This window comes from Mauremys reevesii, linkage group 9, assembly GCF_016161935.1.
Source record: "Mauremys reevesii isolate NIE-2019 linkage group 9, ASM1616193v1, whole genome shotgun sequence".
Taxonomy (NCBI): Eukaryota; Metazoa; Chordata; order Testudines; family Geoemydidae; genus Mauremys; species Mauremys reevesii.
In genome coordinates this window covers 18325306-18464386 of record NC_052631.1, presented here as the reverse complement: position 1 = coordinate 18464386, position 139081 = coordinate 18325306, and the positions used below count along the sequence as shown (strand labels likewise).

The window sequence follows — 139081 nt, the reverse complement described above, 5'->3', positions numbered from 1 at the left end:
CACAGCCTGCAAATAACTGAACAATAGAGCACATGCTTTTCTCACCCAGTCCATGCTTGTTAAAATACATCAAACCAGACCGAGGCTATGTCTACACTACTGCAGCTACAGCGGCACGGTTGCAGTGGTGCTGCTGTAGTGCTTCTAGTGAAGAGTTCTCCCATTGGCTTAATAACTCCTGGCTATATGAGAGACGGTAGCTATGTTCTCCCACCAATATAGGGCTGTCCACACCGGTGCTTAGGTAAGTATAACATATATCTAGGGCCCCACAAAATTCACGGTCCATTCTGATCAATTTCACAGTCATAGGATTTTTAAAATAGTAAATTTGATTATTTCAGCTATTTAAATGTGGAATTTTATGGTGTTGTAATTGTAGGGTCCTGACCCAAAAAGGAGTTGTGAGGGTGTTACATGATTATTGTAAGGGGGGTTGTGGTACTGCTATCCTTACTTCTGCATGGCTGCAGGCGGCAGCGCTGCCTTTGGAGCTGGGTAGCTGGAGAGTGGCAGCTGCTGGCCAGGATCCCAGTTCTGAAGGTGGAGCCACCGCCAGCAGCAGAACAGAAGTAAGGGTGGCAATACCATGACCCCTTTGCAACTCTCTTTGGGGTCAGGACCCCCACTTTGAAAAACTCTGGTTTCCCCTGTAAAATTGCAATAATATAGGGTAAAAGCATACAAAAGACCAGATTTCACAACGGGAAGCCAGATTTCATGGTCCGTGATGTGTTTTTCATGGCCGTGAATTTGGTAGGCACAACTTATGTCACTCAGGGGTATGGATTATTCACACTCCTGAGCAACGTAAGTTATACTGAAGTAATTTGTAGTGTAGACATAGCCTGAAAAAAAAATCATCTGTTTCCCAGCTCACTCTTCCACCTTAGTCAAAAATATTGCTGTGGCCACTGCAGTGGTCAGAACCAAGGAAGCGGTCAACCATGAGGAGATTTCATTTCCTCCATGAAGTGTCTGATCATTAGCCATACGTCTCTGACTTCCCTGAATTTGTTTAACTCTGATACTATCTGACCCTCAGGGTGTGAATCAACAGTGTGGTAACATCCTGTGTCGACACTGCTACAGTGTATTAAAAGTTACTTAATGCACTCTGACATACTGCTGTTTAAAATGGAAGTACATCAAAGCGCACTATGGAACTTTCTGTTCACTGTAGCAATGTCCACACAGGCTGTTACTGTGCAGCAAGCTACTATGCTGCAGATTCACACCCTGGCTTGCTGTGCACTAATATCCAAGACTAATAGACAAGCTCTCAAGCATCTTTAAACTAGATCTCTGGTCCCGAATGGATGGATGGTTGGCAGATAAAAGGATAGAGAATGCCAGACAATCTGACGACTGGCAGCATCTTGTGGAGGTAGGCGCTGGCAAAAGGGGATCAACATCTTATAGGTCTACCAGGTCTCCTGGCACTGCAGCAGGGACACATTTCCTCACACAGAATAACAATTCCTGATATTGGCGGATGAGGGTTTGTTTTCAGGATGATCCCATCTCTTCTACTGAGGGACAAGGGCTGTTGGCACCAATTGCTGGGGGCAGTAGCAAAGGACTGCTTATAGACATTGGGGCATGAATAGTCAGTGGATCAGTTGGGAAACCATGCAGGATGTCTTGTATGGGTGTACCTGTGTGAAAGAAAGGGAGAAGCAGCAAACAACTGAGGGCTCCTGACTCTTTCAGCTGCCAGGACTTCCTGCCCAAGGGTTTAGAGTCAATTGTGCAGGGGTAACAAAGGTGCAGCTTGGTCAGCCATTTCTGTAACGGATGAGTCAGTTTCATTGTTCAGGTGTGCCCTTAATGTACGTAAAAATCATATAGAGTGCAGTTAACAATGCTGTTGGTGATGTATTTTTTAATTGTAACAGTGAAATGACATTTAACAGGAAGAGGGTCCTGCCACAATAAATACATGGGTCAATACAGATCTCATACAGTTGTGCATATTAATATGTGCCTAGTGAGAAAGTAGTGGCTAGTGACTATAGCAAGAGAATGGGTTCTTTGTTCTCTTTATCAACCTTTGTTTCTTATACACCTGTTTTGCAAGACACTCACTTACAAACTGCAGTACAAAACAATGAAATATTTCTGATACAGCATTTAACTGATCTCCTAAGAGCTGTCTCCAGCCAAAATATTGTGGTGTTCCAGGCAACAAGACCCCAAGGTGGCCACTTGTTCTGCCTCAGCAGCTGTAATCCACCCTGGTCCCTTGGCCCGTCAGGGATATCAGTCAGCCGCTCCTACATAGGACTGCGAGCATGGATGTGTACTTGGCGCAGTTCACCCCCATCCCTCACTCTTGCCCCTTTTTGTGGTGTAAAGGAGACCCTGGCACACATTGACATCAAGTATGCCAGGTTGCAGCCCCTTTTCTAGCTCTTCTAGAACCTTCTCCTCAGGGTCTGACAGCACTTCTCCGTCCTTCTTATGCACTGCAGTTTCCTATCCAGAATCAGGTCCTCTTCCTGCTGCCAAGGCTGTGTAAAACCATTAGGAGTGCTCAGGAATGGCATGCTCTTCTGTCTTTTTATGACCTCCAAGAAATCATTAATCCAATTAACAACAAAATTACCTGCCTGATCACTCGGAGGCCTGCCTCAGTCCACGTGCACCTTCAGACATCCAGTGGAATCTCACCAAGGTTATAGTAAATGAAGCAATTCATATTAACTCCCGAAAATTGAAACTTCCACTCAATTTCAATTTTTTGAGAGTGCATATGACCAAAATTTAGATATTGTCACTGCTTCCATGCTCAAAACTGGCTGATCATCCTTGAGCAGACAACAGACTTAAATAATTTCAGCTCAGAGGATGAAAGTTTGAGAATGACCCTTTAGCATGAGATTGCCACATGCTCTAGCTATAATAATAATAATAATCATTTATTTGTGTCTGCTGCCAGAACTGAGGGTAGAAAATTGCACAGCCGCTACTTTATTCTTTGACTTATGGCATAGTTACTAGACATCTACCCGAATCCCCTCCTCCAAAATTTATTTACTGCTATATTGATTCGCCACTGTAAAAAGAAAAAAAAAACAGAGCTACCATAAAATGTCTGACCATACTTAGCCACTAATGGTGCCTCCACTGGGGAGACTGGGACTCGTAATTCACTAGTACAGTGGTGGTAGCAATGGTGAAAGCTGTAGTGTACACAAGGCAAAGATATTTTTACCCTGATGTCTCTAATCCTGACCACATGGAGCTACACTGCTGGGAAATTAAAGTTCAATTTTTTTTCCAGAGATTTAAGGGCCACACTTTCAGGAGTTGTTCTAGACAGCTTTTATTTGTGGCAAAGAGCTTTGAACACATGGTCAACATGCAAGACCAAGTTTTGTATGTTTGGTCATTTGTGTACTGAACATTCCACATGCAAAGGGCAAGTTAATAAGTAGACACTATGTTTTGGAAAATTTGGCCCTGAAGAGCCAATGCTCTTGCAAAGGATTTTTTGTTTTTTTTTTAAGTTAAAATCACTTTAATTCTATATAAGACTGTTTGCTTTATCGCAGAAAGTTCTAATGTCCAGGATTATAAATTGAGACAACTGAGCAATAAGAATGACTGAGAGACTGGAGCTATATTGACTATATTACTGTATTGGTGAAAAATGTGTAATCTAATGTAAAGATTATGATTTGAGAGAAAAAATGCTCCACCAATATTCTTGGCTTGGCGCATTGTATGTGTGGGACTCAAGGCTAAAGCAGGACCTTTGTGCTGGCTGCCCATGCAACGGCTGTGTATTTCACTCAAGGTGAGACAGAAGTTTCCATACTAATTCAGTTTTAACCACTGCTGAAGTTGCCCCAAAGGGCACCAAGCAGTGCAAAATTATGATGGTATTTTTTGTGATGTGGACAGCTGTTCACAAACACTTGACTGACCAGCAGCTATTCACAGACATCATGAAATGACCATCAAAAACAGTAATGATATTGGCCCATATTTGAAGCCGGCAGACATAGCGGGTGGGGAGGCTAAGGGCTTGTCTACCCTAACCCCTCAGTTAATATGCACAATGGTGTTAAAAAGGTAATGCTTTTCATGTATGTGCTGTTTCCTAGGAAAGGTGAGTTTTTTTTTTTTTTCAATCCTGAGCTATTCCTAATACTTGAGTCAGTCAGTCAGCAAGAGAGACATTGTTACATTCTTACAAACAAATGTTAAGTTATGTGACCCTGAGCTAGCTTCTCCTGGCTGACTCTTTACATTACTGCCACCCATATGAACAAAACTTGGAACAAAACCTTCATAACAAAGTGAACTTTCCCCCCAAGGGTGCAGTTTTCCAGTGCTCATCCACAGCTTGGAAGTAGAGTGGGGGAGAAAAAAGAAATACAAAACAAAACCCCATAGCCCCTCATTCCCCTTGACCAGGAAGAGGTTACCAGGTAGCCCTCTTCTGAGGTGGGGGAGGGAAAGCAGGAAGCAGCTCACATGTTGCCCTTGTTCCAGAACCTGCCCTGGTTCACTGAGAGGGGAGCCTGCCCCCCCACTACAAGGCTCCTGATCCAAGGCCCTAAAAGGAACAGTGGTCTGGTTTGTTTCCCCCACTCCCCGCCCCAACTGCTACCACATCACCACTCTATCACTCAGTCTCTGTCCATTCTCTGGGTCTCTGACTGCCCCCAAACTCCTTGACTAAGGTAGGTTAGCCCCTTAGATTTCCCCCTTTGGCCATAAAATACCAGCATACCCTATAACAAGGCTAAACTTATTCATACTTACCCCTTATAGAGAGTTTCACATCTGCTGCTCTCCAAGTGCTTTACAAAGGATATATGTTACAGATGGTGAAACTGAGGCACAGAGAGGTGAAGCCCAAGGTCACCGAGAAAGCCAGAGGCAGAGCCAGGAACAGAACCCAGGTCTCCTGAATTTCAGTCCTATGCCCTCTTGGGCCATGCTATTTTCTTAATATGTTCCTTCTTATGAAGAAATGTTTCTATTCCTATTTGCAGAGTAAAGCAAAGTGACATGCTGTTATCTAGAAGTACAGCTGCTGAGATAGTAAATAAAAGCTCTATTATTCCGCTCCGGCTACCACCTCAGAAACTCACGATGACATGTCTCTCACTACTCTGCAGCATTTCCTTTATAATTCATGAATCTATATTGCAAGTATTTTGAATTGTAAATGGTATCTACATCTGTATTTAATAAAAGGCAGAGAAAGGACAGTTCACAATAGTGTTGCTAGAGCTCTAGTCTTTTATGATCAGTTACAGTAAGTGACTCTTAATATGAAGTGTCTTTTGCTACAATAAATAGAAAAGTGAATTCAGGTTACATACATTTGTGTATATTGAGACTATTCCCAGTGAGGGTGTATTGAATAGTGGTTAGATCAGGGGACTGGGAGTCAGGACTCCTGAGCTCTTTTCAGTTACTCAATCTTCACCTATTATGCATCTGTTCTACAAAGACACACTGCCAGTAATACACTGTAATAGAAAATACAATAGAAAATAATTCTTATACTCCTGTTAAACTAGATCTTAAGGAATCTATCCACACAAAATAACATGTAGCCTACTGTGACGCATGGCTAGAAAGGGTTAAACATCCTGCACAATAAATAACCCACAGAAGACATGTGGGGAGATAATGTTTGTGTTTTTGTGTATTTACATATGCATGGACAATGTGATCAACAGTCCCTGTCTATGCTGCATTCTGATAATTTAGAGGTCAAAAGAACATCCTATCATGTAAATGAATTGTAAACATGGGGTATCTTAGTATTCATCTCTCTTTGAAATGTACTGTGAATGGTGGAGGAACAAGCAAATGGCCTTATGTTAATTTGTATAACTAAGTACTGGTGATGGACCTCCTTCAAAGTCATCCTAATTACCTTTTGTTCTCTGAGGAATTCCAACATGTCAAAAGACATGAAATTGTATAAACGATCCTTGGGTCCTGATTCTGTCATCTCAGAACTGCTTAGACTTCATCAGGGGAAGTTTGAGTCGCAAGCCTGAGGTCCCAGTTATGCTGGTATGCCCTGAATATGAGATATGGACATTGGACTATGACCTATGAACTGAATTCTAAAGGAATTCTTTGCAACTACAAACCTCACCATCTCTGCTGTTAATCTTAATCTCAATGAACTGAACTCATGTCTGTATGTATATTGATCTTTTAACCATAATCTCTCTCATTTGTTTTTTAATACATTTTAGTTTAGTTAATAAGAATTGGCTGTAGTGTGTATTTGGGTAAGATCTGAAACATTCATTAACCTGTGAGGTAATGTGTCCGATCCTTTGGGACTGGTAGAACCTTTTCTTTTATATGATGAAGTAAGATTTACAGAAATGTTCATATTTGATGTGGGTACCTGGATGGAGGCCTGAGGCTGGATCACTTTAAGGGAACTGTGGTGTTTGGACTTCTGAGTAACCAGTAAGGTAATAAAGAAGATGTTAGATTCACCAAGCCAGCATATACATATTGAAATATCCACCAGCTTTGTGGGGATTGTCTGCCCCATTCTTTGCAGTTCACTCTAATTGAGTGACCACAGCTGGCTCCCCACTAGGACTCCGGTCACACCTACCATACCATGTAGGTCCCAGGCCACAAGTGCAAGCCAACCAATCTAGGAGAAAGGTAGACGTGCTATATAAGGCTGATAAATATGAACAGGACACTTCCACGCTGGTCAGTTATAGAGTTGCTTGGAATGTAGAATGGGGCTACTGGGAAGATGGGGAGTGTGGTTGAGAGGTCTCTTGCTCTCAAGCAATGCAACTCTGTATCCCGGGCTACATCCTCTCCCTGCTGCTGACAATGTATAAGCCAGTTACTATCCTAAAACAAAACATGCCCTTGTCTGTCCTCACCCCCTATGCAGCTCCAAGAACAGAAGAAAAACAGGTTCAGACAACAAAAAAATGGTTGTTCTGAGGGGTGGCTTCTGCTTCCAACCCTAGGAAAATTGGTGGAGGTGGGACTCCAAGACCCAGTCTCTGGAGAGGGGTGAGAGCCCTCACCCAGCACTGTATGGCCCACATCTAATTGTCAGAGTGAGAAGGATCTTTCCACCTCAATTGTTGATGGGGTGGAACCTGTCATCCATTCGCACCTCCCCTCTAATGGTGTGTTTTCTGAAGATTCACAATGGGGACCTTCACCTCAATGAGGTTTTACCATTCTCTTCTCTCTGACAGAGCTCATATAGGGGGTTACTAGGTCTCATAGTCTTTTCTTTCTGGGTGGCATTTGGGATGGGTGAGTCACAGGATCCCCCTAGGGAAGACAAGTTTGAACAGTCACATAAAGGAAGTGCCCTCTCTCAGTAGAATGTATTCCACATGGCTATATAGTAGGGAGTCCCACAGGGCTTCTGAGGAGCAGCAGCCACAGGTGCCGTTTTTGACTAGCTCAAATCCTAAATGGTTACAAATTTTGCCTTTTTAATATATGAAAAGCATTGGAACTAAATTCTGCTCTAGGTTACAGCCAGGTACATTGGAAGTATCTCAGGGCCAGATCCTGCGAGGTGCTGAACTCTCTCTATTCCCATTGGAATCCTTACTTGGAAGGATCAGGCCTTGTGAGCTGAATTTAGCCCTCCCTCAACGTCTAACAATGGGAATTTATTTCCTTTGCTAAACAGTATGCTTTTAAAAGGTCAGTCCAGAGCAAAACTTCCTGTGTGTGATTCCTCTTTCAGTGTTGCTCACGATATTCATCAGGTCAGGTTCAGATCTTCCCTGATGCTAACCTTCTGGTGAACATAATAAAAGTTTAGAACTTTCGTGCAGTTTGGAGTTTTTGTGTGAATATTTTGCACAGCAAAAATTGCCTTGATATTTCAAGGCAAGATCACTGTACATTTCTACCACCCCTTTGAGGTAGTGAGATAAGCATTTTATAGATTGGTAAACTGTGGAGATGAGATTAAGGGATTTGCCAAAAGCCACAAAGCAAATCAGTATCAGAACCTAGATGAGAATTTGAGAGTCCCAGCCCCTAACCCTAACAGCTCTGTAATGATTCCTGATTTATGCTTTCGTACACAATTACTACCTAATCCTTTCCCATTTTTTAAAGTTTCTTCAGCCTTTGTATTCTGCAGACCACACTATAAAACCATGGACAACATCCCTTCCTAACACCTCAGCCTTGCCCCCCAGTATCTCATTTGCTGAAAAAAACAGGAAGAGTTCCACAGGTTCCTTCTACATCTAATTTAGAGGGAGAAGCTACCTTCAAACTATAACCAAGATTTTCAAAAGTGACTACTGATTTGGGGCCTGATTTTGGGATGCTGGGTACTCAGCACTTTGTCTCAAGTTAGACATGCAAAATGGAGTCACTCTAAAGCACCAGTCACTTTAGAAAATCCAGGTCTCTGTTCTAATTTTTCTACCTTAGATTCATTACCTTATGCTTCTTTAGGAAGAACTGCATGAGTCACCTAGCTACCCATAAACCCAATCTATGCATATAATTTTGAACGTTTTCAGTGTTCTGCTACAGAGTTTAATGCCAAAACTTCGTCATCAGCCATGCTAGCTATCTTGGAAATGATACAACCCCCTTTAAGTTCAGTACTATACAAGATGAATAAAAGTGAAATAATGCAGCTCTTTTCAGCACTTGTCTCGCTATCACCACAATGTTTTCCTTTTGCTGACCCTTCCTCTTTCATCTTCCTAAGACTATATTCAGTCTATGTCACTGTTTCTCTCAAACACTGTGCATTCTTCTCCTGTAAATCAATCTGTTTATCAAATATTTTTGAGTCCACGTTAAAAGCTGTTGTTGCCAGTTTCGGATGACCCTTGATCCTCAGACATAATAGATTGTTTCCCTCTATTACGGCACCTTTATGTACAATGTTGGCCTACTGATTTTGTAGAGGGTTATCATAAATATATTGAGACACGCAACAAATATAACTTGTCATTTTACATTGTTTGTATATGGAGGGAGGGGGGCAATCTTTAAGTCTCTCCACAGCCTTCTAATGTAGAAGTCTAGCACAAATACTTGTTCTTTTCAACCACGTGGATTTATGTTTTCAAGTGTATTAACACAAATTAAAAGGGATAGAACATTTGGACCATTTTTTCCAAAGTAGTCACTGATTTGGGGTGCCCAACTTGAGACCCTTAGGACCTTGTCTTCAGAGGCACTAAGAACCTGCATTTTCTTCAGAGCCAGGCTATTAACTAGTTGGAAATGAAACAAAACTGACAACCAATTTCACATAGGCCACCAAATAGCTTTCAGATGGTATTGACTTTCAGTCACTAACCAACCTAGACTCAATTCAAGTCATCTACAAATGAAAGACTCAGAATCTGATTACCTTCTCCTTGAGCCATCCAGGCTCTTGGCAAATATACATATACCATTTTTTTTACCCTCTAATGACTCCAATCCATTTCTGATTAGCAAAATTCTCCCATTATAACCATGCTAACCCTTTTAGAGTTCTATTACACTATTTTAATGTTTTCCACTCAAGTCACTGTGTTCATTTAAGTGACCTTGATTGAGTCATATAGCTGCTTTATTCTCTGGAACATCTCCAACCTCCAGTTGTAATGACTCCACATTTTGCCCGTGTTACCCACACACCTTCTGAGTGTGGTGTTCTGTCCCCTCTAGTGGCACCGAGACCACTTAGAAATTAATGAGTCTGGTCTACAGCCTCAGCTAAAGACCAGTTGGCTTTTAGCTCATACAGGAGAAGCTCATGCACTAAGCTCCAGAAGTCTGAGGTTCAATCCCGCCCACCGACAAGTGGGAGTCTGTTGGTGTTGCACCAATATCTCCCTAACCCTCTCTTCCAGGATCTAACAAATCATCAGCCACCAAAAATAGGGTTGTATCTTAACTTCTTTCTGTTTTTCCAAATCATTTGCAGTCTCTCTATCAGTGATTGTCATCTTCCAGCCAAGTTTCTGCTCATAATGCCAAACCTTTCTTTATGCCCCAGTCACTTTTATTTTAGTCACTAGATTTAGCAATTTTTTTTGCACTGGTATTTATATTGTAATAAATTACTGTACTAGAACCTGTAAACACCTAAATGAGTCTTGTATTTAGCTTTCTGTGAGGAATCTATCCACTGACCTTAAAAGACTCTGGATCAGGCCCTGGACATGCATACTTCCCTATCTGATTTATCGATGAAATTGTCAGTTCACTACTATAGGTTGCAGCCAAATGTCAGAATTTTCATTTCAGGATAACTCAGTCAAATGCATTCTCCAGCAAAGATAGCTTGTCTATATAGCACAGCTGTCACACACTAATATAATATCTCTGATGGGCCATTTTAGCAAATTTAACAAAAAGCTACCACTGTTGCTAAGATTTCTTAAATATCTTGCATGTTAATTTACCCCCTCATACCCGGAAATGCAACTTTAATTTAGAAGTAACATTACATCCATTTTTTATTTGTTCCAGTCCTTTCAAAGGGAGAGGCAGACTGACAGTAATCGACAAGAACCTGATTCAAAGCTCAGTGAAGTCCAAGGAAGGGATCCCACTGACTTCAGTGGGCTTTGGATCTTACCCCATAAGAGCAGAATAATTTGTTTCATATCAAACACATACCAGTTTTATTCAGAAAAACTGAACAGACACATCAACAAATATACTCTAAGCCCCAATGTCCAAAGCTAACAATGTCAAAGAGAGGGTTGGAAGACTCAAAACATCATAGAAAGCAAAAATATCTTTATCCTTTATTAAAAAATAAACACAAAGACGTAATTTTACTCTCTTTAAGCTAGACAGATTAGCGACTTGTCTCCAAAATCTTAGTGCATGACTTCAGCAAACATATTTGCACTGAAGTTAATGGGAGACTTTCAATAGACTTAAATAAGTTAGTTCCACACTGAACATTGCTTTTAGCACCCACCCATCAATCACTATGTTTTTGCATGTCCACAGCTCACATGTATCTGCTTTTTTATTTTCTCATACCTAAGGCTGCAACTAGTTTTAATGGGTTTATAGGGTTACAATTAAAAATTAAAACAACTATTTTTATATGAGATGAGAATAATGTGGATTTAATAACTATCAGGCAAGATGATTCTTTTGGATAACAGTTAAGTTTGTTTAGAAAAATAATGTAGAAAAAATTTACTTTTTTTAAGGCTATTACAGTAGCTCTGACTCTTTCCAGATACTGTATCCTTTGCAGGAGCATGATTTGTCTTGCGTACCCCCATGTTTCACGTTGCTTAAAATCTACTTGCTTACAAATCAGACATAAAAATATGAAAGTGTCACAGCACACTATTACTGAAAAATTATTTCCTTTCCTATTTTTACCATATAATTATAAAATAAATCAACTGGAATATAAATATTGTACTTACAATTCAGTGTATAGTATATACAGCAGTATAAAAAAGCTATTGTCTGTATGAAATTTTAGTTTGTACTGACTTTGCTAGTGCTTTTCATGTAGCCTGTTGTAAAACTAGGCAAATATGTAGATGAGTTGATGTACCCCCTGGAAGACCTCTGCGTACCCCCAGGGGTAAGTGTACCTCCAATTCAGAACCACGGGTCTATTCCATTGCTTGCCTTTGAATGAAAACATTCTGCTTTTTAAGACTAAACTTCCCATAGCCAAATTCATGCATTATTAATAAAATAAATAAATAATAAATCATAGAAAACAGAACTAATTATGTCTCAGAAGCATAATATTATTTAAATAGTAATATTTGCTGTGCTAACACACTAACTGAGATATTCAAAACTTAATCATAAGCATTCATTTGGCTGGCAAGCATCTTTCTAAATTAAGAGGGACCAAAGCTGCAAAATACTAGATCTAGATTTTAAAGACACCAGGATTTGAGGGTGTCTGACCGTTTGGTTCAGCTTATTATAAAGATTTGAAAAATCAGGGACTGGGAGTGGAAACAAGTCTGAATTTAAAACCAGACCTGGGGAGTGCTAGGATCTGAGGCTGTCATTCAGACAACTCTCTATTCCAAGGGGTGCACTCCCCCTATCTTTGTTAGCTTCATTTGTTCTTATATTGAGCTACAAGTTGGGAAGCCACTTTGAAAGGTTAAAAAAAACAAACACATTAAACCTTTATTTCCCCCCCAATTTGTCATCACTGGCTCCCTCTTCTACAGTGGCCCATGATTCCAGTACTTCCCTGCAACTTGATTCAGCTATTAAAAAAGTGATAGGTAACTGTAAAGAACACTACAGTCGAAGTGTAGTAATGTGTGGAATGCCAGCCAATAAACTAAGGTATGAGGGTAATTCAATACCATTAAAATTATCTTTCTTTTAAATTTCAGCTCTACAAAGTCCAAGCATGATGCAGATTGCTGATTCATGCTTAATGTGCAAATAAAAAAGCACACACTGCTAAGAACATGACTCTCGCAAAAGAACCCCATTGCATGCTGGAGTTGGCCTACATGGATAATGTCAGGTTGAATTTTCTCCAGCGTCATGGCCCCAATTTTCAGAGTTAATTGGGCAACTCTGTACATTTGCTGTGACTAATTTGTGCATGGAAATACCATGTTTTTACACGCAAATGGTTATTTGCATGTGCACATGACCATGACAAACCTAATGTATCTATATGCAAATACCCGATTTGTATTCTGAATCATTTGTACGCACAAATGAAGGGCCAAATCCATCTCTGAAAATCTTGACCTGTGTGGCTTTGCAAAGATTTTAATATTATTACAGAAGCCTACAAGTTAGAGATGGAAAACGACTTACTAGGTGATCTAGTCCATCTCCTTGCCATTGCAGGATAGATTCTTACTGTGTAAAATAATAATATTTTAAAAGGACTTACAAAACCATGATACACTGAAGAAAATTCAGACTTACCTTGCTCCTCCAGGCCAGCTCAAGTCTGCAGTGGGATGCCATTATATAGAGTGAATGCTGGTACGTCAATAACAATAAAAGCCTGCAATGTCTGGTAGATCTGGACTTTGCAGATGTAAGAAAAAGAGTCTGTGTTTTATTTGCTCAATCCCTCCCCCCCGCCACAGTTATATGGATCACTCAGCACAGAGTAGTAATGTTATTAGGTTTCTGGTTTCATAGTTTCTAATCACCTGAAAAAGCTGTTCATAAACCAGAATTGCTGCCATTTTCCTACAGCTCTACTTGTCACATACTTAAATTTTCTTATGTGCATTATTATTTTTAATGGGGACAAGATGGAATATAAGAAAGATGAGTTCATATTATAGTTTACCTTGGGACTAATCCAGTGTAGTAAGGGACAAAGTCAATGAAGATGCTGACATCCATCCAGTTGGAGTGTGCACTCATAAGCCACCCATTGACTATATCAACATTCATTGTCTCTGTGCATTAGATTTTTGCATCTGCAAGCCGTTTGCCAACTATTGATTTGACAAGTGCCATAAAGCACAAAAGGACTAATGTTCCCCATCCCTCACCCGGGTAATAGCCAACTTGTAATGTTGATCGTAGTTCTGCACAAAAATTCTATGTGGGCTAGTAGAAAAGTTTCTGAAACTTTTTTCTGAAAGAAAATGGGTTTTCAACAAAATGAAAAAATGACCAAGATTTTGCTTTCCTCAAAAATACTCAATTTCTGTTGGAAAACCAAGTCTCAAAAATTTCAGTTTTGGGGTTTTCAGTTTTTTGATAAAAAGTGTAAATTTTCCACTGAAAATATTAATGAAAACATATTTTTCATCTTCATGAATATTTTCCATAAGAAAAAAATACATTTTCTAACATGATCTATATTCTATTCAGGTTTATATTGTGGCCATCACCATGGTATTGAAATGTCTAAGCTTTTTCCCCACTCAATCTCAATATTATATTTCTTCAGCATATTTTTAGAGCAATATGAATCCTTTCACATATTTTACATAGCCCAAAATGCATCTTTATACACACACAATTTTGCACCGTTAGGACTCGTACAACATACACTTTATGTAGAAGCGACACACCACTTAAAATCTCCTGCTAAAGCAGGAAACAAATGGCAGATTTCCCCCCGACATACACTTTTTCCATCTATAGTACTTAAATGGTCCCATCACCACAGTATCTGAGCTCCTCACAATTTTTAATGTATTTATCCTCACAACACCCCTGTGAGGTAGGGAAATGTTATTATTCCCATTTTACAGATTGGAAACTGAGGTATACAGGGTAAGTGACTTTCTCAAGGTCACACAGGAAGTCAGGCTAGCACCCAAACCACTGTACCATCTTCATTTTCTGAGAAATGGTACATACCACTTTTTTATTTTTATTATACTGACAATCTGATATCTTGTTTTATACCTCAACATATGTCACTTTGCTTTAATTGGTATTATATTTTTTGTTTTACTTAGTGCTATATTGGTGAATCAGTGCCTGAGAACCGGCATTATTAAATATTTTGTACCATAATGGCTTCTGACCATAACATTAGCCTCAAGATCAGAGACTGAAAAAACTGGGGAAAGTGGTTAATGGTGGTTCTTCTGGGCCCCAAGAGGGACATAGGGAAAAAATAAGCACTGTTTTCAGATACAGACGATGGCAACGTTCATATACAGAATATCATTCAGTTCTGTGCTAGCCCCACCATATTCTCGTTACTTCCTAGTCTTCGGTCTTTGCTCATTAGCTACCTTTATAACCATTAAAACTGTTTTACGAGTTCAGCTCCTGTGCCAGAAGACCCATATCTAATGCTACTCTGTTTTACAGATAGGAGTTATAACCATTTACATAATTTTTTTTAACAGAGGCCAATACTCAACCTGATTAGTCATTAAATGTTTTTAAACAAAAAAATATTATTTTAAACCAGCCTTGGAGACATCTTGCTTTACACAAATCATACGATTTCTAATCCCTGTAATTTTTCAATGGCACATTCTACTAGAATGTCACTGGACTTTTTAACAACTAATTTAAATTTGGCATACATAACATTTGTAAAAGGAAAGAATCCGAGAATTTGCATTTCTTTTATTTTATTTTTACCCAGAAAGACATGAGCAGGGTTAAGTCAGAGAGAATACTCTTGCAAAAAATCAAACATAAACCTGGTACACTCTTTGTGGAGGATTAATGAGCTATTCACATGCTAGTCAATAGCTGAAATTTCTACAATTCTGTAGGCAACAAAGCAACTAAAGCTTTATTTTACTGCATTCCCACGAGTACAACAACCTCCAATGTGGTACGGAGAGAAATGCCACCTACAGGGTTAAAATCTCAGCTAGTGTAAATCAGTTCCATTAACTTGCCAATTTACACCAGTGAGAATCTGGCTCACAATCTTTCATCTCTTTCTTCCTTTATAATTAATTGTTAAAAAATAAAAACACCTTAACAAAGAACACCAATGGCTGCATATCAAATCTCCCCAAATGTAATGCAAATTCAAAAGGCTATCATTCCGTGAGAATGACAAACAGGCTCTTATTAACAGTGACAGAGGGCATGGTTACACTGCAATGAAAGCCCCCAGTTCAAACTCAGGGTCAAGCCTATCCTTACTTCCATCTACAGACAAATAGTGCTAACCCAAGGCTCGGATCCAGGGTCCCAGGATCCCACCGAAATGGAGGGTCCAAGCCTGAGTCAAGCCGGGACTTAAGGTTCAAGTCCTATTATCGCTTTGTAGTGTAGCTGCAATCCCATTGGACTCATGCTCTAGGAGTCTGCCAAAAGTTTCCCACAATTCCATGGGCTGACATTCTTTGTCCTCTGGACAGTCAAGTTTGATGGACATTTAAGTTCTCCCACAGTGCAACATGAACAAAGGGCTAGACTGGGCACATTGGGAGGGCACCAGGATATAAGTGGCTGGACTTGTTCCCGCATACTGCAGTACAGATTCTGGAGCCCCAGGTTGGAACTCAGGGTTCAACAATTCCTAATTTGGGGTTACAAATGAGTGTAAACACTGAAGCCCTATTTAAAAAACACAGGGTTGTCTAACTTGAGTTCTACTAACCTTGGGCTTACTCTAGACACACCTGACTGATGTTAAATGTCTTTTTGTCAGCGCCTCCCTAGTGTAAAGCAGGGTAGCTCCACTCCTGTCAATGGAGCTGCTCTGATCTATACCAGCAATGGATCTGGTCCTATATGTCAAACAGATAAGGGTCTTGTATGTTTGATCTTGAAAGCAAACTGTATATTTTCTAAATATTAAAGAGAACAGCAAGACTCTTGTATTCAAGGCATTTTTAATTGAACAATTAATCTATAAGCCAAATTTATATTGAATTTAATTTGCCCCTGTATGGTGCACCTGCAAGACCTAAGCACTATTTAAGCTTTCAAAACAGGGTTTAAGCAGGATTTAAGTGATCTATAGGCTTTGTTTGTGAGCTCCTGCAAAAAGGTGAATTTCATCTCATAATCAGGTTCCTTTGTACAGGCTTTGAGAGATGCAGAATTAACCACATGGAACTATCAGATTTGCAAATTTTAGAATGCAGTCAACAGGCTCATAAAACTTGAGCTTCTTGTGAAAGTGACTGTTCTCCTAAGGACATGGAAGTTTATGCACCTTCTTTAATGAAAAGAAAATAGACAAGCCCACCATTTTACTAAACCCTCTGAATACCCTAGATGCTCAGCGGAGCAGCACTCATCTAACCCTATGCTATACATCTGATGCTTCCCTCTAAAAAAAGTGGCCTATTTGAAAATGATGTAACTTTGCATAGCCACGAGATACTGCACTCAGGAGTTAATGTGCTATTTTACATATGAGTTGATTAAATAATAATAGATTTTTCTGCCCCCTTTCTGCAGCAGTCCCCACTCAGGTAAATATACACAAACATAGCAAATGACTCTCCTTGCCCAAAATATACACTGTGCATTCAGCACATTTTCTGCATAAAAACATGACATGTATATGGAAATGACCTATTTTTACCTGAACAAGGCTGCTAAATATCACACAAAGTTTCACTGTAACATTTATGTAAAAACAGATTGTAAAGTGCTTTCCCATTAGATGCTTACTTCCCTCAGATAGATTAATAAGGTAAAGCATCACCAAGAAACTTGAAAGAAAGATTTCACCCAATACCACATATTTTAAAACCCCATGTAATTGTTTTCATCTCTGTGATTAATTTGTTTGTGTTTTTTTTCTGCACTGAATGGAGCATAAGACTGAAAATGAAATAACTCACTTCTCCTCCTCCCCCCACCCCCACTAATAACATTACACTTTGCAAATGATGATAGATTGGCAGCAGGACAGTTTCATGCTGCTCTAGTAGCCATGAAATAGAAGGTCTGTTCTATTTAAAGGCTGAGAAGCATATTTTGTGTCTGTGACACTTACCCAAAGACTGCTATGCATGCCACAGTATGTGGTTAGATTGTGCCATGGACTTTAGTACATAGGAGCTGAACTTGCAATGACAAATCCATATTACTGTGACCTACTTTTAATCCAACATAAAGCACATGGCAATTTAGTGATCAGAAATCATTTAAAGTAGATGGCTTAGGGAGCTGCTTGAAGAGAACATTACTTCACAGCCTTGCCTTTGAACTGCGGCATATTATGAATGCATTAACCGAGTGTGCTGTTATAGCACCTAATCCTGCTCCTACTGAAATCAATGGCAAAACTCCTATTGACTTAATTCAATGGCATAGGATCAGGCCTTTAGTCAGTTCCTTGCATCTACAGAATCTGTTTAAAAAATCTCATTGCTATAAATATATTGTAATCATTATTTAGGCTCTCAATTTACTACACAAGCATTATTATTGGTGAGCTCTATTTAAATACTGCTCCACAGTTAGGGAACCATTTCACATTAGTATATCCTGCAAAACTCTGGGCCTGATGCAGCTTCCACTGAAGTCAAATGCAAAATTCCCATTGACCTGAATGAGACCAGGACAGTTCCTTGACGAATTAGGAATTCTCTTGAGTACATCGTGTGCATTTTCCAATGATTTTAAAAGGAACACAACTTAAGGGCCAGATACTCAGCTAGTATAAATGGGCAGAGTCAATGGAGTGCCACTGATATACATCATCTGAGAATCGGACCTACCTGTTTCACTGTACCTTAATAACAACACTTCAGGTCATTTACTTTGAGGCAAGGACTTTGTTTTCCTCTGTTTTTGAGAGCATTTAACATATTCTTGGCACTCCAACAATCTAAATAATCAAGATATTTAGCACTTATAATCAAAACTCTTTACAAAAGTTAAGGGGGAAATTGTCAAATGTACAAAGAATGTTTAGGTTCCCAACTCTATTGACAGTCAATAAGGTCAGTGCCTTTGAAAATCCTCTCTCTAATTAACTAGGACACCCCTCTTATTAGTTTTTTATTTTCTCCATTTAACCTGGAATACAGTCTAACAAATGTCATACCTAAAATTAAAAGAAAAGAAATAAACACACAATATAAAAATACATATTTTTAAGTGCTGCAAAGCCAGTTGAAAGGCTACCACATTTTGGGCTGGAGAACACCCTGAACCCATGGAGATGAAATCCAAAGCAGTGGAAGATGTAATGTATTGCTATTATCACTCTTATGTTTGCTATGTGAGAATCCCAAATGCTAGTATGTCTCAGAGATTTCCTATACTACATGTACTAGGAATGTAAGGCTTCTAATAGAGATGGGTGCAAAACAGAACATTGCATTCAAACCCGGGAGATGTTCAGCTTTAGATCCAAACTTTGCAGCTCTATTTATACCGCACCAAAGCAAAACCACAGATTTGAACATACTAGAACTTTTCAAAGTTCATCTCTACACTCAGGGCTTGTCTATATGGTGGGGTAATGTGCACTGTGGGGGTGTCATTCCTAAAACACACAAACATCTTGTGCATTAACTGGTCTAGTGCATCCTGCTGGCACACACTAAATGTTTGTCAGCTGACTGGAAAAAGGGCAGTTTAGCCTAGTGGTCAGAGAGGGCAGCTGGCCTAGTGATCAGGGTCAAAGCCATAGACAGTAGCAAGGAGACAAAGCAAAGGTCAAACCAGAAGGCAGAAACCAGATACCAGGGCTGAGGGATGAGTCAGAATCCACAGCCAGAGCCCAGGGTCAAATTGGAGAGCAAGAATTGAAGTAAGCAGGGTATCAGGCAAGGAGGGGTTCAAGGCAGGTGCAGGACAGAGGAAAGGCAGGAGCAGCAGGAACCAGATATCACAGGAGAAGGCACAGCGGTGGGTATAAACATTGAGAAGCCAGCAAGCTGTAGCTGCTGCTGGCTTAAGAGTCAGCCTGCTGGCCTCTGCAACCAATCAGGTGGCATAGCTAAACAGGCAGCCTGCTGCAGGCAAGCTGTATTGATGAGGCTGTCTGGAGACGAGCTCTGCTGCAGGCCCTGATTCCTAACAATGTTTCATTAGCGTGCTTAATGCTGCACTATGTTAAACCACACAATAGGTAGGGGCCTACCAAATTCTATGCTGTTGCTGACAACGGTGCTGCCTTCAGAGCTGGGCAGGTGGAGAGTGGTGGCTGCTGGCGGGGAGCCCAGCTCTGAAGGCAGAGCCGTCACCAGCAGCAGCACAGAAGTACGGATGACATTGTATGGTATTGCCACCCTTACTTCTGCTTTTAGTCACCAGTCACTGCTCTCTAGTCCCCCCGCTCTGAATGTAGCAATGCAGAAGTAAGGGTGGCATGGTATGGTATTAAGTAAGGGTGGCATTGTATGGTATTGTCACCCTTACTTCTGCGCTGCTGCTGCCAGGGCACTGTCAACAGTCGCCGCTTTCCGGACACCCAGCTCTGAAGTCAGCACAGAAGTAAGGGTGGCAATACCGTGACCCCCTAAAATAACCTTGTGACCCCCTCCCCCGAAATTCCCTTTTGAGGCAGGACTCCCAATTTGAGAAACGCTGGTCTCCCCCGTGAAATCTGTATAGTATAGGGTAAAAGCACACAAAAGACCAGATTTCATAGTCCGTGATGCATTGTGCACCAGCATGGCCTTCGCCGATCAATTAATGTGCAACATGTTAGTGCCCTTTAGAAATCACACCCCCATAATGCATATTACCCCAATTGTGCAGACAAGCCCTCAGACTTTACAGGTTGGGCCCATTTCTAGTTTTACAAAGATACGATATGTAGGTACAGATTTTATATGTTACCACTTAGAATGTTCACTTGCATTAGCCCCACCAGTGGTAACAACAAAGGAGGCACTTATTCCTGATCTGGGTCTACAACAACAACTGAAGCATCTCTGCTTTGCTCCTGATACATCCCTTTTACACATCCAGCATATCCCATATAGTTCCTTGAATACTCTAATACACTGTGGATAGATTGCAGATGTGTTCGCAGCATATAAGGCATTGTAAAATGTGGAATTACCACTGCTGCCCTATGATGCCTGCTTCCACACCAGAACTAGTGCATAGGCTGGCTAGTCCAGTTAATACATCTTGCAGGATGGAGTCTGTTCATGTAAAGCACCATTCTGCCAAAAAAATCTGACATGCATTGTCATATTTTCAACTGGCTTGTTTTCAGCACATGCCAAATTTAAAAATGCATCCTGTTACATGAGCAAATCAAGGTACTGGATGCACCGTTGCCTGACCTACATTTATAAATGTTCATCTGTGCATGCAAATAGGTAAATGGAAATGCTTTGAATACAAACAAACTGGACCGTGTCTGGAAATTTGGCTTGAAAAATTGTACCTGTTGCTTTTTACAGACTACGGAAGAAGATCTGCTTAACTGCTTTAAGAAACAGAGGTCCTTTTCCAGGACACAACTGATTTCCTCCAGGAACTCTGCAACATTAACAAACTCCCTCAAACTCCTCCGTCTTGCCACCATGGCTGTCATCTCCCTCACAATGACATTGCTGCCTGCCTCAAATATCTACAAGATATGATGGGAATAGCCACGGGTACTAGGATGGCTCTCAAATAGGCTAATCTCTTCATGGGCCATCTTGAAGAAGAATTTCTGGACAAATGCATCACAAAAGCAATGATATATCTGAGATACATCAGTGATATTTTCATTCTCTGGACAGATGAGCTAAACTCCCTCGCAGATTTCTACCACAACTTCACCAACCGCCACCAATCCATCAAACTCTCTCTAGAACACTCCCACTCCAGCATCAAACACCACAATCAGATTTAATGGAACCCTACAGACAACTATATACAAGAAACCCATGGATCACCACACTCCCCTTCACAGATCCAGCAACCACCCCAAACACATCAAGAAATCTGTTATCTACAACCAGCCACTCAGATATCACAGAATATGTTCTGAAATGAAATGGGATACACACCTTAACACATTTAAAACTGTCTTAATCAAACAAGGACACTTCACTAGCGAAGAGAATGGAATGGGTCATGATATTTTGGAAATACCATATACCCTGAGATAATATGCTTCTATACAGAAAAAACAAACCCTCAGCTGCACAACCCTGATTGTCACTTACCGCATATGAGTTCCAGTGTGGGTATCATTAAACAATTAAAACCCATACTCAGTGGGGACCACATCCCGAAAGAAATCTTTCCTGAACCCCCTCTTCTCGTCTTCAAAGAGCCCCCAGCCTTGCCAAGCTCATCATCAGAAGCAAACTCCCCACAGACCAGGACACACCAACTCAAAGCAGCAGCACCACACCCTGCCAGAACAACAGATGCAAAACCTGCAGATGTATCTCCACTGCTATGATGATCAATACCCCCCACAACACACCTTTCAAGATCCAGGGGTTCTACACATGCCTATCACAACATGTGAGGTACCTCATCCAGTGTACTAAATGCCCCAATAACAACTATGTGGGTGTAACCAGACAATCACTATGCTCTTGAATGAGGTCACAGAGAAAAATGATAAAAGACAAAAACATCCTTTCACCCATGGGCAATCATTTTTCAAAAAATGATCACTCTCTATCTGACTTCTCAGTCCTAGTCCTCAAAGGAAACCTGAAAAACACCTTCAAAAGACAAACCTGAGAGCTTAAATTCATAACTTTGCTAAACACTAAAAATCAAGATTTTAATAAAGACACTGGATTTATGGCTTATTATAACAACCTGTAACACCAAGCCCATTTTTGTCCTATGACTGCAGATGTATGAATGGGCCACTTCACCTTGAATAGTCCCTTAGAATGTGTGTAAACTTACTTATGCTAAATGATCTGTTCTACCTTCGATTTAGCGTGACACTGAGAGTATCTTTCCCAGACCTGAAGAGCTGTGTAGCTGGAAAGCTTGAAGTTAATCCAATAAAAGTTATTACCTCACCCACATTGTCTCATTAGAGACTTTCATAGTCTTATAACTCAACAACAATTTTGTTTTTAGGCTGACATTTTGCATTTTGGTACTGTCTGTTAGTCAGAGCTTGGTCCAGCTACCAATAGAATTAATGCCATAACTCTCATTGACCTCAACAGCAGCAAGATCACAGTCCATTAGTGTTCAAATTGAGAAGGTTTTCTAAAGTGATTATACACATATTCCTCACCATTGCTCGTTGAAAAATGGGAGGGAAACTGAAAAAAGACTGAAAGTCTAGTGGGTGCTTTTGAGTGATTATAATTAGAGCCTTAGATGTTTTCAGTGAAGGCTGCCTAGCTAGCAAAGAATAGGCATCACTTGCCCTGTTTACAGTCAGATACCGTAGCATCTTTACATGCCAGATTTCTATGACTGACTATTATACCCATTAGACAGACACAATTAGTGATTTAATATTTTATTGGATCAACTTCCACTGGTGAGATAGACCTGAAGAATGGCTCTGTGTAAGCTTTGAAAGCTCACCAACAGCAGTTGGGTCTAATAAAAAATATCTCTGTAGTATCCTGGGGCTGACACAGCTACTATACTATTATGCCCATTTTCAGACATAACCAAGCTTTATGGGATACTGCAGACAAACATAGTAAAATTACATCAGAGAAAAATCCATGCTGTCTAAAATCTAGAAAAATGCAGGGATTGTGCATATTTTTAGTGATGTTGTCAGGAAGATTTTTAGGATGCCCATGCACAGCAGTCCTAATAATATGAGAGAAACATAGTGACAGGCTTTCCAAAGAGCTCAGGGACAACATTTTAAGTGCTCTTCAACCATAACTAGAGCCAGATTTTCAAAAGACTTCAGCTCACATCTAGGCACAAAAATAAGGGTCAGATTTTTAGAAGTGTTCCCATTGTGACATGAGGCTGGGATTTCTAAGAGCTCAGCATGGTGTGTACCTATCCAGGATGAGACCTATTATGGGAACTGATTACACCACATCTTCTACTGCAGGGTTTTTACACCTTCCTTTGAAGCATCTGATGGTATTCACTATCAGAGGCGGGATACTGGTCTAGATGGGTCTCAAATCTGGTCCAGTGTGGCAATTCCTATGTTCCTATGCAAATCGGGTCCTTAGGTCTCCAAAGAAAAGAGTAAGAACCACTAGGTTAAAAAAATGGTTTCTTGATGAGGATTTAGGAACATAGGGCTAGAAGACACACACGGCCATCAAGTCCGGTCCCCCACTTTCGCAGGCAACCCAGTCATATCATCCCTTTCATAAACTTGTCGAGGTCCATCTTAAAACTAGTTAGGCTGTTTGATTTACATGTTATACTACAAATATGCTGGTGTGGCTGTTTCTGTTTGTTTGTTTGTGTGTGTGTTTTAAACAGACCAAATAAATGAATACAAGTAAGTCCTGAATAGCTGAACCCCAATTATCCAAAATTCCTTATAGCAAATAATAATGAAGAAAATAGCTGGCAAAATTTAATTAAAAAAAAAACACTTGCACAGCCTACCAGGTAAACAATCTCACCTCTAGTACAATTACTTCTATAGTAGATTTGTTTCACTTTAAATTATTTATGTTCAAATACCATTAACTGATCCTGCAGTTCCTCTGCACATAAAATACCCACTAACTTCAGTGTAGCTACAAAACTTCTATTAAGGTGAAACTGGGAAAAACAAGAGAACAACCCTGTTCATAAATAAACTCTTATTGCCTACTCCACATCTGGGCACAGATCAGGAACCTCAGGAAGAGTGATCCATATTCATGCCAAACTCCAATCCTTACAAACCAAATTCACTAGAGTGGATCTCTCTTTGGAAAGGGTGCTACATTATATGCTATACATATATAGTTAGGTGAGCGGGATTTTCCTGTGAAATTGGTGGAAGGACATGGGAGGATTTGACCCTTAGTTACACTAAAATGTTTCTTTAGAACTAACAGAATATGTGAAATGCTCTAAGAATATTTAAAGAACTTTACTACTAGGAAAAGAAGGTAAATTTAAAAAGTGAGGTGACAACTATTATCTTCAAAATGCAATGCATGATTCTGAACTGTTGACATGTTTTATGTATCATTGTGCTCTGCTATTTTACAATAATGTATTTATTATTAATTAATTATTATTATTTGGAGAACCCAACATCCTGATTCTGCATACGGCTTCTTTGTAGTATCTAGGCATAATTTCAGTTTACACTGGGACTATTAACATTCCCAGATATAGGCCTGACCCACTGAAGTCCTTGGGAGTTTACCCAATAGAATGATCTGCGGGGAACTCTGTGAGAAGACCCTTACAGGGCTTTCCTCCCCTTTGACCTTCCTCCCACCAATTTTCCCTGGGAAGGAATTATTTCAGTCTTTGTTTTGAAAACCACCACAATAACCGTCAATTTGATCAAAAAATGGGGAACATGACCTACTACTCTCACCACAGCAAAAGGCAAGTAACCAACAAAATTTCATTCCTACAGTTGTCCTCCTGATGCAATCCATGCACAGACAGAAGATTAAATGGAGCTACTGACTCTTGCAGGGTGATAAATATGCCCCCCGCCACACACACACACACACACACACACACAAATAAACACAGTGTTTAATTAAATGAAAGTAAAAAAACATGTAAGAGAGAAAGAAAATGTTGAGCTCCTTAAAGGGTTCTACAAACGAAGATAAGCCAATAAAAAAAACTATATCAAAAATCAATTGACAGTGTCCCTTTAATTTCACAACTTCTGGAAAAAATAAGGTAATAAAAATACTAATACGGTATTTTCAAATATTTAAATAGCAGCCATTATGTGATGAACTTGGCTAGCTAATAAACATCCTGATATTAGGCCTCAACCCCCAAAGGCTGGCTGAATGCACCAATTTTAACTTTCCTAAAATCAATTCAGTTATTTCAGTACAAGTGTGTGTAAATACTCATATTTCAGAATAAAAATGGCTAAAGTCAATTTGACTAATGCTGGTCTGTTGGTAAGCAATTTAATTCAAATGGTACAAGTTTGTATGCAGACCTGCCCTTTCTCCTTATACAGGCAAAACTCCATTTGACTTCAGCTGGGCACACTGAACCCAAAACTGCATCACCGAAGTCAATGACTTCAGTGGGAGCAGGATGATGCCCACTGTGGATATCCAGTATAAGGGTCTGTTCCAAACCACACTGAGGTGAATAGGGTTATTTCCACTGATTTAAACTGGCTCTCAGTCAGGCCCTAGTTGCATAAGCCAGGGTGGAATAGCAGGAATAGCTATGTGAAGAAATTCTCACTACCTAAAAAATCCTATTTTCAGGGAAAATAAAATCATTTCCAGTCTTGCCTCAAACATACCTGAAACCAGAAGACAGAAAAGTATCATTTTACTTCAAGGAGCTGATTTTGTGTGTGGAAAAGTAGTGAATCTGTGTATTCAGCAAATTCACAGTAACTCATATTTTTCCATGGGAAAAATGTGGTCATTTTCACTACAAAAATCTCATAGCTATAGGGAAGTGTCACTTAGGAACAAATTTGGGAATACTCCCAAGAGGGTTATTTTTATCGTTTTAACACTCTCAGAATGAAAATACGAAAATTCACAGAGCTCTGATTGTTCCAACAATATAAGCAACTCCATGTTAGAAAAGCAGATGACGACTCTGGACAAACTGCAATTCTGCAACATTTTCACACTTGTCAGGTGCTTGAAGGAAGCTGGACTTTGGCCATAAACCTCACGATAGCTAAGGAATGGAGAAAACCAGTACACCTACACACAGAAGGCCACATTTTGTACACCCTATTCATGCAAACAGTCCCACCTACTGTCAATGTGGCTACTTTCTTGAGCAAGCTCTAATTTTACATATCACTCATGAGTTACTGCTTACGTGCAGGTTTCAGAGTAGCAGCCGTGTTAGTCTGTATCTGCAAAAAGAACAGGAGTACTTGTGGCACCTTAGAGACTAACACATTTATTTCAGCATGAGCTTTCGTGAGCTACAGCTCACTTCTTCAGATGCATAGAATGGAACACACAGACAGGAGATATTTATACATACAGAGAACATGAAAAGGTGGAAGTATGCATACCAGCAGGAAGAGTCTAATCAATTGAGATGAGCTATCATCAGCAGGAGACACAATTAATTCAGGCCTAAACAGAGACTGGGAATGGTTGGGTCATTACACTAATTGAATCTATTTTCCTATGTTAAGTTCTCCTCACACCTTCTATGGGTCATCTTAATTATCACTTCAAAAGTTTTTTTTCTCCTGCTGATGATAGCTCATCTCAATTGATTAGACTCTTCCTGTTGGTATGCATACTTCCACCTTTTCATGTTCTCTGTATGTATAAATATCTCCTGTCTGTGTGTTCCATTCTATGCATCCGAAGAAGTGAGCTGTAGCTCACGAAAGCTCATGCTGAAATAAATGTGTTAGTCTCTAAGGTGCCACAAGTACTCCTGTTCTTTTTGCTTACATGCAGTAGTGCTTGAAAAATCTATGGCAGTTCAGGAGGACATTTTGTAGTGAATTTTGTGTGCCACTGACTTAAATGTTTATAGCTAACAATACTGACCATTATTGTACATTTCTAGCTCAAAATTAAATGAACTGCAATCACAAAATAAAATAAAGAAAGAAATAATAAAATCATACAACATTTGTTCAAAGTGTTTTGACATAATCTTGAATTGAAAAGGCTGTGTTCTAGAAACCAACTCCATTGAAATCCTTTGCAAACGACCCCTTTGAAATACCGAATATACTCGTTCATTAGCCCGTTCGTTTATAAGCTGAGCCCGCAAGATGGACAGGTAAAAATAGCAAAAACTGTATGACCCTTTCATAAGCCGACCCTATATTTCAGGGGTTGGAAAACTTTGGCTCCCGGCCCATCAGAGTAAGCCACTGGCGGGTCGGGACGTTTTGTTTACCTGGAGCACATCACTCCAGGTAAACAAAACAACAGTGTATTAGATATTCAGTTCAATTATTCCATAGAGCAGGGGTTGGCAACCTTTCAGAAGTGGTGTGCCAAGTCTTAATTTATTCGCAGTCATTTAAGGTTTCGCGTGCCAGTAATACATTTTACATTTACAGGGGCCGGCGGATGGAACCCCAGACTGGCAGCAGGCTGAGCGGATCCCAGGCCAGCAGTGGGCTGAGCGGGGCTCAGCCCACTGCCAGTCTGGTGTTCCGTCCATCCAGGCTGGCAGCGGGCTGAGCGGGGCCGGCGGCGGGGACACCAGGCTGGCGGCAGCATGCCACAGTAAATCAGTTTACGTGCCACCTTTGGCACACGTGCCATAGATTGCCAACCCCTGCCATAGTTTAAAATCATCAAATTTTGGTGTAGACCCATTTCTAAGCCAAACCCCGCTCTTTGATGCATCACCTTTTTACCAAAAATATTTGGCTTATGAACGAGTATCTACGGAATTCACCTAACTACAACACACATTTATTGGCTTACAAGGACAGCCTTTTAGAGAAGGAATTCTCTACTGAACTCAGATTTTGCATTAGGAGAAGAGTATTCATACCATTAGAAATAAACACTTTCTATTCTGTTGATGCAGTAGGAGACACCTTTTATTTCCCAGGCTCAAACACTTCTTTTTAAGCGGGATTTTCTTTATAAGAATTGTATGAAAAGTCCTAGGAAATGGGGAGGAACTCTGACATTTAGTTATCTTCCCTTTCTAGCTATACATTTATTATAAGCTATGACTGTGACTTACCTGGACTTTTTTCGCTTTCACCTGTAGGAAGAATTTCAATATAGTAAATTAGTGAATAAAAATAACCGTATGATGAATGTTCTACCACAAGATTCTGAGCATCAGCACATACATTAACCTGATGTCAACTACTTGTCAATACAATAATGAATTAAGCTAAAAAAATTATTTTTATTTAAAATATTGTTCCATTAAAAATCACTTATCTGAATGTGGATAATTTTATTTTATTTCATTCCTTCCAAATAGTATCAATTTTATGAATAATACTGCTAATAATGATAAATAATCCCTATTAATTAGGTTCACTCAGGCTGACGGATATGAATAGTCTCCCTTCACAGATCAGATATGACAGATCCACATTTGTTTTCTGAAGTGGACAGTAATTTTACCATCCACCCATCCACAGCTTATCACAATAAAATAAAATAAGAATAATCATATTACACATTAGATATCACAGTTAAATATTCTGAACACTTCCACAGATATTCTCCCCCAACTGATTTCAAAGAGTTTATAATGCACAGAAAATAAGTTTCCTACACAATAAAAAATATAACTCAATATAAGCCAAAAAATTCTCTTTTAATACAAAATTCCATTCTCATAGAATAAATTTATTTCCACTGAATAAATAGATTCCCTCACCATTTGCAGGTGAAATTGATACCTCTATTTAAGTCAAGATGCTCTTGCCTTTTGTAGTTTAAATAAAATATAAATATTATTTATAACGATTGGCTTACACTTTGATATGATTTATGAACACTCAGGTTTTGCCCCCCCCCCCCAAATGTATACAGCACCAGTCACACCAGGGATTGTACTTTAACCTGACATATCATACTCCATGTTCTGCATGCTGCAGCATTATCAATGGAATTATAATGATTATCATCAGAAGGATCTGGCCTTGCACTTTGATGTTTATTTTTTTGTAAATACTGGCATGCTTTTCTAATATCCATTAAAAACAGATTAGTGCTGAATGCAGTAATAATGAAACCCAACATCAATACTATAGAAGGATCTGGTAAGTTGGAAGTTCATAACATTAACCAATAATATGGAGGTGATGCAAAGATTTACAGACTTTTGAAGCAGTCCCCTCACCCACCCCCGCCCCGTATTATCTCTAAGGTCCAGAGGGCTACTATTGATTCACAGAAAATGTTTTCTACTTCCTCCACATTGCTCTCAGAGACAGACAGAAAGCCTGTACTGTGCATACCTGCCAAACCTATAATTAGGGCCATCTGGGGAGAACATCCACCTTTTAACTCCACTGGACTACAATGTGCTGGGTGGAATAATTTTGTTACACAAGAGAAAGGGAAGCAGCCTTTCCTGACCAAGACATCTGGCATGGGTGTGGCACATCAGTCCATGCAAACATAGGCTCTCTTTCCTCATCCAATCCAAAAAGTTGCAATTTACGAATGGACATGTAGTCCCATAACAAATGCCCAAAGGGACAAGAACATTAGATACAGGGTTTGGGTTTTTTTTATACAGTGGAAACATTTTTCAATTTACCTTGATAAACTGCCACGATTGTTGTTTTTATTAACACAAAATATATTTTGATTTGATATTTATATATAAAATTCATTATTTGAGATTTTTAGGAGAGGGCCTCAGCGACGTAACTGCACGGCTAAGGAGCTGACATTCACATTCCCATTTAATTTGTTCCCTAGCTTGATGTAAGGCATTAGTGATGTCTGGTGAATTACATTCAACGTAACGATTTCATGCTATTAAGGACACACTCAGGAGTCCAAGCGGAAAGTACCGGACGGGTGGCACAACTCAGCTGCAGCTTTTGCTGCGATCGCTGGAGTTCCGGCGCCATCTACTGGCCACATTGGGTAACGCCCACAACAAAGCCTTCCCTCGGCCTTTTCTGTGTGTGTCAATCCAGATCTACCAGGAACAAGATACCAGCTAGTACCTTAAAAGAAAAATCCGTTTTTCTTTGGTTTCGCTCAGATCTAAGTGGGTTGTAAACTGGGTGACGCGGCAAGTCTATTTTGCAGCATCATTTTAATGACACACATTTTGTAAAATCAGTCTAACCCCCCTAGTTGTTCTGATTGCAGTCAGCTATTGAGCCTGAATTTCCCATATTGTTTCAGTCTTTTCCAAACGAGAGGAGAGAACATTCCAAGTGCAATTTTATCAAATACTCAAATTTACATCCAAGCCTTTCTCCAATCTCTACTCATTTCCTCATATAATTGATGTGAATTTAAACACTGAAAAGTTGTAATACTAATGCCTTATTTTCTCCTAGGTTGTAGCAGAACATAGATTCTACTAGCAATATTAGTAGAAGAAATTGGGTTAATTCTGCTGCTTATTTTTAAATAGAAGAAACTCTGACATAGTTACAGTGCAATGTGGAAGAAAAACAGGTTTCAAATCGGATTTTTTAAAGTCCTAAGTGGTACTGTGGCAGAAGTTGTACAGATTTTTTCCCCCTGTTTACATCACAGTGCACTGAACAGTGATTAATAAAATAGCTTTCAGGATTAAGGTGGGAGAAGTAATCATCGGTAGGGGGAGGGTAAGCTGAAATTTTAGGTTCAAGCTTTGTATCCTCTATATATCTATATGTATTTTTTTCAAAACTTTTTATTAGGAAAGCTATACCAGACGCATCACTGTACAATGAATGATTAAACATTACCTTTACAATTTATATTCACTTGAAATTACAGAATAAATATATGCACATTATTGTTTGTATTTGTGTGTGCGTGTGAGAGAGAGAAAACATTAAAAGTGCTTCCTACAAAGCCGTTAGTGATAGGTACCCAGTAATTTTTTTTATTTTTATTGTATATTTGCATGGGTTTGTTTTAATAAGAAAGTGCGGATGTCCTCCAAAAACTCATGGCGTCATGAAGTGTCATTGATCATCCCTAGGTGTGTGTGCGTGCGCCACGTGGTTACATCCAATGGGCTTCTTCCTTTCGGATGACTTCACACTGGATATGGAATCCCCCCCTCCAGGAGGAGAGGAGGGGAAGGGCGAGCGGAACGGAAGGGGAGCCGATCGGAGTGGCTGGGGACCCGACTGGCGGCTGGGGTGGGGAGCTGTGTGGACGCGTCTACATGTGTGTGCATGTGAAAGAGAGAGACAAGAGTGAGAGAACATTCGAACAAGACCCCCCCGCCCCTCCCCCTTGCAGTTTCCAGGCATGCAGCAAACTGCATTTGATTGTTTTAAATAAATGTACAGGATCTGTGCCATGATGGGCAAGAAGAAAGCAAGCCACAAAATGCCATCTCCCCCTAACCCCAGGAGAAAAAAAAAAGAAAGTAAAAAGTTTACTGCAACGGAAAAAAAAGAGACATAGAATTTACTTAGGATCAATACAAAGATCCCCGTAGTAATAATAATAATAATTAATAATAATAATAATATACCTTAGACATGGCACAGTCAAAGTCTCAGTTTCAGTATAAAAAATAATGATTAACATCTGCTGGCAAGTCTGCGAAGGCACTTCATTGATTAATGATCTGAGAACGGCCCTTCCTCCAAACACACACCACTGGTGGGGGAGAGCACACAGCTGTATTCTCTATTCTCATCATGCGCTTGCACGGGGGCTGGAGAAGGGGGGCCGGGGGCGCTACTGGCGGGCCGGGGCAAAGCTATCGGGTCAGAACCTATAGGTTGTCTTCTCCAGAACTTCGAGGTAATCCGGCTTGGTTTGGAGTTTGGCCCTTAACTCGAGGTATTCGCTGGGGGGGGGTTGGTCTGTGAAGCCCTTGCCGGCCGAGAAGAGAAGCGTTTCCTTCAGCCTGGCGTCCTGCTGCAGGTCCGGGTACTGCATGCCCGGCGGGTGCACGTGCAGTTCCTTTAACTTGGGCACCGTGCCGTACAGGCAGTCCACGAAGCCCACCGTGCAGGGCAGCGGCGGCCGCTCTCTGTCCAGCCCGGCGCCGGCCGGCGGGAAGAGCAACACCCCGCCGTTCTTCTCGTGGGGGAAGCCGGGCGGCGCCGGCGCCAGCGCCAGCTCCCCGGCCAGCGCCAGCCCGCCGCCGCCGGCCGGGTGGTGGTGGTGCGGGTGGGCGGCGGCCACGATGGTGTTGAGCTGGGAGCTGGACACGGCCAGGCTCCACTCCTGCTCCTTCTCCAGCAAGGTCCGGTAGTGGGTGCTGCTCTCCTGGCGGCCGGGCTCGGCGAACGGCTCCCCCGCCCCGCCTCCCCCCGGGCGCTCGCCGGCCTCGCCGCCGCCCTCCTCCCGCTCCGCCTCCTCCTCCCGCGGCTTGTAGATGGGGTTGTTGCACATGTGGGTCACCGGGTGGGGGATGTAGTCGTAGACGTGCCCCACGGGGTGCGCCTTCTCCGGCGAGCCGCCCCCGCCGCCGCCGCCCGCCACGCGGCCGCCCTCCTCGAAGAAGCGGTGGCACTGCATGTGGATGCCGCCCAGGTCCCCCGCCTCCGGCCGCTTGCTGCGGAAGGGCAGTTTCTTGCGCCGCCGGCGCAGCACGAAGGCGAAGAGCCCCGCGGCGATGAAGACGGCCGAGAAGAAGAGGACCAGCAGGCTGAGGATGAGCACGGAGAGCGGCACGGCGGCGGCGCCGGCCGGGGAGAGCTCGTAGGCCGAGGGGCTGCTGGGGCTGGGCTTGCCTCCTGGCGGGGCGGGCGAGGCGGCCGCCGCCTGCAGCAGCTCCGGGCACAGCGCCTCCAGCTCCACCGAGCGCACGTCCCGGCGGGTGAGGTTCTCCGGGCTGGCGCACAGCACGTCCCCCACCACGATGACCGAGCTGATGGTCTCGATCCACTGCTTGAGCGGCACCAGGTCGCAGGTGCAGTCCCAGGGGTTGAGCTTGAGGTCGATCTGCACGATGGCGTGGAGGTGCTCCAGCACCCCGGCCACGGGCAGGTAGAGGAAGTGGTTGTTCCTCAGGTTGAGCCTGGCCAGGGAGGTGCCTGCAAAGGCATCGGTGGGCAGGGTCCGCAGCAGGTTGTCGTTGAGGAAGAGCAGCTTCAGATTGGGCATGAGGCTGAAGGCTGCGGGCTGGATCTCCCTGATCAGGTTGTACTCGAAGTACAGGTAATGCAAGCTCTGCAAGCCCCTGAACATGCCCGGAGTCAGCCTCTCGATGTCATTGCCGTTCAGGTACAGGCTCTTCAGGTTAGGCAGGTTAATAAAAGCCCCGTCCTGCACGTAGGAGATACGGTTGTTCCCAAGGTGTAAGAGATCCAAGGAAGAAAAATTCCAGAAATCCGAGCGGTAGATTTTCTGTATCAAATTGCCGCTCAGGTACAACTTCTTGGCGTTCAGGGGCCTGGGCAGGAGCTCGGAGATGTTGTGAAATCCTCTCTCCTTGCAATTGACTGTCAGGCCCAAGTCGTTGATGTGCAAACTACAAGAGCACCCAGTAGGGCATATGATGGGGATCGGGGGCCTTGTCTGATATGCAGCTATAGGAGGCTGGTTTGGCCCAGGATACAGGCCTCGGGATGTAGGGGGAGGTTTGGGCACTCTGGGCTGCTTGGTGGGTTTGGGCTGCTTATTGGATGTTTTGTACTCAACAGAGGAAGCAGTGAAATGGAAGGAGGATAGCATGGAGGAAGGCTTAGTAGGCCATGCGTTCTCCTTGCTAGATGACAACTGAGGAATCCCCAGACTGGCCTCGACTTCAGAGTCAGACAGCATGGGGCAGAGTTTACTCCTTTTGATTTCCCTCAGGTCCTTACCATGGAAGTGGAAGGGGGTCTCACAGGTTATGTCTCCCACAAGGGCAGTGTAAGGTATGCGCTCCAGCCAACTTTTCAGTTGCACAATCTCACAGGTACAGTTCCAAGGGTTCTCCTCCAGCTGGATTTCCATCAGACTCCTGCCAATATGGTCCAGCATCCCTCGATAGGAAAGGACTTTTAACCTGTTTCCCCGCAAGTCCAAATGAGTTAAGGACACAGATTTAAATAGGTTGGTGGGAAGCATGGGGATAAGGTTGTCATTTAAGATCAAGACTCTTAGTTTGCTCAGATTTCGAAATGCCCCACTTTCAATCCGTTTAATGACATTATAATCTGCCTGCAGATATTCCAGACTTTCCAAACCCAGGAAAGTGTCGTTTCTGAAAATGTCTAATTTATTCTCGTGCAGGTACAATCGCTTCAGAACTTTGAGCCCATTAAAGGCTCCTGTCTGAATGTCCTGCAGTGCATTGTTCCCAAGGTTAATAGACACAGCATTGTTCAAATGAAGAAAACTGTTAGTGTATAATTTCCTCATGGAATTCCTCTGCAGATAAAGTTTAAAAGGTCTTGACCACGACTCCGTTATCTGACTAATATTTATAAATCCTTTATTGTCGCAATGTATATGGAAAAGGCTCTCTTTTACTTCACAGTAACATGGATCAAAGCAGGGCTCGTCAATTTCCTCTGAGTCCTCTATCAAGGGAATTGGTGTAGTCCATGCTAGAGCAATTGTGCTTAGAAGAATTACCCACAACATCCTTCCTTTATGGAGAGTCTCTGCCGTGGGAGGTTTCATCATTTGTGGCTGATTACAAAACTGTAACAAATAAAAATGCAGAATTTTAGTATTTAGTCATGTCACTTCTTAATAAACTCCATTCTTGCTAGACTTTTATTAGGCTCCTGGAAAGTTCAGCAATTGTTGGGTAGACTTCAAAACAAACTCTAGCAGTGCTTGATGTTCAAGGCTGGTTTCAGACTTAAGAGCTATGGAAATCTCTAATCATAAGATGCCATATTTTCCCTTCCCATATGATATTTAGTAAATGGCATCTATAATGAAAATAGCATGCACATACCATATAGCAAATGAACATATAGTCTGAGCGTATTGCATATATACATATTTTTCACCACATGACCAGTGTTTAGAAAAACAATTATTTGCAGCTTACCTCTGTGCACATCATAACCTGCATTGATTACAGGAGAAAATACCAGTGGATATCTTTCACCAGCATCATACTACATCCTTTATATATGCATACACACACAAAAAAACCCTCCCAAAGTTGCTAGATTGCAATGGTCGGATATTCAATGCACCAGCTCAGTATATTCTATATGTAAGTTTGCAGGAATGTGCAGGGTTTGTAAATGTCCCTGATCTAACAGTTTCCTTTAGAAATTCTCACGGTGTCTTTAATAATGCTTAACAACCGTGATTTAAAATAAAACCTCCCCCTTCCAGACACACTGATGGATTAATGCTACTGGTATATTATCAGATAAATACATACTACATATTAGTCATTTTAGCTGATTAAAGCATTTAGAGATGATTAATCTTTCTAAAGCACATGCCCATGCGATCACCAGATCTAAGGCGAAGTGACAGCTAAAGAAGCATTTCGCACTGAAATGCTTAGGCTGGTTTGGATTATGATATTTTGCGCCCCCAGGACCAACCAAGAGACCCGGTTAAAAAGCTGAAAGTGGAAGAAAAATATCTTGATAAATTATCTATCCTACTGTCTACCTTTCAAAAAAAAAAAGACACCATTCTTCTCCAATCAGAGGAAACAAATACTGTTCTAATGAGATGCAGCTCCCCAAGATACAGTTTTCCCCTTCCTTTTGCTAGATATTTCAAATGTTTGGGGATAAATAAACGTTAATGGTTATGCTAATAATAATGATGGTGATGCAGCCCTTCTTGAGTCAGTGAAATATCAAATTGAAATTGTTCCGAAGGATCGTTGATTTTAGTCCTAATTTATCAATAAAAATGACCTTTTTCTTTGCCTTTCCAATGTACAGCTAGAGAATTCTCCCCCACCTCCCTTCCCCGCACAAACTTAAAATCGGAAAGACGCATTTAGGGAGAGAAATGGGAAAGGGATACAAAGCCTTAGGATCAACTTGCCAATGAAACCCCCAGCTGTAGGAAAGGGGAGATGGGAGAAAAGAGAAATACCCTGTGCAATTAAAGCCATGATCTAATAGGGAAGAAGGGGGGGAGAGAGAGAGAGAGAGAGAGAAAGGAGAGCTATATTGCAGTACCCGTCAGTCCTATCTGTCTCTTTTGCAAAATAGCGACTTAAGTTCTTCCTGTTCTGCAAGGGCTATAATAAAAATGATGTGGGGGCGGGGGGAGACAATGGGGGGCGTCTTTGAAGCCAGGCAGAAAGAAGAGGATCCAGAACGCTTGTACTTACCGGTTTGCAGGAGAGATTTTAGCACATCTGAAAATAAATAAATAAATACAATTTTAAAAAGCTCGAGTTTAAGGATTGCTGGTTTCACTCTGTCTCTTTCTGTCTCTCTCTCTCTCTCTATACTCCTGCTGAGGCTGAGGCAAAAGGAAAAAAAAAAAGGCAAGCAAGCCTGAAACGTGCTGGGAATGCAATGAGCTCCTCAATGAGCTTCTTTAGGATGCAGAGCCGCTGTTTGGCACACTCAATGGAGGAGGGAGGAGAAGGGGGCTGCTGCAGGCTCCCAGCTCTGGGGCTGCTGCTTTCTCTGGGCACCAGCAGCACATCGTTGGGAGGGAGAGGGAGGGAGGCTCAATCACAGCGGAGACTCTCGGGCTTCTCTCTCTTTCTCTCCGTGTGTGTGTGTGTGTGTGTGTGTGGTGGTGTTGCCCTGGATCAGGCTTTTCCACGTCATGAAAATGAGCTTCAAGAAGGGGAACAAATGAAGGGGGCGCGCTTGGCACCAGGTCGGGGGCGCGCATTTGGGAAGCCCTGACTGTACAGTTTTGTTTTTTTTTCGGGGGGGGGATGGTAAGGTGGGGTGGGGGAGGAGTGGGAAATAGACTGGGGAAAGCCTAGAAGAATGAGGAAGGAAGGAAGGAAGGAGCAGCCTCCAGAAACGAGCCACAGTCCCCTCACCCCAACTCTCAAGGAAAAAGATCCCCCGACTGCCAACTGCAAATTCCAGCAAGACGCTCGTGCCGCGGCTAGATCATTGGGGGAAATGTATCTCTGGCCAGCTGCCCCCCAGATAGGTTCCTCTCCGCGCACAGACACTGCTGCAAAACCAATAGATTAGTTGATGCGGAGCCGTAGGTAGCCGCTCTCCATCATCACACCTGGGTGTCCCAACGTGAGAGCTCGGGAAGCCTCAGCCTGGGTGACTTGAACAAGGTGGTTCCTCTCTCCTCGCATTCCCTCGCTCTCTTTGATCCCTTTGCACCACGAGCGCCCCTTTTTTTGATTGTTGTGCTGCAGCTCGAGCCTTCAATCTTCCCCAGGATCCAACAGCCTCCTGTTCGCTTCCAGCTTTAAAAGGAGGCAAAGCAAATCGCTGGGAAGAGACCCGGAATCACTTGGGTAACAACGGCACATTTTGCATTCTGTCACCGAGCAAGGCATCAAAAGCGAAGAGGAGGATTTAACTCCTTAACCGCCGCACGATTTTTCGGTCTGGCTTTGTGTGTGTGGCGTGTGCCCGAGAAGAAAACCATGCCCGATGCTGACTGGATCCGGGAAGAGAATACAACTCAGCTGACATCTTTTCACGACAGAGGCAGCAAGAAGGTAATACAGTTTTGTTGAGAAACCGGGGCGAAGGAAAGTGACACTGTGTGGGCGGGAGTAGATTATTTGTTAGTGAAGAGCTGCCAGCCGGTAGCAGATCACTGGAGGGAGCGCCTTGCAGCTGAGACTCGAGAGTCTGTCCAAATTTACCCTTGGCTTAAATTTAGCTGGCAAGATCCGTTGTCAGGGCGAAGTTTTTTTAAGCAACAGAGGGGCTATTGGGTCAGTAATACACGTCTCAATCCCTGTCTGTGCATTTCAAAACTCAAATTCAGATTTTTGTTCAGCGCTGGGCAACGTTGTTCGTGTAGGGAGATTCAATACGCTCCGTACGCTTTATTGAACAGGCTGATTTTTTTTTCACTACGACATGCATGGCAGACACACTCTACATTCACCAGGAAAGGGGTTCGCTCCCTAACTTTAAATGGACGTGGCATTCTGGCCTCCACCACCCCACCTCTGCTGGGAGCTGCAAGCGAGCCTCCAAGCAGGGGGCGGATCTACCATCCCTTCTGGAAGCCATAAGCCCCTAGGTCCAGAGAGTCACAGCAGCCTTAAACCAAACCTTTAACACTGCTATTCTAACAGTCTCCCTCTCCGCTCCAAATGTTTGGGTGGAGAGAGGCTTGACTGGAATCCTTGAAGAGGCAGCAGGTTGGTATCAAAAAGTTAGTAGGGAAAAAGCCCAGCTGTCAGGAGCACAGATCACTCTCTGTTGACTCCCAAATAGGGTGCTAGTGCCCACTCTGTTAATAGGAACATCCATATTCCTTTACCACCTCCTCCTCCCTCTCCCTGCCCGCTTCCCATACCTGTCGGATCAGTAACATTCCCCATATGATTTTAAACATCCCAAGGGCTCGTTAAACATTTCAGTGTGGAAGCAGCACTACTTGCTAATTAAAATGCTGCATCATTCATTTGCAGGAGTAAAATTTGGTGCCGTCAGGCGAAATGCACTTGAGACTTCTAAAAAAGGTTGGGGGAGGGGGGAGAGTAGGGAAGTGAAAACAGTTTTATTGGATCTCTAAAGAAACGAGAGGGAAGAAATACCAAAGCAGATTGTATGAGAATTTCTGTTATTCTTGCCTGGGTCTCTCTCTTTCGCAGCTGCCTTAGCAACGCACTGGGGTTTGAAATACATTCACAAAAGGTCTGTATTTTTGCCCACACCACGTTGCTATGTCAGATCTTTTCGCAGGCAGCTTGCAAGTCCCGAACATGCAACTAGGCGAAGTTATTCTGCGCTAATGATTCTCATTAGGAAAGTAGCAAACGATCGCGGTTAATACCGATCCATGCGGAGTGCTAAAAGCTCACCGAGATTTGCTCTGAATGGCTAGGCGACGTCAGGCGAACTCTTTAAGATGTATTACATCCCTAATGCCATAACCTTGTACTTTCACTCCCCCCCGGCCAGCAACTTTCAGCAATGGCACCGAATAAGGCTTGTAATCCGTTTAAGTGCTTCTACCTTCAAGTTTTGCAGATGAATTGGGAGAGTGGGGGCGGGGAGGGGGAGGATGTTGGTTGAATACAAATAGAAAAGCATTGCATGGCGCCTACAGTATCACAATACAGAGCCCTGTGAGCCTAATCTTCCCAGACTCAGTCGCTGTCGGATCGAAGCTTCCAAGAACACCCCTTTTTATTTTAAATCGGAGTCCTCTGGGATGCAGCAGTGAAGGATTTGGTCCCCAGGAGTTTAGCGGTGGGCTGCTCCTGCTGCGTGTCTTTTTTTCCTTCCTGATAGGATGTCACACAGTGCAATCCCTGCCTGGATCCTCCCTGAGTCCACTGGAGGTGGGATATCTCCCTTCAGCCCCACTGTATCCTTTACCCGTGTCCCGCGGGTTGGGGGGGAAATCCAGCTGCTTTATCCCAGCATCAGCCAGGCGGCGAAATAGCACGCGGGGGAGGGGGACAGGATAGGAGGAGAGGACAATCCCTAGGGTTCTAGATGCTAAAAGTCTGCAATTTCGATGTAGGGTACTGCAGTCAAATCACAAGGCTAAGGATGGCAATCGAGCAGCGTGTCAGGTAACAACTCCGCGCTGCTTGGCTAGGGGGAATCTTCAAGGAGGGAGGGGAGATTCCTTAGAAGGGAGACAGAGACGTCTCCCAAGGCAGAGCTGCTTCAAAAGTGCTATTTAACGGCCACGAATTAACCGGGAGGGGATTCGATGTTATTTACCAGCGGCTGTGACTAGCCTGTGCGAGAGAGATTTTTGTTATGAAAAAGGAGAACTACTTGTCTGAGATCGGAATCGTACTCACCAGATCCGTGTTTAGCTCCTGTTCCAACACAGTGAGAGCGACCTCTCGGATGAACTAGAAACAAGGATACCCCCAACCCCCCCCCAAAGAATTTCAGCCTTCCCCCCTCCAAATCAGGAAAATGGAAATCGCCGAGAGGTCATTTCATAAACATCTCAGCCCAAGCAAAGAAAGGCAGAAATGCTTTTGCGTTTCTGCTTGTTTGGTCGACATACAACCCGCTCAGCACAAGATCCATGTTAAATGATTGGCAGGACTCAGGAGCATATGGCAGAGCGATGATGCCTGGTCCGGGACCTTATGCCTTTTTAGTATTTTGACTGGTAAACGAGCTGCTTCCTTGCAAAACCGAACCCAGTCTTAGGACTATAGACTCAGCTAAGGAGCATCTGATATGTGTGGAGGTTGACGAATGTCCTTCCATCTATTTGCAGCGCATTCTTCCGCCTTAGCTGTAGCAGGTAAAATGTAAAAAAAAAAAAAAAAAGCCGTGGACAACTTTTGTGACAAATGAGACAAGGGCACTTGAACAATGATTGCACCTTTTTGAAAAGTACCATTGCAACATTACATTTCCACTGGAGGCGACCATTTCCCCCACTGCAGTCATTCTAATGCAGTCATTGAGTGCTTCGTTCAATCTGCAGTGTAAACCAGCTCCTTTCCTTTTTAATAGATCCCCTACAACTACATAAATGACAATGGTTAGGAGAAAGAGGGAGCTTTCTACCAAGCCTTCTCCGCCTGACTAGAAAGAAATATTCCGAGGTTTAATAGTCTCCTCTGCCTCCAGCAAGCTATGGTCGGGGTGAACGCAATAAATAGTGCAAGGACAAGGGAAACTCATGGCTGCTGTAACTATTATATACAAGAGCTGCTTTCTAGTTTTCTCTATAGTTTGGAAACCCAGCACGCAGCTTAGGCTTTGCAAGAATGTTGTTGATCTTTATTTAGCAGTAGTTTAAGAACAGCCATAAGCACATGCAGTGTTTCAGGGGCTTTATGAATTTCTTTTTAATAATCGCTATATAACCACACATGTGGCATGCATCCTACACAAGCACAGTCTGCATAGAGAGGACATAGAGTGGGAGCAGTACTGAGAAGAGATTCATCAGTCCAAGTGAACATGTGGTATCCAAGTGGGAGGAGGTGAAAAAAAGACACAAGTGGGCTGTGAAGCTGATTAATTTGTGAAGCAAATACCATATGTAAAAGTGCTTGGGAAAGATATCAGCTGGACAGCCTTGGAGATTGGAGATCCACAGACCAGGTACCACAGGGACAGTGCAATCTTCCCTAAGCCATCCAGGGTGCTTCTACATTCACCTGGAGGAACCTAACTCTGGGAGTAAGAGCATACTTTACTCTGATGTCCACTCAGTTTTGGGCTTCTCTCTTGAGAATGCTAACAAAGGTGTCAGTCAGTGCCATGGTGCTTTTGTGCGGAGGATATCTTTCCATTAGGAGCTCAGGGCCAGATCCCTCTTCCACTGAAATATAATGGCAGGACTTTTAATAAGTTCAGATACAGGAGGAATTCCTAGATGGAGGCCACCCCTGCTTTTCCCAGGCCGCAAGATGGCAACCATGTGATAATGTCATTAGTGAGTATAGGCTTGGGCTAAATTCAAACCAGCGAGGAAGAGGTAGAAGGCTTCAAATCCTATTACCAGTCCATTACTGAGCCATCCATTTGCCCTGTAAGATACCACTTTGTCTGTTCTGTTAAGACAAATGTAGTTAAAATAGATTTTGTTTCCTAAGGGGGAAAAAAACTGGTTTTAGGTATGTATAGACAGTTTAGACTGAGAAATTCTAGTGAAGATGTTGAAAAAGAACCACAATATAGTATTTTTTTGGTGTAACATGTTAATTCAGCACTTTGCATGGTATAAACTTGCTTTTTCAACATGATTTAGTTCATCTATCAGATGGAAAAAAATTTAGCCAATGGGATTTATCCACCTTGCTGTAGGAAAGAACATTTAACCTAGAAGCTGAGTCAAACTGGTCTAATACTAATTTAGAAACCAAGATCTCCTTGGTACTATACCAACATGTCAAATCAGTTTAAAGTGGAAATGAACTGTGCTACTGGTGGTGGGACATATATGGTCCAACACAAAGGACTGAATCCTCCAGTTCGGAACTCACTGAAGTCAGTGTAAATATTCCCACTGACTTCAAGGTGAGAAAAACTGGACCTTATGAACCCAATTCAACTTCCACTGAAATTAAAGGGAATCTTTCTACTGATTTCAATAGGAGTTGGGTAAGGCCCTAAATTAAGATTATTTCAGCCTTGTTCAACTGAAGGCTTCCTTTGCACTTTGCACTCTACAGTACAGATATCTAGGTTGATATTTCATTTATAAATCCAAACAGATTAGTTTAATTATATAAATATTTGTGAACACATATGATATTTATGATACATAATATGTATCAATTTGGGATTTTCTAAGGGAGTTAGGTATCCAGCTGCACTGAAATTCTTTAGGGTTTGGGCACTTAGTTCCCTACGGGCCATTTGAAAATCCAAGCCATAATTTTTATAATTATATGATTATTCAGTTATTAACAAATAATTACACATTACCCTACAGAGTAACAGTCTACTATGTTTTCCATGGTAGATCCATCGTAACTAATATAGCAGAATGACATGCAGTGTACTTCTGTTATATGAGATTAAAGATACAGAAATATAAATTACCACACATTACCTACTAATGACTTGGTCCTAAACTAATTCATGTTGAATTTAAGGACAATTTTCATGTATTTTACATAGAAAAACCCTCACACAAAGGGACCCTTAGACAAATTACATGAAATCAGTAACAGCCATAGGGATTGTTTACTGCAAAGTATTTGAAAGTATGTGTGAATATTAAAAGGAGCTGAGTAAGAGGGGAAAATGGTGAGGATTCAAACTGAACAGCAAACATCATTAAATTATGAAGGCAAAATGTTATTTAATACAATATTTTTAAGAAAGAAAGAGGCCACATGCCAATCTTTTGCACATCCTCTATACCCGTCAAAAGATGCATGTGTTCTGAAACACCATATTCTCTCAAAAAGTTTGTGTCAATATCTTTCCTTCTCCAAGCTTGTATATTTTCTGAGTGCTGGAGGAGTTGGTATTACCAGATAACATTAAGAAATGGATTGCAGTAACTAGTTAATAGCCAAAGGAGTTATTCTGAGAAAATGGAAATCTGCAATTCCTTCCTCATACACAGACTGGCTTAGTGAGCTCTCTACTACTGCATTAATAGTGGGGAAAAAATACACTGTCTAATAGAAATACTTGGAAAAAATATGAGCATGTCTGGTTACACACTTTTGTAGTAGAGTGTATATCAGTCCCCAGCACTTATAGGTTATGTTCGCATTTATTTATCTATTTAGTCACTTTAATAATTAAATACCCTGCATGACCTCTATGAGTTCAAGGGTTTGTTTGCTTGTTTTTGTCATGTTTCTTCCAGGTTTTGCAAATAGTGAGTGTTGAATTTTGTTATTCATATGCTACTTCCATCTTGTGTATGTATTTATACGTTTTGTTATGTATTTATATTTTATATAAAAATAAAGTAAACAAAAGAAAGAGATGGGTATACAAAATTAGCTAACACAGTCAACAGATGCATGGCACATAATATATAAAATCCAGAACTAGTGAACATTTCAGGGGCAATTTTTAACTAATGGTACAATATTCTTGACCATTTTCTCTGTTATATTAGACACAGATAAATTACTTGTTTCCACTTCAGCATACAACCCACATTTTTTAACGTGTCCAAATATTTATTTGGCCAATGTCACCCTTCAGTTTGTGAGACTCTCTCATTTACCTTTATTAGGGTAATATGCAGCCATGGTTATGATGCACAATTCCCTGTGACAGCAACGAGAATTTCATGCATGTATCAAAAGCTGAATAATTCACTTAGGGTGTTCCCAGAAATAATGAACTAGCTCTGTTATAATATAGAAATGTGGCTTCTTCAGATGCTTTTATGCTCCAGATAGAGATTTCTGCAGCATGTCAGCCGCAACCACATTGGTGCCAAGGTACTGCATCTTCTTTGGTGAAGCCAAAGCAGGGCAGTCTTAATTCCCTGCAACACAAATACAGATTCTGATATATTGAATTATGGTGAATACTGATGATGTGAATATGGTGACCAGCTGTCCCAATTTTTTAGGGACAGTCCCAATATTTGGGACTTTGTCTTATATAGGTACTTATTACCTCCCTCCCCTCTCCTTGCTATCTGGCCACCCTAGATGTGAAGGAAGAATGTAGATTTGGAAATTCCTTCTACAGCAAGAACCACTGACCTTATATCTAAGTGGCAAGAAGATTTAAAATGAGATCTACTGCCCTGCTCATGTGCTAAGATCCTTAGGCAATATGGAATGTTATCTTCAGATCCCTCCAAGTAGAAGATTTCATCCAACATCCCAGGGTACTCATGTAATATCAGATTATTTCTACAAGTATCTATTTTATGTGTGGTAATTTCCATTTGCAACTACTAGTGCTGAGTGTGCTTTTCACCAGTAGATCTGTCTTTTGTGCATGCCACTTTCTTTACTTCATTTGAGTATGTGAAGATAGTGATTGCCCAAGAGTACAGATCTGCAAGGCATCAGTTAATGGCATTAGAATTGCCAGAATTAGAAACATCAGCATGAACAGATCATGTCATGGCAATTCACCAGCATTATGACATAACACGAATCATTTTACAAAGTATATTGATAGAAGCTGCTTCCATCTTGCTGACTACTGTGTGAAGAAAGATGCTGCTCATATGTAAAGAAAAGCTCATATTTGGAAAAGGAAAGGAGGAAAGAATGGGGTGCAGCCCAATTTAACAATCCAGATTTACCCCTTCCATTGGGAAATGTCACAGTAGGGGCAGACAAGGTCTGTTGATCCCAGATAGGTCTCATTTGTCACCTGCCGATCCACCAGCAATAACCAGCAATCATTTTATTGGAAGACGATTATCCTCAAACTCCAAGGGATTGCCAACATATGGGGAATTGCTACTTTGATCAGTCCTGATCCTACTCCCAATGAAGTTAATGGCAAAATTCCTATTTTTTCCAGGGGTACAATATCAGACCCAAAAGAAGTTGATCAAACGACCAGTTGGACAGTGGCCAAACTGACATTTTTTCCAAATGTTCATTGGAGTACATGGCATAAAACAGACCAACATATGCTGTATATTGCATGGGATGATTGTGAGAAAAAACACTTATTTGGCCAGCTATCCATATAATCTATGTGTTTATGTCATGTTAATCACCATGGTGTCTGAACTACTTAGTCTAGTTGCTGACTTTAGATAGTTTTACTAAGGAACTAGATTAAACACACATTCTCTCTGTGACGGGTTGGATCACAGAAACCTTCTTGGGAGCTGCCACCCAATGTGCCAAGACTACTTCTACCCCTGTTTTCCCTGCCAGCTCAGGACTCCAGCACCCTGTCTTGCTGAGCCAGACACTCCCATCTGCTCCAACACAGACCCAGGGTCTGAATTACTTGCCCCAAAGCTGCAGGTTTACCTGAAAGCAGCTAATAGAAGTGTTCTTGTCTTTAACACTCAGATGCCCAACTCCCAATGGGGTCTAAACCCAAATAAATCCATTTTACTCTGTATAAAGCTTGTGCAGGGTAAACTCAAATTGTTCACCCTCTGTAACACTGATAGAGAGATATGCACAGCTGTTTGCCCCCAAGTATTAATACATACTCTGGGTTAATTAATAAGTAAAAAGTGATTTTATTAAATACAGAAAGTAGGATTTAAGTGGTTCCAAGTAGCAACAGACAGAACAAAGCAAGTCACCAAGCAAAATAAATAAAAATGTGCAAATCTATGTCTAATAAAACTGAATACAGATAAGATCCTCACCAGTTCCAGAATGCTCCCTTTTACAGACTAATCTCCTTTTAGCCTGGGTCCAGCAATCACTCACACCCCCTGTAGTAACTGCCCTTTGTTCCAGTTTCTTCCAAGTATCCTTGGGGGTGGAGATGCTCTCTCTTTAGCCAGCTGAAGACAAAATGGAGAGGTCTCCCAGGGGTTTAAATAGACTCTCTCTTGTGGGTGGAGACCCCCTCCTCACTCGTATGCAAAGTCTAGCTCCAAGATGGAGTTTAGGAGTCACTCGGGCAAGTCACATGCAGGGGTGGCTTTATGACCTACAGGGCCCAATCAGAATACTCAGCAGTGGTCCGGGGCTTCAGTGGCATTTCGGCGGCGGGGGGTCCACTCCGGGTCTTCTGCGGCACCAAAGGATCCCCCTCCGCTGAAATGCTGCCTAAGACTCCCAGAGCAGGGCCTCCTCAGGCACGGGGTCCTCTTCAGTGTGGGGCCTGATTCCGGGGAATTGGCATAAAGCTGGCCCTGGTCACATGTCCATGCATGACTCACAGTTTTTACAGGTAGCATCCATTGTTTACATGCTGTTGTAACGGTGTTGTGACTCACCACCTGGCACCTTCTGCTGGTTGTCTCTGGGAATTAGCTCTGTCCAGTGGAGCGCCCCCTCCTGGTGGTGTCCCGTTCATCGTTCCACCCTCGGTTGGCGTATGGACCCGCGTTGCTCTCAGCGTCCTTTTCCGGGACCACTGCCCTCCGGCAGTGCCCCTTAGTCCATCCACACCCCCTTCCGGGGGAGGGGGGGGGAGATCAGCAGTCCTACACCCCCACCACCATGTCCAACCGCCCTCTGAGTCCAATCCCTCTTGTCAGGGATCTGGCGTAGTCTATAATGGCCGCTCCCTACAGCCAATGGCTGGGTGTACTGCAAGGGGGGACCCAGGCCCACCCTCTACTCTGGGTTCCGGCCCAGGGACCCTCTGGCGGCAGCCTTGCTGTCCTCCTTCTCTCCCCTCATCTGTCTGCTTCCCTGGGTCTCTTCCCCTACAGCCCCTTGCACCCACTAGGCCCGGCCCGGCCCTTCCCTTCCCTTCCCTTCCCTTCCCTTCAGGGCCTGCAGCCTGGCAGCCTCCAGGCTAGAGCTTCCTAGCCTCCCCAGAGCCTGGCCAGCACTGCGCTGTCCACGGTGCTAGTCTCCCACCCTTGGAGACTGACCTTCCCCTCTCAAAGGCCTGGGACAGACAGACTGCTCCCTTCCTGGGCAGCCTTCTTATAGGGCTGAGCCTGGCCCTGATTGGCTGTCTCCAAACTGGGCCCTGATTGGCTCACAATAAGCCCTTCTCTAATTGGCTCCCTGTCTGCGCAGGCGCCCTGGCCTGCCGCAGCCCACACTTTCTGGGAGTGGGGCAGCTGCCCCACTACAGCTACCTTGAATGTCCTCAAGTAGACTTCTTATGTGGATTGGAGCATTCCAAGATCCATTGTCCTTTAAGTGTTTCTTGATTAGGTACTTAATTTCAACATTCCTTTCTCCAGGAACTGACCAAATGCTCTACTAAGGTTATTTAGAAATCAAGCCAGTACACAGCCAACATTCATAACTTTGAATACAAAAATGATACACGCAAATAGGATTAATACATTCAGTAGATCATAACCTTTGAGATATGTTACATGGCATATGTAGTTTAAAACACATTCTAAGCATATTTCCATAAAGCCTTATGGGAGGTACCGTCACACTCTCCTCCTTTCTCCCTGCATATAGCTGAAATCGTAGCCTCACTGAAGTCAGTTGGAGCTTCAACCTTGACTTCAATAAGGCCAAGTTATAAGAGTTACCCTCTTTTCCTCTTCTTCCATTTCTCCTTCTTCTTTCTCTTAGAATCTTCTGTTAGACTTAGGTATCAGAGGTGTAGCCGTGTTAGTCTGGATCTGTAAAAAGCAACAAAGAGTCCTGTTGCACCTTAAAGACTAACAGATGTATTGGAGCATAAGCTTTCGTGGGTGAATGCCCACTTCATCAGACGCATGCTAGACTTAGTTACTCTTTGCAGTTATTAAAAGCTAGGATGTAGATGTGGGCTTTATATGTCATGCCAAAAGCAGCCAGATGAATAGTCACTGTAATCCCTCACAGAAGGTCATGGGCCAGATGCTCATATCACCTTCTCCTGCAAGCCTCACCCTCCTCTCTTGTTCTTGATGACACAGCTGCTATAATAGAGTCTGATCTTGAATACAGAGGCAGAAGTATCTGATCCGACATCAAATCAATTCATTTCATTAAGGTTTTGGAAATCAACTGAGGTTTGCTGATTCTGACCTAACTTGTACTGGAGTAATTTAAGTCAAAGGAGTTCTGTTGGTGTAAAAATGGGTAAAAGAGTGAAGAATCAGTGCTTAGGATCTTGAATATCATCTAATATTTGACAATAGTCACCACAGAATTCAGATTTCTAGCAGTCAATGGCTAAATACATGATCATGCTTTAGAGACAATATTTTTAAACCTAAAGGCAATAATTTCCTGCTTTCTTGTCTCAAAGAAGGTCCTTTAAGTTAATACAAGTTGGAGGATTCTGGAGAAAAACTGTTTTTGATTTATTCAAATAGTCAATGTATTTGCTTACTAATTTACTTGGTCTTTTGACATTTTAAATAATATATACCTTGAAATTCTGTTAAGAGCAGCCATTCTTTTGATTCATGAACTTCCCTAAATGGACATGTTCATTGAAAGAAACTCTATCATGGAAGAAAAGAATGACTTCTTTCATAATGCCAAAGGAAGTAAAAAAAAACAAAAAGAAACAACAACAAAAATTGATTTTAAATGACATACCTATAATCTGCACTAATTTTCACCAGGTACCAAAAAAGTTTGTTCTAAGATTTTGGGGGGAAAATATCAAATATTTTCAACTCTGATCTTTCCAGCCTCACTGAATCTTGCATTTAATATTTTGTCCATATACCCATATGCTACAAGCAGTAACCAGTAATACTGAATTCTTCTCTATTGTCTGATGGTGGGTTTTTTTTTTGTGGGGAGAGGGAAAGGAGTCAGATCTTATATTCTTTTTGCTCCCAAAATTCCCATTGAATTTAATGAGAAGATGAGTACAAATGGAGGATCAGGCCCAGTGTTTGTCACTCTCAGGAGTCATTATTCACTATACATTAAGGAATGAAATGTACATGATCCCACATTCCATCCTTACAAATGCAAAATTCCCATAAAAATTAATAGGAATTTTGCATGAAAAATAGGTACAGAGTGTAAGTAGATACAATGACATTAAAAAATAATACAGTACACCAAACCACAAGCATTAAAAAATCATGATTCAAATCCCTCCAGAATCCTGAGATTGGCTTTAAAATCTTCAAATATATAAAATGTACATTTCTAGCCCTTATGGTTGCAGAGAAAAGTTCAAGTTTCTTCTGGTTTTTGAGCTTTAGGGTTCACGTTTGCAAACTTTTCTCTGCAACCATAAGGCTAGAAACTTACATTAAAAAAAATTAAAGCTGAAATGTTTATGTAATAACCTGATTCCAAGAGCTGGGGCTTTAAGAAAAGTACCAAATATCATAAGACTTGCAACAGAATCATAATTGTTGGTAACTCTGAAGATAAACAAAAAACTCTGCCTTCTTAATATATGAAAATCATTGGTATGCTGTATTATAAAAATTTTAACAAACTCAGAATTGCACAAATACTTTTGATGTATTATTTATTAGCTATTCTAAAAGAGAAATGAAATTTCCTGTTATCTGTTGATTTAAGTAGTCTCAAAATCCAAGGAATAAATTGTATATAATTCATTAGTTTATGGGGTATACAATGCCCAAGCATCAAATAACATACTATGTCTTCCACTGTCAAAGGTTTAGCAGGAACACTGCTGAGGAACAGTGTAAATAAAACATACAATGGAATCGTAAATGAAATGACCAGATATTATTTTAAAATACAAGAGCATAAATATATCAGATCTGTCCTCTGAACAGTCAGTGAACATGATATCTGTTATATTTTGAAAGGACTCTGGGGCAGACTCTACCACTCTTACTCACATTGAATAGCCCCTTACTCCTTGAGTAGTCTGATTGAGGAACCAAGACAGCTTACTGATTATGGAGGTGCTACTCAACATAGGCTGGCCTGATCTCACCCTGCCAGACTACAACCAGTACAATGATAATACTTGCTCTGTTTCAAGCCAGAAGATGTGTTGTAGAACTGGGAAAATTCAGTGTCCATTATATTCTGCTATATTAACTGTGTTTGTTCTTTTTTACAAAATGAGTGAAAATTAATGTACAGCAATTATCTCTTGCAACAGGCAAGCTGCAGCACCCACCTGCAGAGGCCAACTTGGAGCAAGGAAATGGTTTGCCATGACGATTGATTGTATATTATAGAAATGCCAAAGAGCCCCAGTTATGGACCAGGGTTCTGTTGTGCTAGATTCTTTTTAAACATGGAACAGGAAAGGCAATCCCTGCCCCCAGAAAGCTTTCTATGTGAATGCATATATGGTCATCCTCTTTTGAGCTAAAAATTCTGGCACCGTATTCATATGCGAGGTCACCCAGGGCCTGATTCTGGTCTCTCACCAGTTTTTTAAACCCCAAAGCTCATTAGTTTCAAGAGCATTTATTTTGTTATTAATTTCCAGTGTGCCATACAGGAGATCTAAGTTTAGCAACATCTCTAGTAAAGCCACATGAATATATAACTATCAGAATATCTTCCATACATGCATAGTGTCTCCCTGTCAGGTATTCTTTCAGTGCTGCTGTTTCTAGCTAGGCTCTGCTTAGGTATAGCTGCTTCAGCCCATGACAGCTGCTTAGGTCTTTTGTTACTTTTTTACCACTGAAATCCCAACTAAGAGCAAGGCCCTATTGTGCTAGGCTCTGTGCAATCACATTATAAGAGATGGTCCCTACCTTGAAGACTACAATCTAAACAGACAAGAGTGAAACAGAAGCCTAGAGAGGTGAAGTGAGTTGACCAACATGCCAAAGCAGCTCATTGGCAGAGCTGGGAATAGAACCCTGGTTTTTTAACTCCAAGTCCAGTCTCCTACCCACTAAGCTTTATCCAGGCAGTTAGTTTTAGCTTGGGTGACAGAAGCCTTTTGTCAATTAGTTAAAAAAGTATAATGTAAAATACATTCATTTGTGAGGATGTCCAAAGCCAGACAGCCCTTTTGTTGGGTACATGCAATCTCCCTCTCTGTAGTTTAACATTAGAGCCACTTCACATTTCAGTAAATTTACTTCTGTTTTACAGTGGAGTGAGGTCAGAATCAGATCTCCTGTCCTCATACTCACATGCAGGACCTGCTCAGTAATGTCCAGTTAAAAAAGTATAACTGAAAATCACACAGAAACTGTATCCTTAGCTACAACCAAATTAGGCAAACTCCTGAAAGCCGCAGAACTGCAAAAATGCAGACAGTCTACGGCCACACATACCTTCCCAATTCTCCCCTGCCTGGCACCTGTGCAAAGTAGGTGAACACTTCTCCGTCAGAATGGCAGCATTTTACACTCAGCTTGCACATGTGTAAATAATTATCCAAAGCGGTGGAGAATGAGGTCCACCAGGACTGATTAAAGAGAAAGGAAAAGGATACAGGCTTTTGCATTCTGGTTTTCATTTTACAATTTAAAACAGTCTCACTTCTCAAATTTCTTTATACATTTTTTAAATGTATCAACATTCTAAATAGCATATAATAAAATTTTAAAATGCACATTACCCCAGCCTTACAATGCAATTCTATTTTTATAGTAATAATTAATGTTTTATCTCATGCAGTTTTACAAATTATCCATATAAAGCTCGTTTTAGGGAAAGCTGCTTAGAGAGATTTCAGGGGACGCTAATCCACAGGACTTTCATTGAAATACTAAACACAAAGTCATATGACAACCTTATCATGACAAACCTAATTGAAACATATTTGCAATAATATAGTCCCAAGCTACAAAAATCTCAAACACACGATATAGGTTCAGAATGATGGATTTGCTATTTATATTTGTTGGAAAATCTTTAAAATGGCATCATTTCTGTTTGTTTGTACAGAGGAATAAATTAGTCATTAACACACACACACACACACACACAATTTATATATAGAAACCCTGATGATCTTTGTGTTTTCCCCTTTTTCTGCTCTTGCAGAAAAATAATTAACAATATTGACACTATTAAACAGTCACTGTTTACACTTCCAGCTTTGTGGGTGGCCAGCTATTTATGTTGCAGGACCCTAAGCAAGAGAACTGTGAGGAAAGAGCACACACATATACCACAAACACCAGAGTACTGTTTTGTGCAAGCTGATTTTAATTTAAAGTGAGAACATGGGTTTTCCACCCTCTGAAAATACTGGTGAATATCAAACTGCACCATAATTATCATGCTAGGTTCAGTTTGCTGCAAAAGCCTGCAGGCTCCCCCAGATGGTGCTTTCCTGTCCTGTTCTCCCAGTGCTGAGGTTGGTCAAAAGGTTAGAGCTAGCAGAGCAATTTAGGTTTAGGAGCTCAGAAGGTGGATCCCAGGGCAGCAGCAGTCTTTCGAAATTAGCCACAAACTATTCCCAGCACTGGGAGGAAGAGAAAGCAACAGCTACTGTGTGAGCTGGACTTCCAGTTTTAGCAGACAATTGCTCCATTTCCAGTCCAATCTATCCGAAAAAACTGAATGGAATAAAGCAGGTATCCTCAAAACAGGCTTCTTCCTTTGTATATGACTCTGCTTGTGTGTGTGTGTGTGTGTGTGTGTGTGTGTGTGTGCGCACTTCATACAGTTGTGCCTATGGTGCAGTCATAATAATGCACATTCTCACTAGACCTGGATCATTAATGCATACTTTATTTTTCTAGCAAAATACCTTCTTGCTCCTGGCTTTATGTTTTCAGCATCTGCTAATGTATGTAAAATTGAGACAAACTAGTTTATAAAGAATTTTTACTTCTTTATTCCCTTAATAACTGACTTGTATCTCCTGTTCATCCATCCTTTTTGCATTATTTGATTTTTGCTAATGTATTTAACAAACTGTATTTACTTCTATGGACTATTATCCACACCCATATTCTTTTGTATAATACGCTGTGTGAGGGCTGAGACAGATATAGGTCAGATCATCTCTTCCTTTAGCTCTGCATGGGTGTGGAGGGATGCTCCATGAACACGCTTCCCTTTTCCGTGTTCCTTGCTTCCCATACCCTGAAGATGGCTTCCCAGAAGCTATAGAGTTAGTTTTGGGAGTAGGGAGAGTCAGGGCAGGTGCGTGGAACAGTGGGTACTTCAGCAGTGGGGTCCAGGGTGACATACATCATCCTCCCCTCCAACTTATGTAAGTTATCTAGGCTATATTATTTTTTTCTATGGATTTCTTCTCCTTAGGAGTCATTGTGCCCTGACAGGGCAGGGGCTGGAAAGTATTGTGTGGGAGCACCTAGGAAAGCAAATATAGTCTCTAAACTCTTGGCCTCATATACTGCAAAAGAGTAACAGAACACAATATATGGTCAGGGGCTTAAAGAAGGCTGCCTACTCATGGAAATGACAGTCCTGGTTTCAAGTGGCTTGCATGACCATTAAAATCTACCAAAGGTTATTTTAAGCTATTGCAACATCATAACCTTACCATGGTGTATTACAGCTTTGTGGAAAATCAAGGTGTCAGGTTGCATCTTGCAGATGTTAAAAGGACCAGTCCTTAGCAAGTGGAAGGAGTTAGATATGTGTCTTTTCTCCCCTCTCCTCATCGGTTACAACAGATTTTGAAGCTAATGTGAGATAGAAAGGATTAGAAAGGAAACAAGAAGATTCCCCCTCTGCTCAAACTCCAGCTGCATAACATGCAGGGGCGGCTCTAGGCACCAGCAAAACAAGCTGGTGCCTGGGGCGGCAGGCTGGGCCGGCGGACCTGCCGCAGTCATGCCTGCGGGAGGTCCACCGGAGCCCCGGGACGACCGGACCTGCCGCAGGCATGACTGCGGAGGGGGTGCTTGTCCCGCGGCTCGGCTGGACCTCCCGCAGGCATGACTGCGGCAGCTCAAGTGGAGCCGCCGGACCCGCAAACCGTCCGAGGTACAGCCGAGCCACGCGGGACCAGCGGTCCCTCTGCAGTCATGCCCGCGGGAGGTCCGCTGCTCCCGCGGCTCTGGGGCGCCTCCCGCGCATGACTGCTTGGGGCGGCCAAAAACGTAGAGCCGCCCCTGATAACATGTAATCCAAACAACATAGCAACTGGCAATTTAAAGGTTGTTTCAGCAGGAGACTCCCACCAAATTCATATTTTTTGTTATTATTTTATTTAGTTCTGAGTAGCTTTATTTTAACCAAAGATACCTACTGGAAAATTTGCAAATGCAGGGCCAAATTATGCCCATTTAACTTGGGTGTAAATAGTGAGTAACTCTTCGAGTCAGTGAACTTTCTCTCAGATTGCACCAAAGTAAGTGAGCAAATACTTTGGCTTGAACAGAACAGAACAGATAAAAATAAAACAAGCAGTGAGCAAAGCCAATTATGTTCCACATTGCCTAGGGATGGTCAACCTAATTTACAGCTGACAGTGATTTGATGGACTGAATCATATTTTCTGACCTAGCATTTGGAGTAATTTTTATTGTAAACCAATCATTACAATATAAGACTTTCAGTACCATCAGTGTCACCATGACAAATGCCCACACGAGCATTAGCCTTGCTGCTAGGGTTTTTCCTCTCATTTTTCATTGCTTGGTATGTTCTAGAAGGTAGCTGGACGTGTTGTTCCCTGACTCTATCCTCAACACAAGCCCCAGGCATGGCAACTAATGGGTCGTGTAAGGGCTGCTATGCCAAACACTACCGTTTTATCAGTCAGGAGATGTTACCTGTCTCTTTGCTTGTAATTTTTTCAGTGGCACCGAATTTAGCTCATTTGTTCAGTTTGTAACTGAAGAACACCAGTTTGGGGGCTTGGTAGAACATTTTTTCTTCTCTTCCTCATCTCAGATCCAGTGGTGCAAGTAGAAATAATTTCTTGCCGGTACTGCACTCATGGGAGAGACACAGCGGGGGGGGGGGGGGGGGCACATGACCTCCTCACGTGACCCTCCATGTGACTCCTTCCCACCCCGCCCCCAGCCTGGGGCCCCAACGCTCTCCCCATCCTCTCTGTCACCCCTATTGTAAATACAAACATCAATATGCTTAACTACTCACTTTCCCCCCACATATGTAGTATTCAGTCTGTTTATATGGAATATGGAAGTTGGGTGAGGAACCATTTCAGCATATGTATGACTTATTAAAAGACAAATTTTAAGTACAACTGTATCCTAAACTGCTTTATGGTATTGTACCCAAATCAATGGGAGATTCGACTTCCTTCATAGGAACAGACTCCTGAAATTCTTAGCAGTCACAAAAGTTGTCCATAGTCATGCAAATTGTCCCATTGTCTTCAATGGGATTGATCAAATGATTAAGGGTTTACAGGATTAGGTTCCAAGTTTGTAAATTGTTCTGGATGAAACTGACAATGCCTGAGCTGTCAGATCAGAAGGAGCTTCATTCGAATAAAGGTGGGCAGATATGTGATAAGTCTTAGCTCCGTTGCTAAGATGAGGAACATCAGCAAAGTTCTTGGCAGATTCCTGAGGCAGCTGATTTAAGGCCGTCAGTGTCCAGCATTATAATCTTCACTTATAGTTCTCTCACTCACAAAGCTGGAAAATGAGGCATTTGTTTTCTTTGTTTTGCTGCTCCAGTTCCCATTAACAGAACGCATGTAAGACTAGTTTGGCTGCAAAGAAGAATTCTATGTACACTGGGGACAACACCTGATACCTGTCAGACATCAGAATCCAAACATTCTCTGGTCAGTGTAAGCAGAGGCATTCTTCTAATGATTCGGACTTGATGTGATGCAGTATGGATGCCATGGATAATTCAGACCAATGAGGTGAAACAGAATAAAAAACACTGTTTAAACACTTTCCAGTCCCCCCAAACCCTCCCCTCTTGAGGACTCCTGACCAACAATATGTATGCTAACAAACTTAAACAAAGCGTTTGTTTAAGTTTGTTAGCATATGTATTTGTGCTGTTAAAGCCATTTAAAGAATGAATGCCCTCCCTAGCCACTTTCTGCTCCTTTAAGGAGCAGAGCACAGGCCTTGCTAGCCCCAAGCCTTTCCGGTACCCCGCACCCTCTAAAAATCTCTTGCCAGTACTGTGTACTGGCGGGTACCACCCTACTTGCATGCCTGCTCAGATCCTCTCTAACTTTTCCCCTGTATGTGATTTTATTCTTTTGATGGATTGATTTTTATCCCCGCTAAATATTTTGGGCTAGATTATGTCCCACAGTGCATTGGTGTGCTGCCCAGGAGCAGGCAGGGAGGGAACTACAAATCATTGGCTTGCTTCCCTGCTCTTCCCTTGCTTCAGGAGGTAGTAATTTGCTGCTGGGCTATGCCAACCACTCTACTGTACTGGCCCAGGTCTGTGGGCTGGCATGCTGGAGTGCAGAGACAAGGCACTATCACTCCCTCCCACCTGCAGGAAGCAGCAGATGCGACACCCCCTTTAACCTTGCATTCACTGATCCAAGATCCAGGTTGTCAGTGTACAGGCTTCAAATGTTGTCTTACTTCCTCTTACTCCCCTGTTTAGGCACACAGTCTGGCCTTCTGTCTAGCCCTTTATGAACAGAACACAATGACGCGCAATTTATTTTCATCCATTAATAACAAATTACCGGTATTCTTACTGTTTACTCAAGAGGTCTGATCTTTGATTTTTCTAAGATGTTGGGGCTGGCTACTCATCAGAGGGCATATCCTATGCTTGGTGGTAAGACCCAATGTATGGAACAGAAATAAAGGAAAGCTTAGTGAAGGCTATTGCGGGGGGAAAGGGGGAAGGTGGAGGGCAGGGGAAGGTGGGGATGAAACATTCTGCTCTTGAACATGGGAGATTTTGCACTACACACCTGCTCAAATCAGAGGCTGATAATTAGGATGTAGTGCGTGTGCAGAGGACTTTCCCTAATTATTTTGATCTTATTTTTGTTTGAGCTGTTAAACCTGGGATTTCTTTTTTTTCTGTCCAATATCTGGTAAAGATTGCTTATCAAATAATACATAGGCACCCTGCTACATATAACCAGGAGGATAAAGGACCATAATTATGCAAACCTCTGGTATTGAAGCAATTGGGACATATTGCCAAGATTTGCTGTAATGTATTGCATACATATATCAATACCTATAATCCATCCAAAAAGCTATGTGAAAAGAACATTATTAAGGGTTGTAAAACAAAGCGCTCAGAAGCTAGGAAATGCCAGAATTGTGGTAACCAATGTACTTTTAATTCTGCTCTTTATGTGTTTGAATTTTAATAGGGTGTCTAATTACATGAGCACATTTTTTTTCCACCCAGGACCAAAAAAAACAAAACAAAACAGGTTGGAGGTGGAGAAATGAATATATTTGGGTGACCCATCTAAGCATCAATTAATTGGTTTGGTCACATGGGTTAATGTACTTGGAGTAAATACTGGGGTCCTTATGCTTTACTGACGCTTTACTCAGACAAACTTGTATTCCTTGTATACAACCTGTCATTAAAATTTGGTTTAAGAAAATCTGAATTTGGTCCAACAACATCTCTTAATGGATTGGCAGTCACAAATGGGTGAGGAGAGCTTCAATAGGTCCCCAGGCTCTAGTACCCCAAGTGAAATAAGTGGGCAGAGTGGCTATGAAGAAGGAAAGCTGCACCAACGTGCTCCAGGAAAGAGAGCTCTGTGCTAGCCTGAAATACAACTGTATAAAGGGGATGAAGCTAGGGCCACACATACATGGGATTAATACCTGAGAATCTCTTCACAGAGGGTGCAAATGGGAAGCAGGTGCTATTTTAGCCCATAGTTTGGTGTTGTATAGACAAAGAAGCTTCATCACCTACATAAAGTCTATTTATTTTTGTACCTGAATTTATGTGCTTGTGTCAGGAAGGTCAGTGAGTTTCAGCCAAATACGCAGGAGATCTGGCTGTGAGGGGGATGGATGGCAGAACACACGCAGATTAGCTGTTTGTTTGGGATTGCAACATTCAATACCCTGTGTAGACCTTTGTGTGGATCTAAGATCACAATTTTGCCCAATAAGCCCCTTAAATGGCTACAACTCCAATGGCAAATGATAACAAACAATCCTTGCAGACTGGTTTCAAGAGCAAACATGTTAAAGAGATGGATTGCTTCAGGCAGGGCATTTAGAAGGTCTTACTCTTCTTGCTTTATAAGTTCATGTTCGTGTTCCCAAATAAATATTCCTTCTCTGAAATAAGCACGCTGTTCAGGAAATGTTCAACTGAAATGAGTTACATTAACTTATGAGATGCCTGCTTAGAAAAGCATGCCTCTCTGAGAGGAAATTCATGACAATGAACAGAGTTCCTCTAAGAGATGTCAGATAATGAGCTGACCACAAAACAAAGAGAGAACTCAGCAGCAATATATTTAAGCCTGTGCTCAAGAGAAGTGTACTGCTGTCCAGTTTATGCACATTATGAGCTGGGTCTTTCTCCCACTGACTTCAAGTGTTTTTTTAATTGATGTCAGTGGGAACAGGAGCAGGTGCTTAACACTCATACAGTTGATGAAATTCATATTTAGATTGCAGAAGCAGTTAAAGATGCCCATAAATATGCACTAAGCCCCCAAAGACATACACTGAACAACTATTAGCCTGGTTTGATTGGGCAAGGTGTGTGTACAGCAGTGCTGTCTGCATTTCTTAGCCTGAAGGCTAAATATATTGTTTCAAAAAGGTTAAAGGGCCACAGTCAATAACCTGGAGCAGATTCTCTGCCTTGCACTTTTTGGCTGGCAGATGGCACTAAGGGCACAGGAACCACCCACAGATCTCCAGATGGGGTTTTCACTAGTGGACACAGTGCTGGTGTGGCTGGCTCCTAAGCTTCCCTCCTCACACCCTGGCACAGTGAGAGTAGAGAGGGGTATTTTCTAAGGTGAAGAATTGGAGTAGCTGGAGCTTGCTGTACTCTAGCTGTCCCCAGCTGGCTGGGGCAGAGAATCAGGGAGCCATATTGGGTTGTTATTTCTCAACTTATCGTCTGCTCTCCCTCTCCTTGGCTCTCCTGGGTGACTGCTGGGGCAGCCAGACATCCTTTGTTAGGTGCTCTCATCGGCTTAGTTCAGCTCCTATTCTTATTTCCCTGTGGCTCTCACAGCCTGGCAGGAATGCAGACAATGAAGCAGCCAAAGCTATTCTCTTCTCCCTCCCCTACAGTGCAATAGGAAGCCAGCAGAGGAGCTGCTGAGCAGCTGCAGTAAGTAAAGGACAACAGCTGGCTCACAGCATTGTTGCTCCTGGGTTTGTGAGATAGTGGAGGAGGTGCTGCCTGCAGCGATGGGGCTGATTCAGACACTTCTATTTAGAGATTGCAGGGCCTGACACAAGGAACACATCTCCAATCGATAGTCAAATGCAAATGGATGGCCCTCTTGCCAGCCACAGTTTTGAGACTGGAGGGCCACATCTTGGAACACTACTGATATACACCGTATGTATATGGTCATGAATAATATGGCATAAGTGCCTGTATTCCATTCAGCATAGTATACAGGAGAAACCCTTTCATCAAATGACTTTCTGCTGCACAAGCAGACACCACGAAGCCCGCCATGCCAATGGCATCATGGTTTCCATAGCAACTGATATACTTCAGACAGAGAAAAGCAGAGGAAGACTGAATATAAGGGTAAACTCTGAACAGTGTCAGAAGAATATAGTTTTAGACTGCAGATGGCAGAAACAAATGATGGGAGAGTTCATGGGGACACTAAAGTATTTGGTGACAGCTCGCGTGGCTTCCCCTCTTATCAACAGAGTGATCACCCTAAATTTATAGCAATGAAAACTTTATAGAAACAGGCCTCCAGGGTGGGATTAACCTATCACTGGCCCTAGGTGAGCACAGGGTTGCAGCACTGCTCAGGTTTGGCCTGACCACCATTATGATGGAGGAGTGGCAGGGTCAAATTTGAGGGAGTGGTATTGTAACCTGGTGTACAGGGTGACAGTGTCTCTTGGGTTTCTCTCTTCCCCTGAATTTGAGCCCTATGCATGTGCCTCATTTGCTTATGCATTAATATGGTCCTGTACTCCTCCATAATACAGAGATAATTTTTTCCTCCTTCCTTCCCCTGCCCTTCCTCATTCTACTCTGTCATCTCTCCCTCCTCTTCCCCATTCTTGTTCTTTAGACAGACAGAAAAAATCTGTTGTGTTATGGTGGTAATTCCCATTGTATTGACTAGGAGGAGTTTAATCCCTCATTAGATCTGGCTGTAAAAACTTTGACAGAGCCATTTTCCACTTCACTTCAAAAGTGAAACGCCTTGTGAAATCATGTAGATTTTGCCAAAATTTCATCTAGGAGTTAAAGCCAGGACATTTTTTTTCCAACAATGTAAAAACATCACATTTCAACATTTTTGGAACAAAAATTTAATTTTTTTTCTTTTGAATGACTTCATTTATTTTTTTTAAATTGTATTATATACATATTATAATATAATATAAAATAAAAACTCAAAATAAAATCAAAACATTATCCAAAAAATTTTTTTTCCTGAATTTTCTTTTGTAGAGAATTTTGAAATTTTGGGGTTTCATTCCGATTTGGAACAAAGGCAAATTTTAAATCCTTGACAGAATGGAATCTGGCACAGGTCTGTCCTTCATGCTGAGTTTGGCCAAGATTTTCAAAACAGGAGTCTTAAATTAGGTTCCTAAATTCATGCTTAAGCACCTAACTAAATTACTGATTTTTAGAGCATCTATATCTGCCATTGACTTAATGGCCCTACACTTTCCGTTGACTCAAATCAGACCGTAGGAACCTACAACCTATCTTAGAAGCCTAACTTTACAAACTCATTTCTGAAGATTTTGGCCTGTATTTTTAATCCTATTTTATTATAATAAGAAAGGAATTTGCTCAACAAAGACTGGCTTCTCCTGTATTTTTCTTAACAGTTCTAGAAATATGGGGCCATGTTCAGAGATCAATAAATTTTTAAGGCTAGAAGGATTCATTCTGATCATCTAATCTGACTGGCCGCATAACACCGGCCATAGAACCTAAAGTAGTAATTTCTGCATCAAGCCCATAATTTCTGTCTGAGATAAAGCATATCATTTAGAAAGACATCCAGTTATGGTGATCTTACAGAACTTTTGCTGTGGTTTCCTACTCAACAAATCATTCAAAAAACACCAGTTACACATCACTGATTGACTCCACAATAGAGCTCCTGTGACAGGTAACTAAATTATGCCAGTAATTTCCTCAAAATAATTATCCACTCTAACTAACTACTTTGCTGCAGCATCAACTAACACGTTGATTCTTAAATATAAGTACCGGTAAGTAATTTTATGAGGCTATCGCTTGATAGTAAGCCTAGAGGAGCTTGATCTTATTTTGATTGATGCAGAAATTGGTATTAATTATTATTACATGACTACCTTTCCACAAGAGCTATCTTTTAGCTAAATTTTAATAGACCCATATACCGTGACACTTTTTTTTTTTGGAAGGGGTGAAAAATCCTTTTAAATTCATTTTGGGGATTACAACAGCAATAATTTTCTTGGAATTGGTCCTTAATACACTGGATAGCTCTCAGCTTTACCTCAAGATGATTAACAAACCCATCATTAACTGTGTTTAATGAAAATTTATATTTTTTATCTGAGTAATACTGAGCAACAAAGCATTATAATCATGACCTTGGTTATTCATATGTCAGTAATATGAACAAATGAGGTTCAAAATGCATATATATATATATATGCATTTTGAACCTCATTTGTTCATGTTATATATATATGTATATGTGTGTATATATATATACATATATATATAACATGAACAAATATATATATATACATACACACACACACATCATGTTATATATGTATATATAAATATATATGTACATATATATATAACCTGAACAAATGTATATATATACACACACACACACGTCATGTTATATATGTATATATAAATACAGTACTGTATGTGGAAATAGACTATATCTTGCCAGTTGTTACCATTTATTTCTTCACTATATCTTGAAATTTCTTCCTGAAATTTTCAGAACAGTTCCTCATGACCTTCTGAACTATTGTATGAGGAAATGGAGCATGATGAATGACTGAGGATATAATTTATGAAGATCTAATAATAAATATTAACACTTCATATAATCAGGAAACATTACTATCTACAGTAGAATTATTCACACCAAATTTGAAGGTAATAAAGCACAATTGTGAAGATTAAAAAAACCTGGCAAAACCATTATAATGGACAACAGGATATGATACATCACAAAATTACTTGGCTGGATTTTCATCTTTTATATGCTATTGATAAAAAGCACCTACTGGAATGTGTGAAATTGCTCTGGTTTAATTTTACCTAAAACAACACACACACAAAAGATTACAAGGACGATCAATTATTGATTTTGTCCTAGAAACTGTGATAAAAAGAACTGTCAAGGGGGAAATTTTCTGTGTGGGAGGCAGAGAATGAAACATTCACTATATTTTAAAAAAAAACTTTATATAAGTAGCTCATGTTCTGATAAATGAAATAATACGATAGGATTTCCCCCTTCAAAACAGAAGGAAAAACTACAGAACCTTACTTCAGGTTCTTAGCATGTGGAAAGAATTCAGTTGATCTAGGAGAGCATTTAATAGGCAACACTGTTGACCCTCCGGTCTTGTCAGACTCATCTTCCCACCATGGTTCAGGTTTCTTAGTCTTCTTCCTTTGTCTTGTTGGTATTCTCATACAAGCTTGTGGTGCCTTCTAAATAGCAGTTGAAGAATGATGGGTTTGTGGATGCTAGTTGGGTCAATTTTGCCAAGCGGGTATGAAGGACAAGAGTAGAATTTATACAACATGCTCTTCTCTGTATATTGAGGGCACTTGATGTGAACAATATATTTCTCCAGGTCTGAGGTTCATTGGTGAACAGGACAAATCTAGGGAGTAGCTGAACTCTGTGGCATGTTCTTCAAACAAATCAAGACCACCATGTTTAAAAGCTCAGTGAAGCATTAATTCTGATTCAGGTCTTCTCCCTACCTTTGAGGGAATTGATGTGCAGGTTTAGTGAGGCCCCAGTGACAATATTAACACTGCCGATGATCCAGCCTTGCTGCCAGGTAGGAAGGAAACCCTGGAGGCCTCATGGAGGAGCTGGACTTTCATGCAGATGACCTGAGATAAACAATTTTGAGGTTGGGATTTGCTTTGGATCCTCAACCTCTGTGAAGATGAGACTCCACACTCATTTCCCCCATTTCAGCCACTAATCTCTCCTTCATCCCACAGTTAACATAAACTGAGTTAAAATATAGAAAGTTTTTACTTATTTTTTTTCCTCATCTGAATATTTTTGTGCAGAAGAAGACAACCTAGGTGCTTATTTCAAGCTCTTCATCTTACTGTGCCAGAATACGGAATGTAACCAGCTCCATCTTTAGGGTAAGTGTCAATTAGAACTGGATGAATAGTTAAAAACACATTTTGGAATGTTTCCATGAATAAAAGACACTGAGTTCAGGTCCCTATGAATTATGGTGTGACATTATATGTTACTCTTGAGTATTCAGGTACAGGGTAGGTATCCATAAAACATTTACTAAAACCATGGTGTCAAGAAGTTTAGTATGACTGGTTATTCAGCCAAAAATTCCATTAAATATTCTCCTGTTCATTTTTCCAATCAAGGAACAGAAAAAATGCCATGTGACTTAGACACAAAAATAATAATAACTATTGAAAACACCAACTATTCTAAGATAGCATTTCACGAAACAGGATGCAAGTCATTTGATGCCTCCTACAAAAGTTTCTCGGAAATCAGGACTGGTTTGTGAGCAGTACCCTAGCCTCCAAAGGAGATACATTTGTATTAAATTTTATTCATAACTAGTAGTTCAAAAAGATCTCATTTCAAGGATGACAAAACCACAGCACCTGATATTACAATAGCACCTAGAGGTCCCAACCAAGATCTGTGTTGTACACAGACAGTCATCCCCTGAAGAGTTTACAGAGTAATAGACAAGACAGACAAAGGCTAGAAGGGAAACAGAGGCCAAGCGACATATCTAGGCCACACAGCAGGCCAATGGCTGACCTGGGAATAGAGCTCAGGTTTCCTGGCTCATGAGCCAGTGCGCTATCCACTAGCCCCTGCTGTCTCCCAGTGGATGCTTGAGATGCTTGAATTTATGAAGCCTTTTTTACTCAAGACAAGGGAGGAATTTCTGTAAGGTGACCTTTGTGCTACACGTGACATTCACACTTTCCTTTTTCTCCCCCTGCCACTACTGCCCAAGCTGCAGCTATTCCTCTTTTAGGTTCAGATAACTTGACTTCTATTTCTTCTTCCTCCTTTTTTTTTCTCCTCCCACAAGAGTGCAGCATGCTCTTTCAGGTTTAGTATATAGGCTCCTAGAGCTTAAGTCATTACCTTCACTTCCATTTGATTCCTTCTTTCTTCTTCTACATCATGTTGCAGTAATTGCAACATTGTAGGTTGCAGCGAAATGAGCACATGTACCTTTATGTTTAGTGCAGAGCAAACATGTTACTTTTTGACATGTTGTGCTGTGCATTTTGAATAGATAAGGTGCAGAAAAGAGGCAGGACGAGTTTCTTTTTATTATAGCACGGTGCCAAAATGATTGTTCTGAAGTTGGCAATGAGAATCAACAAACAGCTTGCTTTTCCAGAAGAAGGCTGTGGACAGAGTCATTGGGGTAGTGGATCAGATCACAGAAAGCAGCAGTAGGAGCAGCTGCAAGTTCTCCTTCATTGGACATGGTTATGGCTAGAATAGAAAAAACATGCATAGGGCTTGATTCTAATATCTGTCCCACCAATGTAAATCAGGAGTGCACGTGTAATGTTAGTGGTGTTACACCAATGTGAAATGGATGTGGATCAGAATCAAGCCCATACAGTTCAGAGTATATCAGTATCCTCTTTTGACTTCTTTTTGTTTTGTCTTTCAACTGGTTTTCTCTTTGGAAAGATGATAAGTGAAAGACAAATATTAAAACAAATCCAACAGACCTCAGAGATGTAGACATGATCAGGGCTCTACTGATGTTTCCTTGGTATTACCTGGAACACTTAGCATGAATAAAGTTCTATTGTCCCAACAATCTCTATTTTTACAAATAATATCCTGTTTCTGAATACCCTTTTTATTAGAAATGGTCCCAAGTTGTATAGTTCAGTCCCGGATCCAAACTTCCCCCAAGTCCAGAAATGTTCAGATCCAAGGATTTGTTTTGAAGCATCTGTTCTTTAAATTTAAAAGCACTGGATTGTATATTAATTATATCATCTGCCATTAATGTGGCACATTGGAAAGAACTGCTTTGACACAAGTGTTACAGTGCTTCCCCCCATGTTTTGGAATTTTTCTGTCACAAAGGTGGCTTTCCTGATATGATTCTGCAGCCTCCCCACCCAGCCCAAATCTCCTGCTCTTCATCCTGCCCCCCACAACAGCTGGTTCATAGCTGCTCCACTGCAAGCAGGTTCTTTTTATGGCTGCCTAGCCCACTTGCAGCTGTGCTGCTTGCCAGCTGGCCTGCAAACTTTCTGGGTCCAGTGAGAATTACTGATTTTCAGGTTTTTAGTTTCCCAACAAAAAATAATAAAAATTGAGGAAAGTAGATATTTTCTGTTATAATTTTCATTTAGTTGAAAACCCAATTTTCTGTTGAAAATAGTTTCAGTAGAAAAATTTTGACTAAACGTACTTATGACCAGTCCCAAAAATGTGCTTAATTCTGATCAAGATATTTAACATGATGCAGATGCCGGAGTAACACATGGGCTATATTCACCCCGGTCTATATAGTGTCATATCAAACACACATATTGCATAATAGATTATATGAAGTAAGGTTTATCATTCACATGACTGGTTTTCAAATCTTACTGAATATGATATTTATTAGAGACTTTTCTACAGTGGAGAACGTTGTACCAGAACATAATACAAAAATCACTTCTATCATGTGAAATGTGCAATCATAATAAGCAGATATTTAACTCATAATGTGCTCTTGGGCTCACAATGACAATCAGAGGCTTAGAAGGTGTAATTGTTTCATCTGCAGATATACTGAGGCTGGTGGCAAAGCTGGTTTTGTGGAACAGGAAATGTTTGCGCCTGGGTAGTAAATGCAGGTCAGTATTTGTTTTGTGATAAAAATATATAGGACAAGCCAAAAAATTCAACGTCAGAAAGATCAAATACTGGGAATATCAAAAGAAAAGAACTCTAAACCAGGTAAAATACATATGTGTGCTGCCTCCCCTTCCCCACTCCATGGGTAACTTTCTTGCAGAATGGTATAAAATTGTACCTCCTCTGGGGGAACTTTAGGAGAGACTGGATTTTTCAGGAAATCCTCTGACACATAGAGGGAATGGTTCCTGCATGCCTCCATGCACAAAAACTGCAATTGTGCTCTGCTGTTGCATGGGAATGGGAAAAAAGTATCTTTGTGACTGCCTCCTTAATCTTCCTGCAAGGGCTTGGGACAATCCAGCCTGAAGAAAGAGCCTGATACCAAACTTAAATCAAAATCCCAGTTCTGGAATAGCTGGAGTAGCTGTTTTCTTTCTTACTGACTAGTGATGTGATGTATCATTATTCATGAGTATTCTTAGGAGGAGAGAGCTGTATGAACTCTCGTTTTCTATGGAAGGATTCTTATGGAGCCAGCATTACCATGCCATGATGAGATAAGATGATACCACAGGAAATTCAAGATGGAAAAGGGCCAGAGCCAGGTCACTGCAGAGCTGAAATCCGTCAATCTAAATTTCAATTTAAGAGGCTCTCATTTATGACAGATTCTTCCATTCAGAAGAATTCTTTTAAAGGCACTAACTCTTAAATGAGGCTTAATAATCTTTGGTTTGACAATAACCAGTGGTAGAACCTAAATGCATGCTTAATACTGTACTCTGTCAGCCATTTGTATTTGTAGCTGGAGATGTCTACGTTTTTCTTTTTTGTTTTGTGGCGTGGGGTAGAGGAGGCAGCACATGTATGTATTTTACCTGGTTTAAAGTTCTTTTCTTCTGATACTCCCAGTATTTGACCTTTCTGCCAGTGAATTTTGTTATCAAAGGTTATGGATCTTTTACAGGAATGGGTAGGTGAAGTTCTGGAGCCTGCGATGTGCTAGAGGACAGACTAGATGTTCATGATGGTCTCTTAAAGTCTATACGTTTTTTTTTCTTGAAGCCAGCACTGCAAGGAATATATTAAGTAACACCACAGGAAACTCAGGGTAGACAAGGGGCAATGCACCAGTTCACAGCAGAGTTCAAAGTTTGTCAGACTCCATTTATATATCCAAAATCTTGTAATGAAACTCAGTTATCCAATAAAAACAATATCCAGTGACAATAAAAGAGCTGGCATGTCAGCATATATCAGGTCGCTAATTGCTAACACACCAATGAAATCCTTTCCTAGGGATTGTGCGTGGATATGTGTGTGAGCATCTTTGAGTGAAAGAATGAGGGGAACCCATAATCTAAGGAGCCATGAAAATGAAAAGTTTAGAAGAGGAAAAGTAGAACACAGGAATTAAAAAAGTGGGAGAGGTGATTGTAAAGAAGAAACAAACAACATACAAAGAGAAGAAGAGAAAAATAGAGAAGATATAACAGTTTATCAGACTAAGATGCCAGAAATCCTTGCACCCACCTAAATAGAAGATATTTCATTACATAAGGTATTTACATTACATGCTCACATAGGCCCCAAGCAACTGTTTCCATGAAAATCCCCTGTTGAAGTCAATGGGATCTGCCCAAGCAGTGGAAGTTAGTGGATCAATACCATAAATATGCTGTGAAAATAAATATGGATTTTATGGGCTTGATCCTTCAAAGTGCTGGGTACTCTCAACTCCTGTTGACTTCCAGGTCAGTAGCTAATGTATGAATGAGAGTTGATGCATCAATGGAGTTGCAATATATGGATCAATGGAAAGTGATGCATTAGGAGGAGCTGAGAGCGCTCAGCATCTTGGAAGATCAGGTTATATATATTCATTTTTATTAATTTAACAGTATTGAACATATATTGTTAAACACATACAACCAAACTGGTAGTAAGAAAGTGAAGGGCATGAATTTAAATTCTGAAATTTCCAAACATTTCTGATATAGTATTATGGAAAAATTATCAGAACTTTGCTTTTTGATGCTATCATATTAATAACTGTGTCCCAAATGCATCATGGCAAGTAGCACTGAATTATGGATTAAAGTAAACCAACAGCATGTATGCAATGATTATTGCTTATGGGAAGTAGGCATTTTGAAGCAACATAATCAAACACTTTTGTTAGGTTAATCTGCTTACCTCCCATGCACCGTACTGAATATTCACTTTATAGAAATCCAGGACTGTGGAATTTCAGCAACAATGATATGATACAAAATAATTAGCTTGTTTTGAGTGCTTAAAAAGTCATTAATTTGTTGTGAAGTCTCTAATTAAGCTAATCCGAGTTTATAATGCATTAGCAGCAGCACTTTATGTGGAAGTTACTTCTTGCAAGATTAAAAGGACTTCTTCAAAATGTAAAACTGCTCAAAATCAGAAGTAGAATACTGGAGGTTGGGATATGAACAGCACAAATGAAAGAACTAAATTTACTAAGGATGATAATTGATTTGTTCCTTTGTTCCCATATGTAATTTGTCCAAATGAGGTTTGCAGCATTCTCCTGGCCCATGTGAATGTTTGAAGGTTCTAGTGACCCATCTCCTTTTCTGGTTTAAAAAGCTATGACAATCTGTCACCATCATCTACTTAGGAGATCCTCTTATAGCATTATCCAATTATTCACTAAACTGTGTAAAGGTCTCCTGACTCAGACTACAATAGATGAAAAAATGATATTTGGTTTGATGTTGGACTTTAGTGGAAGAAAAAGAGCTGATGATAGTATAAAGCTGACACAGAACAAAGTATAAAGCCTGAAATCTAGAATATGATTAGTCTTGACCCTCTGGCCACCATGAAGAAAGCAATGAAAAAGTGGAGAAAAAAAAGTGGCTAAAAAAAAAAAGTAGAAGTTTATACCTAACACATTCCTTTTTTCACTATGTGCAAAGTTACTGCTTTTGCCAACTTTGTGTCTTGTTTGCAAACTTAAACAGTGAGAGTGAGATGTGATTAATCTTTAGTTGCAATGCTTGAAAGACATTAAGGAATAATTTAATGAGTTTGCAATATTAATGGAATAAGCCTAAGTGGAAAACTACATGGTGATGTGGAAAATAAAATATTCCCTCTCCCAGTTGAAATGGACAATGGATCAAAACAAATACTGAAAATTCAGTCAATGAAGGCTATGAAGAGATATCAAAATGAACTGGGGAAGACTGGGTCCTGAAGCCTGGTACCCTTTAATTTATAAAAGGCAAGGATTTGCAAATTTTGTAGACACAGAGACGTGAACCTGGTATTTAAATACTATGTTGAAGACTCAGTATCCAACTATTTCATACTCAAGAACAAAAATAGGAAAAGATGGCATACAAAGTCAATAAAGCTACCTCAGGTCAACACTATATGCTCTGAGTAATGAGCTGCAAGATCTGTTACAGATCTACTTATAGATGCAACCAGCTAAAATGTGTGATTGCTATAATAACTGCCACATCATGTAGCATTCTTTTTGTTCCGCACAGCAGCTCTTTCACAGGTAGAACAAGTATCAATATTTCATGTACACTTCCCACAAGCGCTATTTAATTTGTTGTAAAGAGCAAAATATACCTGGCATGTAAAAAAGAAATCCTTTACCTTGCAAACCTCATTTAATAGATCAATGAAACTTGGAGATGGGGAAAATGGGAGATGTGAGGACAGCTGTCATGTATGCACCATGACAATTCTTTTTCAAGCTCACTTTTTCATGGGTGCTACAAACCTGACTTCTATAAACATTTTATATGAGAAGAATTTGAATGAATCCCATTTTTCAATCTATACAAAATGAAGAAAAATCTTTCGTATAATATTATAGTGCACTGGGAAAAGTAATAGCAAATATACTATCTGCTACCTCAACAATGTTGTTATCCACATATTGTAGTGAGAGTCAAGTCTTCTGAGTTAGTGGCTAACAGGTGTTGCTGGTGGGAACTCATGTTAGCATTGCAGAGCCTAAACCACTAAGGGAGAGATTTAGCTCCCATTGAATCCAGTGGAAGGACTCACATTGACTTCAGTAGGGGATGGATCAGGCTCTAAGAGAGAGATGACCCCATGCATCAACAACAGAATTGTCAATTAAGTTCCAGAATCTTTATTGCTAACGGTACGAGAGACAGAAAGAGCACTGGCTGGCTTTCAGATATAACGCTGAGTTCATAATTAGGAGTCCACACCACCGCCAATGCATTTTATTTGTAAACTGAGCAGATTTAATTTGGCTATGCCGGGGGGGAAGTACATATGAAATCCTGCAATGCTATTTGTACAGAGTCACTTTTCAGAACAGAACCTCACTTTAAGGGACAGTTTCAAAGGGCTGCTGTAACGGTGTCTGTAATACCTGTCAGTGCATGTGTTTGCATGTATGCAAAACACTCACATGACCATAAAATGACTGTGTGCCCAAATCAGGCATTTGTGTTCCTGTCAACAATTACCTAGTTGTTTCACTCACATTGTGGGAGTAATTATAGGGATTCTGTCAACGTTTGGTCTTAGCTTGTGACATTTAAAAATAGCTTAGCAAACCTGACAGGTAAAGGTGTGCTCAGCCTCAGACTCTATTTATACCAGGAGCAGTAGATAAAAATCATACAGCAGCTGACTGGAGCAGACCTTGAGGAGACTTCATTGGCCCCAGGAATCTGTCTTAAACACATAAAAGCAAGGTCATTTTCTCTTAATGAGGCATCGCCGTCTCCATCTATAAATCACCCTAATATGCCTGCATATTACCGTTTATATAGTTAAATAACCAGCAGTTTGGGGAGAATAAAAAAGGAGAATAATGCTGCTGTAAGCACTATAGGGAGAGTTGCATTTGAGTAAAAAACCCCATATGATCAATGAATGACACTTTAGGGTCTCAATCCCTTGAGGTGGCAAGTGTCTCCTGGCACATACTCATTTCCTTCAACTCTCTTGGAAGCAGAGAATCTTCTAACAGGTGCTCAGAGTCTTGGATTAGTCCCTGACTGGGGAACACACCTTCCTTAACTCTCACTTTCTTAGATTGTTATTATCATTCATAGACAAAGGCAGAAACTGGGCAGTATCTCCCCTGCTGGATATTCTTGTAGGTGGGAGTCCTCAGCAGGCACAGAGCCAGCATAGCTGATTCCTACACTACCTGCCCCTGATAGGCCCTGTCATAGGGGACATGGCATGGGCAGAGTGGGACATGTGTGAAAAGAAGTAGGAAAAGAAGGGGCTGGGGAAAAGAAAATAAGTTGGCCAGAGGCATCTCTGCACCCCAGCAATCCCTGGATACCTTGGAATCATCGGTAGTTAATGTAGTTCAGAGCAACCTTGAGGCTGCTGTACTTTACACCATGGACCAGATTGGCAGCTGGAAGGCCCCAGGGTGCCGGGGGAGGAGGTGGCATAAAACTGGTTTAAAGCCACCATTAGCCCTCTGGCTTGGTCAGACCAGAGATATTTATTCATTCCACATATTGACCATTGGTAGAGAAATGACATCTGACTTCATAGACCATGTTGAACTGCAATATTTTATTAAAAATGTGTTCATACTGAGGGAGTTGCTGAACCACTTTTTGCCATCCAATAGGGTAGATCCATCTTCTTTATACGTTTTCCAGATATCAGCATCTAACAGTAACTTGTAGCTCATAGAGATCAAAATACAATTAGGTAACTGATGTGTTTTATTTAAAATGGAAAGAGATACTTTTTAGTTCTAGTAGAACAATCTGGTGATAGGCAGAAGGGATATAGTTTGGTAGCCATAGCCACACAGGATTAGAGGTATGAGATATAATATATACAAGGACTCAAGGGTGTGATTATCTCAGGATAGTACACCCTTTAGGATTTTAAATTGCATCCACAGCAATCAAACCTGTTACCAAAGCATTTATTTTAATGCACAGATAAATTTGTAGTTCTTGTTTATATAGCTCATCCTCTGGAGGCACTAATATGATTTTCTTTAAAACTCAAGTTAATGAGAAAATAATGGAGAATTGTAGATATAAGCAAATTTTTTTCATTGTCACTGTCATCATCTCTTATACAGCCAGAGGGTTCTCTGAAAAATATAAGTTGGATTTATTTTATGTACTGCAAAACCTTTAACAATCTTTCTTTACACCAAGCTTTCTGATTTAAGCCTAAAGCCAAAAAAACTTACTGTCTAAACAGATTTCTACATCAGTATATCATCCATAAGCCTTACTTTATCCCTAATAGGAAACTTAAAATTGTAACTCTTAAAACTTCACCTTGGCAAAATACATTCTCATTTTATTGACTTTTCTGGGCTGAAATCACTGATGAGATACTGTATGTGACCAGGAAATAGGGATTGCATATCAGTTGCTGAGGGTAGTGAACTGTGTAATGAAGCCATGTTTGTTTACTTTTCTTTGTATATAGCGCTGCAGTGAATCTCCAGACATTTTCAGCTGTTTGGTGATTGCTTTTTACTTTGTCGTTTATTCTAAATCCTTTGGAACAATAGGTGAACTTCATTCTCATGGAATTTCACTTGGTTTCCTTTTAATGTAAATGCAAGATGTTGACTTAAGTGGGTCTGATAGGAGTTGGCATCAAACAACAGTGATAAATTTCATCTGGGACACAGTTTATTTTTTAAAAATATATACATTAAGCAAGCAACTATAGGGATTTGGGCTCCTGACAGTCCAAGCTCCATTAACACTGTATTTCTCTAGCTCTACATGATTGGCTTGGGCATATACAGTTACACAAGGATTTTCATTGCATTCCCACTGGAGGGTGGTAGGCATTGAAATACCTGCTATCCCTTGGCGAGACTGAGGAAAAGGCCTGCTTTGGGGGGCAGGATGGAATTGCTTTATCCCAGAGCATCTGCCTCTCAGAGCGACTTGGTTGACAAAGGAATGCACAAACTACATTATCTCTTTATGGGATGTAGACTACTCTTCTCCTAGGTGATTGGATAGTTCTGTTATCTTACGGGATGGCTAAGGAGCCTGGAGTCTAGAATGGGTGCCCTTGCTGGACCACAGAGAGGGAATACATGTGCAGTTGCCCTGAAATGTGACATATATGGGGCAGCATGTGTGGATCAGTAACAGCGTGAATTGCACAAGTGCCAACAGTAATGTAAGCAAGTACCCTAGAAGGGTGTATAGGGTGGGAAGGTAGAGTTAGTCTCTTCCCCTCACTGCCCCATGCGACAGTTAAGGGAGTGGTATCTTTTTGCCCATCCTTTATATGGGCAGTTCAAAGCTCTTTGTCCCTGCTGCCTCTCTGCATACTTAGCTAAAGACCAGGCAAAATCTAGCCACCGGTGTGTTCCTACTGGTTCGATAGCAAGGGCCAGCAACCTTTGAAAAGTGGTGTGCTAAGTCTTCATTAATTTAAGGTTTCACGTGCCAGACTGGCAGCACGTGCGGCAGACTGAACCCCAGACAGGCAGCGGGCTGAGCTGGTCAGCTTACTGCTGGTCTGGGGTTCTGTTCTCTGGCCCCGCTCAGCCACCTGCCAGCCCGGGTTCCGTCCATCCAGGCCGGCAGTGGGTTGAGCAGGGCCGGTGGCCGGGACCCTGGCTGGCAAGGGCCAGCTGCCGGAACCCCAGACTGGCAGCAGGCTGAGCGGCTCATCCCACTGCTGGTCTGGGGTCCCGTAATCCAGGCCAGCAGCAGACTGAGCGTTACCAGTGGCCGGGACCCCGGCTGGAAGGGGCCGGCTGCCAGAACCCCAAACTGGCAGTGGGCTGAGCGGCTCATCCCACTGCTGGTCTGGGGTCCCGTAATCCAGGCCAGCAGCAGACTGAGTGGGGCCAGTGGCCGGGACCCCAGCTGGCAGCAGCATGCTACTAAAAATCAGCCCGGGTGCCGCCTTTGGCACATGTGCTGCAGGTTGCTGACCCCTGTTCTATAGTAACACTATGAACTGAGTGAAACCTCGTTATGGGTTGACTTCAAACTCCATTGAGACAAATATGAACTCACCCTTCAGTTAACATAACTGTAAGCATAAGCTCTTACCTAAGACAAAAAGGAGTATGTTAATGCACTGAGGAGCTTTTGCTGAGTATTGGTGTGTGTATGTGAGTGTGTGAGAGACAGAAGGCAGAATGGACAAAACTGGGAAAGCCAAAGAGAGAACTGAGGCAGAAGGAGTAGCTAAAATCATGGTGGCTGATTTTGGGTCAAGGATGCATGCTGAAAGGAGTGCTTTTGGTGCTGTGAAAAAAGAAGCCATTTCCTGTTATTTGATTCCTTCTGTGTGCAGAAACCTAGACCATGCAAGGTGGAGAAAGGTGCCCACTGCATAGTCCTAAGAGTAAGGATCAGGCACAACTACAATCCTAGTGCTCTTTGGAGCTCAGGGATGGCTCCTTCCTTACTCCCAGGCAGGAGGCTGGGTCATAGCTCTATCCCCTCATGCACCAGCCAGCAGAGCTGGCCAACTGTAGGGAGTGGAGAAAATGTATTTCCTGAACAGGTGCAGCAGTAGGCACCTTGCCTCTGCCTCCTGGAGCTCCAGGGTGCACATTCCAGTGTACAGAGAAAGCCTCTTGATACTTCTCCGAGGATTGTGCAGCTCTCCACTGCCCCCAGTGAAGGGCTGTGACTTTCAGGCACATCTGAGGATACAGAACTCCTGCTCCCATTGAAGTGTAACCTGTTGACTTTGATAGGAACTCAAGAATGAAGTGAGTCTGGAATGAATGGATCAGAAAAATGTTTCATTTTTAAACCACTGAGAACTGTAAAGCTGAATTGTCTCTAATGCCAAGAGAAACAAGAATGCAAAGCTGCAATCATGTGTGTTTAAAACAGAAATACGTTGTGATTGGGCTAACTAAGATTTAGATAATCTAGGAAACAGGCTGTGAATATTAAAAGGCCAGCACAGAGGATTTAATAAAAGGCCAGACTTAATGATTTCTCCAATTCCTAAAGGCCCTGATGAACTAACCAGCTTTCCTGGCCAGTTCACTGCCACCAGATTGCCTTACTGCTGCTAGCCCTTGCAATGCTAAACATCCTGTTTTGCAGCAGCATTTTTGCTAATACCATGCATTTGACACAGTTGGAATCAGACACAGCCTATACCTTTGGGATCTGATTGGGAAACCCATTCAAATTTTCCTTCTGACAGATTTACTTTGTTTCAAATTGCCTTTGGGATAAGAATTATATTTGGAAAAATCTCTAGGGATCAGATTATGGCATAATGCTGGACTGCTAAAGAAAAGCAGTACTTGAGCTTCTTTATACGAACACAGGTCGAATATATTGCCAGGATTTTTTTTTTTTAATTCTGCTTGGTGTGGAAGAATTTTCAAAACCTGGCCATAAAATGGAACCTGATTCAATCTTCATATTCTATCTAATCTATCTACCAACCCGATCTAATGTGTGCATTTCTAGTGAACCCATGACTATAAGTAACTGGTCTTATGTAAAGATGGAGAAGGATTGGAGCAGAAATAGCCCCTAAAAGTAAGTACATACAATTATAAAGGTTAGAAATTAAATAAAGATCTTTTAGGTTACCCAATCCATCTATCTACTGCTGTATGAGTGTATCCCACAGTATATTTTCTAATTCTTTTGCCGATGCTTCTACCGTTTAAGGAATGTCTACACTGCAATAAAAAAGACATGCGGCTGTGGCTGTACAAAGACCCAGGTTTGTGGAGCTTGAGCGGAGGGGCTAAAAATTGCAGTGTAGAGGCTCGGGCGTGGGCTGGAGCCGGGGCTCTGAAATTGTGGGTCACCAAGCCTGGGCTGCAGCCTGAGCCCAAATGTCTATGCTGCCATTTTTAGCTCTGCGGCCCGAGCCCCTTGAGTCTGAGTGAGCCGAACAAGGCTCTGAACTTGGTGCTGCTGGGTATAAATTGCAACATATCCAAAAAGATGTCAAATGACACAGCGTCTACTATTTCCCTTAGGAGGCTATTTTAGTCTAACTGTGTAGATATTCTCTCTATTGGGAAATATTTTTTTCTTAATATTCAACTGTATTTTCCCTTTAATCCCATTAATCCTAGTTATACTTCTCTGTAGCGCCCAGATAATTCCTCCTCTCCATTGTGCTGGCTCTTCAGGTACTGCTGGACCAATATCATGTCCTCTCCTAACGGTAGTTTAGCCAAGCTACGCATATTTTACATGGTTCACTCTTTGGCGCTCACATAATAGATGAATCCTTTAAACCCCTGGATCATTGCTCCTGAGCTTCCATCAGTCCCATACAGTGTGCTTATATGTTACTTTTTGGTTTTGTGTTACCCAGAACTGAACACAGTATTCTAGGTATGGTCTCATCAGAAAAAAAATACTGTATAGCTAGGGCTGGCAGAATTTGATTTTTATTTTTTTGTTAACTTAGATGGATAATATCAATGTTTATTTTTAAGCTTTTAATAAACTGAATTTTTCACCGTGCACAAAATGATGGATTTTTAAGCTTTTTAAAATTTATTTTTAGCCATTTACATTTGCACAGTTGTGGGAAATTCTGAGGGGGGCGTGGTGTCAGACAATTGGGAATGAGGGTGTCCATCAATAATTATGTAATGACAGTAGATGTTAAGATTCAGAAAGTTTTATAACGATCACATCACAAATAGTCAATGTTACATGTCAAAATGTAACAAGTAAACATCCTTAAATCACACACTAATTATTTCTCAAGCAGTATTTTTCTTACTTTGCCTAGCTGTAAATTTCAATTATTATTGGTGGAACTATTTTTTCATCAGTTTGTTTTTACAGTGAAATCTACATTTATTGACATTTAACAATAAAAATCGAATCCATCCAAGGCTATGTACAGACAGGGACTATCACTGGAGTTGTATGAAAACTTACTTGCTCTCACCTCAAACCTTTTTTCTCTTCAAGTTTACATGGGGCTCACAGCACCTGAATTTTGCTTTATGTTTTGGCCTCTAAGGGCCGGGACCAAAGCCCATTGAAGTCTTTCCATTGACTTTAACGGGTTTGGGGCTAGGTTCTTAAACCCTAGTTCTGCAACTTACACTGGATAGGTAGACTCCCCTGCATCCAGGTGGAGCCCCATAGATTTCAATGGGGGTTCTCCTGAATGAAGTCAATTAGCAGCATCGAGGCCTTAACGATTAAGTTGCAACTTGCAATCAGTGGATTTAAGCACATGCTTAAATCCTTTGCTGAATTGGGGGCTTATAACAAGTCATTCTGTGGTTCAACATCAGAATATGGGAGCTGTTTTTTAATACCACTTTGAGAGTTTATATGGAAGATATTAGAAAAAGAACAGTATGAATATGGTAACAAATTGTTTTACGATAGGAAGGCCAGCATGACTAATAGACCGGCCTCAGACAGAGAAATGGATATTTAATTTGCAAGTTTATAGAAAGACTAAGTCAGTGTTTCTCAATCTTTTCAGACTGGTGATCCTGTATACAAAGTAAAATATTTTCATGACTCCTCACATTTATTATAAAAGTAAGCGTAAAAATGTATCAATGATAAGCCTACATAATTTATTTGTGTGTGTGTTTTGAGAGGTTGACAGCGAATACTTGACCTTGGAGGGGAAAGGCGTGTGGGGAGTGGGGCAGCTTGATTTTCTATACCTTACAAATACTGTACCATTTTCAATGCCTTGTAATCCCTCTGATTACTTTTCATGCCTGTTGTTGAGGTTCACAATCATCTGGTGGAGAAACACTGTACTAAGTAAATCAAATTTGGCTTACTGTATGAACAATTTGCTTCAAGAGAGTGATCTTTTTCATCTTTCATTCTGGAAATTATTATTAGAGCAAAACAATACCCAGATCAAGGATAGAAGAGACCCAGGGTGAAATCTTTCACCTTTGTAATTAACAGGAGATTTGACATTGATTTCAATGGGGTCAGGATTTTGCCCCCAGTTTTGATTGTTTGCATATGTGTGTTAGTATAATAATACTACATACATATGGTGATATCATCCATGTGGTAAATATGTGATAAGTTGCCTTTACAATGAATGAATCGCCTGTACTCAGCCAACCAATACCTTTCCACTGAATCTATTTCTGGCCTTCCAGATCTTTGAACAATTTTCAGAGTTTCCATATATATGTATGTATGTGTATATATATAAACTACTTACCTCAAAAAGGTTTCCTGCTTTCCCACCAACTATGAAATGGACCCTCAAAATTATACTGCTCTGGTGCAGGTTGGGTAATATTTAATTCTGGGCCAGTAACAGATGTAAATTCCAGTAGCTCTGAAACCATCATGGCTAGAAATGGGTGCTTTATACCACTGGAAAGAAGATAAAAATCCTACTTTTTCTGTGGTACAAAGGTTGTAATTATTTTCTTAGGTATGTCATAAAATAGCAGACCCTAAATTCATGATCTCCTGATATATAATATAGGTCTTTTAGATCACCTTTAAACGTTTCTAAATTGTATTTGTTATATATATTCTCTTTCTTCCTCCAAGGCCTGTAGAATAGCATTTTATGTTTCAAAGGCAGACTGGCTTTACAAGTGGAGGGATACAAAAACTAGTTCAAATATTTTTTTTTAAACTCTCCAACATATCCACAATTGTAACACGAGGCATAAACCAAATACCCCATGGTGTGAAATAGAGGTTCGACTAGATTCTGTTTGGGCTAACAGGAATAACACACTTATGACTTTCCCAGAGTAACATAAACATTTTCCAATCATGCTGTTAAAATCACACACACCACCATATATTACACACACACACACACACACACACACACACACACACACACACACACACACACGGTATTTCTTGGATGATGGCAGAAAGAGCAAAATTTTCAAATGGAGAAACAGCAAATAATAAGGCAGTGGATACAGAAAGATCTGAGTTATATAAATACATGGGCAAATAAATGTTGATTGCTGCTCCATGCAGATAAATGTAGCCTATCGAAATCTTGGAGAAGGGGAAATGTCTGCTAAATAGAATGGTGGTGCAGAATACTAACCAGGAAAGAGATTTCGGCATTATTGAAGGGAAATCCCCAAAGTCTTTTCTGTGCTGCTTCAATATGCAGCTGTAGTGTGCACAGGGCAAACAGGATGCTATGTGAAAAAATAAATATCATTCAAAGGAGAGGATAACATAGACTAATAGGTCTTACAGCCAAATTCAGCCCTCTGTAACTTCACTGATAGAACTGGAGTTGCACCAGGAATAAATCTGATGTGTGACATGAAATATTACCATTAAGGCTGGCTGAATAGTATTCATCTAATACAAAATTTGGTGAATTTGATTTTTTGTTTAGTAATTTTTTTGAAAACGAGTCTTGTGTTTTGTAAATACATTTTGTATTTGAAAATATTTAATGAGTGAACATTTAACAGTCTATAGAGTAATTGTGAAGTCTCCAGCAATGATATTAAATATTTGATATTAGAAAAGCCGAGAAAGCATAGAAAACAGTAATTCAAAGTATATGGTTTTGTTTCTGGTCTGTTTGGGTGAGTGAAACTTTCAAACAAGAAAATACCAAAGGACAAATAATGCACTTCCAGTAGAAATTTCTAATTTGAACAAACATTTCAGGAATACAGTACAGCACCAAATATTTACAAGTACTGAATATTATGACCCCATAAATAGGAGCCAATAAAACTTGAGCTGTTTATTCTCCAATATAGTTTTGAAGTTGACTTTTTTCATTATTTGGCAGGATCTAGTTACTGTGCTTTGGAAGAAAAAAAAAATCTCTTGAGGATTCTTCAATCCATGTGAAAAAAGAGTAAAGAAGATAATATTAGACCCTAATGTTTCCCTCAAAAAGGAAGTCCTACATTTCAAAATGTAACTAGATCTGGTCAGGAAATGTGTAAAATGTTAATAAGCTCCTGAATTTTTCCTGTGAAATGTTTTGTTTTCTTACTAGCTGTGACTTTGTTGGGCCTCTGACTTTTTAAAAGTTATTTTAAAGGGGACTGATGAAACTGAAATTTTGTATAGCTCTGAAGAACACATTCACAGGAAGGATGGTCCAGTGGTTATGGTTTTAGTCTAGAACTTTTGAGTCCTAGGTTCAGTCCCTTGCTCTACCACACACTTCCTATATGAGCCTTAGTCTCCCTCTGCCTCAGTTCCCCATCTGTAAAATGGGATAACAGGCAGCACTGCTCTACCTCACACGGGTGTTAGGAGGGTAAATATGTTTAAGACTGTGAAGTGCTCAGGTACTACAGTAAGGGGAGGGGGCTATAAAAGAACTAAGATATGTGTAGATTTAGTTATAAAATATGGATTACAGGGTTGTGGATGCTTAAACAAATTAGTTTTAGCAACAGCTTTTTTCCATTTTACACAAAGATGACTAGGTTAAAACTAAAACCATATTGAAAACTTGGTGAATAAGGACTCTCAAAAAACAAACAAACACAAACCCTCACCTGTCAGAGTCTCCAGGCTGGTGACCCTGAATGTAAGATTTATACTTGTGATGTTTACAAACAGGGTCACTAACAGAATGCCAGCATAGGAGCAAGTACACTCTACTGGGAATGGTCTAAAAAATGATGCTTTTCCTTTGCTGTCCCTATGATCCCTCGCCTACAAAACTGATCTAAATTAAACTGTAAACCAGTGATCTACTTTACTGTTCCTGCCAAAACTACACATTTCATCCCCAATTTAGAAATCAATGGATTAAATATTAAAATAAAGATGGGCCCAAACTGGAATCCCAAATCCATACAATCTGAACCAGGATCCACATTTTTCAGCTGGGTCTGTCAAAATATTGTTTTCTGTTTCTTACCCTGCCTACAGCAAAATGAGACTCTGATTTTCACAAGTAAGTTTATGTATAGTAACACATAGAAGCATTGAAAAATCTCAAATAGCCTGTTATCTTTTTCTCATTTTTTAAAGCTTATTATCCAACCAGATTCAAATGACAACACTGTGACAAAAGGAGACAGGATCAGAACAGAATGCTCGCAGTAGGGTGACAATGCGTTTGGTTTTTGATTGGTCCACATAGGACCCAGACTTGCTGGCCATTTCCAGGGTGCAGCGCGGACTCAGGACAGGCAGGTAGTCTGCCTTAGCCCCTCTGCTGTGCCACTGACTGGGAGTCTCTGGAGCCCCAACTCCCTCCCCAGCCCTGAGCCCCCCCAAACCACGAGCCCCCTCCTGCACCCAAACCCCTCATCCCCGGCCCCAACCCAGAGCCCACACCCCCTCCAACACCCCAAGCTCCTGCTGCAGCCCAGAGCCCCATCTCAGACCCTGAACCCTTCTGCCCCACCCCCCAGGCTGGAGCCCTCTTCTGAATCCCAAGCCAGTCTTTCCTACCCTACCCCAGAGCCTGCACCCCCAGCCAGAGCCCTCACCCTCTCCTGCACCCCAACCCCCTGCCCCAGCCCAGTGAAAGTGAGTGAGGGTTGGGGCAAGTGAGCCACTGAGGGAGGGGGGATGTAGTGAGTGGGGGGCAGGGCCTCAGGGAAGGGGTGGGGTCAGGGTGTTCGGTTTTGTGGAATTAGAAAGTTGGCAACCCTAATGCTCTCTGACATCAACAGCCTATTGCCCTACATAGGTCTATTGAAAGGCAGGATCTTCTGAATTTATAGAAGCAAACCATTAGCTGCAACACCTTAATAAGGTCACAGAACAGAGTACCAAACATTCACTTAAAGTGGGAGAATATATGCATTTGAAACAGGGCTGGATTAACTTTTTGTGGGCTGGGCTCCGAACATATTTGTGGGCCCCTGTGAGGGCAATGGAACATGGTGCGGGGAAGTTGGTCCTTGGAGTGAGGGACATGGCACGGTGGGAGCGGCCCCACTCCACCCAGAGTGAGGTAACTGTTTACAAACTGTCAGTCGCCAGACGCACACTGGCCCACCTAGCCCTGTGCTGCCATGGGGGTGGGTCCATGCCATGCCACACAGCCCCTCCACCCAGTACCCCCTGGACCCACTATGCCAGGGTTTCTCAAACAGGGGTTGCTGCTTGTGTAGGGAAAGCCCCTGGTGGGCTGAGCCGGTGTGTTTACCTGCCCCATCCGCAGGTCCGGCTAATCGCAGCTCCCACTGGCCGTGGATCGCTGCTCCATGCCAATGGGAGCAGCGATCCATGGCCAGTGGGAGCCGCGATCATCCAGACATGCAGACAGGGCAAGTAAACACACGGCCCGGCCCGGCCCGGCAGGGGCTTTCCCTACACAAGCGGCGACCCCTGTTTGAGAAACCCTGCACTATGCCCAGCACCCCCATACACAAATGCACAGTTCTCTGAATACCACCACCCCTGCCCAGCACTGACTCAGCCTCACCACAACTGCCCAATACCCCACACAGATCCCCCACTGCCCAGCACCCCAACATGCACAGATCTTCACCACCCCCACTGCCCAATACCCTTCCCCGCAGCGCCCCCACCATAACTACACAGTGCCCCCCAACAGACCCACACTGCATAGCAGCCCAAAATACACAAACCTCCCCCACTGCCCAGCGCTTCCCATCCCCTCCCATCCCAGCATCCCCGCCACAGACCCACTCCCCCATGCCCTGCCGAGCCAGCGCAGAGCAGGGATCCCCCCCTCCCATCACAGTGCTAGGCGGAAGGACAGCTGAGGCTCAGGAGCACAGAGCGGCCCCATTCCCCAGGGCCCCACACAGTCCTACCCGCCTGGCACTGATGGTACTTGTGGTGGAGGAGGTGTTTCCTTGCATGGGCGGGGGGGACGCAGCCTCCAACTTCCCCAGCCCACCACTTCCACAGAGCTGCAGGGAGAGGTGGGCCCCACCCTTGGGGAACCCAAAGACCATGGTCACTGGCCCAGAGTGGCAGCAGCTGAGGGCTCCACTCTGCCCCCGGCTCCATCGGTGGCTGCCTGCCTGCCAGTGATGGGGGCAGAGAGAAGTCCTCAGCCGTCCGCAAGGAGCAAGCAGTGGTTGGGGGAGAGGGGCTAGACAGGGGTCGGCAGGTGGGGCCGGGGCAAAGAGAAGCCCTGGCCAGCCAGCTGAGAGGCGCAAGCGGAGTGGGGGCAGGGAGGAGCCAGGCCGTAGAGAGGAGCCAGCTGTTCCGGGCGCAGCGCAAGTGGATTGGGCTGGGCCGGGCTAGGGCCCCTTTTGAGCATGGTCCCGGTGCCATGGCGCCATCGTAAACCCAGTACTGATTTGAAATGATGATGGGTTTCTGAACAGAGTGAACAGAGAAGTAGGCAAACAAATGCAGACCAGTGGTATGACATATGGAATCACAACTATTCTTAAGCAGGAGATGTTTATAAACAAAAAAACTACAACTACAGTCACAAACTATCATACTTCCACACTGCTTGAATTCCAGCTCTCTCTTCTTTATTTACCAAGAACCACACCCTGCCTGGAATTCTAAACAGCACACAGAGACATCTAGTGGCTGGATAGTATATTACAAGTAGACGCACCTCATTACAGACTGAATTCTTATCCCCCACAAGCACAGCTCATGTTCAGGAGAAATTCTAAAACGTATACAAAACAGCTTTTATTGCAAAGGGAAGAACTGAAGTGTTTGGGGGGCATTTAAGAGAAACTAACATGTTAATGGAGTTTATTCCTTAAACACCTTTATTCCTCGTGATAACAGATAGCTAAGATGTTAGTATGTTGCCAAATGCTTTCCAAGGTTACAGTTTGGGGATGTGTTATTGCAAGTTGTCTGAAACATTCAGATAACGTATTTGAGAGAGATGAGAAAGGAGAAAGCTTGATTCTTCAGCTGTTAACCATGTGAGTAAAACCTGCTGGCTTCGGTGTTCTTCAATGGGAATTCTCGCATTTGTAAGAATTACTCCAATGTGAATAAGGGGTGCATATTGGCCCAGAGAGTGATAGAGAGATTCCAACCATTGCCACTTATCTCTCATAGCTAGTTCTATTGTCCCCTTGAGTGCAAAAAAAGCACCAACAATGCACACAAGCATGCACAGAAACATACCCCTGACTCAAATGCTGCTGCTCCTGCTCCCATTAAATCCCATGTCTGATGTGTCATAGTCAGTGCTTAATCTGTAATGAAAGAGGTGCTGGGGCTCAAGCATTTTTTTTTTTTACTTTCATAACTGGTGCGGCAAGTGGCAGGTGCTGGGGCTCAGCCCACATAAGCTCTGGAACAAAGTCAGCACTGGTCATAGTGAAGGGATGTGGAAGAAATGCACCCAGAGCAGCAATCACAAGGGCTGCCACACATACCAGTGCAGGACCAAGGGGTCCCAGGTAGAAGTATTTAAGAGTTGCATGCAGCAACAAGTGGAATGCAGATGGATGGTTTGCAAAAATGATTTATGAAGTCCCAGAGAGCCATAAATATTAAAGGTACTGAATAACAAATCCCCAGCACTTTAATCACGGCACAACAATTGATATTTTCAACAACAACAATAACAAAATCTGAGCTTTTTAATCTCTTTTTTTAAACCCTCGTCCTTAATGAGGGATAATGCTAGATTGAAGAGGGCCAAACAGATTTATTGATACAAATTCAGAGACATCGGTGTAAATCAGGACAGTGGAGAAGTACACCACTACTGGCTTATGTTCTTTTCCTGCAAAAGGATGGGGATGAAAGAACAAGTGTCTGAATGAATGACTGAATAGATGAATGAATGAAAGAATGAATGCAGAATCAAATAACTACATTAAAATACATTGCCAACTTGTTGGACTGGCATAGCAAGGGAACTAACTCTTCAGGGCCTCACTATAAAAACAGTCGACAATGTCTCCATTTTTAATATAAAATTAAAATCCGCTTTGCCCAATCTCTCTGAGTGTTTAACTGCAAGTGAAGGTCAAAAGAAGGTTTGCATTTGGAAAGACTGCGGGAGCTGGCCTGCGGTGCTATCAAATGTATGCTATTGTATAGCTTAGTTATTAAAAAAACAAACACCAAACCAACCAAAACAAAAAACCCAAACCCCAGATTATCTGAATGCTACATTTATGAACTACGACACTATGTACATTAATATTCATTCTGCCTGTGTTACCTCCAGGGCTGGCTTAGACAAGCTGACAACCTGCAAGTACGTGGGGCCCTGGCTTGGTGTGTATATGTGTGTGTGTGTGCTCATCGGGCTGGGGGTGGGAGGAGTGGTGTCCCACCAGGAACAGCTTGCAATCCTAGTGTGATGTTTACTGTGCATGCCTCACTGCTGCATGGTGTGGAGTTCCAGCTGCTGTGAGCTGACAAAGCTCTGTGGTAAAAATAGCTTAAGCCATTTGGGAAATCAGGATGTCTTCTCATTTATCACAGCCCTAGCTAGCCTGGGGCACAATGAAGGTTCCCCTTCCTCCTATCTCACAGGATCCTCTGGCCCCATCTGAAACACACACATAAGCTTTAGATATATTTCTTGGGCTGCCCCTCCAGCCCACTGAGTCCCATCAGGACTGAATCTCTCCCTCCAGGCCCCTCGCTAACATTTCAGAGCAGTTGGCAGCAAATGGGATAGGATGCTGAGCAGTGAAACGTTTGCCTTGCAGCTGCAGGAGCCTAAATGAAGGGCTTTGCAGGGGGCCTCAGAAGTGCTTGAACCAGGTCTGTATACCTTATATTTTACTTATTTCATACAATATCAATACACTACACAGTTTTTCAGTGGAGGATGTCAACCCACTTTACCCACATGAATTCATTACACCTCACAACAAGCCTGCAAGAAAGGCATCATCATCCCTATTGTATAGATGGGGAAACTGAGGTACAGAGAAATCAAACCACTTGCTCGGAGACAGTCAGTGGCAGAGTTGGGAACAGAAGTCAGGAGCTCTGACTATCTACCAACACAATATGGGACTAATTCTCCTTTCACTTATACTGGTACAAATCAGAAGTAACTCCACCGAAGCAGGTGAGAGAAGAATCTGACCCTATATGCCAAATTGTCTGTTGTTTGTAAATGGCTGCAGCAGAATTTGTCCCTTCATCTATATCTTTCTACATCGGTCTTGCAAATTCTGCTTACTTGAGGCAAGTATGTATTTTTTGATCAGTGAGTCAAATATCTTTAGTTTTCTCATTATTTCCAATCCTCGTAGTAAAAGGCAGAATAATGTACTTTGTGCCTAGGCTGGTAAATTTTCATAACAATTTTACATGGCTGCTCTACATATATATGCACTACATATGAATGCAACATTTAATTTTCATTCATTTGAAAAGTTCCGTTCTCCTATTACCAAGCTTTAGCCTTAACCTTGTAAGGACAAACAACGGCACCTGCATGGATCTGATTGTAGGATCAGGTCCATATTAGTAAATATCCATTTTCAATTTTTAATTAGTTCAGCACAAGTGTGATGTTCTCATTCCTGGGAAGGAAGGGGAAATATTGTGGATAGAAATCTTGTTTGTAGACACTGACAGTTGTAGGTTGTTCATCAAAGGATGTAAGATATTTAAAGAACACACCAAATGCCCTCTGCTTGCTTCTACCTACAGATACTGCTTTCTGCCTCCTCAAAAACAATTTTTATTGCTTTTGAAGACAGCATGGTGAGCTAAGCTCATGTTTTTCTGAAAACCATCTGTTTTTGACTTTCCTGATCTGATGAGCCGAAGCATGCCCATTTGGTTCACCATCACTTCAGGGTGTAATAATACTGGTAAAACCTGGCATAAAGAATCACAGCAAAGGAAATTCATCCTGAAGCTTTTTGGGATTATCAGATATTACTAGTATCAACAAGTGAGCAGAATGAAGGTCAGTGACAATCCGAGGGTTGTTTTTTGGCCTAAAAAATGTATGTTCTTTTGCTGTATAAGAGCTAGGTCTTTGTCTTCTGATTTATTAATGTGGCATGAGTTTGGTGGTCACAGCCAGTTCCCAGTGGACAGGCATTCATATCACAGACAACTACCACATTGATTAGTGTTGGCAATTTCATCATACAGATCAGTGACCTCAATGGGCATGGTAACCAACATAGTCTTCCATCCATAGACATGGACACTCCAAATCAAGAGTGGGGCAGTGCAGTTTTTATGGCTGCCCATCTGACTCCTTTCATGAATTCACACACACATGCTATATATATTTCTGAGGGGGAAAGTACATTAAATACGTTTATTTAATTCAATACAAATAAGATACTGTTTTTTTTTTTTAAATGATTAACATGTCCAAATTAGTTATTGGTGCTGATGTTTCTATTTTCAGAATAGATTAACACCAAGTGTTCTTAGTGGTACCAGATGACAGAACAAGGAGTAATGGTCTCAAGTTGCAGTGGGGGAGGTTTAGGTTGGATATTAGGAAAAAAAAATTCACTAGGAGGGTGGTGAAACACTGGAATGGGTTACCTAGGGAGGTGGTGGTTTTTAAGGTCCACTTGACGAAGCCCTGACTGGGATGATTTAGTTGGGAATTGGTCCTGCTTTGAGCAGGGGGTTGGACTAGATGACCTCCTGAGGTCCCATCCAACCCTGATATTCTATGATTCAAGTTATTTGGTAGGTATGTGGACCAACAGTTCCCAAAAGCTCACACAATCCTTTAAATCTATGGATATAAATGGTTACACTAGTAAAATGTAAATTTGCACTTACAAAATGTACAGTTAAATATCTACAGTACACATCTCTTTATATACCTATTCTAACACAGGTTTTGCTACCCAGTTTTCAATGATAAATTTGCAGGTGCAATTTTAGAGCCCCCCTTCCGCTTCTTTAAATCTGTTTGTTTGTTTGTATATTGCTACTAATGGGTAGCTGTATTATTTGCTGTCAGCACTGTACATATTTTCATTCTGTTATACTAGCTTTTTCCTTATGTGTCTCCATTTGTATTTTGAGTAGATTTTTTTTTATACACAAACTATTTCCTCTGGGGGAAAAAATATAGAGGAGAGACGTTCCGTGATGTAAAAGATTAAAAACAAGGAGTGTGTTATGGAATATATCTGAGATGTACAGGTAGCAAAGCACAATATATTCTCTTGGTACCCAAACTACACATCTTATGTAACTGCTTTCAGCAGGCTCAGTAGCTGCTAAAAGCAGGTGTTTATTCTGAAAAGGCAGCAATGCTTTTCTGTCATGTTACATTAAGTCACTTATGACGCATCATGTTATATTGCACCATGTCATACTGGTGCATATGGCAAAGAAGCCAAAGCAGAATAACATGATGTGACAGACAACATTTAGTAAAAATATTCACTTATTTGGCTCAGATACTTGCTATCGGTTTGAATCAGAGCATGTTGCCTAAAATGAAGCTGGCAGATTGAGGTGAATAGTTAAGTGTCTGTGGTTCACAAGCAACTGTACCTGATGTAAATTTTGAAGTTTCTTGGCATGTACCTGGTATTTATTTTATTGTCAGTTATTATACCTCCTCATGTTCTTTCTCTCTCAGTTTAACCCCTTCTGAACTTTTTCCTCCTCTCATTGCTTTAAGTAGGTTGATCGTTTATTCCTTAGTACCTTTTGTTAGTTTGACATAACACAAGAGTTCCTGAATCAAGGAATCAAGATCACATTTTGAATCTGTTTATACAGAAAATTACAGAGCATTGTTAAAGGACTGACTGGCTAATCCACAAAATCCAGATTTAAGGTTTTTAACAGTACTGCAGAAGTACTCTTCATTGCAAGTCTTCCAGATTCCAAGTTTAAATAAGTACTTTTTATTTTGATGGCATTGCCTTAAGTGCTATTTTACATCAGAGTGAAGTTATTGTGAACTACACAAAAACGAATGCCTGGCAGCTGTTTGTTTATGTAGTCAGGAGGACTAAGGCACCTATATGTTATAATGGAAGAAAGTGTTTTTGATGGACTAAAAAAAGAATATTGAAACTTTGTTATTGCTATTGGGATTTTTGTAGCTATTTCACAATAATTCTTTTTGTAAAATGGAGAGCTCTCAAAAATGAGGGGCTAAGAACACTTACTGGAGTCAGGAATTTAGGATGAGGGGACATCACAGTCATTATCACCTGTGACTTAAGAAACATTTTAAACTCAGGTCTCCAGAAGTAAATGGCTAGTGCACTAATCCATGAAGCAGCCTCAACCATCAAGTTAGTAATACATACACATAGGTGCAGGGAAAAGTCAAAAGCCGCAAGTGCAATAGATACCAGGAATATGGCACTTCATGTTAGTTAAAGAAACAAAGAAGTGTGCTGCCCTCACTGTTCTTTGGTAATTGTTAAGCACACATTGACAGACTGTTATGAACTCGATGAATTCCATCCACCCACTAGGGAAGACAGGGAGGACAGCATGGTCCTTTACCTCTGAAATCCAAGGTTCTGACTCAAATAAACTCAGTATTTATATTTTCACAGGCTCAGAATCAGAATGTTCTGTGGCAAAATCTCACTCAGTAGATGGGAAGGAGAAAAGAGAGAGACCAGCAGGTTGGGGGGCTGGATATCACACTGCCAAACATTTGCATGGATTTGAAGACCACACTGTCTGTAAAAGTTGATGGAGCCCAAGGAGGTAGGCCAAATTGCCATGATATCATGTGATATTTACTAGTAATTTCCTTATTTATATATCATAGTCTTTTGATTTGACTAGTAATGCTCTGTAGATAAATGCAACTCTAATGAAAGGAATAAAACAAATCCTATTGATAATGGCCAAGATTTCCAAAATCTGTTATTATTATTAATTATTTGTATTATGGTAACACCTAAGAACCCAGTCATGGATCAGGACCCCACTGTGATAGGCACTATACAAACACGGTCCCTGCCCTAAAGAACTTACAATTTAAGGAAAAGTGACTAATGATTGTGAGTACCCAAACTGATACACCTTAAAGGCAACTGATTTTCAAAGTGCTCAATATTTTGTGAAAATCGGGGGTGTCTCAAGTTGGGCATCCAAAATTAGAGACACTCGGAATCATTACTCCCTTTTGAAAATCTTGGCCTATACCATTTAACACCATTGTAAGAGACAACTTTATGTTCTCTGGGGAGGATATTAATGACTAAGGAATCAGCCTGCTCTGTTGTTCCTAGGCAGGAAGGGTGTTGGGAGCGTTCTCCTGCGAGAGGCTATGAATCCTGTGCTCACCCTGATGTTGGATTCCCTTCATTCCTGTGATGTTTTTAGGGTAGATATGTAAGGGTAAATAGAAGTATTGGGCCGGTACCCTGTAGAAGTTGCTCCAAGCTATTTTGATGGTTTGAAATGTTTGAAATCCAAACTTTTGGATGTTTATTTGCACGGATATCAATGTACCTGAATCTCTTTGGCTAAGAAAGCAAACAGGAAATCTTACAAGGTCAGGGTTTTTCTCCTGAGAGATCTAGTATTTCCTGGTTTCAGTCAGGTCAGAAATATTGAGAAGAAAAGCCGTTCATGAGATATCACCTTATTCCTTCTCCTGATTCTAGCTGAAACCAATAAATGCAGAGGCAGCATAAGAAACTGAAACAATAAAGAGGATTTGACTGAAATTGTTTTGAACTTCTAAAATAGTTTCAGGTGCAAATCGAGTTTTGAATGATTGGTTTGGGTAAAATAGGAACCCACAGTTTGCACATCTATATAGAAGATATAAATTGAACTCCTCATCAAGATGATCTATTTTTGACTCTGGTAGGCTCACATTCTTAAAACATCCTACTGTCTCAAATTCACCTGCATTTACTTTTCAAAGAAAGCACATCCTTCATGGTTCCTGAGCAACAACTTCCAATTGCAGTATAAGTGAAATTGATGGATACTTTATGGACTGTACATTAAGGATGTTATCATTTATTCGCATAGGTTGAATATGGCATAAGCACCCTTGTCCTCAACTGGATGGACAAGGGGGGGAAGAGGATGAGGAGGAAAATCATCCATAAAAAAAAGATGAGAGGAGGGGTTGGGTATGGAAAAGAGGGGAAGGGAATTTTCTTTTGGATGAAGAGTATTAATACTAGTCATTTCCCCTTCCTCTCTTCCTCTATTCCTCCATTAGGCCTTCCACACCCACACAGGTTGGTTCTTTGCTTTCTCACTTCCTAGAGATGGACTTGTCAAGGCGGTTCTCACTCAGTCAGGCACATCGCTGTTTGGGTTTGAGCTGAAGTTTGTGCAGATATATCAATGATGTACATAATAAAATAAGTAATAAATAGTAAGTGATGCATCATATATAAACAGCATATAAATGGAATATTTGCTTTGGTATCATAACATGCCGCATGTTTTCTCTTTAATCCTCTCCCCTTATCTTCACCAAGGATCATTAGTAGCTGACAAAGAACAGCATGTTTACTCCATCAGGATTGTCCTAATTTCTCCTTGACTGAGGCCAGCACCGAGATATTGTCCTGCCAAGGACAGAAATATGATCATGTAGAAAAGTGATATTCTCAGTTGTCTTGACTGGCACTGACCAGGGACCATTATAATTGTCACATTCTTCTTTCTACTTTCTTAGAAAGTAGGCTCCCTATCCTGAGCTGTGCAGCTCCCATGCTTGAAAACAAAAGGCTGCTAACTCAGATCAATTTCCCATGTACTAACGTACTGAGATACTTGCATTAAATGTTTATAAAGTTGTAAATCAACATACATGCACACACAACCCCACAACCAGCTGACACAAAATATACACTTTCAGAAGAAACAGATTAGTATAAAAATGTTATAAAGAATAAGACAATGCAGATCAAATCAAACCTAACAAATACAGTTACAGGTGAGTTATGTTTATTAGTGTTAATTCTTTATAAGCAGACTTTATTCATGTCTGATCTACTAGACATGAGGGCTTTGAAAATCCTACTCATACTGGTTCCCATGGCTTTGTGAACTATAGCTGGTAGCTGAGGTTCACCTTAGTACACAGCCCTTCAGTTCTGCATGGGTTCTGGATTTGCATTAACCCCAAAATAGCAAGTGTAACTGGGCACCTCTTGTCGTCTAGGCTCTGCAGCACCTTGCCAGTTTCCCTCTCCTCTGGGCTCCTTAAGAACAGTCCAAAAGTTATAAACCTAAAATCCTCCGATGGGGATCTCCTTTATTAAGTCCAAATACACTCAAAATAAAGTCTCTTTCCACTCAGAGTCAAAATACAATATTTTCTGCCCAGACTCCAGCTCGGCCCAGTTCCTCCTTCATGAGGATCCATTGACTGTAGTTCTCTTTGGTCACTCCTCCATGAGAAGTGTCACAGTCCTTCTCCCTTGGGATGTGCAGATTCATGGAGGTTCCGTTCCTGGACAAGAACCTTCTTCATCCCAGTCTGAAACCAGACCCAGCACCTGCTCCCCAAGGGACTGTCTCTTCCTATTCTTGGAGCAAGCAGAGAAATGCAAGGCCTGCCCTGCCCCCTATTCCAGCTTCTGGCTGTCTCCCCTGGCTACCCATAGACCTCAGATTTTCTACCTCCTGTGCCCACCCTCCCCCAACTATCCATGGGCTTTTGTTTTTCTAACCCTCCCCTCCCCTAGAGGCCTCATTAGTTGCATGATCATCTGTCACATTGCTTAATTCATTCTCTCCACCTGGAGAAGCATGTAGGCACAGACAACCCATACCTGCCGATAGTGGGGGGCAGAGTGAGGGCAGCCAGCTTCAGCAGTGTTGCTGAGCATACTCAGTCCATGTGAGTAGGCTCAGTACAAGCCAAGCAGCAAAGCTGGCAGGGCACATGACCCCGCATGCATAGATGCCAACTTTCCCTGGCGCCCATGGGTGCTGGTGCCCCCCACCCCAACTCCACCCTTTCCCCACCCCTGCCCCGACCCCATTCCAACCCCTTCCCCAAAGTCTCTGCCCCAGCTCCGTCCCCTCTGTGCCCCTATTGGACCCCTTCCCCAAATCCCCACCCTGGCCCTGCCTCTTCCCCGAGCACGCTGCATTCCCCCTCATCCCCGCTCCCTCCCAGCTGCGTGAAACAGCTGTTTTGCAGTACAAGTGCTGGGAGCTAGGGGGAAAAAGCAGGCATGCAGCGCGCTCAGGGGAGGAGGCGGAAGCGGAGCAGTGGTGAACTGGGAGGGGAGCTGCTGGTGGGTGCTGAGCACTCACAGAATCAGCACCTATGCCTGCATGCTCCCCCCATGTATCTCCTCTGCAAGTAGGGTCTGTCAAAGGTAGGCTGAGATTTATCTTCCCTTAAAGGGCCAGTCTCCCTGTGATGGTATGTAAACTTGAAACAAACCCTTGCAAAATTCATTTTGTATGAAACAAGTCCCTGTTGCCACTTGTCCCTTCCTGTATCATTCCCTCTTCCCAACAGAACTCAGACACGTATGTTATCTTGAACAGCCACCCAGAACATATGGTGGTGGCCAGGTAGTCTGCATCATTATCCCCAAGAGGTCTCCTAAAGGTAGGGTGACCAGATAGCAAGTGTGAAAAATCGGGATGGGTGTGGGGGGTAATAGTAGCCCATATAAAAAAAGCCCCAAATATCAGGACTGTCTCTATAAAATCAGGACATCTGGTCACTCTACCACCCTACCTAAGGTGGTCCAGGGGCCTGTTAGGGGGAAGCAGATCAGTGCAAGTAGGAGAGAATGTGTGTTGGAGTTCTCCTTCAACTTGGTTCAGCTGAGGATGATTTTTTTTAACAGCTGTACCGTACAACACCACAGATGTACATGATGCTTTACATGACAACTGAGGCCCCATCCCTGCTCCAAAGAGCTTACAGAAAACATTTAAAAAGCACTTTAGTGTCTTAAGGAACTTATGTTACATGACTCTTAAGTGTCTAAGTCATTTCTGAAAATGACTTAGGCACTTTTGAAAATGTTACTTTACAACCTAAACTGAGCACAACATGAGAAAATGCTAGAGAAGATAATAAAAACAGGAAAGGGGAAGGAATTCCCAGAATAAAGTTATGGGATTGTTTGGGTGGTACACAGCACATCAAGTTAATGCCTAGGAATTTGTTTGAACTGCTTAAAAGGTCATGGCGTTATCCGCTTTATGGAGGCTCTGAGTGCATCCCCCTCTGCACTAAAACGGAGCAGTGGCTCCACTTCCCAGCCACATTCTGGCTGACCCCTATGCATGGGTATGAATGTGCATTCTAGGGAAACCTCCTTGTATCCGCACTTCCTTCTTATTCACCTAGACAAAGCTAGCCACAATTTGGTCCTTAAATGAGTGCTTAGTGAGGTGTCAAAATGCACATGTAAAAAAGAAAGAACCCCTTATTATCTTCAATTACACCAGTCACTTCAATTGCCTTTGTGAACATATTTCTGCTTATCAGTGTGTGCAGTTATTATTGTGCACCTTGCAGCTCACTTTGGAAACTTAGCTCCGCATGTGCCAACATTCTGAGAAATGAAAATTGGAGTGAAACGATTCCATTCTCTTCTCATTTACCTGATGAAAAAAATAAATCAAAAGAAATTAAATAATTAATACTGAATGTAGCTGAACAATTGCTAAGAAGTGTATTTAATAATTTTTGGTTGCTTTTTTTTTTCTATTTTAGGAACAAAACAGGGACAATTGAAGCATATTCTTCTCAAGCAGAACAACACTTCTGTGGCGAGAGCTGAAGGAAATGCATTGTTTTGATTGGAATATTTTTTCATTAACAGGCTGTTCAAAATAAACAAAATGATTTGATTCATAGTGCCTGTGGCTGAATCAGGTTAACACTGGCATGCTTCCACACTTGAGCGCATCTTCACTAATCAATCAGAAACACACTTGCTGGCAAGAAAGGTCACATCTTTAATCACACAACAGCAACTTTTTTACAACAAACGGTATCTGCATACAGCCAGATTTGGCTCTCTGTTACATAGGTTTAATATGCAACATACTGAAGATGATGGCTGCCAGAGAGAGAGAGAGAGATAAAGCTGCAGTGTCTCCCGCAATTATGCCTGTGAATACCATGTACTGTAAGCTACGGCAGTTAAATTAGAGATCATGATATTATGCTCTCCATAAACACTTGTATCGTGGATTAAATTCAAGGTAATTGAAAAAGAGGAGAATGAAATAAAATATAATGTATAGGTGGGCACTGGCCTGATCTCTTTGGTTCGGGACCAAAGTATTACTGTCCATATTGAAGCAACACCCCAGTGAGCATGATGCTATTGGAGGTGTTATCTTTCAGAGGATATATATATATAAAAAAAGTCCTCAACTTCTTTGGTCACTGAGGATTCTATGACAAAGACAGTTAGCCCCAGTCTCCAGACTAAATTACATCTCAGGAAATTAGAGTTACTATTTTCATTAATAGATTCCAAGGCCAGAAGGGACCACTGTGATCATCTAGACAGACTCCCTTATAATGAAGGCCACAGAACTTCCCCAAAGTAATTCCTAGAGCTTAGAAAAATAATTTAAATATTGCCAGTAATGGAGAATCTACCACAAGCCTTGGTAAATTGTTCCAATGGTTTATTACTCTCACTTAAAAATTTATGCCTTATTTCCAGTCTGAATTTGTCTAGCTTCAGTTTTCAGCCATTCCATTCCAGCTGGATTGAAAAGCCCATTATCAAATTGAAGAGTTCATGGTAGTTACTATCCTTCTACTCCTAAAGCTCTTCTGAGTGCCATTTCTGCACACAATGGCAATGTATTTTATCAGAGGGTGAAGACAATCCTGTATGTACAATCATTGGGATCAAAAGTATTTAATAAATAAGAAATTATTATAAATATAGTTTAACTTTTCCAGGCTAAACTCCATGAACCGTGTCTGGCCTTCCTCTTTAATTTTATCTGGCTCCAATCTTTACTGCAGATGAGGAAGAGAGGAGCAGCCATGTTAGGGGCTGTAGAGTAAATTCTGAGGCTACGCTAAGGGAGAGGAAGACATCTGTATCTCCTCAGGTGGGCACTACCACAGTGTAGGGGATTTACCAGAGTTTGTGTCAGAGGCAGGGAATGAGTGTGGCCAGAGTGAAGTGCAGCTATCCTCAGCTAGGGGATAGTTCGTTTGGGAGTGTAGCTAGCTGTTGTAGGTTAGAGGTTAGGCTTCTTGAATGCCACGGTTGGAGCTCGGGTAAAATTAGTCAGAGAAGCAGGGAGCCATAACTGGCTCTTCTTAGGCTCTCTTCTGTTGGATGAACAGAGCTCTGTCACATCAGAGAATTGGGCCCCTTCTTTACTCTGGGTGAAATGTGGGTCTCATTGGGTATGTCTACATTGCACACTAACCTTGAGCTTTGATTCAGGTTTGAGCCCAAGCCCCCATTCCGTCCACACAGAAATCAGTTTGACTCAGACCAGCAAGCACTTATGACCTAGGACCCTGCTAGGGACGTGGGTCAGAGCCTGAGTCCTGCTGTAACTTGGGTCTAAGTCCTGCCATTTTTCAGTGTGGACACAGATCAAGTCGTAGACACAGATCAAGACTCAAAAAGTCTGCAGTATGGAAGCATGAGCATGGCTGTGAGACCTAGGTCCAGCAATGGTAAACTCTAGTTTACAATGTAGTGTGGATGCTCAAGCCTGGGCTTGGAAACACCGAGTCCACAAGCTCATAGCCCACAGATCTGGGCTGAGCACAGTGTGTAGACCTACCCATTGAAGCCAGAGGTAAAAATCATAGTGACTTCAATGGATTCGTGGTTTCACCTTCAGGCTGTTGTGGTATGTGTACACTGCATTGTAAACCCCAGGCTTGTGGTCTCAGTGTTTCTAAGAGATTTTTGGTATGAAAAGAAGCACACATTACCTGTATCTGCAGCACATATTGTGTGGCATAACGCACATGGAAGTGAGACTAAATTGAGTTCTGGGCACCATTAGCTTAATTAAAACTGATTTTTGTCTCAAACCTACAGGCCATTTGTGTATATGGGGTGGAGAGGGAGGAGGGGCAGATGACACAAGACAGAAAATAGTTCCCTACTTAAAAATTAGTTGCCTAGGCTAAAAATATGATCAAATGATATCTACAGTATTTTATAAAGAGCTAAGAGGATAGCAGCACTTAAAGCCAGGGGTGGCTCTACACATTTCGCCACCCCAAGCATGGCGACATGCCAGGGGGGGTGCTCTGCCAGTCCCGCAGCTCCAGTGGTCCTCCCGCAGGCGTGCCTGCGGAGGGTCTGCTGGATCCACGGCTCCACAGAAGCCGCGGGACCAGCGGACCCTCCGCAGGCATGCCGCCGAAGGCTGCCTGCCTGCCGCCCCCCCGGTGGCCGGTAGAGCGCCCCCTGCGGCATGCCGCCCCAAGCATGCACTTGGCGTGCTGGGGCCTGGAGCCGCCCCTGCTTAAAGCAGTGCAAAATTTGCATTTTGTTAATTTCTATTCATGTTTTTACATGCAGTTGCTTTCTGTATGCTTGTCAATCCAACGCACTGGTGCAATCCTCACATTTTCAGATCATCTAGGCTCTCTTCAAACTACAGCTGAAAGTGTACTAACCACAACTGCGTTTAACCATGGCTGTTGCTAGCCACACTTTGATGATAAATCTGGGCGAGCCACAGAGGTATAACTATAGTGGGGACAGAGCCTTACACTATATCTTCTTTCTAAATTTAAAAATAAAATTGAAAGATTATTTTTCCTCCAGCTTAGATTCAAGGATAGAACGTTCCTTTAGCTGAAGCCATAATGTGGGGAGACCCATGTTCAGTATTCTCTCTCTCTCTCCATCTCTCGCATGCTGGCAGCAGAGGCCACTAGCGCTATGTAGATGCTGTGCTCCACTGAACTGAGAAGGGAAGGAGAGCATCACATTAGTCTGCAACTTTCCCTGCAGGCTGTTTGAAGAACAAACAGTGAATTAGCAGACCCAAGGAGTCCTTTAACCTTCTGACCCCTGTACAGCTGTGTTAGCTAATAGTTTTTTTGTGCATAGCGGTCAATGCTAAATCCCAGATTAGAATTTGGATATTACCTTATTACTAAGGGCTTGATCCTGCAGTTCATACTCATGTGAGTAATCCTACATGCATGAGTAGTCTCATTGACTCACATGCATAGGAATTACTCATGTGAGTAAGAGTTGGGATTCTTAATGGAATCTATTCTCCCTCCAGTGCATGCATGTAAGTCTCATTTGTTCTCCTGGGAGCTATGCATATTCAACAAGGGAAGAATAGATTCCCTTAATCTGATGAAATGCAGGGAATTTGATTGTCATGTTTGATTTAATGATATGTTGTTGTGGGTAGACTGGGCTGTAATGATCAAATTATTCAATGGATTTAGCCCTTTTGTCTGTGTGAATTTTCCAAGAACAGATCATATTTTTACATATTTGTTCTTGGTTCCAAAGTTGATTGCTGAATTTTCATACGAACAAATTTCAGCCTGGCAGTTGTTTGTGAACTATTTGCTGTGACTGCTTCTTTGAGAATTCAGTGGCCCAAGTAAGAAGAATTGCTATGATAGATGTCTCAGCCCATATACTATTGAATTTCATGGACCAGACTCATCACTGCACTACTCCAGTTTTATGTCATAGTAAGTTCACTGAATGGAGTTACAATTGTAGAACTGGGGTAATGCTGTGGTGGATCAGGCTCAGTGTCCATTCCTGTGGTGCGTGTCCTTCCCACATACAACAATATACTGTATCTACCATGCACATTAATTGAATTTGCCTGTCTCCATTTCCTGAAAGAAGCCCTTTAATGAACACTTAAAGTTCAGTGGGTTTGATGCTAATATTTGCTATGTGTTAGAATATTTACCTGTCAGAAAAGTGTAGAATATTACATAACAAATATAAGAAAACTGGTCTGGTGCTGACTCAAAAATCAATGGACAAGTGGATAGGTAACCACCAATTTAGAAATGCAGGAAATCTTTGTATTATTGCTATAAAAGTGGCCCCCAACTTTTTAAAAAAATCCTGCCAAAGAGATGGAGAGAGATATATTAAGCCACTGGAAAAATGGACTAATAATTGACACAGAGGCTACAGTGGGTTAATACATTTGACAGAGCAATGACCCAAAATTAAGACACCATTGTGCCACATGAAGGGAGTCGCCACAGCATCACCAACGTGCAAACAACATTTCAGAGTTAGGGAGGTCCTTGTGGGACAGCCTACCGGACTTTGGCCTTGCCATCACTGTTCGTCCCAGCTCTAGGAAGAGAAACTTGAAGCTAGGATAACACACGTGTGGCAGGATACCACTGTTGCATTTGACATTACTGCCTGTGTGTCCATCATCTTTCACATAGCTGTACAACACCAACCCACCAGTTGCTCCAAACAATACTGAGAGACCGGCCTTCTTTAAAACAAACACATAAAATGGCTGTATGACACTTCTATTGCAAATACAATTTTGTGACACTTTCTGCTTCTACATACATTCTTGGAAACAAATATTTGCTTGTACAAAATGTTCACAAAAAGAGAAGGAAAGAGCTAGTGAATGCTGTTACAGAAAAATTCTAATTAGAATCCACAAAATGTTCATGAATAATTTTCCTTCCTATTTGTCTAGCTGTAGTTCTGAAAACACTTTGCCTTATGCCATTCTGACTCCAGGAAACAAATACGCAATATGAAAATGGAAACAATTTGACAATTATTTACACCACTACCACCCCTTTGAATTAGGTCCTCCATTTCTTTGGTATTCTGTAAAATTTAACATGTAATTATGCTTTAATTCATTTTTGTTTCTCTAATGCTACAATAAGATCAAAACAGAAAGCCACCAGAATGCAAAATGCTAGATGCATTTCCATGTTGTAAATGTTGTTTTTGATCTTTTATAACAAAATGTAGTATTTTGTACCATTCCATTTAAAATGTATCTGGCCAAGCTCCAATACTCTTTCACTGTAAACAGGAACTTCCTTGGAAGACAAGTAATCATACTTAATGACATAAAGGAACTTCCTTGGAGGACAAGTAATCATACTTAATGACATAAAAGATCATTAAAATAATGTTCCAAAAACATAGCAAAATTAAACATCACAAGATTATTTTCTTCTTTGAAGTCTTTCACCAGATGGTGAAAAGTGCTGAAATCATAGGTCTGAGTGGGAAGGGAAAGTGTTTCCACAATCCTTTCTTGGTGCTAGTGTCAGCATGTATAATCTTTACATGTGGTTATACAAAACTGCACCTCACGCCTTCTTGGAGTCAAGTGTTTGTGCTCAAGATACATTTCCATTCGGAGGTGTTCTAATGAAGCTTGTTCTGAATCTGAGGCAGGGAATTCCCTGATATATTTCATTAGCCACGTCAGCTAGATTTATTCATAAACGAGAACAAATAAGCACATCAGCAGAAGTTATTGGGGTAATTTGTGAAACTGTTACTGACCTATTTTCAGACCTCAAAGAGCTGTGTCATTAAATTAGTGCACTATAATTTTATTTTGATAAAGGAATAGAGTTGATAATTTTATCAAAAAAGATACCCTGTTGCACCAGTGACTTGAAAATGCGTGGTTAAATATTTAAATGAAAGAGGGTCTAATGGCTTCCTTAGAAGAAAGAGCTTATGCACCTAATGAGGAATAGAAAAAACGAATGTGCCAATTGCTATACAGTGTGAACTGACCACAAAGCAAAAGTGATTTTTTATCTCTTAGCACTGTTCACAGTCTTGTTTGAAGAATTCTGCAAAGTTGGCTTCCATAATATTCCATAGACTGTATTTGTGGACTTGCTGGTGGCAGGGCCACCCGGGGGGGGGCAAGTGGGGCAATTTGCCCCGGGCCCCTCAGGGGCCCCCATGAGAGTTTATCGGGGCCCCTGGAGCGGGGTCCTTCACTCGCTCCGGGGGCCCCGGAAAACTCTCGCGGGGCCCGGGCCCCTGGAGCTTCTTCCCCTCCAGGTCCCACCGCCGAAGTGCCGGGTCTTCGGCGGTAATTTGGTGGCAGGGGGTTCCCGCCGTGGTTCTTCGGGGCACTTCGGTGGTGGGTCCCGAAGCGGAAGGACCCCCCGCCGCCGAATTACTGCCAAAGTGGGGGCCCCCCGCCGCCGAAGACCCCAGGCCCCCTGAATCCTCTGGGAGGCCCTGCCTGATGGAAAATGTTGCTGAATTTAGCATGATTTTGTAGCAGAAATGGACAAAAATTAATAGCAATTAAAAAAAATAGAATACATTGTGGGTAAATGTTCCATAGTGCAAGTTATACAGTATGGATGGGATTTTTAAAAGCTGTCAGCTTTGGCTTAACTCTGCTCTTATTGAAGCCAATGGAAATTTCAGCATTGGCTTCCGTTGGAGCAGAGTTAAGCCAACACTGAGTTCTTGTAAAAATTCAACCCCATTTCCTCAAACTTTCTGACTAATATTTTATGACTCTAAAGGCCATATAATTACTTACTTGGACTGTTGTACATGTGGCTCATTGTGCTCATGGCATTTCCTATTAATTCTTTGCGCCAAGATTGGGTTTTCTTACTATTAAAGTAATAGATCCCTGCCCTGATAGCCGCATCTGGATCTTGAAGGATCCACAGGACTCACAAGATTATGAGCTTGGAGGCCCTGAGCCTCTGCAGTGGCTACCAATTTCTACCCTCCCCCGTGGCTGCATCACTCCTTTAGGAAGACAAAGACTCCCTCATTGGCTGCTGTCCTGGGAGACCCTCAAGACAGTCTCACATTGTTGAAAGAGACAGTAAGTTAAATTATTATGGGTGTGGGGAAAGCTGTGCTATGGAGAGTGCTGGGGTATGGTTTGACAGATGTGGCAATTTCCTACAATATCCTTGAAAAACCTTATTCAGTTAAGTTTAAGTATCTTTGGAGTCCATTGTATTAAACAAAAAGGTTATTGTATTATTGTGGGCCTGGATAATCAAAAGATTATATTGAACAATGTGGGAGATGAGGAGGACCTTTTGGGATAAAATTCATGTGAAATGGGATTCCTGGAAAATATCTAGGTAGAGGTGAATGCAAATTCCTTTCTCTTGGTTATGTAAAAACCAGCCTTTCGACATTACACTCTGAGGAAGAGGCCACTGTCTGCTGTTCCAGGAATCTAAGGGCTTGGCTACACTTGAGAGTTGCAGTGCTGGGAGTTACAGCGCTGGTCGTACAGCTGTGTAGGGAAAGCGCTGGTGTGTGGCCACACTCACAGCTACCAGCACTGCAGTGTGGCCACATTTGCAGCATTTGCAGCGCTATTGGGAATGATGCATTATGGGCAGCTATCCCAGCGTTCAAGTGGCAGCAACATGCTTTTCAAAAGAGGGGGGTGGGGTGTAGTGTGACAGGGAGCGGGGGAGAGAGAGAGAGTGGATTTTTGGAGCCGACACTGTGTATCAGCTCCCTGCCTTGCAAAATCAGAAAATTTTCCCGACCCCTTACTCTTAATTGCAAACAGCCTGCAGACCAGATAAGCAGCTGCTCCAACAGACTCCCTTTCTCCGCCCCGCCCCCGCTGTTTCTCTCGTCAAAAGCAAACACTCAACCCCTGTGGATGAGGCAGGCAGGGGGATATCTCATTTGATTGTTCACAGTCAGTTACAGATTGATCACAGCAAACAGGAGCTGTGTTTGTTTTTTAGATAAGCAGCTCCCGGAGCCCCGAGTTCACAAGAAAACAAAGAGAGGCTGCATAACAAAACAAAGAGAGTAATTTAGTTAAAAGCATTCTGGGATATCTCCTAATACCCTAGAGGCCAATAACAGCGCTGGTGTGTGGCCACACCTGACGAGCAGCGCTGCATTACCAGCCAGGGAGTTGCAGCGCTGGATGTGCCTTGCAGGTGTGGACAGTTACTAAGTTGCAGCGCTGGAAAGCCTCCACCAGCGCTGCAACTCTCAAGTGTAGCCAAGCCCTGAAGCTCAAAGGCCCAACGTGTATAAAAGAAAGACTAACCTATGCATGAGCATTCTTGTTCTGAGCTGAAGCTTTTATGAACTTGTAACCACAGACTGATTTGCAGACTAGCTGCTATCTGAGCCCTTGCTGGAGTTGGGGTGTGTGTGTGTGTGTGTGTGTGTGTGTGTGTGTGTGTGTGTGTGTGTGTGTGTGAGAGAGAGAGAGAGAGAGTCCTCTAGTAAGCTTATTAACAGGTGTGTAGGTTCTTCTATTGTTTTTAATATGTTTTCTATGTAGTGCCTTAAGAATAAACCTTAAAAATAAACGTGCTTGCTTAGAAAGAGTTGTGTGTTAACCTATAACTGTGGGCAATTACACTGTTTATAGCCTCTGAAGAGAGAGGCCGAAATGTGGATGCTGGCCAGTTTAGTCAGTCTGGTTTGCTGGGAATAACACAGAGTAGGCAGGGAACTGAGCAACCTGGAAAAACCTTGGTCAGGAGGGAGAGAGACATGGGTCTTCACCCAAGAGAAATGATGGCTGGGAGACAAAAGCCTAAAAGTGGGTGCCCTTGCTTGACCACAGAAGGGGATTACAGGTGCAGTTGACCTGAACCATGACATACAGATGGGAATGATGGTACACCACCCTGGACTGGATCGGTTGGTTTTCACAGCTTCTGATGACCCAGGGGCTAATATGACCCTACAAATCCAGCATCCAAAAGGAAACACATTCTTTTGTAACTAATGAACTAGCAAAGGAAGATCATTTAATTCATATTTTCAGTCATTCTAGTTCAACATTTACATACTGCAAAACAAAACAGCCTCTGGGGTTTCTTCTTCAGTACATTACACAACCTTTATGGTGATGTATATGTAATAAATAATCATAATGACTCCAAGTCACTTTATAGAACCTGTCTTGTGCATGACATTTCATAGCAGTTTTCAACTTTTCTCTATATAATTAGTAGCTTACAATTACACAATCCTCATCTACTTTCCATATATTCAGACTAAGTGGGGGTTGAGGGTAGGGACCTTGGGAATTGGTAATGGCATGACAAAGCCTTTGACCTCTGCTTTACTTGATCAAATCCAGATGTCATTAGTGACCAAAAGCCTGTATCTGATTGCTGTTTATAGCCTATCTGAAACAAATTGGCAATCTCAGTCCAGTTCTTTGCACACAGATATCCACATCCCATACACCAATACTGCAGGTGGCAGTAACTGTCACCTTGGATGTCATTATCAACAGAGATTTCAATTGGCATAGAACATTAACTATCACTCACCTCCTAAGGTTGGTCCATCTTCATCAGAGATAAAACAAGGTGGCGGGGCTGGGTAATGAAGCTTACTTTGGTTCTCACTGAATTATATCATTGTGATTCAGGAGACCCAGACACTTGCTTCACCACAGATTTCGTGTCTGACCTTGGGCAAGTCACTTCTTTTCTCTGTGCCTAGGTTCCTCATCTGTAAACGAGGATAATAGCGCTTCTCTACCTCACTGGTGTGTTGTGAGGATAAATACATTGACGGTTGTAAGGCACTCAGATACTATAGTAATATAACTAAGATAGATAGATCTGTTCCACAGATAAACAGAGAACAATCTCTAGGGCTAAAAATTTCATGACTTTCCAGAGTACTACATTAAATTAAAAACTAACTAAACAACACAGGTGGTTGGTATTAGCCAGTGTGAAGGCTTTAATTTGAATTTTATTGTTCATGATTTGTAATCTTTTAATAAATATACACTGAGAAACCCTGAGGTATACATTTATTCTGGGTCTTAAGATAGAAAGATTTCATGACAATACTTTGATACAACATACTGTTGTGAACATTGTAGAACCTATTCAGGTTTTTAAGAATCTACAAAGTATTATAGACCACACAATCATCATAAGGTTGTTTCATGAGATACACAATTTGAGACAAAAGACCATCTCTCATAACTAATATACATAATTTTTCTTGGGAGGGAGAGGAAAACTAGAAATAGTGTAATCTTTATCTCAACTGCAGACATATTGTAATCAAATGCTCTCCCAGCTTGGTATGACACTAGGTAAAGAGAAAGTTAAGAGCTCAGCATCTATCTGCCAGCAGAGGTTGCTGTTAGGTTTGCGATTAAAATATGAAGGAAATAAAACAAAAGATTTCAATGATTAAATTACGTAGAAATTGGAATTACATAGAATAAAAGGAGCTCTAGAATGTCATATGTGCATGATAGTTTCTATGGGCTAGATTCTGCCACCCTTACTCTTAGAGAGGAGTGCATTAATCTGCAAGCATTCCCTTTGATTTTGATGCTACTACTCAAGTCGGAAGGTACTACTCAAATGAATCTGGTCCTTAGTTACCAAAAATGATGCCCCACCCAGTTATTAATGTCCTAGAATGTAAAGTGGCATCCCTAAAATGAAAGCAGTTTATTGGTTGCCAGGAGCAAATCCTGGTTAATTTAAGAAAATCAGAATTAAAGCTTTTGAAATATATCAAGTCATGTTTATAATACCATTATCTTTCCAAATATAAGCCTTCCTCAATGCACTCTCTTATGCTCACCACCAGAAAGTGAAACTTCATTCCTTTTGCCACCCTAAAATGTTTCATCAACTGCTTCAAATTAGGTCATCTTGTGATTTCAATCCGTCTCTTTTCTCAAGGAAACAGAAACCAGCTGCTGTTTGATTGTCGTGCAGAAAATTAACTAGTGGGCTTATTATTAATAACCGATAGCAGATAAAAGAGTGCAATGACCTGGACAATGGAACATTTAAATCTTTGCACACGATGAGCCGCTTGTGCTAGACTGATTTCACAAACAACAGCTGGGTAGTTTGTTAACATATGAATCCCCTTGAGGTGATTTGGAGAAACTAAATGGGCTAAACTAAACACCTCATTAAAACAGTACTTCAAAAAAAATCTATTTTCACATTCCAGTTTGGATTTTAAAGATGTTAGTATAAGACTATTCTATGATATAAAATGCATTGGTGGAAACTACTACTCCTTTTTTTTTTTTTTTTTTAAACACTCTGTAGCTTTATGTTTTTTTCCTGCTAAAATGCACACGAGACAGAATTGCCTTTGAAGTGTGTTCATTTTTTTGGCAAAGAAGACAACAACGCTCTTGCACCCCCAAACTATTGACTAAACTAAAGAGACAGGCCCCAAGTCTGCCCTCAATATATAGGCCACATCTATTGAATTCTGAGACTCATTGAGGCTGATCCAAAGCCCACTGAAGTCAATGGGAGTCTTTCCTTGTCTTCCATAGACTTTGGATCAGACCCAATAGGAATTATGCCCATGTGTATAAGGGATGATTTAAACCCATAATGTGAACAATCTGAGGCAGTGAGTAATGGGATGAGGAAGTGGGAAATGCCTCTGCACCAACTCCACAGGCATACTGGGCCTTTCAGGAAAATATGCATTAGCCAAACACAAGTTATTGGGCTCCCTACAGGTGTAACTGGGTGAAATGTAATGGCCTGTGATATTCACGAGATCAGGCTTTCAGTCCACTGAAGCCTCCATCTCTTCCCCCCGGGTTGACAGGTCTCAACAAAGCAGTCATCAGGCAGAAACGGCAAACTTCAAGCACACATGCTGCCTTTAAAATTCCTCATATGGGCCATTCAGTTTCCATGCTCATCTGCTAATTTTGCTGAGGAGGAACTTGTTTCCCATGTTGGAAAATCATGGGGAGATTGCATGCTTTGTTACCCAGATGCCTTTCCCCACTCCCCTATAGCTGTCTATGGCAAATGAGTTGGTTAAAAGGCAGAGTCATGAAGGCCTGATTCTTCTATCATACATGTTTGACATTGATGTAACTCCACTGGTTGCAGTGGAATTACTCCTGATTTACACTGGTGTGAGAGGAGAACTGGGCCTGTGGGAACGAGGAAAGTTTGGCCATCCATATAAACATTATGATGCTGCCTTAGAATGTATTTTAACACTCAGGATTTTCAGTACACTTTTTCAGTAGCCTGGCAGGCTACCTATTCTTAGCTATCCCCACTGTGGCCAGCTATCCCGCTAGCATTCCACGGTTCCCCTCCCCTCCCTGATGGGCAAAAATCCCTTAGCAGATCGGTTCTGGGTACAGCTTTCCTGGGCTCCCTTCTTGTCCCTGAACCAGCCTCACCCTCCTGCCTCCTTCCCCCTCCTTGCTCCTCCTGAGCGCCAGACGCCATAGCACGAGCCTTGCTCAGGACAGCAGCAGCTTTGTAAGCATGGACCCTGCTCGGCTCGCGCACAGCAAGCATGGACTGCTTAAATGTTTCCTTCTGCAGTATCGAGTAACCATGCTGGACCAGGACCTGGCACGGCGATGACAGGGATGAGGGGCAGACGGAAATCAACAGCGATGAGCAGTGAGCAGAGAGATTCTTCAAAATGCCAAACGCAGGCTTGATCCCTGATGGAGATGGGGGGGATTCGACACCATGAGACGCCGGGGATTTTCTGATGGCCGAGTGTGACGATGGGGCTGGGTGGGCGTTGCTTTCAAGGGCGTGATTCCGGGTTCATGTGCACACTTGCGGCTTGCCTGGCACGTGATGAACTTGCCTGCTTGCCTGCCCTGCCCTGCCAAGAGCCAGCAAGATGAGAGCCCTCATCCAGTGAGCAGCCAGTGGTGGCGATAGCCTGGGAAGTCTACGAAACGCCAGGAATCCATTTGGGGGAAATCAATTCTGCTTGGCAAACTGCTAAAGTGGGGCTGCTGCTGCTGCTACAAGCAAATGTGACAAAGGAAACTGCTGGGCCATAGTTGGGACGGGATGGCCTTGGTGATGTGCAAAGTGGCTTTGCCCTAACTGCGGCCCGATGGGGATGCTTGGCATATCAGCACCTTGGCACCGGCACAGCACCACGACACTGGCCACGGCAATGGGTATGGTAAGCTTTTTTCAATGGTGGTGCTGGAGTTCGTGGAGGGTCACAAGGACAAAATGAGGGTGGATTGGCCAGGAGCTTCAGGGACTGCAGCAATTCACACTACCTGCCTGTTCAGAAACACTCAGCTAGGTTGAAAGCTCGAAAGTAACAGTTGGGGATGTTGAAATGCCTGTGGGGGGGTGTTATCCTAGGGGACCCAGCCGCCTGGACAGTGCACATGGCTCATGACCATTACCAGGGCAGGACAGTGGTCAACAGTGGTACAAGGCTGAGCAAGTGCAGAATGGAGGCAGAATGGTGGTTTGTTTGGTCGCCAAAAGCGCAGCAGGGCATTTAAGCAGCTGGCTCAGACCTCAGCCGCTCCAATGTCCCCCATGTGCTGTGCTGCTGTATTATTCTCCACAATCTCTGTCCCAGACCTGGAGGGAGTGGGAGGGGTGGCTGTGGGAGCAAATCACCTGGAGCCGGATTAGCGCGCTGCAGCAGAAGCGAGCCAGAGAGCAGCAGGAGCAGCCAGTGCAGGCAGAGGCCTTTGAAGGAAGCTTGGATCAGCCACCACCATCATGTGCCAGACTACAGTGTTTGTTGACTGTTGTTGATTGATTGACTCAGTCCTTGTTGAGACTCAGTCCTCCCAAACTCCCCCCCTCCTTCGATGCAAGCTTAAATCATCATTTAAAAAGCATCATTTCTTTATTGATTCATTATATTGATTCATTAAGAAAAAAGGAAGTAGAGAGAAGGAGGAGGAGGAGAGGGAGGAGGGAGGCCATTAAAAAAAATTAAAAATTAGCCTTTTTGGTTTTGGGCTGTTGGGGGGGGGTGGGGTGGTGGGCATGCCATGGGAGCCTCCCCACCCGCCCTTACAGGGTGAGGGGAGGAAGGAACTGGGTGAGGGAGGGGGGCTGCATACAGGGCTGCAGAGGCTGCTGGTGATCCTGCTGCTGCTCCAGAGGCTGCTCAAGCTGCGCATGAGCATCAGCCTTTGATCGCAGCCCCCCCCGAGCATCCTCCTGCCTGCCGCTGATTCTCCGCCGCCTTTTTCCTGCCTCCTCCTCTCCTGCTCTCTCTCATCTCGGTTGTCCCTCCTCCTGTCCTCCCACACCCCCCCCTTCACTCTTTTTGAAACCCCCTCATTCCTTCCACTTCATTCTTCATTCATTTTCATCGTGTATCTTTCATAATATCCGAGAACATCTCATCGCCTCCCCTTCTTTTCCTCCCCTTATCTGTGGAGGAGGGATGGTTGGGAGGGAGGCAAAGCAGCTGCTGAGGGAGATAGATAGGGATAGAGGAGAAGATTTTGAACAATACTATTTCAATACTGTTGAGTTCATTCACTCACTATTCATGATTCACCTACAACCTAGCATTTTTCATTTTTTTCATGACTGCTTGCATTGCAGGCTGCTCTTACATCACAGCACACATATCACACATCACACATCATCTTCAGCTTGCATGTTGCAGCAGCCACGGTAACAGTGATTTACCCCTTTTTTACCCCCCCTACATGGCTAATACCACGCGCCACGCCCTGCTAATCAACCCCCTTCCCCCCCCCCCCCCCGCTGTCCTCGGCCGCTGGGGAAGCGCCGCGCCCCCGGTGACAAAAGAAAAATCATCGCATCATTCACCCCTCCTCCCCCCCAGCCACATGCTGTTTTTTTTTTTGTTTTCAGCTGCTGTTCCCACTGCGCCACCCAGAAAAATGGCCCCCTTACTTCCTTTAAATTCCCTGAATATATAGCTGATCGATTACAGATTGATGAGGATAATGCTAAGAAGATAATCATGGATGCTTGGATCATGACCAGAGTCACCGGGATATGCCCGCGCAATGATACCTGCATGATATGGCATGGCATGGCATATGTCCTAATCCTACAAGCGGAACAAGAACAGCTTGCCTCTGCAAAGTTGCCTTCTCTTCTGGCTACAAGGTTGTAGGAGGACTCACGCTTCCCTTGAGGATTGATGTCCAATCCTCTCACATGTTAACAACATTTTAACTAACTTCAACTGTAACCACTGTCATCACGCATCCTCATAATAAATCAATCATTAAAATAAAAAAAAAAAATGCTAAAAAAAAAAAAAAAAAGGTATTAAATACCACTCACATGGCACGCTCCCCTGTGGAATAGTGGCTTGTGGGGGCTGGGAGCAGCAGGGCTCAGGGGGGCAGGTGATAAAAAAGCTCTGCTGGCTGGGAGCTGCTGGGTGTGTGTGCTGCTTGCTCTCTGCTTCTTCTCTTTCTTCTTCTTCTTCCTCTTCATCCCGTCTGCATAATCCTCCAGACATGGCAGAATTAATCCCCCCACCTCGGAATCCACAGGGGTGGGGTGTGTCCTTGCGCAGCCCCCCCTAAAGTGCAGCAGCAGCAGCAGCAAGCGGCGACCTTTCCCCTACGACCCCTTGGTTTTGCTTTTGGTTTTCTCTTGGCTTTCTGGAGCTTCCTCTTAACTCTCACTTCTGCACTGCAAGTCCCTGCTGTGGCCTTTAGCCGTCATAGCCTTAGAAATTCTTTCTTTTTTTTTTTCATTTCATCTTTTGGAATGCAGTTCTGTGCTCAAATCCTCTCCCAGATAGCTCCCAGATCCATTACCTCCTCCAGGCTCCCGCTGCGGGGGCTTTTTCTCTCTTTCGGGAGACTGCATTGTTAACTGTGTGCTGTGTGTGTGGTCACCTGTGATGATGAGTGATTGCTGGGGAAGCAGGCTGGGGGAAATGGAAATGAATTTCAAAAGTTCCTGTCTACTTCCCTGTCTGCATCGGCCAGAGAAATGCTGTCAGAGCGTCAGTGGTGCACTGTGAGGTGCGCCGGAGAGAATACCCCGCCGATTGCCACACACTATCCCTATATACCTATATTCCGATATATATTAAGCTGCTACTGCTACTCTCGCAGGGCAGAAGAAAACCATTTAAAGAGCCATAAAATCGAATAAGGTGCCCTCCTAGTGTGAGTGGTTTTTTGGTTAAAAATCGGTTTTACGCTCCTAAAACCGATTTAAACGCCTAGTGTAGACCAGGCTTAAGTGGTCAGTTCTGGAGAAGCAGAAGAGCTGAATATTTAAATATTGCCACAGAAATGTAAAACAAACAAACAAAAAAAGGTGTGTGGATTTGCTTTTGGACTGTTTCCTCTTAAAGCATCTGATTTAATCGTAAATACATTGGACTGTCATACCCCAGAGCCTGTGCTAGACTACAGAAATTGCAGAAAACAATTTTCTGTGGTTTCCATGGTCTTGTACAGTATTAAAGGCTGAACATTTTTTTTCTCTAACTGAATAGTTGCTTGAGTTCCTCATGCCTATTGCTTCCTGCAGTCAGTATTGCTGAGGCACAAGATACAGCCTCTACTTTTAGGGTCAAATTTTGCTCTCAGATGCAGCCTGTCAGGCTGTGAAAATTGGAAAAGTTATGCATTTGAAGAGCTTGTATCAGCCCAGCACTTAAAACACGATTTCCCCCTTCCTGTTTGGACAGCAAAATGAGGCACATATGATTCAGTACAGACTCATGTTTAGACAAAGGCATAAGTTAGTCATTAATTGTAAACACATATATGGAAACCCCTTGTCAGAGCCATGAAATTCAAATTCAAAAAGGAGAATGAAATGTAAATTTTACTGCCCTGACAGAGTCACAAAGCTATACAGACATTTTTCTCTTTTGTACTTTTCTTCAAGGGGTCGGAATTTCATCCTTAGCTAAAATCAGTTAAATTTTCTTGAAAAATGAACATAAAGATCCTCCAGTGTTGTTAGAACCAAGCACTGCATATTACAACATAATTCAGGTACCATAAATAGACAATGAGTCATTGAAAATCAGCCACATATGGTAACCTTTTACTTTCCCAAGTAAATTTTAATTTTAGAAGTGGATTCAGTTAAATACAAACAACCCCTCTCCCCAAATCCTTAATTTTATTACTATATGTATATCACCAACAGTAGAACCTAATATGTTTTATTGTGTGTGTTACCTGTTAAATAAAAAGAGAGTTAAAGCATGAAAAATAACCAAATACACTTCACAATATGAGAGGAACATATACACACACAACAAAACAATAAAGGAATACTGCTTGCAAATTATTCAGTGGTGAATTAAATGAATGGACCAAATGCAAGCTTTGACTGCCCTTCCTGCTCAAGATTTACACCACTAATCAACTAATGTTCAAATCCCTAATGAAGTAAAGAATGTGTCTCTAAGGCAGCGATAATTTAAGATTGCTATCAAAACGAATGCTTTTCCATTAGGCAAAATAATGATGAAATATATTCTAAAGGTATATTTGGACTTAAATCTCTTTGGTGAAAAAAACCTGTCAGTTAGAAAAAAGTTGATCGAGAACCCTGATCAAACTCTACTCTTTGGCGGGGGTAAAATGCAAATAAAAAGTGACACTTTTTGTGTCACTTTTGTGACTATTTGTGAAAGTAACTCAAGGCCATTCATGAAAATTAGCATCTAAATGAAAGGTCAGATGTCATTGTGTAGGTCTGGTTGATTTTGAGGAACCCAAATGAAATATTTACATATTTTAGGAAAGTGCCAGTAACTGTGTACAACTTTAAATTCTCTCCAAATATATAAATGAAAATATTTTGCACTGTGCTTTTCTAGGGATTATGACTGTCAACAAAATAAATCTTTATGGTCTATGATTATTTACTTGCTTATTTTTAAAATTCTCCAGCAATGTATGAGACACTTTATGCTATGCAGGCTCTTCCATTTGTGGAACATACTCTCAACATTTCCTGTTTATGAACTATTTTTAACAAATGACTTTCGTATAAGCAAATAGAAATAGATGACTGGCTTTCCTTACCACACTGCTGTCACCCTGAAATAACACAGGAGGGTTTGGAAAGACACAATTTGCCTCATATAATAGAAATAAATATACAATTAACATAAAGATAGCCTTTGAAATGAGATTATTGACCCACACAGCAGAGTACTGGGGCTCAAAACTCTTCTCCTTGCTCTATCATTAACTTATGGTATGACCTTGTGCAAGTCTTTTAACCTCCCTGAGCCTCTGTGTTATGCATCTGTTCCTTCACTGGGGGTAGGGTTTGTCTCTCTACAGGATAGGCTGCTGGGCCTGCCAAGCAACCCTGTGGAATGATAGAGGATCTGCTCCTATCCTGTGAGTCAGTGGGAGACCGGGGCCATTCTCTAGAAGGCCCATGCCTCTGCAGCAGTTCTGCCTCCCAGAACACACGTAGCCAAATTCTGAGGGATCACCCTGGCTGCAGCTGCCTCTGGAGCCACCTCAAGGTTTATAATTATTAATATGCTGGTGTGCATACCACATTGAGCATGAGAATTGATTCCACTTAGCCTGCACATCTGGGCTCACTCTGTTACTCTTGTAAAAAGTCTCATGGGATTTTTCACAAGCATAAACTTGGTTTTGGTTTTATGTATCACCAAAAAGATGTCATCTTCAGCAAGTTATTGACTCTTAACACTATGCTCAGGAACCTATTAGATATATTTGGAATTAAATACCTCGACTGTACACACATGATGGTGTCAAAGACAGAATTTCAGGTGTGTGGAAGGGTTGAAACAAAGACTCAAAAAAGAAATAGAGCAAATTATTATTCATTTATGTGTTGGAAATCATGATACTCAATTAGGTAATCATAGAATCATAGAACTGGAAGGGACCTTGAGAGGTCATCTGGTCCAGTCCGCTGCCTTCAGGGCAGGACTAATTATCTTGACCATTCCTGACAGGTGTTTGTCTAACCTGCTCTTAAAAATCTCCAATGATGGAGATTCCACAACCTCCCTAGGCAATTTTATCCAGTGCTTAATGACCCTGACAGTCAGGAAGTTTTTCCTAATGTCCAACCTAAACCTCCCTTGCTGCAATGTAAGCCCATTGCTTCTTGTCCTATCCTCAGAGGTTAAGAAACACAATTTTTCTTCCTCCTCTTTGTAACAACCTTTTACATATTTGAAAACTGTTGTCATGTCCCCTCTGAGTCTTCTCTTTTCCAGATGAAACAAACCAATTTTTTCAATCTTCCCTCATAGGTCATGTTTTCTAGGCCCTTGCTCATTTTTGTTCCTCTTCTCTGGGTTTTCTCCAATTTGTCCACATCTTTCCTGAAATGTGGTGACCAGAACTGGACACAATACTCCAGTTGAGGCCTAATCAGAGCAGAGTAGAGCAGAAGAATTACTTCTCATGTCTCGCTTACAACACTCCTGCTAATACATCCCAGAATGATCGCTTTTTTTTTTTACAACAGCATTACACTGTTGACTCATATTTAGCTTGTGGTCCACTCTGACCCACAGATCCTTTTTAGCAGTATTCCTTTCTAGGCAGTCATTTCCCATTTTGTATGTGTGCAACTGATTGTTCCTTCCAAAATGGAGCTCTGCCTCTCCGGTGCCTCCGCTTTTTGGCGCCCCCAACCATTTGGCGCCCTAGGCGACTGCCTAGTTCGCCTAGTGGTTGCACCAGCCCTGTGTGAACCACTGATAACTACTCTCTGGGAATGGTTTTCCAACCAATTTTGCACCCACCTTATAGTAGCTTAATCTAGGTTGCATTTCCCTAGTTTATTTATGAGAAGGTCATGCAGGACAGTATCAAAGACTTTACTAAAATTAAGATATACCATGTCTACCACTTCCCCCCATTCCACAAGGCTTGTTACCCTGTCAAAGAAAGCTATCAGGTTGGTATGACATGATTTGTTTTTGACAAATCCATGCTGACTGTTACTTAGCACCTTATTATTTTCTAGTTAAGCTGACTGGTCTGTAATTCCCTGGGCTGTTCTTATTTCCTTTTTTATAGATGAGCACTATATTTGCCCTTTTTCAGTCTTCTGGACTCTCTTATGTCTTCCATGACTTCTCAAAGATAATCACTAATGGCTCAGATATCTCCTCAGTCAGCTCCTTGAGAATTCTAGGATACATTTAATCAGCCCCTGTGACTTGAAGACATCTCATTTGTCCAAGTAATTTTTAACTTATTTCCCTATTTTAGCCTCTTCTGATCCTACCTAATTTTCGCTGGCATTCACTACATTAGACGTCCAATCACCACCAACCTTCCTGGTGAAAACTGAAACAAAGAAGTAATAAGGTATCTCTGCCATTTCCACATTTTCTGTTATGTAATGGGTCAATGTCACTGGAATTCTGACAGAAATAGGTAATATGATAAATACAGTTGCCCAAAATTGCTCATTTATTGCTGACCCAATAAATAATTCATTCTCAGATGTGACTGTAATCACAAATGATTTTATAACTTCCTATGATGTTTCATTCACAAAGCAAAGATAGTAAATATTAACTTGTCTCTGTTCCAATCTCCAACCTTATGAATCTCATTGCATCCCTTTTGACACCTACTTTATAAACTCTCTGGCAGCAGGGATGATCTAATTTGGTTACATGCTTATACAGTGCCTAGCAATATTGGGGTCCCCGATCCTTAAATGGGGTTGCCAGGTGCTACTGTAATAGACAGCATCACCATAACAAGGATTCTAAGAAAAATGAAAAACGCAAACATCAGATTTTCTCCATTAAGTTATATTTTTTCTTCACAAAACAAACAGATCTATAAAATTTTATTGTCTTCTGTTCAGCTAAATGAGATCTGGACTGTAAATGATGCAGTAAAACATGGGCCCATTAAACCTAAGGCTGTACTGAAATTCAGCTTCTAATAGGTATCCAGATTAAATATTTGCAGGCAAATAATAAATTGGAAGCTGCATTCTTTCATGATGGTACCTATGGCATGGCCAGGTTGGACTCTTCTTCCTACTTCTTCTTGGCTAATTCTGAGTGAGACCCAGAGCAGGGAGGAAAGAGAAGGTTCCATTTCACTTGCTGTGACATTAGCCCAGTGGTCCCTTCAAATGGTATTTGGTGTTTCTTCTTCCTGTGTATGCATAACCAGTTCACTGCGGTCCACATCCATTCCCCTCTCAGGTTGCAGCCAGCACATTTCCCAGTTCCTTTAGATATCATCTCTCTACAACCCATCTCCACCAGTATCAAATTCCCATCTTACTCAGGCATGAATTTAGGAATCCTGCAAGTGATCAATACACTTTGCTTAAATGAGGCAGATAAGGATATCCTCATGCAGCCTTACTTATTACTTTAACGCTCCTGGAGCCTAATTTGTAGAGGGGCTGAGCATGGACAACTCTATCTGAAACTAAGGGGAGCTGCAGGCCAGCCAATGTGAAAATTAGATCCAAAGTTCACTTTTTAAGTGAGGGAGCATTTAGAAGAAACTTTTAATATTTCCAGGACACATTAGTCCATTGTTCCACTTTTTTCTGAAGAACTAACCTAACCAAAAAACCCACAACATTTATTGTTTTATACAAGAGTTAGGCTGCTCTTGAGCTGATACCACTGACTAACATGTTTATTCACTTGTACTTCCATCTGTCTGTCTCCATCTGCTGTCTTTTGTCTTACACTTAGATTGTAAACTCTTAGAGCAGGGACTGTCTTTTTGTTCTGTATTTGTACAGCTCCTAATGCAATGGGGGCACTCATTCACGACAAAGTGCTACATTAATAGAATTCTTATTAATAGAAAAATCATTTAGAACATATTTTTGACTAATCTGTCTTTATAGGAAGTGGGAATAACAAACCTGAGGTTTGAATAGCAGTTAAGTATTGAAACGCCCAGGCATCAGTTTAATCAAAAGCAGATATTACATCCATGGTGCTTCTTTCTTACGTGATAATGATGATAGCAATTTATTAGCCAAACATAATAAGAAAAAATAGCTAATTAGTGTGCTCTATTTTGTGAAGTTAATAAATTGAGTTGTTGGTGTGTGTATACATACACATATGTAGGTTTGGCATATTCATTTTATTTATTATTTAAATGGCAAATATTAATAGTTTTTTAGCATTTTTTAATTTTTTAATTGATTTACATTTTCACAATTGTGTGAAATCTTGTGGGGTGGGAGACAATAATTATTTAATGACAGTAGATGTTGAGATTCAAAAAGTTCAAACTTTATGTCCATTAAAACACAAATTGTCAACATCACATGTCAAAATATACAAAGTAAATATCCTTAAATCAAACTTTAAGATGTTCTTAAGTAGCATTTTTCTTACTTTACCTATATGTATTTTTTTTTATTATCAATAGAAATATTTTTTTCATATGTGTGTGTTTGTGTGGTGAAATTGACGCTTACCGGCATTTACCAATAAAAGATTAATCCTTCCAAGGCTACACCTATGTATTCTGCATTAAGTCATCAGGTATAATACAGGTGACTGTGCCATTAATTCTACTGTTCAACAGCTAATTCAGCTTTACACAAATATTATTGGTTTTTAGTTATTTGTTATTTAAATGACAACAACCATTAGATATTTTAGAATGTCTGAGCACTGCTAATTCAAATTCAGGAGAAAGGAAGCTTTGTTGGGGCCTTTGCTCATTAAGGGAAGGACTGCTCTGCCCTAGGTCATGGGAGCATGCCTACTTTTGCTGGTTAGTTTATCCTTGGACAGCAGATATGCCATGTGCAATGGCAGCCTCAAAAACTTTTGGGCCTTCACTATTCCAACCTTATTAAAGCCCTTAGGTGATCAGTTATCTCTCTGAGGTACTGTCTTGCATTAAGGGCAATTCAGAGTCACACTGGCTTGAGGGAGGATTTGGGATCAGTTCTGCCTCAGGCAGACAAATTTCTTCCAAAATTTCCATGCCATGCTGCAGAGGTGGTTAACCAGGCTGGCGGGGCTGTGGAACCATGACCCCACTTCATTTCCAGCCCTCCCTGCCCCTTTTGAAGCATTAGACTCTCTGGGTACATCTACACTGCAATAAAAGCCTCGAGGCATGGCCATGGGTGGCTTAGGTCAGCTGACACAGACTAGGGTGACCAGATAGCAAGTATGAAAAATCGGGATGGGGGTATTAGGAGCCCATATTAAAAAAAAGCTCCCAAATGTCAGGACTGTCCCTATAAAATCAGGATATCTGGCTCATGGGGCTTGGACTACAGGGTTAAAAAGTAGAACTGTTCACGCTTGGGCTGGACCCAGGGCTCTGAGATCCTGGGAGTGGTGAAGGTCTCAGAGTCCAGGCTCTAGCCTGAGCTTGAATTTCTACACTGCAATGTTTAGCCTGCAGCCTGAGCCAACTGACCTGGCCTCTGAGACCCAGGGCCATAGGTGTTTTATTGCAGTGTCGACATACCCTCAAAGTGGTGTGCAGAGGCAGTGATTCCTGCACTCCCAGAAGGACTGGGGCAGGAGCACAATTTGGGAAGAGAAGGAGCCTCTTTGCCTACCTGCAAATTGGTCACAATCCCGCTTTAGACTCACTGGTGCTATAAAAGAGCATTCTTAGATGCCTTTCTGAAGGTGTATCCTGGGATAACCTGAAATTGTTGAGAGTTGGATGGTACAAAAATTCTAATTCTGATACAGCATTTGCACCCAGATCTCAAAGCGCTTCAGAAAGGAGAGTATCAATATGTCCATTTTACAGATGGGGAAACTGAGGCACAGAGCAGCAAATCAATGTGGCTTTTTCTTCAGAATCCAAGCCCTAATTATGACATTTCTCAGTTTTCTAAGCTTCCATCAATGCCACTCTAACAAAAACACTTGTGCCTCATTTGTTATTCTGTGGTATAGTTGTTACAGAACAGAGACATAGCACCTAAACTTACCAACACATGTTTTGGAATGGATCTGTTATGTTCTGATTTTTCTAGAGGTAACAACGCTCCAAATAAAACTTTCTGTTGCTCCTGATATACCCTAAAGTATTTTATGAGAGGAGTATACTCAAGACAAGCACATTTTTGCAGATTAACATACTGTACTTTGACCCTGATCCTGCAAGAATCTCTGTGCACAGGTGCAGGTACCCATCCATGTCGAAGTTCATTACAAAGTTGGTCCCTTACAGTGCAGTGTAGAGATGCAGCCTATTGAATATACAGAGGAGTGACAGAAATCTGTTGTGTTACGTTCATCATCTGACCCAAGTTTCTTTTATGAGGAGATTGACCTCATTCCTTGTCAGAAATACAGATGAGACCAAATTTCTCCCACCACTGATGCCCAAATTGTAGCCAGCCAGCACTTGAGATGAAGAGGACTGGACGTAACTCCCTACTGAAAATGTTGTAGCTTGTCAGGGTAGTTTTAGTGATACAAGGCACTTCCTCCTCCCTTCTGAGCACAGCATACTGTTTCTACAGCTGTCCCAGTTTGGGGTTTGAGAGACTAGGGATAAACTGAGTCTTCTTGCAGAGCAGGCCTGCTGTGTTTTACCACTTCTTTGGCCCTAAAACAGATTTCAGATCCCAGAGCAGGGCCGGTGCTATCATTTAGGCCAACTAGGCGGTTGCCTAGGGTGCCAAGATTTGGGGGCGCCAAAAAGCAGCGCCCCCCCCAAATTTTTTTAAAGAGTTTCAGCGGCCGCTGCGCTGGGAGGGAGAGGGAGTCTGAGCCGCCGCCAGCAGCCCAGGGGTTCCCCTGGGTCAGCACGTTACCGGCAGCCCGGGGGTTCCACCGCGCAGTCACTGCTTCACTTCTCCCGCCTCCCAGGCTTACGGCGCCAATCAGCTGTTTGGTGCCGCAAGCCTGGGAGGAGAATTAGAGCAGGGACAGCGTGCTTGGGGAGGACGCGGAGCAGAGGTGAGTTGGGGTGGGGACGTACCACACGGCTCCCCGGGCCAGGGGGTGGGGAGCTGCCATGGGGGCGCCTCAGGGCAGGGGAGCTGCCGCGGGGGGGAGGCGCCTCAGGGCGGAGGCGGGGAGCTGCTGCAGGGCTGCGGGGGCACAAGGTGGAAGTTTTGCCTAGGGTGTGAAACTTCCTTGCACCGGCCCTGGCCCAGAGACTCAGAACTAGAGATTCTTTTAATATAAACACCGTTCTCTGATTTGCCATCTGATCAAAAATATCTCCCTATGCCTGGTCTCATGTTGGATTTACCTGTCTAAGGGTGGAGAGATGAATCTAGTTATCCAGAAGTGTATGAATGCAGCTGAAGGAAACAAGATGGCAACTGCCCCCAGATACTTTAACTACCTCAAAAACCAGCTAGGAAACAAAAAATCCAAGTGTGCTAAGGCAGGGAGGAGACTTATCCAAACAACTTAACCTATCAAGCAAGGTAAACATAAACAAACCACTGTCATTGACAAATATGTATTTTCTTCATGTATCTATCAAAAAATCTTATGCAGAAGACATGAAGAGCTAGAAGGCCACAGTTGTTCTCCAGATATCTCTTGTGCAAATACTACTTATGGAATGTGGGTGCAGTCATTATTATATTAAACTTATTTTATTACAAATAATGAAACATTATCTAAGTTTCCACCCAAGCAGCTCTTCTGACAGGGGGATAAAAAATCTGCTATACTGAATACAAATCTTCAGCTGCTGAATAACAAGACCTATGTGTTTCAATGTGTTCATTAATCTTGGGTGCTTTCATTTTTGAGACCACAATTTCTCAGATTGTCAGGTAGGGCCTAATTTTCAGAGGCACTCAGCACCTACAGACTCCCATTGAAATCAATTCGTGTCATGCAGGGGCGGCTCTAGGCACCAGCAAAACAAGCTGGTGCCTAGGCCCGGGCACCTCCCGCGCATGACTGCTTGGGGCGGCCAAAACGCTAGAGCCGCCCCTGGTGTCATGGGTGCTCAGAACATCCACTGGCCCTATGTAGCATCCAAAAATGGAGGCACTCAAAATTAGGAAAGCATTTTTGAAAATTTATGTCTGAATGATTATTGCTTCCTTCCCTTTCTCCCCCCCCCAGCTATCTGTGTAGTTAAAGAATATAATCACAAAGGATTCAAGGAATGGCATTTAGGATGCAGTGAAAATCTCTGAACTAGCGATGTTAACTTATGGGGTTTAGGTACTTTTCCCATCCTTTTTTTCAGCAGTACTGGATTGGGATTACTGGCATCTATTTACTCAGAAAAGAGTGGGGCCTTAAGATACCATGCTATGTTTTCTGTTTATATGAAGGAATTGAATCCTCTTTTATTAGTTTCTGCCATGCTTAGCCTAACACCTTGCCAAGTGTCACACCTATATGTATGCATTCTGTATGTCTGACGCCCTCTTATAAAAATCTCCTTTGACCCAAAGTCTGTGACAATGTTTCAGTGCTGTTATAGACACACAGTGGTATTAATGGTAGATATGTGTCCTGTGTCAGGAAATTACTTCTGCCTATTTGCCAGGACAAGTTTTGAACTTATGTTGATCCCCGCATCGATCTCCCTCTGAAGCAATACTTCGCTGGACATTTTCCATTTAGTTAGTCTGTTGTGTCCACAAAGACTCAAATTAAGAACTATGCATCATTGCAAGAAGCAACATGGCCACACTCAGGATGCCCCTACTCCCCTGAGAGAGGGGCAGAAGATGAAAAGAGCAGCCTTTGTTTAAAAAGGAATCACACTGAAATCCTAGTACTCCATACGAAAATCTCAACTGCGCTACTGGGAGATCTCATTCCAGAACTAGTAAAAATAATTTTACTTATAAATCAGCTTCTCCCAAGCACATGATGAAAGGCTGACTAAAGAGTTAACATGCAATAAAATAAAAAGGAAGAATAAAATATTAAGAAGCCAGAGCTATATCACTGAGCAAAGTTTGCTTCCTTATGAAACACATTAATGCAGGGAAAAATCCTCCACTGTTAAGAGGATGGACTTAGAATGAATAAGAGCCCTTTCTATTTCTATGATTCTTACGAGAGAAAACAAAGCAAAAATCAAATGGGTATAACCAGAGAAACTTCCATTTATTTGTCACGTAAATGGATGGGCTTTTATATACAAATAGTTATAAACAGTTATACCCTTGAAGCCATCATTAACAAGGTCAGGGTAACCATAGTGTCACACCTCTTATTCTCTCATTAGTTTGTTGTTCCCCACTATTATACCAGCAAATATTTCCATATACTCTCAGGATAGGGCAGATAACTTCCTGTTTCTTCCACCTTCAATTCCCCAAAAAAACCATCTATACAAGCAGGGAAAAGTTCCTACCAAAATTCCCCTCCTAGCTGACACAACAACTATCAAAGCCTTGCTTGTCCCCAGAAACCTGCCTTTTATCCTTCATGCCTCCTCATCAAAAAGCTGATTTCCAATTTACAACACATTTTCTAAATCCCAACCACCTGAGCCTCCTATGCTGAATCCCCTGTGTAAACTTAACCCAATAATTACAAATCAAGAAACACAACCTGTTCTCCTGTTGTTAAAAACATCAAGCATGTTTTTCAGCAAATAAATCTATAGCACTAGCTAACGCAGAAAAAACAACACAAAACTTTCTACACAGGGTTAAAAGCCTTAATGGAAATATTAGACTCTTCAGCATTTAGTGGCTTTCAGATGCTCTGATTATTGCAATAATCCACTGAAGGTTCAGACTTGACTTTAAAATTAGCAGTGCAAGCTGAGGCAAATGAAAAGGAGTTCAAAGCAGAAATCACAGAGGAAACTGATAGAATACACAGCAGTGTTGAACAGCTACACTTATGTGGCATAAATTTTGACTTAAAATGATCAGCACATTGTTCTCATGCTGCAGAAAGTGTTTTAAAAACAGAATTCCTAGGACTGCGTTTAAAGGGACACTTTCAACCTACCTTAAAATCATATGTTGTAAACATAATATTTACTTTTGTACTAAAAACATCTTCAGTTATTAAAAGTCAAACAATTTTAAAAATCCAATTTGCCACCCTTTAGACTTTTTGGTTTTTTTGCCAGCCTGGACAGCCAGTTTCCCTTTTCTTCGGTTTGGCCCTGATCCTCAATAGTGTTTAGGAACCTAAATAGCTTTGAGGATCTGGACCTTTCACTTTCAGATTCTTAGTGCTGTAACCCTTAGGTTTCAAATGTCACAAAGGAATGTTTATTTGTATAAAACAACTCCTTTCACTGGAAGCTCTTTAAAACAAACAAACAAACAAAAAAGAACCATTTTTACTGACATTAGGTTTTACAGCAGCTTGTTTCTTACAAAAATTAAATTAGGGGCCAAATTTAAGTATCCCTTAAAAATATTGTAGTTTTACTCAGTATGGCTCTTTCATCAATGGAAATATAGTGGGCCAGATTCTGCTATAACTTACGCTGGTGTAAATTAGGAGACACTCCAGTGAAGTCAAGTTACCTTGGTGTTAGTGAGAAGAGAATCAAGCCTAGTCAGGACCAGATTAGGCATGGATACGATAAGGCCATGATTAGGGCTCCAGCTCCTGGAGTCATGTGATAACTGCAGAATTTCAGCTTTATTATTTCAGCTCTCCTGGTTACAAAAAACCTTGAAAATGAGACTTGAGTGTAACAGATACAATGACAACTGCCTGAATCTGCAGACAGCCTGAAACAATAGATCTGAAGGAGGGAACTGCCTTCTACATTAATTTCAAGACTAACCTCAACAAATACCTCTGTGAGTAGGAGAAGAGTGCAGCAGGCCTGCCCCATCTATGCAGCTATATGACAGTTATTGGTGTGAGTGATAAGCTCATTCCTGGCTGCCATTCCTACTTCTCTGGGGGAACATAGGAGAACCCCACTACCACTCTGGCATCTCCAAGAAGGGGTGATGTTGCCTTTCTTCAGGGGAATAAGAGGGCTTACTGCCACTGTCCTAGATTCTCTCGGAGGGGAAATCCCTAACAGTGCTACTCAAGGTGGGGGTGGCAGAGTTGTATGTGTCTGGACTCCATATTCCCTTATTCTGGCCCTTCCCATAGTGAGTTCATTTTCACCCCTGTGTGATTAGCCAGTTGCTAAAGTAAATTTTGATTTAAAATATTTAGGCTGCCACTCTGTTCTGTAGCCCAGTGGGCTAGTTTGCTTTATTATATTCACTGCTACTGTAGTCCAGTGGGCTAGCTTGCCTTCATTATATTTACTGCTTTGCATTATATTCTGCTTTGCATTACATTCAGCAGTAATGCCAGAAACTTACAGGCCTGTAAGACATTACAGCAAGTTAGCATAAGGCTTGAGACCTATGATCTTTGAACAGATAAATGGCCCAACGGAAAACCCCCAAGTATTTGGGGAGCTGAAAATAGAGTTTAAAGGGATGTTCTGACCATAGGTAAATAATTCAACCACAGAAGTGTCCTGGCAACTAACTGACGTACATAACAGGTACATGAGATACATTTAAGGCTAGCCTGCTTGCTTATATATATATATATTTCTTATAAGTTTCTTATTTTGTTATGTTTATTATTTGTTTTACTATAATAGGTTTATATTAGGGTATATTTTGGCTGTAACACAAGGGACCTGCAGGCCATACCTCCTGTACGGTGAGCTAAGGCTAAGGCAAAGTTAGCATACATATGTCTGGGCCCTTTCACCTAGATAAATGGAGCCAAAGCATAAGGTCCATGTATGACTGCAACCTTTAACATAAAGGACGCGTTAAAGCAGGTTGGCACAGGAGCTTTCCTGAATTCATACCCTTTTAAACTTAACAGGTATGCCACAACTTTGAACTTGGAAAGAACTGAAATAACCAGTTAGGACAGAAATAACAAATGTGATATCTATCCACAAAGGAGCCATGGTAATGAATTGACGTATATAATAAGTTGAGATCATTGATATACTAACCAACAGGAAAAAGATACTCCAACATTAGTGAGGTGAAGAAATACAAATAAGAGAAAGGGAAAAGTCCCCTACTGAATATGCATTGAACATAACGGTGTCAGCGTAACACATTATAAATGTGGCATCCCAGCCTAGGGGCAGTAGGAGAGAGAGATGTAGTCCTTGGGAGGTGACAGAATGATGGCCACTAGTGATGATGGGGAAGGTGAGAGTGATGAGGAAGATGATAGCTAACATTTCAGGTTGTTCTTTAAGAAATGGTGTGTGTAGATGTACATTCTGTAGTATCTCTATCTATCTTACTAAGTTGGGGTGCTTGTGACTGTGCTAAATGTATTAATAAACTATATTTGTAAATATAAAAGAGTTTCTATATTGTGAGTGTTGCACCTGTGCACATCAGGTTTCCCAACTAGTCACAGGCCGCAATAGTCACAGAGTACCCCCATACCATCCAGCTGCCTTCTCCCAAAGTCTTGGCCAGTGTCAAGAGGAGGTTGGAGAGGAGGTCCCACGACTTTGGTAGCCAGGGATGGGGGCAACAAGTCCTGCCACTTGGTGTCAGGGTGGGCCAAAAGCGCAAGGGAGGGATAGCTTGGTGGTTTGTGCATTGGCCTGCTAAAGCCAGGGTTGTGAGTTCAATCCTTGAGGGGGCCACTTAGGGATGTGGGGCAAAATCAGTACTTGTCCCTGCTAGTAAAGGCAGGGGGCTGGACTCAATGACCTTTCAGGGTCCCTTCCAGCTCTATGAAATAAGTATATCTCCATATATTAAGGAAGTGGATAGTATGAAGCACATGTATGTACAGATCAGACATGCCAAACCTGTGGAAAAAACACAGAAATGGGGCTTGTAGCTTTTTGCTTCCTTTTGATTGGCTCCTGGCAAAGGGGGGCAAGGGGCAAGCAGGGGGAAGGTGAGGAGAGAGTCAGGGGTGTGCAGTGGGCCCCCCACAGTCCAAGACTGCACATCAGGGGGATCTAGTCACATAGAGTGTTGGGGTTCTTAGGGATTGGCTTCTTTTGGCCTTGTTTTGAAATGGGATTAGCTTGATTTTTGGTTTATTGTGAAAGTCGGGGTGCTTATTTACCATGTGAAAGTTGGCAACTGTGGTACAGATGTCCTTTAGGCATGCTTCAGAGGCCGAGCAGCTTGATGTCATGGCTGGGGACAGCCAAGGAAGCTCACAGGGCAGGAGTCTGATGACAAGTTCCAGAGGGCCAGTAGTGAGGGGTGGGCAAGGAGCATCATCCCACAGGGCCTGCATGAGGAAAGTGAGAGAAGCAGGAGGCAAGGCTGCCTTCACTTCCTGGAGCACACAACAGGGGACACACAGTTTGAACAGCCATCTGTGTTGGCCAAATGTTGAGGGGTCCCCCAATCCCTAATCTCAAAGTCCAGGAGGTCTCTAATTCTGGTGGCACCAGCCAAGACCATCACCCACTCCGCAGAAAGATGCAGATTGTTTAGCAGGGATTCTGTATGGAGGTCCTCCCCCTCGGCAGCCATTACAGACCTGGTAACTGAGTTTAACTTGCAGGTCCTGAGGAGGTCCTGATAAAAGACCAGCAGCTCAGAGGGGTGTAGATAACACAACTGTCAGAGAATTTTGTATGTGGATGGGAGCCACATTATAGATAACAACAGAATAAGAGCCCAAGTTAACTCTGTAATGGAGACAAGCCCAATGTCAAGATGGGAAGTTAGGGTCTGACCTAAAGCCTGTTAAAGTCAATGAACAGGTTTGTATTAACTTCAGTGGTCTGTGAATTATATCTTTAAAACACTTCATGATGTTGAAAATGTATGTTACATGTATGACAGAAAGATGCTCTTCATTCTCCAAATAACTTCGTTGTACCAATAAATTAGTTTTCTCTGGTAATAATTGTCCCTTGATTCTTTGCATGTTTCTCTTCTGAAATGTGGAATGACAGATTAAAATGACAGTTTGTTTTTCTTTGGTCCAATTAGAACTACTTTGCAGATGTTTTACAAAGAAAATATTGAGCCTGGTTTAGCCTAGATACACGGTATCAATTCTATTTGTCTCCGTTTTTACATTTCTAGTGTCGATTCTACTTTACAGAACTGTCAGTAATTTCCTGAGTATGTTTTCTCTGTATGACATTCTGACAAGACTGTCTGATTTTCAAATATTTTCTGTGTATGCTATTAGGTCCTGGGGCTGAGATAAACCATCTGAAGGCTGGACCCATGGACAATGCTGCTGTTCAAAAAGAACCTTGTAGTTATGGGTCTCATCATTACCATCATTGTCAGTGCCTCTCTAGCTTCTAGCCATGCAGCATCTGTTTTTAGGCTTCGAGGGGGTTTGCCACTAATTAAGAAATATTCTCATTCTCTAGTTGACCTATTTTGTTTCCTTGCTAGCTGCTAGAGAAGTTGGTGGCTAAATTGCTTCAGGGTCACCTCAATCAGATTCATTTATTTAAGGAATTTAAGTGTCAGCATGGAAGCCACAATGATGAAGGTATCATATGGCTTTCCTTTGGCTATGCACAATGACTCTACCGTGTTTTTCATTACATTGCACTTGGCAAATGACTTCTACACTGTTGCTTATTGGCTCCTGACTCTCTATGATCTTAGGGTGCAGCCACATTAGTAGCAAATTATAACCCAGCACAAATGATTTCCCCTAAATACTATTCAGAGTTCATACTTCCTTTTTTTTGTTTTTGTTTTACAACCCTCAAAAATGTAATATTTGGAGGATTATGGTGAAGTCAATGGCTTATCTGGCAGAGAAACTTGAGGCATTTGCTTACTTAAGAAAGGAGGTTATAGGTCAAGTTGCTGATACCCCAAAATTTTGCTTTTTTTTAAAAAAAATGTATTTTATATTGAGTTATCTGATATTACTTTCATTGCAATGTGTGTTAAACCAATAGGAAAAGGATCAAAACCTTGGCTTGCCTGAGGACATTTGTAAACCCTGACTGTCCCAACCAATGACTTCTCTTTCTCTCGGGATTGTGGGAGTTTCTGAGAGTGAGGCTGTGTTCGGTAGGTGCTGTGTGCACCAGCTGTGTTTCTGATAATCTGTGTTTGTTTTTGTTTTACTTGCTAGTTCTTTGTTTTAGGGATGTGTGATGGGGTGTACCAACCCCGTACTGGTGACACGAGGGTAAAAGAGCTGCTCTGGGCCCAAAAGGCCACTCCTCCTCACCTCTGCTGGTCATGCTCTAAGTGGAGGGAGCATTTAAAAGGAAGTGACTCAGATCAGTTTGAGCTGACAGAGGAGAGCAGTCAAGTGCAGCAGTCTCTTGCCAGGAAGCCACCAAGACTCCACTCTGCCAGGACCAAGCCTCACAGCCAAGCTGCTGGAAGCCTGTCGGCCATGGGAGCCAAGGGTGACAACTTGCTGTGGCCAGTGAAAGAGATTCTGGAGACAGATCAGAAGGGAACACAGGAGGGTGGGCCCAGTTTTCCCAATCCATGCCCCTCGTCAGTGGGCGACACTACCCTGAAATATAGTCACTAGGCAAAGCAACCTTTGGACTTTTACCAGTGGGTAACACTACCTCAAACTATATCTGCTTGGCAAAGTGACCTTTGGATTTTCACCAGTGGATAACATTACCCTGAACTACAGCCATGAGGCAAGGTGGCCTTTGGACTCTTGCCAGTTGGAGACACTACCCTGAACTATAACTGCCAGGTAAATTGACTCTTGGACTCTTGCAATTAGGCATTATGCTCTGGAGCATCGCCTTAAGGCGGTACTGGTGGCCTAGAGCACACAGCCAACCCCTGACACATGGTGGAGAATGCGGGCATTGACTAGGTCCTGTTAGAAGGGAAGGCCAGGTAGCCCTGGTACTAAAGCCCTGAATTCCAGCAGAGGCTGGGTGAGACAAGAAGAATGGGGACTGCTCATCTGACCAACCCTCTGGGAGGTATTTCCAACAAGAGGGAAGAACTTGGGTACTGAGGTATTATGAAGAGGAGACTGAGAACCCCAGGGAGAGGAAGACACACCAACTAGGGGCCTTACCATCCCAGGAAGGAGAAGACCAACGGGGGCCCTGAAGAGCCAATGTTTCAGGTACAGATAGGAGGGGCATTTCAAGCAGGAGTACCCTTTTAGGGACTGTATCTATGGCTAGGTGTAGACCGCAGGCCTCCAAGCTCGGAAGAGTGGCCCACCCAAGCTACTGCTACTAATGCAGGTCAATACCCAGGTAACAGTCTTCGTGGACTCTGGGTGTAGCCAGACTATTGTCTGGATAAGTCTGGTGGGATCCCCTGACACAGTGGAGACCCCCATCTACCTTCAGTGCATCCATGGAGACGTTCAGCCCTACCTGGTGACAAAGTAGAAGGCCATGAGGAAATGTGCTGGGTCAGCTTAGTGACCAATGTCTCCTACCCTGTAATTCTGACATGGGACTGGATGTGGTTTGGGAAGATCTGGAAGTGATAGAGCAGCAACTGCCCTGCAGAAACAAACCCAGGCCCGAAAGTGAGGAGGGTCATGGGCTGAGAGGAGATGGAGGACCTGGGCAAGGGTCCCTCAGAACAGGCAGAGACACTGTTGTTGGACCCCTAAGATGTGGAGGCATTAGATGAGAAGACAGGCCAAGAATGGTTGACAGACAATAGGGACTTTGTGAGGAAGCAGCAATAAGACCAGACCCTAAGTAGTACCTGGGAACAGATAGTTACCACTCAAGGGAGGGGACTGGGGACCCTGAGACACCACTTCAAAATCCACAATGACTGACAGTAGTGGGTGATGAAAGACTCCCAAACCCCAGAGGCACTGCCACAGCTATTAGTTCTCAGGAGGTTCCAGTGGGTGCTATTACATCTGGCCCAGACACTGAAGGAGAGAGTAAATGCTGCAATGGGTAGCCCTCAGGTATTTCTGGCCAGGCATCCACAAGGAGGTACATGGTTTCTGTGCCTCATGCCCTGTGTGCTAGTTGACAGGTCCCAAAGGGATGCCCAAGGCTCCCTGATTGAATTTCCTCTACTGGAATTTGAGCGGGTAGTAATAGAACTGTTGGGATCCAGGATCTGGGTTTCAGTATATACTGGTGAATGTAGACTACGCCACCCAGTATTCTGGGGCCATCCCATTGCATACAATGAAGGCACCCACAATAACGGGTGAGCTAATGAAGGTCTTCACCAGGGACAGAATCCCAAGGGAAATCCTGATGGACAGAGGATCCAACTTCTTGTCTCAGCTGATGAAAGAATTTGATCTCAAGGTGAGATACAGTGCTCATATTTGGCTGGTTAACTTTTTGCTGGGTCAGGCAAAACGAGATATTTTGAAATCTCACCAGAACAGAATGGGCCAGGGTGGAGTAGTGTGATGCACTTGGGCTGTTCTGCACAATAATTATGGCCTAGGAGCAGATTGATTATGCTTTTTGTATATTGACTTGAAACCTGGACAGTTTTTGGATGACCTGGGGTGTTAATCACATTTTGAGTGAACTTGGTGATGATGATGATGCTTTAGTGATCCATGTTTGTTATTATCTTAAGATGTGTTTTGCTTTATTTTATGTCTTCTGTGTATATATTGTAATTCTATAACTTTTGTAATATTTTTAAATGCTTTGTTATGTGAATAAAGGTGTTTTTCATGTTGCGTCTGGTTCTGTCTTGCTCAGACAGATATATAGGCTAAATGATGTAATTATTCATTTAGATTTGCAAAATAACCAAAAAACATCTGATTCCTAAATCCTTGGCATCATGCCATTACATAAAATCACAAAGACATTATACAGTAAGCCTAAACACCTAAAGCAACATCCAGACATATTTGAATCATGCATAGCAAGCCATTCAGCCTGAGGAACATTGTAAAAACATTGGGTATGTAGGAAAGATGTTCACGTCTCTTTAGACACTAGTGCATATCATTGGCAAGGGCTGTTCTGCCTTCATCTCTCTCACTCTGACTGACGGATTTACTTAGGTGTAGAAACTGCTTACATATTGTACCTACACAAGCAAACAAAACATTACATGATGCCAAAACACTACAGTGCATTACTGCTTCCACTATTAAATATTTAGGAATTAAACACAAACACATTCTCTTCAACTACTGCACTTGCCCTTTCTTTGTTTCTGACAATAAATTATTTGCATGTTGCTGTCATTGTCCAAAGAGAAAAGGAAAAGTCCAGCAAATGTTGGTGAATTTATGAAAAATGAGTGACATTTAAAATGATATTTTTAAGCACGAAAAGTCTGTTGAGTTTTATTTTGACAATTAAATACAGTAAATCCCAAAACTTGTAACCTCCTTGAAGGGCTTAGTAAACAAAAGCTACTGCCTTAATTGCTGATCTATGGGCCTCCTTTGCTCCAGGGCTAAGCACAATTCTTCAAGGCATTCCGAAAGGAGTCCCTAATTCCACCCACCATACTCAGAGAGTGCAATTCAAGTCTCTTAATATAAGGAAGGGTTATTCCCTCGCTGGCCTAAGAATTAGATGTCAGTCATTTTGAAAAGACACCTGGAGGTTTGGGAAGTGGCCTGGAAGTCAGCCAAGAAAATCAGCGAACACTAACATTAATATCTATATGCGCCTTTATTTTCTCCTCTATCTCTTTCCTAACTGCCATTTCTCTTGCTAGACAAGGGAAGTGGGTTTTTTTGTTTGCTTGTTTTTATGCCAACTATTTGTCTCTACTTCCCTGTGAATAATAAGAGTAGTAAATGCAAATGTTGGCATATACTGTTTTTCTTGGCTCATGAACACATCCAAATTCCAGCCGATGGCACTTTAAAGAACTTCCTTAGCTCACTGATATCCACCACATGCTTTGTTAGCTGGGGAAAAGACTACTCTGCCAATAACATCAATTTAGGGCCTTTTTCTTACCCAGAGGTCCAAGGTAATTTTTTCCTATTAAAAGAAAGAAAATGACAGGGCTATTCAGCGATGGGTTGCCTACATCCTACCTGTTTGCCCCTTCACTGTCAAGCTGGCAAATTACTCCTGCCTATGGCTGGAATAATGAGCATTAGCAGCATGGCATGGATATAGGTGGTGATGTCAAGACACTTTATGGTCTCTCCATCTCTTAGTCAGCTCAGCAACTTTGGGATAAGCAGTCAGTGCTTGAAAAATACCCTGAAAATGATATTTGTATAGTTCCCATGACAAATAGGCATGGGCAGAAAAACATTTACAAAAACAGATAATATTAATTGCTTCTGGGAGTGTCAGGGGACTGTTCCACCTGAAAATGCTTGAAATTTTTGATGAAAATTTAGACAGTCTGGTGTACAGATGGAAGAGCAAATATTTCCCTTGTTTCCTCACTAGATTCCAAAATTAAGCACAAGAGAAAAAAGAATCCTGCATGTATTTCAAAAGAAACTTCACATCTGTGCACAAAAGCCCATTTTAAAAATCCCTGTCTAGTGTTCTGTTTACTGCATGCTTCCACAGCTATACAGACTTTCTAGTGAGTAACATGGGGCAGTATCTCTTGGATCCAGGTTCTATGTCTTCCGTATCCAGGCCACTAGATTCTTTGAGAATAGCCCTGGCAACTCTGTCCTGATGTTTAAAAAAATGAAATTGATGTAATTGATATTAAAATGGCACTTTCCAAATTTTAAAGTGTATTTAAAGACAGGAACATATCTATGGAAAAAGTCACCATTTTATTCAAGAACACTTCTTCTGGGGGCTAGATCTTAAAAGAATTTCATACTCACAACGGTCAGGGGCGGCTCTACACATTTCGCCGCCCCAGGCATGGCGACATGCCGCGGGGGGCGCTCTGCCGGTCCCACGGCTCTGGTGGTCCTCCCGCAGGCGTGCCGCCGAAGGCTGCCTGCCTGCCACCCCCCCGGCGGCCGGTAGAGCGCCCCCCACGGCATGCCACCACAAGCACGCGCTTGGCGTGCTGGGGCCTGGAGCTGCCCCTGACAATGGTGCATGCCTAATTTATTCAGGCAAATATTATGACTATGTGCATAAATTGGCTTTTTCACAAGGTGATCAGTTATACATCTAGTTGGTGATCATGTTCACATACAAATACACAGGATGCACAAGGTACCATTAGACCTAGTGCATAAATTAGGTGTGTAGTTGCACACATCCAGATTTGAAAATCTAGTCCCAGACATCTTCAAGTCCTGATGCACGTACAGAATTATTTGCTATTGTTTGAACTGCAGAGCTAATATGGCTATGAAAAATCAAACTAGATTCTGTACTAGATTCTTGTGCATCATTTTCAAAACTGTTAGCACTTCTGTGACATTTTGAATTTTCAGAGCTCTTTACAAGTCTTTCTAACACTAATCCTGAAGTCCTTATTAAGACCCCCATCACTCCCTCACATGGAAAACTCATAGGAAAATGTGAGAGAGTACTAAGGGGAAGAATATTCTGCAAAATTCTCCTAGTGGGATATCTTCCAAATTATTCCATTGAGTGTGGAATTCCCCCTTCCCACCCCAAAAAAACCCAAACAAATAAAGAATTCAGACTGCGTATGTTTTGTTATTATAATTCCCAAAAGTCCACATTGGGATTGGGGTCTCATTGTGCATAGAAAAGAGACAATGTCTGCCCAGAAGGGCTTCAAACCTAAAGACAAAGGATGAGGGATGGAGATGCAATATACAAGCAAATTAACTTGGTAAAGATTTGGTCTAGCTTTATAACTTACATGGATTGTAACATTTTAATTGGGGGGAGAGGTAGGGAAAGGAATAGGAAAAGAAGAGAAGGGGGAAATCAATTGTTATATGATCATTAAGGATTCTGTAGGTGAGTGGTAAGGAGGGATTTGAAGGAAGACGTATCCTACCAAGAGCCTTGTGAGTCTCAAGGACTTGTTGAGGAGCAGGGCTCTATGCCACTGATTCTGCACTCCCTGCCCTTCCTAATGGAAGTTAGTGCTTCCCTCACCTGCAGATGCCCATGGGGATCTGCTCAGGAGTTAATACAGTCTGAGCCTGTATTTACTTATAACTGGATTCGCCATGGGGTGAGAGATGTTCTTTGTGCAAACCCAAAGCAAGTAAAACAAGTCAGTGCAACATTCAGGCTTCATTCCCTCCTCCACATATACTGTGCTCCCTCATCAAGCACTTCCTGAATGTAGAGTTCTCTAAGTTCCTATATACAATCATACTATAACACCATCTATTGGGGAACTATTTATCATAATGAGAGGGATTCTGTGGGGATTCCCAATTCCAGCATTGTGGTCTGCCCACATATAGGTACAGACTTGTGGAGAACCCATCACCTGTTCAGGAATAGGGTTAATGGGGAGTTAGACAATGGCATAGAGATGGTTGACCTTCTTCCCTACCAGGGGGGCTTGGTAGGACCCATGAGTGGAGCTACTTCTCCATATATAGATTTCAGAGGGACCACTGGCTGCACAATTTATACTCCATCCTACCTTACACAATGAAATTTACTGTTGGTATCAGTAAGAATTTTACATGAGTCAAGGGTGAATGAAAGCTGAGTAAGGGCTTTGGGCATTTACTCCATGAGTGCAAAATTTATATTGATGAGGCAGAAATAAAATCACTTGATTTTTCACACAGTAGGATTGACCATGCTTCCATTAAAGTAAATGGAGAAACTCCCATTGACACAAAAGGGTGCAAAATCTGTGTTTGGTCCCAATGTCATTTTTCACAGTCACTTTTCATTTTCTGGAAAGGCCATCTATTTTATCAATCTGTGAAACAAAGGCTACACATGCAAATACCACTTTCGTATTGCTGAACTTTAATGCAGATTTAACTAGAGAAAGGCTTGAGGGCCAATGTTATCAGTGTTCCATTTGCAGAAAGAAATCCATTTGAAATACATGGCTTCACAAATTTACACAGGATATGAATCCAAAGACTCTACTTCATTATAAGCTGGAAAGGATTTTTCATTGAGGTTCCAGAAGTAAATTGGAAATGAGGAGATGGGGCATTCATATAACATAAACAGAGGTTCAAAATAACAATTTAAGATCTTTGATCTTTACATGATATAATGAATACTTCAGGCAGAAAGAAGGCAAGGGAATATGGTTACAGAGGAGATTAAAGAAATGTGTATTTACATGCACAGAATCTACTCTCTCTCTCTCTTGCTTTCTCTTTCTATATATGCTAGAATCTAATCTCTGCCTGATGCACAAGTCTAACACCCATTAAATTTACTGGGAATTATGTATGTGTGTCTTGGGACTGGACCTCAGATGCTGTGGTGATGAGGGCCATGCAAATACCTAGATAGAATCCTGCAAGCTGCTACGGACCTTCCCAAAAGTCCCCATCACCCTCAATTTGTAGGTGTGTGAATAACGGTGTGACACATGGTAGTGAGTAAGAAAAAGAGTGATCTTTATTGCTTGGTCCTAGTCACAAGGCAGGGAGCAGGATTGCACAAAGTTTCACTCTTGTCATATGATCGCCGTTAAAGGCTGATATATCCTGACACCAGTGGCTTCTGCGACAGAGTGTGGGAAGTATTTCCCCAGTGGCTTGCTGCACTTCACAAGGTCAGGCCCTGAGGAAAGCGGCTATTCCATGAGAAAACACAAGACAAGAGTGACTTTAAAAATATGTAGAATCCATAGTTGGAGGGATTTTTTGTTGTTATAGTTTGTTTTGTTAAATGCATATGTAACCCACTGGTGAGTGTGTGTTCTGAGTCCTTCTCTCTGCCGATCCACAGAGGACATGAGCTGTTACAGCCCCTAGCTACAGAGGTTTGGCTTTTTAGCTCAAGCTGTAGCAGTTCATTCTTTTAGCCCTGGAGCACCTCAGTTCAATCCCTGGTGTGTCTGCCAACAGGGTGGCCATCATACATGCATTAATAGCAAGGTCTAAGACCACGTCCAGCTGTTTCAAAGAACAATCATTCTCATGTAGATGCCAGACTCTGATTTTGGATGACATCAGATATTAGACTGAAGCTTGTGGAATCACTTACAACATACGCATACATTAGCAGAGTAGCTGAGTATGCTGTAATATGTCCTGGGCATCCAAGATCACAATTATATCGCAAATTTCCCTCATTGCTGCCTTTGTTTCTTCACCTCATTATCTCAGCAAAGGTAAATACCCCAGTTAAAGGTAATAAAATAAGACTTTTAATTATGTAGCAATAAAGTAATTGTTTTTGTTCTGTTTTGGTAATGAGGGACTGTGGCTAAGGCGGACAATATAGGCATAGCACTGCCACAGTACAAAATAGATTCACATGCAGTAGCTTATGAAAGACTAATCTCTTCAAGTACATAGACATTCAGACATTTTAATCACCCCACCCCTCCTTTAAAAGGACACCTTTTCTTCTGAATTTTCTTGAATTAATAATGATAGAGTGGGCTCCATTTCCCAAGAAAGTACAAAATGATTTAAAAAATAATGTGTTTTCCATATTTGATTTACAATGATACTTTCCTCCTCCCAGGTTTTCAGTGCAATTATATGTTCATTACTTTAGAAGAGTCAGAAAACAAGCAAGCTGCAGCTTCTAATGGCGCTTTCACAGCAGTGAGAAAAACTATGAAAAAGCATTTAAAGCAGCTCATCTCCTCCTCTATTCAGGCTCTCTTTCATTTCCAGAGGCTGTTGTGATGAGAAATTGGATGCTATCCAGTTTGGATTTATATGGGAAGCAGTAAAGGAGATAATGGCGGAAGTATGTGCTTTCACCCAGTATAAATTCAGATCATCTCTAACATTTGGTCATTTTTTTATTTATTTTGCAGGACATGAGACCAAGAAAAAGAAAGCTTTTTCAGCCATATTTTCTAATATTCAGTGAAGCACTGCAGAGTCCCTTATATCCAGCTTAGTTATTTAGATTTTCCTTTTATTATTTGGTAAATCGTAGAAGAAGGCCATTTTCCTTGTTCTGCTATCTGACTATAAAATCCTGACCCAGAGCATCTAAATGTGATTCTTACTATGCAAGAGCAGAAATACACCCCATTCTTTTTTACTGCCATGTTGCCACTCTAACAAGCTGAAAATATGTATGTGAGAGGAGAAGACATTTCAGGATCATAGGACTAGTCAGTTAACAACTTCTTACTGAGACCTACTTCCTTGACAATTAGGGTTTCCAACCCTCCAGGATTGTCCTGGAGTCTCCAGGAATTAAAGGTTAATCTTTAATTAAAGATTATGTCATGTGATGAAATCTCCAGGCGTACATCCAGACAAAATTGGCAACCCTACTGACAATCAACAAAAGCTAAATGTGCCCTGGATGTATTTACTAGGTAAAAGTAGTTTCCCTTCCCCTTTATGACATTATCTTTATTGTCGCTACTACTGTCAATTGTCTAATTAGAGAAAATAAACATTTTGACATTTTTTTTTTTAGTTTGAAATTTGGGCAGGGGCGCTGGAACAATTTGTATAGTGGAGGTGCTGAGAGCCATTGAACCAAACTGTAAACCCTGCATATAATGGAATCCACTTCACGTCAGGGGGTTCTGCAGCACCCCCCACACACTCCTAGTTAACACACCTATGAATTCAGATGCACAAACACACACACTCACTCACTCACTCTATGAATTGCTTCTGAGCAGGTGTGCTAAAGCTGTGAGATAGAGCAGCAATCTCATTCCCTCCCTGGTTTCCCATGCAGCAGGCAGCCACAAGGGGCACCCACACACTTTTCTTCCTTAGCCTCTGATAAACACTTTGCATTCGCACTTAAAGAGAAGAAGGTTAAGATCTAAAGAATCTAGCAATTTGTTTTTCTGATTAAAAAAAGCCTCTCTCTTCTCACCATAAGCAAGGTAGTGCACAAGACAACTTGGCAAACAAACTTATATCAGGTTTCGCTTTCAGGAAATATTTATACTTTGTCACTGAAAAATATAAGGGCAAAACCTGATGTAAGTGAATTTTTCAGACTTGAGCATATGAGTACTTATCTCCATGATTAGGTACCAAAGTAAGGGTATGTTTACACTACCCGCTGAATCGGTGGGTAGTGATCGATCTATCGAGGATTGATATATCGCTTCTCGTCTAGACGCGATATATTGATCCCTGAATGCGCTCCCCGTTGACTCCGGAAGTCCACCAGGGTGAGAGGTGGAAGCGGAATTGACGGGGGAGCGGTGGCTGTCGATCCCGCACCCTGAGGATATGAAGTAAGTCAATCTAAGTCGAGCTGAGATATGTCGACTTAGCTACGCTATTCTCGTAGCGGAAGTTGTGTATCTTTGATCGACCCTGCCCCCCCCCCAGTGTAGACCAGGCCTAAGTAAACTGATTTTCAGAGGTGTTGAGGTCAAAGGGAGTTATCCTGGGTAGCTCAGCACCTCCAAAAATCTGGCTACTTTTATGAGGGTGCCTTAAAATTGATTAAGGGAAACAAGTTTTGAAAACATTGACCAGGGGGTGGGGTTTTTAACAAAGGGCTCCCAGGAGTGCCTGAGAGCACTCTATAGCACAACCTTCAAGCTACACTTGGACAAATCTGAATCTCTGGCTCTTCTCACATTCAAAAAAGTTTCTTGTTGTGTGAATACCTGCAGTAACTCTAATCATGACTATAATATGTGGTGAACTCTGAATATAGCATAGATGCAAACTGCTCAATCCTGCCGGTCAATGCAGAGCCCAGTGAGACACAATCTGTTTGAGATGGGTGTGGCTCTGTATTGTTCCTTATTTAAGGCTGCATTTTAAAGGCACAATCCAGCCCTAAATGTCAGTTGCCTGGAAATGATTCCTGTGTTTTTTTTTACTTTGAGTCTGTATATTTCACAGCTCTGAAATCAATGAAGAGGTTTTATGGAGCTCTCGTAAAATGCAATTCTCCAATTACGACATGGTTGTAAAATATACAGTAGGGTGTTCGTCGTCGTTGTTGTTTTCCTTACTTCCAGGCAGTGAGTTTTGGCCATATCAATTAAACCTAGCTCAAAAAAAGGACTGTTTAGTGAATCCAAGAAGAGTTATAAAGGTATACAACCCCAGGAGGATTTCAGACAGTTTTATCCATCTCAATTCATATTTATACCCTGTGTTTTGGTGACCTGAAATTGGCTTAGCTCCTTGGAGAGTAGAGGAAAGGGGCATTATTGACTTTGTTGTATTTAGGGAATCAAGCTGGGACACAGAATCCTGAAAGAGGGAGATGTTCCCATGGTGGCTTCATAGAGAATGAACCCTGCTGTGGTATATTCTTGTAAGCATTTTAGAATAAGAAGTGATAGTGCTCAATTAATAAATAAATAATAATACAGACAAGAAGAGGGAGACAAATAAGTGTTTAGTATGTGGAAAATGCAACTTTTTAAAAAAATCAAGAACTTGCATTGCTTTAACTTAGATCATGTGTGTGGGATGTTTTGTTCTGGAATTCCCTTCTACATGCAGATACACATTTCCTAATATGAAACATAAAATCCTCCTGAGCTGAGAATACATGTTTCTATCCAGCTATGGGACTAATTATT

At 41.8% G+C, this 139081-nt stretch overlaps 1 protein-coding gene and 1 long non-coding RNA gene across 3 annotated transcripts; one reads left to right on the top strand and one right to left on the bottom strand.

Moving 5' to 3' along the window:
• Positions 1-30542: 30542 nt before the first annotated feature.
• Positions 30543-37345, bottom strand: SLITRK3 (SLIT and NTRK like family member 3). 2 transcript variants are annotated; one of them, XM_039488208.1, is made up of 4 exons: positions 37173-37345; positions 36298-36324; positions 31564-34676; positions 30543-31244 (listed from the first exon to the last, which is right to left on the bottom strand). In XM_039488208.1, the coding sequence occupies exon 3, from the start codon at positions 34656-34658 to the stop codon at positions 31803-31805; it is 2856 nt and encodes a 951-aa protein (XP_039344142.1). In that variant the 5' UTR covers positions 34659-34676; positions 36298-36324; positions 37173-37345; the 3' UTR covers positions 30543-31244; positions 31564-31802. The 2 variants fall into 2 exon arrangements, with proteins under 2 accessions (XP_039344142.1, XP_039344143.1); XM_039488209.1 differs by lacking the exon at positions 37173-37345 and having other exon boundaries at positions 36298-36403.
• A 30-nt stretch (positions 37346-37375) lies between these two features.
• Positions 37376-94807, top strand: LOC120371854. Its single transcript, XR_005584615.1, has 3 exons — positions 37376-37620; positions 89577-89733; positions 94697-94807. It is a non-coding gene; the product is annotated as an uncharacterized LOC120371854 (long non-coding RNA).
• The last annotated feature ends 44274 nt before the right edge of the window (positions 94808-139081 follow it).

Bases quoted from the DNA above. Each gene is read 5' to 3' on its own strand.
- SLITRK3 (XM_039488208.1), bottom strand. From the start codon at position 34,658: ATGATGAAACCTCCCACGGCAGAGACTCTCCATAAAGGAAGGATGTTG.